Raw genomic sequence first — 121,896 nt, 5'->3', positions numbered from 1 at the left:
GAAGGGCAGAAGAGTTTTGGGGGGTGAACAGCCTTCCCGTGTTGCTTTGTATCTCAGGCTCAAATGTCAAGATGTTCTCGGACTCAAACGTGGGAATGTGAGGGTGTATAGTGCAGTAAAATGAAAGGAACGTCAGACAAACTTAACTGAACATAAGAAAAAGGGGAAGTAAACAAAAAATGCTGGAGAAACTCAGCGGGTGAGGCAGCATCAATGGAGAAAAGGAGTAGGAAATGTTTCAGGGTTGAGACCCTTCTTCAGACTGATGCGGGACTGTTGCCACAGTGGGTTTCCTACACTTGGATATAGCTGGTGGAGCAGTTGGCTCTCAGGTAAATTTAGGACTACATCAGTGGGCTCTGAAGGACTTTGGAGCCCATTCAGATCCAGTATCGTGTCTGCACACAACGTTGCAGAGTCAGCAATTAACTCGAGGCCAAGCCAATCCTCGCTGTGTTGAGGCAACCCAGCCATGACTGGAGACTTGTAGTAGAGTGACACAAACAGAAGGTAGTCCAAGCCACGGGAATCTAAACCAATGTAAAGCGGGTTTCAAATGGATATGCATTGTAAATGGTATCTGTAGCTGTAACACTCAAATCTGGAGATAGATACAAAAAGCTGGAGTAACCCAGCGGGACAGGCAGAATCTCTGGAGATGTCCTCTAGACCTCGATTCACCTATTCTGAGCAAGAGACTCTGTGCATTTACCCGATCTATTCCTCTCATTTTTAATTTAGTTTAGAGATACAGCGCGGGTCCGCGCCGACCAGCGATCCCCGCACACTAACACACTATCCTACACACACTCGGGACAATTTTTACATTTACCAAGCCAACTAACCTACAAACCGGCACGTCTGGAGTGTGGGAGGAAGCTGAAAACCCACGTGGGTCACGGGGAGAATGTATAAACTCTGTGTGTAAGGCAGCAACTTTACCGCTGCGCCACCGTGACTGTGACTTATACATCTCTATAAGATCACCCCTCATCCTCCTGCGCTCCATCGAATAGAGACCAGGCCGACTCAGCCTCTGCCCATAGCTCACACCCTCTAGTCCAGGAGCAGGAAGAAGGAACGCAGTGTAAAGTTCTGTGTTGTGGTGAGAGGAACAGAAGGTGTTGTTGGTGGAGAGAGGTGGATCAGGGTATTTCACACAGATGGTCCTGACATTCACAAAGCCCACATGCAGTGAGTGGTAGGTGATCTTGCCTGACGTGAAGGCTTCTCACTTGAACTTGATGCCATCTGTCAGGGAGAAAGACGTGCAGACCATGTCTCCCTGGAAATGCTGAAACATCTTGGCGCTAATTTTATGTACCATTTTAACAGCTGGTGATGTTCAGTAAATATGCAAGTATATTTTCAATTGCTTTGTAACCAACTCCCTGTGTGAATTCAGCAATCTCACTAGAGGGCCAGGGTGTTGTTGGATGTTCAAGATTGACTCCACTGTTGGGGGGTGACACTGGACAATCCTGTGGATGCGAGAAGCTATTCACATGAAGTGTTAAAGATGCCCCAGTGCCTCCTTATTCTGGGGCAGGGAAATGTTGCCTCACGTTGATTCAATTCAATTCAATTCAATTCAACTTTAATGTCATTGCACAGATACAAGTATGGGTACAACGAAATGCAGTTTAGCGTCAGTCCATAGTATAGTGCAATATAGAAATAAAAATACAGAATAATCAAACAATGTGGACGGAGAGACTGGAGAAGTCTATCGGCGGGACTCCGAGTTCAGCAATGTGATTGTGTTGTTGTAGAAGCTGTTCCTCATCCTACTGGTACGAGACCTGAGGCTCCTGTACCGCCTCCCTGATGGGAGGAGGGCAAACAGTCCATGGTTGGGGTGTGAGGGGTCTTTAATGATCTTCCCGGCCCGTCTCAGACACCGTTTTCGGTGGAGGGCATCCATGGCAGGGAGCGGGGCACCGATGATGTACTGAGCGGTTTTCACCACCCGTTGTAGTGCCTTCCTGTCCGCTACGGTGCAACTGCTGTACCATACCGTGAAGCAGGTGGTCAGGATGCTCTCTATGATACAGCGGTAAAAGTTGGTCAAGATCTGGGGGCTTTCTTGAGCCTCCTCAGGAAGTAAAGGCGCTGCTGCGCCTTTTTGATCAGCTTGGAGGTGTTCGAGGATAACTATCAAAGGTGAACAGGATGTCCATCTTTCATGCCTCGAGAAAGTCCTAATGGACTGATATGGTGCTGGAGGCACAAGAGACTGCAGAGGCTGGAAATGTGAACAAAAGACAAAGTGTTGGAGGAACTCAGCAGGTTAGGTGGCATTTGTGGAGGGAATGGGCAGGGGAGTCCATTCAAGGACCCAAGCAGGTGTGACAAAGGTTCACCTGTATCTCCTCCAACCTCATCTACTGCATCCGCTGCTCTAGATGTCAGCTGATTTACATCGGGGAGACTAAGCGGAGGTTGGGCGATCGTTTCGCCGAACACCTCCGCTCAGTCCGCAATAACCTACCTGAACTCCCAGTGGCTCAGCACTTCAACTCCCCCTCCCATTCCCAATCCAACCTCTCTGTCCTGGGTCTCCTCCATTGCCAGAGTGAGCAACACCGGAAATTGGAGGAACAGCACCTCATATTCTGCCTGGGTAGCTTGCGTCCGGTTGGCATGAACATTGAATTCTCCCAATTTTGCTAGCCCTTGCTGTCTCCTCCCCTTCCTTAACCCTCGAGCTGTCTCCTCCCATCCCCCCGCCCTCGGGCTCCTTCTCCTCCCTTTTTCCTTCCTTCTCCCCCCCACCTCCTATCAGTCTGAAGAAGGGTTTCGACCCGAAACGTCACCTTTTCCCTTCGCTCCATAGATGCTGCTGCACCCGCTGAGTTTCTCCAGCATTTTTGTGTACCTGCCCTTTGACAGGTCTTGTATATGGTGCTGCTGGGGGGGTCCACAGCCCCCTCCTCACCTGGCAAATCAGGTGGGTGAGACAGTTTCGTCGCCGACTATCCGACCATGGAGCAGGTAGCACGGGATTACATGGTACCCATGGTAGGGAGGTGCATAGGCTCAAACAACATACAATGAATTATACATAAATCATACCTAAATTACAGATAACATTTCGAAAGGAAAGATTGTGTAAAATAATGACTGTCTAACTATTGAATAACTTATCCCCATGAACTCCGGCACAGTGGAGCAACTGGTAGAGCTGCTGCCTCACAACACCAGAGAATCTGGTTCCTTCCTGACCTCGGGTGCTTTCTATGTGGAGTTTGCAGGTTTTCCCTGTGACTGTGCGGATTTGCTTCGGCTGCTCTGGTTTCCTCCCACATCCCAAAGACTTGCGGGTTTGTAGGTTAATTGGCCCTAATGCATAGCGAGTGGATGAGAAAGTGGGATAACAGAACAACTGTGAATGGGTGATCAATGATCAGCGTGGACTTGCAGGGCTGAGGCGCCCGTTTGCATGCTGTTTCTCTAAGCTGAACTAAACCACATTCTTCTGGATGTGAAAATCAAAATTCCACTTTGACTATTTCAGTATTTCTCCATGACATCTTACTGATTCTATGTTGAAGAATTGCAGATAAACATAGAAACGTAGAAATTAGGTGCAGGAGTAGGCCATTCGGCCCTTCGAGCCTGCACCGCCATTCAATATGATCATGGCTGATCATCCAACTCAGTATCCCGTACCTGCCTTCTCTCCATACCCCCTAATCCCCTTAGCCACAAGGGCCACATCTAACTCCCTCTTAAATATAGCCAATGAACTGGCCTCAACTACCCTCTGTGGCAGAGAGTTCCAGAGATTCACCACTCTCTGTGTGAAAAAAGTTCTTCTCATCTCGGTTTTTAAAGGATTTCCCCCTTATCCTTAAGCTGTGACCCCTTGTCCTGGACTTCCCTAACATCGGGAACAATCTTCCTGCATCTAGCCTGTCCAACCCCTTAAGAATTTTGTAGGTTTCTATAAGATCCCCTCTCAATCTCCTAAATTCTAGAGAGTATAAACCAAGTCTATCCAGTCTTTCTTCATAAGACAGTCCTGACATCCCAGGAATCAGTCTGGTGAACCTTCTCTGCACTCCCTCTATGGCAATAATGTCCTTCCTCAGATTTGGAGACCAAAACTGTACACAATAAAATATAAGTAACATAAAACCACTAGAAATAAAACACAGTATCACACTTTAAAATCTCAACCAAGAGAAAGCACTGCCAACATTATAGCACAGAGGCGACAGGTATAGCTACAGTGCCACAGCGGTAGAGATGCTCTCTTACAGCGCCAGAGACCCAGGCTCGATCTTGACTACGGGTGTCCTATGTACGGAGATTGTGCGTTCTCCCTGTGACCCCGTGGGTTTTCTCTGGGTGCACAGGTTTCTTCCCACACTCCAAAGACTTACAGGTTTGTAGGTTAGTTGGCTTCTGTAAAATTGTAAATTGTCCCTTGTGTGGAGTATGGAGTGTGGAGTACAGGGTGATCGCTGTTCGGCGCAGACTCGGTGGGCCGAAGGGCCTGTTTCCGCGCTGTATCTCTAAAGCCTATAGTCCAAAATTTATATACTCATAGATGGTTCTTGAAGCTAAAAGCTTCTAATGCAGAAGGGAGGTAAACCTGACACCTAGAAAAAAATAACCCCGACCAAAAATGTTTCCCGAGAGGAAATGAAGAGAGAAATGCAGAACTGGAAAACATTCAGCGAATCATTGTCTACTGCTGAGCTGCTTAGAGATTAAATGAGTCTCGTCACAGTTAATGAGAGAGGAAATCAAAGGTGGCACATCCTTGGAGGCAATGGGAAAAAATAATAATTTGTATCTGAAGTTGTGAACGAAATGGAGATTAGTAATGAAACGGTCATTAAAAAGTGAAGTTACTGAATATTCATAAACCGATGGGACAAGATGGAATATGTCCAGGAATACGTAATGAAATGAGGCCAGGACTCTGACTGGAAACTTTCTGCACTGCAATAAGTGCTTGAGGTTGTTCCGAACAATTAGAAAAGTAACAGCCAGAATCTAATCCTGCGAAGCATTTGAACATTATCTTGCCTTCTGTAACAGGAAATACATTTGAGATTATGTAAGAGAATTTATTTAAATACATTGGTTAAGCCAGTAGTTTAAAGTCAAAATCAGTTTTGAAAGCAAAGTCTCTGTCTAACAAATTTAATGGAATTCCTTTGAGCATATCAACTGAATGCCTATAATGTAATGGATATTAGATTTTTGATTCTCAGAATGTATTTAACAAAATCTTTCATCGGATGTTTGGCTAAAATGTGAGGAAAATATAAATGTGTTATGACTGGTTAAATCACAAGGAACATTAGGCAGCATTGATGCCCATTCTAATGTGACCTCGGGCTAATGGACTCTTGCAAGATTATGAAACAATTTAACATTAAAAGCTCTGCATTGAAGTAAGGATGTTTGCATGATTTTCTATCATTCATTTTAATGAATACAAATTGGTGACAATTGATTGAAAGATACAGCATGGAAACCTGCCCTTCAGCCCATCGAGCCCACACCGACCAACCATCACCCATTCGCGTTAGTTTCTGTTGTCCCATTTTCACATCCACTCCGTACGCACTAGTGGCAATTTCCAGAGGCCAATAAACCTTGTCTTTGGCATGTGGAAGGAAACCCACGCTATCGCAGGGAGAACGCGCAAATTCCACACAGACAGCACCCGAGGTCAGGATCGAACCAGGGGGCCCAGGTATTGTCAAGCAGCTGCGCCACTGCACCACCCCCCTAGTTTATCCCAATGGATGCGGCTTTACAAGCACTGACTGCACATTTGTGACATGCACCGTTATATAAGTGTGTAGTTGAAGGGGGGAAATGTTACACAACCATGAGAGAATAGCAATTGCAATATTTATCACAAGTGTAACATTAGTTGATGCCACTTCATGAACTGTATTGTGTGACCAACTATGCTGTGTGTTGTTGCAACATTGTCTTGTGTAGAACTTCCAGGGACCATCTATCACTCAGGAGAGACCCATAATAAGAACAATGTCATCCTGCCACTACTTAGTAGGCCCCCCTCGGTCATGACTCACCATGGGTGATGCATCCTGGTCGGATGTAAGCCTGGGCGATCGATATCATATGGAGGTCAGGCTGTTGCCCACGCAGCACATTCCCCCCTCTCCACGTCGCTGATCGATCCAAAGGAAGGCCGTTACAGTTTGGCACCAGCACCGTCGCAGGAGCTGCCAGAGCGAGGTTGTACACAACGACAAACTGCCTTAGGGGCTCCGACTCCGGATTTGCTTGAGGTTTACTCCTGGAGCCTTTTCCCATGACTGGATATGGCCACAAGGCAGTGGAGGTTTTAAATCAGAGTGTTCCCTCTCCTAGATGGACTGCCTTCCCAGGCTGACGAGTCCCATCTGCCCGAGACTCGTGGGGGCGGGAGCGTCTATATAGCACCTGCCCACTGAGCCACTACTAGACTCCCTTTAATTGAAGAAAGTGATTATGTTACTTTGAGTTAACAACAATTTTTTAGTATCTGCAGCAGAGGCTTGATGTGTAAGAAGGAACTGCAGATGCTGGTTTAAATCGAAGGGCCGAATCGATGCTGGCTCGAAGGGCCGAATAGCCTACTCCTGCACCTAATTTCTATGTTTCTAAATCGAAGATAGACACAAAATGCTGAGTAACTCAGCGGGTGAGGCAGCATCTCTGGAGAGAGGGAACGGGAGATGTTTCGGGTCGAGACCCTTCTACAGACTGATGGGGGGCGGGACAAAGATAGAATGTAGTCAGAGACAGTAAGACTAGTGGGAGAACTGGGAAGGGGATGGAGAGAGAAAGCAAGGGCTATCTGAGGCTTGATGTCAGAATTGCTGGTTTATGAAACTAGTTTTGTTTTAGTTTATTGTCATGTGTCCTGGTACGTGTGCAGTGAAAAGTTTCTGTTGTGTACTAACCAGTCTGCGGAGAGACAATTCACGATTACAATCGAGCTGTCCACAGTGTACAGATAGATATATGATGAAGGGAATAACGTGAATAACGTTTAGTGCAAGAAAAAGCCAGTAGAGTCCGATCAAAGATAGTCCGAAGGTCCCCAATGAGGGGATTGAAGACTATGAGAATTAGGCACAATGCCTGAGTTGGAATTCTGGCCGCAGTTCCTCCCAATGGGACTTGCACCAAGATTCAGTGAGCTGTGTGATTCAATTGCTATTGTGTACTGAGCTGCCCATGCAAGTGAATTCCCAAGCAAGTGGTTTGTATAAACGATGGAGACAGTGGAAGGAAGACGTCACCACACTGTCTTGTGAACTGCCTCTTGCAGATAAACCAGAACAGATTAAAGTAACAATCTTATTCCATCCCACTGATCACAAAGAGAGACAATTGTACCACTTTATAAACCCATCAGGCGAGACCCTGGAGAATGCATTGGATGCCTTACAATGCACATCGCAACCTGCCTAGAAACGAAACAGTTGACCATTATCAATTCTTTACACATAATTAGGAATGGTAATGGAAGCAGATGCCATAGTAACATTTAAGAGGCTTTTAGATCGGCACATGGTTTTGCAGGGAATGGAGGAATATGGAGTATCTACACTGCAAGCAGAGGAGATTACGGTGGCACAGCGGTAGAGTTACTGCCCTACAGCATCAGAGACCCCGGTTCGATCCTGACTACGGGAACTGACTTACAGAGTTTGCACGGTCTCCCCGTGACCTGCGTGGGTTTCCCCGGGTGCTCCAGTTTCCTCCCACACCCCAAAGACGTACAGGTTTGTAGGTTAATTGGCTTCGGTAAAAATTGTAAATTGTCCTAGTGTGTAGGATAGTGCTAGTGTACGGGGTGATCGCTGGTCGGTGCACTCTGTGGGCCAAAGGGTCTATTTCTGTGCTGTACTGTTCTATGTTCTTTGAAAGTGCCTTCTTAAGAGACACAGCCTGGGATGAATTAGTCTCACACTCGGCAGTGTAAGTGAGACTAAAAGATTTTGCTTTTGAGACTTACTTTCCTATTCTCGTGAAAGATCAAATGATTTAAAGTGCCTGCACAACCTTGAACAGTTATTGCTTGCGACATAAATTTCCAGTGGACAGGAGTTTTTATTGTGTAAACCTCTGCATTATGATATTTTCAAATATTATAGTTTGCAAATTCAGTCCAGAAATTTATACAAATTTGTTGTTAGTTTATTATCTCAGGGCAGCCAAAAAAATTAAAAATGTGAATGCGCACTCATTATGTTAATGTAACTAATGGTAATTGTTGGAACAGTGTATGAAATATCATTCAATGGGTATATGGTGGACCTAAAATTGAGTCTTCAGCTCTCTGTGGCCTCCGGCTATTTCTCAGAAATATTCTACTTAGGAATGGCACAGTGGCGCAGTGGTAGATTTGTTAACTTACAGCGCCAGAGACCCGGGTTTGATCTTGACTACGGGTGCTGTCTGTACAGAGTTTGTCCATTCTCCCTGTGACCGCATAGGCTTTCTCCGGGTGCTCCGGTTTCCTCCCACATCACAACAATGTAGGTTGTAGGTTTATTTGTCCTCAGTGTGCTGGATAGAACTGGTGTAAGGGTGATTGGCGGTCAGCATGGACTTGGTGGACCGAAGGGCCTGTTTCCATGCTGTATCTCCAAAACTTAAAAAAACAACTTTAAATCAGATATATTCTTTTCTTTGAAAGTTGAACTCTCCACCCATCGATTTCTTTCTCTCCTAGTCTAAATAATTTTCCTTTTCCTCCTCTGGTCTCTCTCCTGTGATCTGTCCTCTCCCCTCCTGCCGTTTTCTCTCTCCATCCATGCCCCTTCATCTCTAGATCACTCTACACTTGGTTACTTAGGCCAAAAGATGTTATATATTTTTCCCCTCTCTCGGCTGGGCATTAAAAAAAATTGCCATGCCACCATTCTGAAGAAAACGCAGGGTCTTGGTTAAATATTAATTCCTGGTGCAACATCACAAAGACAGATTACCCCAGGCGATTATCGCAGGATGATTGAGGAAGCTTGCCAGATCAACTGAGAAACCCTGTATATTTACCACAAAAAGATGTGAATGCACGGGGTATTTTCCCAGGGTAGGCACTTCAAGGGCTAGAGGGCTTAGGTTTAAATAGAAAATAGGGGCAGGGGGAGGCCTTTTGGCCCTTTAAGCCTGCACTGCCATTCATTGTTTAATGTGAGAGAGGAAAGATTTAATAGGAACCTTTTTCACTCAGTGGGTGGGGAGTACACGGAACGGGTTGCCAGAGAAAGCATTGAAGCAGGTGAAATAAACTAACATAACCTAAAGAGACTTTGGACAGGGACATGGATAGAATAGGTTGAGTGAAATATGGGCCAAACGAGGGTATAGGGTTAAGCCTGGATGGGACTTCATGGCCGGCATAGATGAGTTGGGCTGAAGGGCCTGATTCTGTTGTATGTCTACATAAAGATGACTTAAAAATTGAAGAAATAGACTTTAAATAAACTTTAAAAAATAGAGTTTGCAGAAGGGTCTCGACCCAAAATGTCACCTATTCATTTTCTCCGTAACGCTGCCTGACCCATTGAGTTACTCCAGCATTTGGTGTCTTCTGCAACTGCACTTCCGTCCTACACATTAAAAATGGAAGTTTCATGTTATTTACCTACAGAGAGAGACTCTGAACACTGTCTCAGAATGTGTCTCACATGCTGACCGGTTGCATTGTGGCTTGGTACAGCAACCTGAGCGTCCAGGAGTGGAAAAGGTTGTAAAAGTTGTAAACACTGCCCAGTCCATCATCAGCTCTGACCTCCCTACCATCAAGGGGATCTATCGCAGTCGCTGACTCAAAGGCTGCCAGCATCATCAAGGACCCTCACCATCCTGGCCATTCACTCATCTCCCCGCTGCCTTCAGGTAGAAGGTACAGGAGGCTGAAATCTGCAACATCCAGGTTCAGGAATAGCCACTTCCCCACAGCCATCAGACTATTAAACACAGCTTCAAACAAACTCTGAATTATGTGTTCAAGAAGGAACTGCAGATGCTGGAAGATTGAAGGTACGCAAAAATGCTGGAGAAACTCAGCGGGTGCAGCAGCATCTATGGAGCGAAGGAAATAGGCGACGTTACGGGCCGAAATCCTTCTTCAGAAACTCTGAACTATAACAGCCTATTGCACTTTATCTGTGTATTTATGTGTGTATATATATATTCTACGGTATATGGTCACATGATCTGATCTGATCTGTATTTATGCCTACAATATTCTGTTGTGCTGCAGCAAAGCAAGGATTTCATTGTCCTATCTGGGACACATGACAATAAAGTCTCTTGACTTGACTAATGTCAACACAGCACCACCTACAGCTGCAGCATCCTTTGAAACAGCCATCAGAATAAAGGAGACAACTTTGGGCCAGTGTTATTTCCCAGTTCCTCGTTACAGTGTCCATTAAAGATTTTGAAGCCATTTTAACAGGTTTCCTAATAGTCAATAGGCTGTGCTGGATTTAAATACAAACTCCAGGGGTTTGCTTGTCACTACCTGCTTTCCCCCCTAAATTCCTAGCAATATATAAAATGCCAAACATCAAATGTGATTTCCTTACAAATATACGAATTTACTGTAACATATCAAAGAGCTCATTTAAAAACTATACAGCTATTTATATAAAATACCCAGGACCCAGCTGTGGGCAATACCAGTTAATTTAAATGTTTAAGGTCTAACAATTTCTTACACAACTGGAAACAGCCGATTGCTACAAAATCCAAAACTGTTAAAATGTGACCTTTCATTTCGGCCAAGAAAATAGTTTGAAATGAAATGAAATGAAATGATTCAATTTATTGTCATTGTCAGTGTACAGTACAGAGACAACGAAATGCATTAAAATGAAATGATGATGAAATGATTCAATTTTTATTGTCATTGTCAGTGTACAGTACAGAGACAACGAAATGCATTTTTAGCATCTCCCTTGAAAGGGAGACACAGTTTGGTGTTAGTTTAAAGCATCTTACAGCTTTAGGACATGCGTTTTATTTAAGATATCTGCGTGGGATTTTTTTTTTGTTCTCCTGTGTATTTACTGTATTTACAGGAGCTTGTGGCTGGGAATTCACCTGGGATTTTGTTTTAACTAGCTTGACCTACAGAACTGCAGCGCTCATATATTGGGCGGAGACAGTGTTGAATTTGCGGAAGTATTAGTGGGTGTGGTTTTAAAACGTTTGTGTCTTTTTATTTAGCTTGTGTGCTCCTTCAGTCCTGGGACAGGCGGCAGACAGGGAACACAAGTTATCAACAAAAAAGGTTGACATAAAATGCTGGAGTAGCTCGGCGGGACAGGCAGCATCTCTGGAGAGAAGGAATGGGTGACGTTTCGGGTCGAGACCATTCCAAGATCACCCATTCCTTCTGACAGATGCTGCCTGTCCCACTACGTTACTCCAGCAATTTGTGTCTAGCTTCGATTTAAGCCAACACACCTTATCAACAAAAAACTTATGTAGCCATATTAAATGAAACGCGTGCTCTAAAACTACAAGATGCTTCAAAACAACACGAAACAAATTTCCTGCTTGAAATTAAAGGTCACAGTTTAACTATTCAAACTTTTGCACACACTTGCGATCGCTGTTTTGCAGTTTCGTTAGAAATAGTTAGTTCTCAAAAGATGTCAATGATCTATGTCCTCTGGAGATGTGGCCTGACCTGCTGAATCCTCCAGCACATCGTGTATCGAGCAAGATTCTGACAGCTGCAGTTCCATGTGTCTCCAAATCATTTGAATGTTTCGTTAGAAATTGTTAACCCTTAAAACATGTCAAGAGTCAAGAATATCTAATTGTCATATGTATCGACAAAGGAATTCTTATTTGCAGCAGCATACCAGGCATGTAAGCACAATGCACATACACGAAGTATGGATACCGAGAACCAGAGGACATAGGTTTAAACGGGGGGAGGGGGTAACTTCTTCACACAAAGGGTGGTGGGTGTATGAAACAAGCTGCTGGTGGAGGTAGTTGAGGCAGGTACTATGCAAACGTTTAAGAAACAAAAGACAATCTGAATGATTGTGAGTCTGAAGAAGGGTCCCGACCCGAAACGTCACCCATTCCTTCTCTCCAGAGATGCTGCCTGTTTCGCTAGGTTACTCCAGCATTTTGTGTCTATCTTCGGTTTAAACCAGCATCTGCAGTTCCTTGTTACACAACATTTCAATGGTTGGCTAGAAGAGTTGGCTCTTAAAATTGTTAACCCTTATAACATTGCAATGGTTGGTCACAAAATTGTTAGCCTGTATAATATTCCGATGGTTGGTTAGAAATTGTTAGCCCTTATAATATTTCGATGGTTGGTTAGAAATTGTTAGCCCTTATAATATTTCGATGGTTGGTTAGAAATTGTTAGCCCTTATAATATTTCGATGGTTGGTTAGAAATTGTTAGCCCTTATAATATTTCGATGGTCGGTTAGAAATTGTTAGTCCTCATAATATTCCGATGGTTGGTTAGAAATTGTTAGCCCTTATAATATTTCGATGGTTGGTTAGAAATTGTTAGCCCTTATAATATTTTAATGTTTCATGAGAAATTGTTAGCCCTTGTAATATTTCGATGGTCGGTTAGAAATTGTTAGTCCTCATAATATTTTGATGGTTGGATAGAAATTGTTAGCCCTTATAATATTTTAATGTTTCATGAGAAATTGTTAGCCCTTGTAATATTTCGATGGTTGGTTAGAAATTGTTAGCCCTTGTAATATTTTAATGTTTCATGAGAAATTGTTAGCCCTTGTAATATTTCGATGGTTGGTTAGAAATTGTTAGCCCTTATAATAATTTAATGTTTCATGAGAAATTGTTAGCCCTTATAATATTTCGATGGTAGAAATTGTTAGTCCTCATAATATTTTGATGGTCGGATAGAAATTGTTAGTCCTCATAATATTTTGATGGTCGGTAGAAATTGTTAGTCCTCATAATATTTTGATGGTCGGTAGAAATTGTTAGTCCTTATAATATTTTAATGTTTCATGAGAAATTGTTAGTCTTTATTGCACACATTTGAGTGGAAAGGGCTGGCTCGGTGGCAAGTAAGTGTGTATGTGGGCAGGTAAATAGTTAATGCAACAATCAGGCAGCCCACAGACAGAGAGAGAGAGAGAGGGGGAAGGAGAGGAGGCAGCAGCAGCAGCAGCGCCAGCATGAATCCGCAGACTGCGGCTGGCTTCATGCTGCTGCACGTTGTGTCTCCGGACCTGCAGGAGGGACAGGAGGAGGAGGCGATGGCAGTGTCCGGCTCGGGGCTGGCGCTCAAGCCGCTGCCCTTCGACCTGAGCCGGAGCCGCCGCCCGGCCGCGCTGCTGCAAGATGCCGCCTGCCGGCTGCAGCACCTGGAGCTGCCCGGCGCCAAGGGAGCGAGGCCGCAGCTGATGGTGTTCCGCAACCCGGCGCTGCTGCCACCGGCCGCCGTGACCGTGACCGTGGAGGGGGCGGGGGGCAGCGAGAGGCCCAAAGCCTCGACCTCTCCCGGACTCTGCCCCCGGCACCGACGCTGCCCGGGCCGGGCCCGCGGTGGCCGGAGAGACGAGCGGGTGTCCGACCTGGCCCGGGACTTCGGCGACTTCACGGTGGGGCCGGGGCCGGGGGGCGAGGACGCGGCCTGCGAGTGCCCGGGCCTGGGCCTGGATTTGGGGCTGGGCCCGGCCACCACAACCTCCTCGGGCCCCGGTGAGGAGACGAGCGACGCCGTGCTGGTGCTGGGCGCGATGGAGGAGCCGGGGGCCGAGGCCGGGCCTGGTGACGGCGACGACGACGACTGCCCGCTCCGCCTGCTGTGCCGGGGCCTGGGCGGGGAGACGGAGCCGGAGCCGGAGCCCGAGGCCTCGGCCTCTCCTACCGCCACCGCCGCCCCCCCGGGGGACCCCGACCACCCGCTGGCCGCCCGCTCCCGCCGGAGCTCGCTGAGGAGCCGCCTCACCAGGCTCTTCCGTGCCCGCAGTTGCAACGGGGCGGCCGAGGCCGGAGCCAAGCGACACTCGCTGCAGCTACACGGCCCGGCCGAGGGCCCGGACATCAGGTACCCACCGTCTGCTGAGGAAAGACATTCTTGCCATAAGGATTTGAGTATAGGAGCAGGGAGGTTCTACTGCAGTTGTACAGGGTCTTGGTGAGACCACACCTGGAGTATTGCGTACAGTTTTGGTCTCCTAATCTGAGGAAAGACATTATTGCCATAGAGGGAGTACAGAGAAGGTTCACCAGACTGATTCCTGGGATGTCACGACTGTCTTATGAAGAAAGACTGGATAGACTTGGCTTGTACTCGCTAGAATTTAGAAGATTGAGAGGGGATCTTATAGAAACTTACAAAATTCTTAAGGGGTTGGACAGGCTAGATACAGGAAGATTGTTCCCAATGTTGGGGAAGTCCAGGACAAGGGGTCACACAGTTTAAGGATAAGGGGGAAATCTTTTAGGACCGAGATGAGAAAAACTTTTTTTTTCACACACACAGAGAGTGGTGAATCTCTGGAATTCTCTGCCACAGAAGGTAGTTGAGGCCACACAGTTCATTGGCTATATTTAAGAGGGAGTTAGATGTGGCCCTTGTCGCTAAAGGGATCAGGGGGTATGGAGAGACGTACAGGTATAGGATACTGAGTTGGATGATCAGCCATGATCATATTAAATGGCAGTGCAGGCTTGAAGGGCCGAATGGCCTACTCCTGCACCTATTTTCTATGTTTCTAAGCTGGCTCGCCCAGAGACTGAGACCCTTCGGCCCGTCGTGGCCCTTCCTGCCGCTGGGGAGCATGTCCCCTGTGTCCACTGTAGAGCAGAGGGGTCCAGGAGAGAGTTTAAGAAGGAACTGCGGATGCTGGAAAATCAAAGATAGACAAAAGTGCTGGAGAAACTCAGCGGAATGCAGCAGCATCTTTGGAGCGAAGGAAATAGGCAACGTTTCGGGCTTTCAGCGTGTCCAAGCCCTTAACTATGCTCCTGGATAGACACAACGTGCTGGACAGGCAGCATCTCTTCTATATCCCAGGTGGACAAAAATGCTGGAGAAACTCAGCAGGATGCAGCAGCATCTATGGAGCGAAGGAAATAGGCAACGTTTCGGGACGAAACCCGTAAGGGTTTCGGCCCGAAACGTTGTCTATTTCCTATGGGGGAGATTGTTCAACTCTTTGCATGGAGCGAAGGAAATAGACAACGTTGCCTATTTCCTTCGCTCCATAGATGCTGCTGCATCCCGCTGAGTTTCTCCAGCACTTTTGTGCACCTGGGATCTAGGAGAGATGCTGCCTTTCCAGCATGTTGTGTCTATCTAGGAGCATAGTTAAAGGCTTGGACACGCTGAAAGCCCGAAACATTGCCTATTTCCTTCGCTCCATAGATGCTGCTGCACCCGCTGAGTTTCTCCAGCACTTTTGTCCACTTGAGATCTAGGAGAGATGCTGCCTGTCCAGCATGTTGTGTCTATCTAGGAGCATAGTTAAGAGTTTGGACACGCTAGAGGCAGGAAACATGTTCCCGATGTTGGGGGAGTCCAGAACCAGGGGCCACACACACACACAGTTTAAGATTAAGGAGTAAGCCATTTAGAACGGAGCCGAGGAAACACTTTTTCCTCACAGAGAGTGGTGAGTCTTTGGAATTCTCTGCCTCAGAGGGCGGTGGAGGCAGGTTCTCTGGATGCTTTCAAGAAAGAGATAGATAGGGCTCTTAAAGATAGCGGAGTCAGGGGATATGGGGAGAAGGCAGGAATGGGGTACTGATTGGGGATGATCAGCCATGATCACATTGAATGGCGGTGCTGGCTCGAAGGACCAAATGGCCTACGTACTCCTACACCTATTGTCTATTGAACAGAGCTACATGATCCCCCCTGGACCATGGTGGAGTGGAAGGCTTTAAAGTAGTCCATTGACCTTCATCATTTGTGGTATTGAGTTGTGAATGTGGACGCTAGGAACTGCAGATGTTGGTTTTAAACAAATAAACACACTGTCCATTAGTAGCTCAGCAGGGGCAATCAGCATCTCTGCAAGGCAAAATCTGAAGAGGGTGTAGGAAGGAATAGCAGCTGCTGGCTTACACTGAAAAGATTTATGAGGATGTTGCCAGGACTCAAGGGTTTGCCATGGGAATGTTTGACTCAAGAGTTTAATCAGGTTAGGACTTTATAAAATCATGAGGGGAACAAGATAAATGCACAGTCTTTTAGACAAGGTAGAGGAATCAGGAACTAGGCGACAGAGTTTAAAGGGAAAGGGGAAAGATTTAATAGCAATCTGAGGGGAACGATTTCCATACAGTGTGGTGGGATGAGCTGCCAGGAGGTAGGTGTGACGGGTACTACAAAAGCATTTAAAAGACATTTAGCCAAGTACATTGATAGGATTGTAGAGGGATGCGGCTAAACATGGGTAGATTTCACTAGTTTAGATGTGGCAACTTGGTTAGCATGGACGGGTTGGGCTGAAGGGCCTGTTTCCATGTTGTATGACTCTATGACACTGGGCTGGGGGGTCCCAACCAGTGGTGGGGTCTTTCCGACAAAGTATTAGACCAAATCCCAGTCCTTTAAGTAGATGCAGGAGATAGCAGGTGTTCATCCATTCATTCCACCAATGCTGCCTGCTTGCTGAGTTGCTCCAACACTGTTTTGCTGAAGATTTCAGCATCTGCAGTTCTTGTGTCTCCGTCCTCAGTGTTGTGCAGTCATTTACCCCACTGTTGTTCCTTGTCGCATTTAAGATCGACACTCTTGGTCAAGATTTTGACTGGAATATACTGCTGCATTTGCCACTACATGCAGCAATGTGTTACATAGAACCGTGCAGCATAGGATCGGTCCCTGTGGCCCACAATGTCTGTGCCAAAAATGATGCCACGTTAAACTAACCTCCTCTGTCATATCCCTTTAATTCCCCAGATATTCACCTCCCTGTCTAAAAGCAGCTTAAATGGGCCTGTCGCATCTGCCTCCACCACCATCCCTGGTAGTGTGATCCATGCACCTACCACTCTCTCCGTGAAAACAACACTAGCCCTGCACTTCTCTTTTAAACATTGCCCCTTAAATTGATGCCCCCCCAACTCTTTTGACATTTCCACCCTGGGGAAGAAGATTCTGACTGATGTGCCACTCTATTGCCGCTGCATGCAGCAAAATGGTGCATTTACCAATGCATCTCATCCGCTGCAATGGATTGAGCAAGGTGGAGCAGGTTCCATACAAGTGCAAGCCTTTTTTTTGATAAAGCCGTCACTTTTCAGTTGCAATGCTTGATAGATCCATCGCCAGGGGTGGTAATGGGGGAGGCTGGGAATTGAAAGTTATCACAAAGGCTATGACTTCAAATCTGTTCAAAATAGTCAAATGGTTACAATACAGTGAATGGGGAGAAATTGTTTCCTGAGCAGCAGAGTCGATAATGAGAGGAAGCAAGTTGAAGGTGTCTGGCGCAGGAGATATCTCATACATACTGTGTAGTAAGTTGTCATTTGGAACGCAGTGCATGAAAGGGAAATAAATGTAGATTGGATATTATTCCGAAGAGGCAGGATAAAAGTTGAAAGGAAAAAACAGAGATGTGGACAAAGAGCAGGAAATGGGATTAATTGGAGCTCTCCTGAAGAGGCACAATATTGGACTGCAAGTCCACCCCTGCTGCATCTTACAGCGAATCTTTGGCAAAGCCCTGTGGAACAGCTGTGTTTTCATGATGAGCAGTGATCTCATGCACTGTCTCCTCTCCAAACAAACCTGTCACCTGCAGGAATGCTGTAAGATTTCAGCACAAGAGTTTTGTAATCCCATCCAGCAAAGATAAGCCAACCAGGCTGGATTTTCAGTTTAGTTTAGAGATACAGTGCAAAAAAGGGCCCTTCGGCCCACCGCGCCGACCAGCGATCCATGCACATTAATACTATCCTGCACGTACTGGGGACAATTTACAATTAGACCAAGGCAATTTACCTACAAACCTGCACCTCTTTGAATTGTGGGAGGAAACCGGAGATCCCGGAGAAAACCCACGCAGGAGAATGTACAAACTCCGTACAGGCAGCACCCGTAGTCAGTGCCAAACCCAGGTCTCTTGTGCTGTAAGGCAGCAACTCTACCACGGTGCTGCTGCCAGGGTAAAAAGCAGCTCGGACAGTATTTTGGCAGAGACAGAAGTAATGTTTTGGCCCAAAGGACAGTTGTCAAACACTTAATCTTAATTAAGTTGATGGCCAAAAACTTGGCAAAGAAAGTCAGCCTTAAAGCTTGAGCGAGGTGAGGGTTTGTGGATGAAATTGTAGCACTTGGGTCGACACAGAAGAGTTGCTTCAGTCTGAAGAAGAGTCCCGACTTGAAACGTCACCTATCCTTGTTCTTCTGGCATGCTGCCTGACCTGCGGAGCCACGCCAGCACCTTGTGTCTTCTTGAGTCCCTTCTCTATTGGTCGCAGTTCTTTGAAATCAGCAAATGAATTTTTTTTTTTAAAGCTGTAGATCCTATAAATCTAAAATTAAACAAGACTATGTTGGAAATATGCAAACGGGAAGGGTCTCTGCTGTGAAATGCTACCTCTGTTTCTCTTTCCACGGAGGTGGCCCGACCTGCTAGCTATCTGCACCATTTTCTGTCTTTAATTACAACGGTGAACAAGAGATGTATTTAAGAAGGAACTGCAGACGCTGGAAAATCAAAGGTAGACAAAAGTGCTGGAGAAACTCAGCGGGTGCAGCAGCATCTATGGAGCGAAGGAAATAGGCAACGTTTCGGGCTGAAACCCGGAAGGGTTTCGGCCCGAAACGTTGCCTATTTCCTACAGTGGAGATTGTTCAACTCTTTGCGTCCCAGGGTGGGGATGGGGGGGGGGGGGGGGGGGGGGGGGGGGGGGGGGTCAGAGCTGGAGTAAAGGAGGGGTTACTCCACAAAGGGATTTGATAATGCGGGGTGGAGAATGAGGGTTGTAAAATCAGCTGCTTCTGCATACCAGCTGAAGGAACCTTCTGAGTGCCCCCGGTGTGAGTGAAGGAGATTCATGTGTATTAAATGGTCCATTTTCAACATCTTACTAGTGCATTTTTACAAGTGGCGCAGAAACAAATAAAAGCCGGTGAACCATTTGCATTCTTCTGCCTCCACAATGACAATTTTCTCTACGAAGTTGGATTTGTGCCTGGCTGTAATTTACTACTCCAGACATGGGCAGCAACAGCACCTTGGCATTTGCTACAAGCTGTTTAAGAAGGAACTGCAGATGCTGGAAAATCAAAGGTAGACAAAAATGCTGGAGAAACTCAGCGGGTGAGGCAGCATCTATGGAGCGAAGGAAATGGGCAGCGTTTCGGGCCGAAAACCGCCTGAAGAAGGGTTTCGGCCCGAAACGTTGCCTATTTCCTTCGCTCCATAGATGCTGCCTCGCCCGCTGAGTTTCTCCAGCATTTTTGTCTACCTTGGCATTTGCTACTGTGAGTTTGGGATAGTGTGTGGGGTGGGTACTGGCATCGCACATACACAGACTAATGTAATAGAGGTGGCCTTGGGCTCTCGTTCCTGAAGGACACTGCTGTATTTTTTTTAACAACAGCTTTTGTGCTCATTCCTGTGTTGTCAGCTCACCAAGGAGAAGGGTTGTGCTCTCCAATTCCCCCTGGCAGAGCAAGGGTTTTATTGAATTTGATTTGTGGAATCAATTCTGGAAGGAGAGTGTTTTTTAAGCAATTGGGCCGTGGTAAATCTGAGCATAAAGCTGTAGAATTGTGACGATCTACCTGAATTATTAATGTGCTCTGGAGAAAAGGTCTGTCTTCTTGCCGGGTTGGGTCAATGTGTGTCACCAATATCAGTAGGTTGTCTCTTAACTGCCCATTGAAGTGGGCAAACCAGCCGCTCAGATGAATTATTTTTCCATTATTACCTCGCCACTTAAGGGTTCAATTTCAAGGAAGTCCATATCAAGTGTAAGCTAGATCATTGAACAATCCAGTTTTCCTGTAACTTGTGTGTAGGAAGGAACTGCAGATGCTGGTTCAAACCGAAGATAGATGGACTCTAAACGCTGCAGAAACTCAGCAGGACAGGCAGCATCTCTGGAGAGAAGGAATGGGTGACGTTTCATGTCTGAAGAAGGGTCTCAACCCGAAAGGTCACCCATTCCTTCTCTCCAGTGATGCTGCCTGTCCCGCTGAGTTACTCCAGCATTTTGTGTCCAACATTACCTGTAACTTGTGCTCGTCAGCTCTCTGCGTGTCATCACTCACCTGTAGGCGAGGGGCATTTTACAGTTGCCTATTAACGTCTGGCCTGCACATGAGAGTAACTGGGGGAAATCCATGCGGCCACGGAGGAAAATATGGAAAGTCCACAAGACGCCACCCGTGGTCGGGATTGAACCCGAGTTGCTGGAGCTCTTTGTCCCTCTGTGAGGTAGAAGTTGCAGCAGATTTCTACAAAGATAAATGGATTCTCAAGGCCATAAAGGGAAGGGCAGTAACAGCTGACATTGCCAGTGATGTCTATAACATGAGAATAGACAAAGAAGTTGCTCTGATGGGACATTAAAACTCTTGCTCGTCCAATACACTAAATTCTGAGCAATGGAACTCTCCAGTTCTCATTGAGCTGAGCGCACACTTTATCTGCATTGAAAGTGCTGCTCTGCCAGTTAATGGTTGAACAACTGTAATCGAGCTCCTCAGAAAGACACAAAGTGCTGGAGTAGCGCAATCTTGGAGGACGTGGATAGGTGATGTTTTGCATCCAGAACCTCCTTCGGGGACCCGATCCAAAATATCACCTATCCGTCTTCTCCAAGGATACTGCCCGACCCGCTGAGTTTTTCCAGCACTTTGTGCCTTTCCGTGGTAAACTAGCATCTGCAGTTCCTTGTTTCTATCCGTTGATTCCCTGGTCTCTGTAGTTCACCTGGTTGAATTTCCTATTACTCAGACCTGTGGCAGTGCCCATTGTTACTGCCACGCTCAACTGAGACCAACGTCTGAAGAAGGATCTCAACCCAAAACGTCACCCTTCCCTTCCAGAGATGCTGCCTGTCCCGCTGAGGTACTCCAGCATTTTGCGTCTACCTTCAACTGAGACCTTCTCGCCAGAGTTTATTGAAGTTGTGACATTTTATCGTAGTACCTGGATATAGTTTTTTCAAGGTAATCTGCATATGACTCGGGATTGATATGATTATATAAGATAAGAAAAGATCTTGTGCCTTTGGACAGTCTGTGGTCGAAGGCCTTTCATATCTGAAAGCAGCAATGATTGAGAATTGTCTACATATATTGAGTTTTTAAATATTTTGAAGGAGTGCTGTAGTAAATTTTATGCTGCAACACCTGTCTCTGTCGCTCCGTAAGATGCTCTAAAATAATTCAAGTAGATGAGTGATTTAAGGGCCTGTCCCACTTACGTGATTTTTTCCGACGATAGACACAAAATGGTAGAGTATCTCAGAGGATCAGGGAACATCTCTGGGGGGAAAAGGAATAGGTAACCCTTCAGTTTCGACTCAAAACGCACTTAAATCCTTCTCTCCGGAGATACTGCCTTTACTCGCTGAGTTACTCCAGCATTTTGTGTCTATCTTCGGTATAAACCAGCATCTGCATTGGTTAGTGGAAGGATAAAGCTTGATTTAAAGATAGTCCAAGGGTCTCCAAAGAGGTAGATGGGATCACGCTCTTGGTGATAGGATGGTTCAGTTGCCTGATAACAGTTGGGGAGCAACTGTCCCCGAGTCTGTCTGTGTGCTTGTTTGATCAATGGTTATTTTGGTTGAAGTAAAATTAAGTATTGAGAAGGGGATGGAAGTCTGGAAATTCAATTCAAGCCAAAATAATCTGGCAAGGACTCATTACCTTGTTGCTAGGGAAATATAGATTTTCAAATATAATACAAATGAGTTAATGATCCCCATAGCTCATTGGGTGTGTTATTTACAGAGCTATCAGATAGAAGAGTTCAAGAGTGTTTTTGTCATATGAACTGAAACAATGACGTTTTGACTTGCTGAAGCTTTACAAGCACATTAAATACAATACAATACAATACCTTTTATTGTCATTTGAACCTCAAATGAAGTTCAAACGAAATTTGGTTTCTGCAGTCATACAACAAGAAAAGAACCAAGACACAACACAATTTACACAAACATCCATCACAGTGAATCTCCTCCTCACCGTGATGGAAGGCAAAGTCTTGTCTCTCCCCTGCACTCCACTCTTCTCCCGATGTCAAAGTCAAAGCCCCCGGCGGGCGATGGTAAGTAAGTCCCTCGGCCGGGCGATGCAAGGCCACGCTCCGGGTCTTGACGTTGGAGCCCCCGGCGGGCGCTAGCAAGTTCCCCGGCCGTTAAAGCCACGCCGGGCGATGTAAGGCCCCGCTCCAGGTCATTTTCAACCCCGCAATTCGGGCAGGAGAAGTTTCCGTACAACAACAACAACAAATAAATATACCATAAATGATCAGTTATTCTACATTAACCAGACTGTGGCAGTGCAAGAACCAATGTTTGTAGAGATTGCCACATGCTTTGGGTGGCGCAGAGGTTGAGTTGCTACCTATACCGGGTTCGATCCTGACTACGGGCGCTGTCTGCACGGAGTTTGTACGTTTTCCCTGTGACCGTGTGGGTTTTCTCCGGGTGCTCCGGTTTCCTCTCACTCTCCAAAGACGTACAGTTTTGTAGGTTAATTGTCTTTGGTAAAAATAGTAAATTGTCGCTAGTGTGTGCGAGCGTAACGGGGATCGTTGGTCGGCGGGGACTCGGTGAGCCGAAGCGTCTGGTGCTGCGCTGTATCTCTAAACCTACAGATTCTGTATGGACAATTAGACTGCCTCAAGATCAAGTGACAGCGTGAGATAGATATCAACCAGAAAAGGACACTGGGCATTCGCCAGCTCTGTGCTCATGGTGATACCACTGTTGCTATGCATTATAACTTCAAGTGGCGATTTTGAAAATCCAGTCCCTCAGTATTAGCTATTTGTATTGTGGGAAGGACAGTTAATTTTATGGAGGTTTTATGGTTCTGAGCTGTCAGGAACTATTGTACACATTGGGATTTTGTACGAGGGAGGATGATGACCATTGAGATTTGTACTTTCAATCATTTCACTGTATTGGAAAATTTTGATCCCATCTATAACCGGTGGCATATCTGAACTTGCCTGGTCTCGTTTATCCATGTCTCCTGTGACCACACCGGCAAAGCTTCAGATATCAATTTATATCATCGTCCAATCCTTCATACCTTTTCTGCTGCGTTGAGTTTTCTCCGTTGTTATAAATCTATTTAAAGCAGGATTCTGGAGTCTTGAGGATTTCTCACTTGCTTCATTGCTTGGGAGCTGTGGGTCGGACATACAAACCCCCTCTCGTGGACCTCCATATTTTAGAAAAATCTGCCCTGGACATTCTATTTAACGCTTCAGAATGTTGGTTACCTGGTCTGGAATCTTCCTTTGTAGGAAGGAACTGCAGATGGTGGTTTATACCAAACACAGGAGCAAAGTACTGGAGTAACTCAGTGGGTCAAGCAACATCTCTGGAGGTAAAGGATAGGTGATGTTTCGGGCCAGAAACCTTCAGACTGAAGTAGAAGGAGAGGGAACTGGAGGTAGGAAAGGCCTATCTTGTACCTGCAATTCCCCCCCCACCCCCCACCCGCACCTTAAGTCTGAAGAAGGGTTCCGACCCGAAACGCCACCTATCCATGTCCTCCAGAGATGCTACCTGACTCCCTGAGTTACTCCAGCAATTTGTGTGTTTTTGTGCAAACCAACAGCTGCAGTTCCCTGTCTCCATTCGTAACTGGCCATGCAAATCAAGAACTTGTAACTGATTAAGCATTTAAAATATTTTGATAATATTTAGATGGGACTTTTGAAAGAGTGAGCTGGATCAACAATGGTCTAAAATGGTAATTAAATTGTGCATTTCATTGCCTTTTTAAGAATTGTAAAAACACTCCACTGGCCAATGGTGCATCCATGTACAGAAGCTGGCTATGTGTACATGTTGGATGTAAAAACAAAGTACTCCAGATGCTGGTTTATTCAACAGATAGGCACATAGTTCTGGAGTAACTAAGCACATGAAGCAGCATCTCTGAAGAAAAAGGATGGCTGCTGCTTCGGTTCAGATCCATTCTTCCGTATGAAACGTCACCCATCCTTCTTCTCCAGAGATGCCGCCTGATCCGCTCGCGAGGTACTCCAGCACCTTGTGTCTATCTTGCACAAAGTGGAAGTTGTTTCTGAGTGATTGTTCCCCACTCTGAGATGGCTGTGAAGTGCTTTTGGACGTCCTGGTGTCATGAAAGGGAAATATGCTGTCATGGTTGTGGAGCACCTGGGGGAATTGCCATTTGACCTTTTGTTGGTGTCTGGAGTTTTATAGCCACATGCAGATTGACTGAAGTGGGGAAGTAGTTAAACATGATGCAGCCCTTGGGACATCAGGGTTCTCTGGAATAGAAAATAGAGGCTGTGGATTTTGACGCCTGTATGGCCGTGAGTAGTCGCCCAAAGAGGCGTACCTTTTTCTGGTCGCCGCTGGATTTTCAACATGTTGAACATTTTCAGCGACCTCCTGCGACTGTGACGGGTGCCGGCAAGTCGCCGAAAAAAAATCACGTAAGTGGGACTGGCCCTTAAGTATATCTTGCAGAGGCTGTCAAACCTGTTATCCATTTCCAGCCTAATGGTTGTCAGAGCCAGCAAATGCCCAGCGTGACGGCTCCTATTGATCACTACTATTACAGCTAGACTCTGTTGGTTGTGAAGTCGTGGCGGGGTGTGAATTGGAAGGAAGGAGAAGGAGAGAGCCAGCAGGACAGCAGCTTGCTCTGATAATTGCCAGCAGAACCGGGGGGGGGGGGGGGGGGGGGGGGGAAGGGGGGGGGGGGGGGGGGGGGGGGGGGGGGTAAGAAGGGGTATTTCTCTTCACAAATAAGGTTATTTAGATCTGCAAAAACCCACAGTAGATGCAGACTCTTGAGTCTGAAGAAAGGTCTCGACCCAAAAAGTCACCCATTCCTTCTATCCAGCGATGCTGCCTGTCCCGCTGAGTTTCTCCAGCATTTTGTGTTTGTGTCCCCATCTTCAGTGTAAACCAGCATCTGCTGTTCCTTCCGACACAGATGCAGATTGAATGGTGGCTTTAAAAATACAATCCATAAAGAGTGGGTGAAGAGGGTAAGTCTATGCAGCTGTTGGGTAGGGACAGAAGATTGGGACTAATTGGAGGATTGCCTGAGAGGAAAGGCACAGTGTCACTGGGCCAATGTTACAACCCTCCCTGCTCTGTGTGATCCTCAAGCTGATTCTAAAGGTTGAATTTCACACTGAGCATTTCTAAATTGGCAGCAGCGTCTTTCTTCCCTTGCTCTCGTCCCTGATCCTTCCAAACCCCATGGGAAATTAATTGGGGAGGAGGCAGTTGCTTCAGATGGTCTTTGCAGCTTAATCTGATTTAATTCAGGATAAAGTGGTGAAACGACGCAAGCATCTCCCACGTAATTACCCTGGAGTTGACCTTGGGTCAAAGCGAGTCGTATATGGAGTAGATAATGTAGTCGCTATGAATTTACACATTCATATAAACAATGATGGACTACACAGCCTCTTGGTTCTTTGTGGTGTGACGTGCAAAATTTATGGCATTATATCGTGGCTTATTGGCCCATCTAATATGCACTTGCCTGCTCGTATAAAAAGGAAGCCAGCTAATCATTTAATTTGAAAGCAGTTTTGTGTCAGATACTTACTTGTGTTCCGGGACTCGGTGAGTGTGCTGATTGCGAAGGCCTGCAGTGTTCAATGCAGGTGAAAGATGTGGGGCATAATTGCTCATTGTTCTGCGGTGTGAGGCAGATTTAAATCATTTTGTTTTGAACAAGCGCCGAATTGCTTGGTGAATTGCGGACAATCAAATTGCCGGCACGTATCAAATGGTAGTTTTGCTCAGAGTGCTCCTTGCAATCATTCACTGAGGCGGTCTAACATTCCAGGGCTGACTCCGCTAAATACCAATAAATGTCCAATGATTTGAAAAGGAAATAAAGACTAAAGCACCAGCTATTGCTTTCAATACCCTTGGAGTATTGCAAATTTGCTCTGTAATGTATCCCACATGTCTAAAATCTGATTATTTGATAGATAATCCTGTACATAACCTACCTTTTTAAAATTAGATCACCGCCCTAGCTAGAAATGTTGCAGGAATTCAATGACTCATGACACTTTGCATACCATTTCAATCTTTCCTGGTTGAGGCTAAAGGATATAGTCTTATTTGGTGTAGAGATGCAGCATGGAAACAGGCCCTTAGGCCCACTGAGATTGCGTCGGCCAGCAATCACCCCATACACCAACACTAGTCCTATACACTAGGAACAATTTACAATTTTACCGAAACTAATTAACCTACAAACCTGTACATCTTTGGAGTGGGGGGGAAACTGGAGCACCCGGAAAAACCCACTTGGCCACAGGGAAATTGTGCAAACTCCATACAAGCAGCCTCCGTAGTCAGGATTGAACCCGGGTCTCTGGCACTGTGAAGCAGCAACACTGTGCTGTTTTTGTGAACATTGTCAAAGTTGAAGCTTGCTGTTATCCATGCACCCCTTGTGCTGCTTGGTGGTAGAGATGACATGTTTGTGAGGTGTTCTTGGAGTAGCTTGGGCGAGTGGCTGCAGTACATTTGTACATTCTGCATCTGTTATCAGAGATGAGTGCGTATGGTAGTGGTGTTTGAAAGATGCCAAACAAATGGCCTGCCATTTCCTGGGGAGAAGCCATCTGCTTCAGAAGCCTGGTTGTATCTCTTCAATCTCTCCCTCACTGTCCTAAGGCAACGTGAGGTTGGAGTAGATAATGGATCATAATATCATAAATGATAGGTGCAGAATTAGGCCATTCGGCCCATCAAGTCTACTCTGCCATTCAATCATGGCTGATCTATCTCTCCTTCCTAACCCCATTCTCCTGCCTCCTCCCCATAACCTCTGAAACTCGTACTAATCAAGAATCTATTTATCTCTGGCTTAAAAAATATCCACTGACTTAGACTCCCTAACCTTCTGTGGAAAAGAATTTCACAGATTCACTAAAGAAATTCCTCCTCATCTCCTTCCTAAAAGAACGTCCTTTAATTCTGAGGCTATGACCTCTAGTCCTAGAATCTCCCACTAGTGGAAACATTCTTAAGGGGTTGGACAGGCTAGATGCAGGAAGATTGTTCCCGATGATAGGGAAGTCCAGGACAAGGGGTCACAGCCTAAGGATAAGGGGGACATCCTTTAAAACCGAGATGAGAAGAACTTTTTTCACGCAGAGAGAGTGGTGAATCTCTGGAACTCTCTGCCGCAGCGGGTAGTCGAGGCCAGTTCATTGGCGATATTTCAGAGGGAGTTAGATGTGGCCCTTGTGGTACATTTGAGTTGGATGATCAGCCATGATCGAGGCGTCCCTACTCCTGCACCTAATCTATGTTTCTAAAAGAGATGGAGTAGAGCAGTGGAACCCGAGGGGTAACTTTTTCACACAAAGGCTGGTGGGTGTATGGAACCGGCTGCCAGAGGAGGTAGTCGAGGCAGGTACTATAGCAACGTTTAAGAAACATTTGGACTGATACATGGATAGGACAGGTTTAGAGGGATATGGGCCAAATGCAGGCAGGTGGGACTAGTGTAGATGGGACATGGTGACACTTGGGCTGCAGGGCCTGGTTCCACGCTGTAAGACTCTTATCACTCTAGATTCTCATCTGGGGGTTTTCTTGTCGAGGTTGCCAAGGAATAGAGTTTTTGAACATTACCAAAGCCGCGTGTGACAGATGAGAATCCCTTGCGTTTGACCGCTCAAAACGGTCGAGGAAGATCTGAGGGCCTGGGCACCTCTGCTCCCTTTGTAAGTGCCTGGGTGACCAACTGCAGGAGCAGAGGACCTCCCTTGAACCTTCTCCTGCCCCCCTCTGTGGCACAGTCTGTGAGTCCCACGTGTCCATCGCTGGCCCGCTCGAAAACCGTGAGACTGAAGCGGAAACCACAAGGCGTTTAAGAAGGAACTGCAGATGCTGGAAAATCGAAGGTAGACAAAAATGCTGGAGAAACTCAGCGGGTGCAGCAGCATCTATGCACGCAAAGAGTTGAACAATCTCCACTGTAGGAAATAGGCACCGTTTCGGGCCGAAACCCTTCCGGGTTTCGGCCCGAAACGTTGCCTATTTCCTTCGCTCCATAGATGCTGCTGCACCCGCTGAGTTTCTCCAGCATTTTTGTCTACCTTCGAAAACCACAAGGGCCTGTTTGGGAAATAACCTAGAGGATATCATTAACTCTAATTATACCTTAAACTGTCTCGATGTCATGATGCAAGATAAAATAAAGGCTTTGTTTGGGGGCACCTAAGTAATCTATTAACTTTATTTTGGGCTTCTTTCTTTGTACATCCTCCCCCTCTTTGGTTTCAAAACTAAGACTCTGTTGAGTAGAGTCCCTCAGCACTGCAACCCCTCTACACTTTGCCCAAGACCTTAATATCCTTCCCAAAGTGTGTGGCCAGATTTGAGGCAACATATTGAGACAAAACCAGAGGTTCTAGACAATAGGTGCAGGAGCAGGCCATTCGGCCCTTCGAGCCAGCACTGCCATTCAATATGATCATGGCTGATCATCCCCAATCTGTACCCCGTTCCTGCCTTCTCCCCCATATCCCCGGACTCCGCTATCTTTAAGAGCCCTATCTAGCTCCTTCCCGAAAGTATCCAGAGAACCGGCCTCCCTCTGAGGCAGAGAATTCCACAGACTCGCAACTCTCAGTGTGAAAAAGTGTTTCCTCATCTCCGTTCTAAATGGCTTACCCTTTATTGTTAAACTGTGGACTCTGGTTCTGGACTCCCCCAACATCGGGAACATAGATCGGGTTTACACTAGTGGACATCGGGTTTATAGAAAATGCTGGAGAAACTCAGCGGGTGAAGCAGCATCTATGCGAAACGTCACCTATTCCTTCGCTCCATAGATGCTGCCTCACCTGCTGAGTTTCTCCAGCATATTGTGTCTACCTTCGATTTTACCAGCATCCGCAGCTCTTTCTTAAGCAGAGGTTTATGAAGGTTGACCAAAATTCCGTGGCATGTCACAACTGCATCATCAAGAACCAAGAACGCAGGTGGAATATAAGATGGGGTTCTTGCCAGACTGCCCATAGTGCGATTAATTTGTAATAGAGAAAAGTTAACCAATCTGGTACGGAACCACAGGGCAAGTATCACTTCATTGCAAAACCAGAGAGATTTCAGATACACCAAATGGAAGAGGGATGGGTGCAGATGTATCAAATCATTCCTAATCCCTTCCAGCTCCGTTTCCTGGCACGACTGACAAGGGAAATTGCCTAAGTGATCATCTCCATTCTGGCCAGAACTACTTGTGTCATGGTTTGTGTTGTAAAATGTATAAGAGACCTGATAAAGTGCAGATGGCACGGTGACACTAATGACGGCTGCCTACAGTGGCAAGATTTCGGAAGGCAGACAGTTAGTTAATTGTAAATATCTGCAGTGCATCGCACTCTGAGTTTGACATTTTGAATGGCTACTGGGATGGGTAAAATTTAATTGGGACACATGTTTGCCTTGCAGTGCTTGCCTCCGGGGATCTTTATTGGCACAATATCTTCCAGTTAGTGCTGAGCGTAGAATTAAAAACTTCTTTGGTCAGGCAGTGCTTTTTTTTCCTGTGACCTCGAATGGGCTTTAATTTCAGGGTTGTACAATCTCCAATACTTTAGACTTTAGACATTGTAAGTAAGTAAGTAAGTTTTATTTATATAGCACGTTTTACGTCAACTCGCATTGACACCAAAGTGCTTTACATAAAATAGCTAATAAGTTTCCATACCATAGAAAAACGTTAACAAAAAAATAAAGAAACTGGTCACAACACATTATAGAGTTCAACACAAACGTCCCCCCGACAGCAGAATCAAAATTTTCCCCTGTGGGGAAAGGCACCAGAAAGTTAAGTCCTCTTCTTCTGAAACACCCGAGGTCGGGGCCCATTTGTGGCCTTGCAGCCAGTCCGATGATTTTCAGGGCCCTCTTGCCGTGAAAGATGGAACTCCGGCGTCGGGTGAAACAATTCCTCAAGCGGCTTGAGTGCAGAAGCAGGCACTTCGGCCCATCGAGTCCACGCCAACCATTGATCACCCCGTACACTAGCACTATACTCCACACTAGGGACAGTCTACAAAATACAGCATGGAAATGGGCCCTTCAGCCCACCGAGTCCACGCGGACCATCGATCACCCGTTCGCACTAGTTCTGTTAACCCACATTCCCATCCACTGCCTGCACACTTGGGCAATATACACAAACCAACAAATCTACAAAATGCAGAAGCTTGGGATGCAGGAGGAAACCGGAGCACCCGGAGGAAAACCACGCGGTCACGGGGAGAATGTGCAAACCGCACCTGCGGTCAGCAAAGTTCTAGGGGCTGAGCTTGCACTGTTCATAAGTGATAGGAGCAGAATTAGGCCATTTGGCCCGTCAAGTCTACTCTGCCATTCAATCATGGCTGATCTATCTCTCCCTCCCAAGTCCATTCTCCTGCCTTCTCCCCATAACCCCCACACTAATAACTGACCTGTGTGACGGTTCAGTCTGTGGGATGTGCTGTTTCACTCGGATTCCATCAGCTGCCTCCTGTGCCTGTCACTCTGTGACTCTATTCTCTAGTACTGGGAATTGTCCTTGATCAACATCGCACTGATCTGATTACCTGGGCAGTCATCTGGAACACTGTGTACAAATTGGCTGCACGTCTGAGGCATTACAGCCTTGACTGCACTTAGAGAGTGCCACAGATCCATTACTCAATATCGTCGGTTTCCGTTTTGGGCATGGGTCTGGTCAGGTCGAAGATGCATTTATTGAATCAGTCTTCTTCTTATCGAGTCCACACACAAGATTAGAAGCTGCTCGGCCACTTCTCGGCATCTGTCTGTCTTGTCGCTTCTTGTGCGTGGTGGTGGAAACATGGCCGCGACGTGAATGCTCTTCCCTTGGCCCCTGTTGAAACACCGAGCACACAGTACAGTGAGTGTGTCCGATCGTGGTGAGGGGATGCTCTTTGGCTGATGGGGTACAGCAAGTGACAAAGGCTACAAGTGTAAAGGAAACGGAGGGATGTCAGATTGTGGTAGCATCGAGCCACAGAAGGTAGTGCTGCTGTCTCACAGCACCGGAGACCTGGGTTCAATCCTGATCCCGGGTGCTGTTTGCATGTTCTCCCTGTGACCGCTCACAGTTTCCTCCCACATCCCAAGCGAGCGTGGGTTTGTAGGTAAATTGCCCCTCATATGTAGGGAGTGGATGAGGAAGTGGGATAATATAGAACAAATGGTGACAGCCTCTTGCATGTGGACTCAGTGGGCTGTCCTGTACTAACCGGGCCGGGATTGTGTTGATGTATGAGGATAGTCTTGCTGAGCTGTATGCCGAAAATGTATCACTCCGTACCTGGTACACGTGACAATGGAGAAACTGAGACCATTGAATTGATAGTCAGCATGGAGTCAGTGGGGCAAAGGGCCTGTTTCCATGCTGTATCTTTCGATCAATCAATTTACTGGAATGTCAGGAAGGAACTGCAGATGCTGGTTTAAAGCGAAGATGGACACAAAAACTGGTGGAACTCAGCGGGTCAGGGAGGATCTCTGGAGAGAAGGAATGGGTGACGTTTCGGGTCGAGACCCTTCTTCAGGTGGACCCGAAACGTCACCCATTCCTTCTCTCCAGAGTTGCTGCCTGTCCCGCTGAGTTACTCCAGCTTTCTGTGTCTATCATCAGTTTAACCAGCATCTGCAGTTCCTTCCTACGAATGAATGAAAGATATAGAAACATAAAAATTAGGTGCAGGAGTAGGCCATTCAGCCCTTTGAGCCTGCACCGCCATTCAATATGATCATGGCTGATCATCCAACTCAGCATCCTGTACCTGCCTTCTCTCCATACCGCCTGATCCCCTTAGCCACAAGGGCCACATCTAACTCCCTCTTAAATATAGCCAATGAACTGGCCTCAACTACCCTCTGTGGCAGAGAGTTCCAGAGATTCACCACTCTCTGTGTGAAAAACGTTCTTCTCATCTCGGTTTTAATGAATGAATTATGTATGAAAGGAGATGAATTCTGGCAGTGAAAGAGTCTGTATAATCCCTTCAGCTGCCGGCTGGCTGCTTGCAGTCCGAATGAATCGGTAAGTAGCTTTGTGTTACAAGCTTGTATCGGAGGAAGCCACGTTTGACCTCGACGGGGGCCTTCAAGCTGTTCCCAACTCTCACTGTTACACAAACCTGTCCTCTGCCTCGGCATTGATTGCCTACTCACTTATTCATCAATTCAGCAGAGAGAGAGGAAAGGATTTGCTTTCACTCTAAAGTGTTCAGATTGCAATCGGAGGATCCGACACCTTTCTGAATATTACATTTCTTTAAAACAAAAAAACTCTGAATTTAAATGAGGATAAAAGAAGAAATGATATTCAATTTTTTTCCCTCTAAATTTAAATTCGAAAATGACCACCAGGTGTGTCCAGAATATAAAATGGTTCTCTGCTGTTGCAGACTGATTTTGAAATGACAGACGATTTTTACAGACACACGTTTCTTTACTGTTCTATGAGATATCATTCATAGGATCATACAGTATGGTAAACAAGCCATTCAGGCCAATTTTAGACACAAAATGCTGGAGTAACACAGCGGGACAGGCAGCATCTCTGGAGCGAAGGAACGGGTGACGTTTCGGGTCGAGACCCTTGTTCTGACTGAAAGTCGTGGGAAAGGGAAACTGGAGATATAGATGATGATGTTGAGAGATATAGTTCCAATGAATGAAAGATATGCGAAAATGTAACAAAGGCAAAGGAAACAGGCCATTGTTAGCTGTTTGCTAGGTGAGAATGAAAAGCTGGTGTGCCATAGGTGGGGGAGGGTTGGATTCAGGGGGAATACAGGGGTTACTTGAAGTTGGAGAAATCAATATTCATACCACTGGGGTGTAAGCTGCCCAAGCGAAATATGAGATGCTGCTCCTCCAATTTGCTCAGGGCTTTACTCTGAACATGGAGGAGGCCCTGGACAGAAAAGTCAGTGTGGGAATGGGAATTAAAGTGTCCAGCAACCGGGAGATCAGGTAGGTCCAGGAGGACTGAGCGAAGGTGTTCAGCAAAACGATCGCCCAGTCTGCGTTTGGTCTCGCCGATGTATAAGAGTCCACATCTCGAACAATGGATACAGTAAATGAGGTTGGAGGAGGTGCAAGTGAACCTCTGCCTAATCTGAAAGGACTGTCCTTTCAGTTGATGCAGAGGTTCACTTGCATCTCTGCCAACCTCATCAGGACATCAGTTAAATGTCCTTAAGTTCCTGGCGGTGCTGGCTCGAAGGGCCGAATGGCCTCCTCCTGCACCTATTTTCTATGTTTCCTGATTGGCCTGAATGATAACCACATTTGCAATCATTAGTAGGCCAGCAGGATAAATTTAGCAACCTGTGCGGTCAAACCAATGACGTGACCAGCAGGGTGGAAGTTCTTCTGCATTGTAACCCGTCGCTGGCCTCTGCAGGTTGGTTTGTTGCTGAAATTAACCCAGAAAGTGCTGGCTGTCTCGCTCGGTAGGTCAGGCAGCCTCCCGTCGAGAAGGTTGATCGGAAATGCTATCTGCAGAGCTCTGTTCAGAAGTGGCAGGAGAGTTTCCAGAATTAATTGAACAACATAAAATGTTGTTGTTCACTCTAGTTTACCGCGTGGAAACGTGCTGAGTCCGCGCTGACTAGCGATCCCTGTACACGGGCACCACCCTAAACACCACGGACAATTTGCATTCTTTGCCAGAGCCAATTAACTTGTAAACATGTACGTCTTTGGAGTGTGGGAGGAAACCCGAGCACCCGGGGTAAAACACACGCAGGTCATCGGGGAGAACGTGCAAACTCCGTACAGACAGTACCCGCGGTCAGGATGGAACCCGGGTCTCTGAAGCTGCCGCTGAATCACCGTGCCGTCCATAGTTTTGTGAAAATGTTTTCCTTTTTTTTCCTTTATGGATTTAGTGAAATGCTCGGGGAACTCTCTCCTCCTAACCACATGTGAATTAACACGTGATAATCTCCCTGGGGTCAGCTTTTCCCCTCATTGCTGAATCTGAAGGAGGCATATTTACTGGGGGGGGGGGGGATGGTTAGAATGCGGGCTGTTGTTCCTTTGGGAGAGGTTGCAGTGGAGTGTTAATGTGCCTGGGGAAAGATGAATAAGCAGCTACGGGAGAGATAAATGAAGGGTGTGTTGCTTGGGTGTTGGAGGCTTGTGTGGAATAAACATGCCAACAACTGGGATAAATATAGACAACAGGAACTGCAGGGGCTGGTTTGCAAAAAACAAGTGAGAGAAACAGCTGGAGTAACTCAGCGGATCAGGAAGTGCGATCTCATGATGTGTATGAAGGAGGTTCAGATGCCAGTTTACACCGAAGGTAGACACAAAATGCTGGAATAACTCAGCGGGTCAGGCAGCATCTCTGGAGCCGCTGCCTGTCCCACTGAGTTACTCCAGTATTTTGTGCCTAGCATCTCCCGTGGTGTTTGGTCAGGACCCTTCAGATAGATTGTATCAAGGGGGAGAAAACTGGAGGGGGTAATGACAGGACAGAGCTGGACAAGTGAAACGTGGATGGTTCTGTATTATCAGTGTTTTACGAAAGAACGGCAGGTGCTGGAAAAATCGCAGGTAGACAAAAATACTGGAGAAACTCAGCGGGTGAGGCAGCATCTGAGGAGAGAAGGAATAGGTGGTGCTTCGGGTCGAGACCCTTTGCCTATTCCTTCTCTCCATAGATGCTGCCTCACCCACTGAGTTTCTCCAGCATTTTCGTCTACCTTTGTATTATCTGTGTAACCTTGGTGCAGCAATAATCCGTCCTCTGTTGGTTCTCTGCTTCCCAGCTGGTGAGTGAGCTTCGAACAAGGTGACTGTGTCCTTTAGGCAAAGACTGGCTGATGGTTCTCATCTCTCTCCCGTTGTCTGTGGCCAGTCTTTAAATAAGAGCCAGGCACAATGCTGACTCCAATGACAACTGAAGTGGGAGCAGGTGATACGCAAGAGCTAGGGGGGGAGGGAGGGAGGGTGGGGACAAATATCAGACATGGATTAGTACAAAGGCGGGTGTTGAGGAAGTTTCTTGGGGAAAGGGGGAAGAGGCATATTTCGCTTGGGTAGTTTACAGCCCAGCGGTATGAACGTTGACTTCTCCAATTTCAGGTAGTCCTTGCTTTCTCCCTCTTTCCCCTCCCCTCCCCAGCTCTCCCACAGCCCACTGTCTCCGCCTCTTCCCTTCTTCTTCCCACCCCCACACCAGTCTGAAGAAGGGTCTCGACCCGAAACGTCGCCTATTCCTTCGCTCCGTAGATGCTGCCTCACCCGCTGACTTTCTCCAGCATTTTTGTCTACCAGACGTGAGTTAGAGCCGCTGGAAGAGTTGTACAATTGCCTGACGTCTGTGTCAGTAATCTGCCGCTCAGAAACACCTTTAATATGCACCCAGACAGCAAGCTGATCAGAAACAGGATTGATGGATGTCAGCACAAGAATGGACACTGAGATGCAGTTACTGTGCGGTAACTAGTTCCTTGCCCGACTGACTCTATGAGAATCCCTTCTGATTGAAGCTCAGTGCCACATCTTGCTCCAAGATTTTATTTTGCTGCCATTATCCTCACAGCTTGGGGAAATATGGTGATCATTGGTTCTGTTTGTCCTTTGGCGCATGCAGTTCAGTTTAGTTTATTGTCGCGTGTACTGAGGTACGGTGGAAAGCTGCTGTTGCGTGCTATCCAGTCAGTGGCAAGACAATACATGATTACAATCGAGACATTTACAGTGTACAGATACATTTAGCGCCAGATAAAGTCCGATTAAAGATAGTTTGAAGATATGCAATGTGGTAGATGGAAGGTCAGAACCGCTCGCTCATTGGCGAGGACGGTTTAGTTGCCTGATTACAGCTGAGAAGAAACTGTCCCTGAATCTGGAGGTGTGTTTTATCAAACTTCTGTACTCCTTGCCAGATGGGAGAGGGGAGAAGAGGGAGTGCCTGGGGTGAGACTGGTCCTTGATGATGCTGCTGGCCCTGCCGAGGCAACGTGGTGTGTAGATGGGGTCAATGGGAGGGAATATCTCTGTTTTCTGTACATACGACAACAAAACAATTTTGGAAGTGCAGATTTGTGCAATAGCATGCTTGATAAAATATTAAAGACTTTGGGAAGCACTATCCAGGGCAGCGCGTAGCCGGAGAGGTCTGGGTCAGACATCCCTGGATGCTGCGTGCATGCAGCAACTCCACTCAGCAGCCAGCCAACGCGCAACCTGATTTGTAAATTATTTATAGCCTTGCTAAGTGTAGTGAGCTAATGCTTCCTGCTGTTGCTGCGCTGTGAATCATTCTGCCTGCACATGGCTCTCCGCTGTCAGGGGCCTGCTCCTCTGCATTTCACACACACGGACAGGCAAAGCCTTTCTAGGTGAGCTATTTATAAACGGCATTTTCATATCTGCCATTTGAGTAGCAGACCAGTTAATTCTGTAATTGTAGGCCAGCCGATAGATGTGGGCACATTTACTCAGTCAGCAATGGTTGCATCAAGGCCATCTGGTGTCAACCAAGTGACGTGCAGATTTAGATTCTGATAGCGGCTAATCTTTCTTGGTAATTGTTGGTCATGTTGGCAGCATTTTATCTGGGTCTGTTCCCCCCCCCCCCCCCCCCCCCGCCCCACCTCTCACTATCCGTTTCGCGCTTGTCCCGAGCGGTGTTCTGTGACCCTGACCTATTGCCCTACATGGAGTAAAGGGGAGTTATTCTGCCCTTGTTCACTCCTCTACTCTTCCTGTCCCTGTGGTCATGGGTCAAATAGCCGTCTCCCTTCCCCCACCCCGCGCACACACACACAGCGAGGAGAGTACTACAGTGGTGAGCTTAGCTGCCTTCCAAGCAGGTGACCCAGCTCAGGGTGGCACGGCGGTAGAGTTGCTGCCTCACGGCGCCAGAGACCCAGGTTCTGTCCTGACTACGGGTGCTGTCTGTATGGAGTTTGCACGTTCTCCCTGTGACCTGGTTGCCCCCCCGGGAGCTCCGATTTCTTCCTATGTTCCAAACCACGTACAGGTTTATAGGCTGATCGGCTTGGCAAAGTTGTAAATTGTCCCGAGTGTGTGTAAGATGGTGTTGGTTCGTGGAGACTGTTGGTCAGCACAGTCTTGGTGGGCCGAAGGGCCTGTTTCCGTGCTGTATCTCGAAAACTAAAACTAACAGGACCTGTGCTAATGGTAGAATGTGTGGCGGAATGGGCTGGAGATTCCGAGCATGTTCACCTTTGAACATTCGACCCATCTATGGACATCTTTGTTGTACGTGTCTGAGATCTTCCCTTCCAACCGCCTGATCTCTCTTGTCTGTTCCTTCGCAGCAAACCCAGATTGACCAGGACACAAAGTGCCTTCACTCCGGTGTCTTTAGCACCACCTTTCACAGGTAAGAAGTTTTCAAAAGTCAACCATGATCGCATTGAATGACGGTGCTGGCTCGAAGGGCCAAATGGCCTACTCCTGCACCTATTGTCTATTGTCTATAATCTGAAATATGTTGGCGAAAAGTTTTGTTTATTGTCGCGTGTATCAAGGAGCAGTGAAAAGCTTTTGTTGCGTGCTATCCAGTCAGCGGGAAGACAATAAATGGTCACAACCGAGCATTCACAGTGTACAGATACATGATAGGTGTACACTTATCATCTAATCAAGTACTTGATCAGTGCGGGTGACAAGGGTTATGTGACGAAGGCAGGAGAATGGAGTTAGCGAGGAGAGATAGATCAGCCTTGATTGAATGGCGTGGTAGCCTTGATGGGCCGAATGGCATCGTACTGCTTCTGTCACTTGTGACAAGATAAGGGAATAAATAATCCATAGATCAGGCAGCATATGTGGAGAAATAAAAAGTTAATGGTTTGGGGAGATAACCTTTTTCGGATTAACTGTTTCTCCCTCCATAGATGCTGCCTGATCTGCTGAGTACTTCAGCAATTTCTGCTTTAGTACTATATTATAGAGCCTTCAAACTTGACGAGAGTTTGCCCTTTATCTCTTCCTCCACCTCATTTGTTCTCTCCTGCTCTTTTTTTTTCCTCTTCCTGTTGCCTACAATATCTTGGCGTCATGGTCAGCCCAGAAGGGTCTGTTCCTCTGCTGTACTCTTCTATGTTCTAAGCAGACACTGCCCCACATTGATCAGATACCATCCAACACCCTGCGCTGAAGTCCATTGATGTTCAAAGGGCACTTTGCTGATTTGAAGACACTCTTTGTTCCAAAGGTTTTCTGGTGCTGCTTGGTCTCTGAAGGAATAATTTTGCCCAACCCTGGAAGAACGGGAGCCGGCTCAAATTGAAGATTGCACTGGGCTGTTCATTGAAGGGATTTGTATCTCAGAACCAAGGTTTGTCAAAGTTCAAAAAGCCATAACCTTAACTCAGAACCCAACTAAGTTCTATCTATCGTTTATTCCTGTCGCTCCAAAGTCCAACAAATTGCCTCTTCTGTCCATGGTTTACTCATTCATGTGTAAGATAGTGCTAGCATACAGGGATCGGCAGGTGGGCCGAATGTCCTGCTTCCGTGCTGTATCTCCAAACTAAACAAAAATCTCCCTGGTCACTTGTTTCAGAGCCGTTTAACTTCTCCTTCCCTCTGGACTCCTAGCTCTCTTATTTTCAGGGTGGTTTTTTTTGTGCTGTCATCTTCTGTAATGAACCACTGTTGACACCCCATGAGCTCTCCAGGGTAATTAGAGAGGCGAGGAATTAAACACAAATTCCAAAAACGTTTGTGGCCGTTTAGTTTAAAAACCAATGGACCTCCTCAAGCTTAACTCCTTCCATATTTTTGGCAGTGGGGACTGTCTCAGTCTGAAAAAAGGGTCTCGACCCGAAACATCACCTGTCCCTTCTCCCCAGAGACGCTGCCTGTCCCGCTGAGTTACTCCAATATTCTGTGCCCATCTTCGGTTGAAGCCAACATCTGCTGTTCCTTCCTGCGCATTTTGTCTGCTCCACCCAGAAATGTCCTCTTGCCTGCTTTGAAGAAGGTCTCCAAGAAGAGTTTTCCGAGGAGAGCAACATCCTCTCTCCCTGCTCTCCCTCTGTGCTTCCTCCTGCTCTCCGACTCTATGACCATTTTAACCCATGCCCGCTACCACAGCCACGTTGTGCTTTACATTTTATCTTTGTTTCCTTTGTCGTTACCTTCTCCTAGGTAATAATGATCTATTCTTGATCTCCACCCCCTTTGATTTTTCATTCTCATACCTTACACTTCCTTATCTCTGTATCCCCTCCCCCTCACTCTGAAGAAGGGTCTCGACCCGAAAAGTCACCAGAGGTGCTGCCTGTCCCGCTGAGTTTTAGTCTTTTAGTTTTAGATATACATTGCACACCGAGTCCGCACCGACTAGTGATCCCCACACACTAACACTATCCTGCACGCAGTAGGGACAATGTACACATGCACCAAGACAATTCACTTACAAACCTGTACGTCTCTGGAGTGCGGGAGGAAACCGAAGATCTCAGAGAAAGCCTACGCGGTCACGGGGAGAACGTACAAACTCCATACGGACAGCACACACCTAGTCGGGATCGAACCCGGGTGTCCAGCGCTGCAAGTGCTGTACGCCAGCAACTCTACCGCTGCGCCCTTGTGCCGCCCACCCCAGTTACTCCAGTATTCTGCGTCCATTTGAGTTACTGAGGCAGCTTTGTGCTTCTGGTCTCCCCAGTCATGGACCATGGAGCAGTGCAGCTCAGGAAGAGATCCTTTGGCCCACAATGTCCTAGCTAAACATGATGCAAGTGAAACTAACCACCTTAGCTTGCACATGATCCATTTCCCCTCATTCACTGCTTATTAATGTTCCGATCTAAACAGTCTCTGGAATGCCACTAGCCTACCTGCCTGTACCACCACCCACGCACCCACCACTCTGGTTTAATAAAAGAAACCAAATACTTGCTCCGCTCATCTCCGTTAAACTTTGCCCCTCTCACCATAAAGCCACGGCCTCTAGTCCTTGGCATTTCATACGTTCTATAGACAATAGGTGCAGGAGTAGGCCATTCGGCCCTTCGAGCCAGCACCGCCATTCAATGTAATCATGGCTGATCATCCCCAATCAGTACCTCGTTCCTGCCTTATCTCCATATCCCCTGATTCTAGTCCTATTCCTTATGACCGTGTGATTAGAAACATAGAAAATAGGTGCAGGAGTAGGCCATTCGGCCCTTTGAGCCTGCACCGCCATTCAATATGATCATGGCTGATCATCCAACTCAGTATCCTGTACCTGCTTTCTCTCCATACCCCCTGATCCCTTTAGCCACAAGGGCCACATCTAACTCCCTCTTAAATATAGCCAATGAACTGGCCTCAACTACATTCTGTGGCAGAGAATTCCAGAGATTCACCACTCTCTGTGTAAAAAATGTTTTCCTCATCTTGGTCCTAAAAGATTTCCCCCTTATCCTTAAACTGTGACTCCTTGTCCTGGACTTCCCCAACATCAGGAACAATCTTCCTGCATCTAGCCTGTCCAACCCCTTAAGAATTTTGTACGTTTCTATAAGATCCCCCCCCCCTCAATCTTCTAAATTCTAGCGAGTACAAGCCGAGTCTATCCAGTCTTTCTTCATATGAAAGTCCTGACATCCCAGGAATCAGCCTGGTGAACCTTCTCTGTACTCCCTCTATGGCAGGAATGGCTTTCCTCAGATTAGGAGACCAAAACTGTACGCAATACTCCAGCGGTCTCACCAAGACCCTGTACAACTGCAGTAGAACCTCCCTGCTCCTAGACTCGAATCCTAGGTAGACAAAATCCCTCTGCCTCACCCGTTGAGTTTCTCCAGCATTTTTGTCTACCTTCGATTTTTCCAGCATCTGCAGTTTTTTCTGAAAAGTATCACATCCCTGTTTGGTTCCCCTTTCCGTTCCGTTGACTCGACATACTGACGATGTGTTTTGATCAGCAAAAAAAAGTTAGCTAGGGAATTTTTCAGTTCCTTTTCACAAGTCGCTGTGGAACCTGTTTCCAGAACGCCGTCGGGCACCGCACCCTGATGACGGCTTTATCTTTTGTGCAAGAAAGAACTGCAGATGCTGGTTTAAATCGAAGGCAGACACAAAATGCTGGAGTAACTCAGCGGGACAGGCAGCATCTCTGGAGAGAAGGAATGGGCGACGTTTCGGGTCGAGGCCCTTCTTCAGTTTGAAGGGTCTTCAGTCTGAAGAAGGGTCTCGACCCGTAACATCGCCCATTCCTTCTCTCCAGAGATGCTGTCTGTCCCGCTGAGTTACTCCAGCATTTTGTGTCTATCTGATGACTTTTATCTTGTCCCCTTCTCTGGGTTAGACAATAGACAATAGGTGCAGGAGTAGGCCATTTGGCCCTTCGAGCCAGCACCGCCATTCAATGTGATCATGGCTGATCATCCCCAATCAATACCCCGTTCCTGCCTTCTCCCCATATCCCCTGACTCCGCTATTTTTAAGAGCCCTATCCAGCTCTTTCTTGAAAGCATCCAGAGAACCCGCCTCCACCGGCCTCTGAGGCAGAGAATTCCACAGACTCACCACTCTCTGTGAGAAAGTGTTTCCTCGTCTCCGTTCTAAATGGCTTACTCCTCATTCTCTGGAGGTTGTTTTGCCAAACGGTGTTAAATCTCACTCCTTTTGTTATTTGCTGACTGACCATCTTTCAGGCTTCATAGATGGGATTTGCAGATGCTTGGGGTGTTAGTATTTTGGGGGTTAGCACGGTGTGAGGATGGGGGTGAAACTGCTACTCACTGGAGTACTGCGTGCAGTTCTGGTTACCTCAATGCAGGTAGGATGTGGAGGCTTTATTTAGTTTAGAGATGCAGCATGGAAACAGGCCCTTCGGCCCACCGGGTCCGCGCCAACCAGCGATCCCCGCACATCGACACGATCCTACACCCACTAGGGACAATTTGTTTTTGTACATTTTACCGAACCAATTAACCTACAAACCTGGGTTACACAAAAAAGCTGGAGAAACTCAGCGGGTGCAGCAGCATCTATGGAGCGAAGGAAATAGGCAACGTTTCGGGCCGAAACCCTTCTTCAACCCTTCTTCGGCCCGAAACGTTGCCTATTTCCTTCGCTCCATATATGCTGCTGCACCCGCTGAGTTTCTCCAGCTTTTTTGTGTAACCTTCGATTCTCCAGCATCTGCAGTTCCCTCTTAAACCTACAAACCTGCTCGTCTTTGGAATGTGGGAGGAAACCGAAGATCTCTGAGAAAACCCACGCAGGTCACGGGGAGAACGTACAAACTCCGTACAGGCAGCACCCATGATCGGGATCTAACCCGTGTCTCCGGCGTTGCATTCGCTGTAAGGCAGCATTCGCTGTAAGGCACCGTTGTGCTACCGTGACTGCAAGAAGGGGTACAGAGGAGGCTTACCAGATGATGCCTGAATTGGAGGGTATCAGCTATAAGGAGAGGTTAGGGAGAGAACTTGGATTGTGTTATTTGTACACAGAGGGCAGTGAATGTCTAGAGCGAGCTGCCATGCGTGGTACTGGAGACAGATACGCTCGTGGCATTTGAATATGGAGAGATATGGATTATGTACAGGCAGATAAGAGTTGGGTTTGGCGTGATGTTTGGCACCGACATTGTGGACCGAAGGGCCTGTTCCCCATGCTGTACTGCTCCATGTTCACTGTGGGTGGGGGGAGGGTGGGGGTAAATTCTCCTCACTGATCTTTGCTTCCATGTGTTTAAACCAACAGGAGAAACGGTGTCACTGGTCGACCTGGACATTTCTCGCCGCGAGCCGCCGTCCCCTCACCCGCCGACGCCGCCGGCCCCCCCTCGCCGCAGCCTCAGCCTTCTCGGTAACGTACACGCACGTCTGCCGCTCCGTACCGCGGTATTGCACCGTCACATGCAGCTCTTTAATTACCGGCACGCTGGCGCAGCGGTAGAGATGCTGCCTTACAGCGCCAGAGACCCGGGTTCCATCCTGACCGCGGGTGCTGTCTATGTGGAGTGTGTCGAGCCAGCACCGCCATTCAATGTGATCACGGCTGATCATCCCCAATCAGTACCCCGTTCCTGCCTTCTCCCCATATCCCCATGACTCCGCTATTTTTAAGAGCCCTATCTAGCTCTCTCTTGAAAGCATCCAGAGAACCTGCATCCACTGCCCTCTGAGGCAGAGAATTCCACACACAGACAGACAGATTTAAAAGACGTGCAGGTTTGTAGGTTAATTGGCTTCGATAAACTGTGGAGAAACTCAGCGGGTGCAGCAGCTTCTACGGAGCGAAGGAAATAGGCAACGTTTCAGGCCAAAACCCTTCTAACCGTCCCTTGTGTGTTGGATAGAACTAGAGTATGGGGTGATCACCGGTCAGTATGGACTCGGTGGGCCTGTTGCCACGCTGTATCTATATTTTAAAAAAAAAATCTTAGCAATTGAAGTGCTCCCTTGTTTTAATGAGAGTATTCCAATGATAGACACAATGCTGGGGTTACTCAGCGGGACAGGCAGCATCTCTGGGAGAGAAGGAATGGGTGACGTTTCGGGGTCGAGACCCATCTTCGGACTTTCTTCACACACAGTATTCCGATGTCCGGTTTGAATTATGTGTGGGTAACTTTGACATTCTACAAGACTGTGAAAGAGGTCACTTTGGCTCTGCTTTCTCTCCCCCCCCCCCCCCCCCCCCCCCCCCCCCTTCTCCCCTCTCCCCCACTACTCCTAAATCCACCCAGTTTTAGTTTGAAGTTGTGACCCAGATTTCTCGGTGCAGTAACATTAATTCTCTTGCATTCTACTTTTGAGCAACCTATAGCCGGGTAGGAAGTAGGAAGGGGAATTCACCTCATTTAAAAATAAATCCTCTGATCTCCAAGTGATGCAGTTTGCCTCGCTGTTCACTTACCTGCAAAAAAATGTCCTGCAGTTCTGCCTTGAGTTGCGGAATCCTTGCCCCTCCAGTGTAAGATATGCAGAGATAGCTCTCTACACAGAGTCAATGAGTGAGTAGCCTGTATCCCTTCGTGTCCTTCATTCTACCATCATTTGTGGGTGGGGCTGTGGCCATTGCTCCAGGGATACAGGAGGGGTGCTTGACTGTGGGGGTCGGGGGGGGGGGGGGGGGGGGGGGGGTAAATTCTCAGACCCCATCGAAAAGAACGGGCAGTTTAACCCAGGCACAAGCAGTTTGTTAGTTGTCAGGCCCTTGCCACACTACGGTTTACTACAGTTAATTCATTCACGTCAGCCAGCCAGCCAGAAGCTGATTCTTCTGTGCCAGTTCATGAGGTGTTAGCTAACTTCAGGGCAGAACAGTGGCACAGCTGGTAGTGTCAGGGACCCGGGTTTGATCCCTGCCGCAGGTGCTGTCTGTGTGGAGTTTGCACGTTCTCCCTGCGACCTGGTGGGCTTTCTCCGGGTGTTCCAGTTTCCTCCCACAACCCAAAGGACCTGGGGGTTTGTAGGTTAATTGATCCTCTAAATCGCCCCGAGTGTGGATGTGAAAATGGGATAACATCGAACTAATGGTGGCACAGCGTTGGAGTTGCCTGCTGTCTTACAGCGCCAGAAACCAGCTTCCATCATGACTATGGGCACTTGGCTGGGTTTTCTCCAGGATCCCCATGTTTCCTCCCACACTCAAAAGACGTACGGATTTGTAGTTTGATTGGCTTGGTATAATTGTAAATTGTTTTTAGTGTGTGTAGGATAGTGTTGGTGTGCAGGGATCGCTGGTTGGCGCCGACTAGGTGGGCCGAAGGGCCTGTTTCCGCGCTGTATCTCTAAACTAAACTAGTGTGGACGGGTGATCAATGGTTCGCATGGACTCAGTGGGCCGAAGGGCCTGTTTCTATGCTGTCTCTTTCTGCTGTGACTAGAGCTCCTCTGCTGGTGTTTAGTTGTTGCCCAGCCTTCACCTCGGTGTCTCAAGCCTCTTTGTGTTATTTTCCAGATGACATTGGAGGGCCTCAGCTTCCGTTTTACCCGGTCAGTCCCGCTGCCGCCAGCCTACAGTCGCTACCTTTGCCGCCTCCACCTCCACCGCACACCATTCAGCTCAGTCTCAGCTTGAGCGGTAAGACAGAGGCGCGAGGAACCGCAGATGCATAGCGCAAAGCGCAGTGAGTCAGGCATCATCTCCGGGCGACATGGACAGATGACTCTTTGAGTTGGGACTCTTAAGACTGATTGTAGCAGGGGAGGAGAAAGAGATGGGATGGGGGGGGGGGGGGGGGGGGGGGGGGGGACGGGAGACAAAACATGGCAAGTGATAGGTGGATACAGATGCTGGCTTGAAGGGCCGAATGGCCTCCTCCAGCACCTATTTTCTATGTTTCTATGATAGACAGGTAGGTGGACAGAGGTTGGAGATCAAAAGGTTGGAGGACAACGAGAGGTGAGCATTTGATGGATTAACAATACATGATTTACAATACACAATGCAATCCTGCCATAGAATAATTTGACTTTATAAAGCATTAACTAACTAAAATTTGCCTGTGTGCCCAACAATAGCACCATGGTGATAGTTGGATAAATTAAGCCGGGCTGACAAAGGTTTGGAGAGGGGGAGAGCGGGAGGGGGGGAGGAGAGGGAGGGAGAGAGAGGGGGAGAGAGAGATCGATGGAATATGATCTTCTTTCCTGTCCATCTTTCAAATGTTGACATCGCTGCGGCGACAATCAGTGGGAGCCATCACTTGTCGCAATAGATGATGGTGGTAGCAGAATTAGCTGGAGATACTTCCAGTTTCCAGCCCCGCCAAGTGGACGCTTCTGCTTTGCGGCCATGGAATATGATGATGATGATATACTTTATTGTCATGTACCTGGGTGCAGTGCAATTCTTTGTTTTTTCACACAAGGTGCACAAAGGAGTCGCCACGAAGGTGCTGACAATGTTACTAAAAGTACTCGTCCCTTCTTCCTGATTGAGTAGAGGTCTGGTGTTTTGAGGATTGTCGGGTGATGGAGGCGAGAGGGGACAGTGAGCGTGGAGAGAGGGGAGGCAAACAGAACAAGAATGTGAAGCGATGCGATACTATAGAACTATATTTACCCCAGGGGGGAAATTGATCTGCCAACGGTCGTAAAAACACAAGATACATGAAATTAAAGTGACGAGTGGAAAGGATTGGGGATGTGCAAAGATTGGGGGGGGTCACACACCCCATGAGTTTGAGTTGTACAGTTTGAATAAAAGATCCTGAAAATGAGATAGACCACTCCTGCTAAGATTTTAGTACCAAATAAACTTTTACTTTTACGAGGCTGTTTCCGTAACCGTCTCCCGTCTCCGCGCTAGTATCCTACGGGATCTTTGGTGCGGAGACGGAAGCCGGTTACGGAAAAGGGGCCGAAAATTACCCATGAATCTGCCCATGACCGTACTGTGTCTTTTTCGTCGAGTTGGACCATCTTGCTCGCTATAGGATCTTTGGTTTGTTAGCCACAGGGAAGAAGGATTTCCTGCGGCATTCTGTGCTGCATCTTGGTGGAACCAGTCTGTTGCTGAAGGTATCGGGGCATTGTTGAGACTGGGAGCCCCTGTGGTCAGGGGGTTGATTCACCCTGGGTGGAAGTTAAAACCTGGGTGGAAAACATTCCTCTGACACATTCTGTTGAGAAGCTGCAACGTGAAAGGATTGTTTCTTCCTCTGACCCTGCAGTGAGATTAATGCTCATGTTTTAACTTGTGTCCAAGGCCTCCATCATCCTCTGTGCTCTGGGACATCTATCGTCTTGGGTGCTAATTGGGATTTTTTTATTTTACTTGTCACCCAGACACTTTGCAGAGAAACTGTCCCCAAATCCGACCGATGACTCTACAGAATCAGCCTTGTCCGCTGACCAGGAGAGACTCCAACACCTTTGCCGCCAGCTTACGGGAACTGGAGAAGGTACGAGACTTCGCTGTTGCACGCGTGGGGGGGAGGGGACGGTCTTCCAAACGGGATGCCCTCTCTCCCAGGTCTTTACAACTAATCCCAGGTCAGTATTCCCAGAAAACGTAGGAGGGTTTTACTCCAGTCTCATGGCCAATACCTACCCTTGAGCCAGGTGCTTCATAAGTGATAGGAGCAGAATTAGGCCATTCGGCCCCAACAAGTCTACTCCACCATTCAATCATGGCTGATCTATCTTACCCTCTTAACCCCATTCTCCTGCCTTCTCCCCTGACACCCGTTGAAATGAAGAATCTTTCTCTATCTCTGCCTTAAAATATCCATTGACCCCACAGCCTTCTGTGGCAATGAATTCCACAGATTCACCAACCCCTGATGAAATAAATTCCTCCTCGTCTCCTTCCTAAAGGAATGTTCTTTAATTCTGAGGCTATGACCTCTGGTCCCGGACTCTCCCACTAGTGGAAACATCCTCTCCACATCCACTCTGTCCAGGCCTTTCACTCTTGGGTAAGTTACAGTGAGCCCCCCCCCCCCCCCCCCCTCATCGTTCTAATTTGGAGATTGTTTTAGTGGGGTTTTGCAGTGCGCCAGTGTCCCCCCGCATCACTACGCGAGCCGTCAACGCAACCTTGCCCGTGGCGCGGCAGCGTGGGGTGTCCTGGGGGGCATTGTCAGTACGTGAAGGACCAGCGTCTGTCCTGTTGCCCCCTGCAGTGCGGCTGGTACTGGGGCCCGATGAACTGGGACGACGCGGAGATGAAGCTGAAAGGCAAGCCCGACGGCTCGTTCCTGGTGAGGGACAGCTCGGACCCCCGCTACATCCTCAGCCTCAGCTTCCGATCGCAGGGAATCACCCACCACACCAGGATGGAGCACTACCGAGGTGAGGGCCTGGGGCTTCTGACAAGCTGTCCCGCGGAGGGAGGTCTTCAAATAGAGGGGCGGCCGGAGGTGATGCTTCACGCGGATGTTCGAGGGAAGATTCCTGGATGAGCTGGGAAGGATGAACGAGGAAGGAGGAGTGGGAATTCACAAAAACATGATTAGGACGGCGCAGCTGTTGGAGCTGCCGCCTCGCAGCGTCCGAGACCCAGGTTCAAACCCGACCTTGGGTGCTGTCTGTGTGGAGTCTGCACGTTCTGGGTGCTCAGGTCTCCTCGAACTTCCCACAGACATGCGGCGTTGTAGGTTGATTGGCCTCTAGTGTAACTTGCCCCTAGTGTGCAGGGAAAGTGGGACAACGTGGAACTAGGGTGATCGATGGTCGGCACCAACTCTGGGGCCCATGGACCTATTTCCATCTCTAAACTCTGACGATGACGCTCATCCCCTGTTTCTCTCGCGGTTCACAGACTCGCCAGCCGCCTGCCACTGTTGCGGGCTGGAAGAGTCTGTGCACCACGTGTACATGGAGTGCGTGAGGCTGCAGCCCCTGTTCCAATATCTAAAGGGGCTGCTCCTTGCCTTCCGGCTGCATTTCTCATCCACCATCCTCATCTTTGGACACCCTGTGCGTAGGGGAGCGGGTAGGGCTGAAGATGCCCTGGTTGGGTTGCTCCTGGGCCTGGCCAAGATGGCCATCCGCGAGTCACGGCGCCAGGCACAAGAGGGCTCTACGCGTGCCAGCTGCCTGCCCCGTTTTACGCGGTTACACCCACGCTTGTGTTGTGTTAGAGAGGGACTACGCGATGTCCACGGGCATCCTGGGGGATTTCCGGGGTGGAATACGTCCTTGACAAGGAGTGTAACATAGTTGTATAGTAATTTATTTAGTATATTTGTTTGTCGTGGATTATAGTGGTGGCTTCTGCTTTGTTTTGTTGTACTGCAAATATTATTTTTAATAATTGAATACATTTTTTGATTTTAATTTAAAAAAAGTGACACTGAATCGGGCAGAGTGTGGGTGAGTGAGCATGGCACAGCTTCAATGACATTGGTTTAAAATGGGAAATGGGGTGAGGCAGCGGCGGTTAGTTCAGGGGTAACAAAGGGGTAGGCGAGGGTTTGGCAGCAGACTGATCAATAATGTCACAAACTGTTTATGAAATGCAACAAATTCATACGGAGGGTGCAGGGTATTTGGCTGCCACAGGAGATGCAATAACATTATTAAAAAAACATTTGGGCCAGTACATGAACAGGAAAGGTTTTGGGGGTGGGGGGGAGGGGAAGATGGTGTGACTGGTGTAGATGGGGCAACTTCAGTATCAGTATATCTTTATTGTCATTTCCTGATCTTTACCCAGAGGAAAAAAAAAAAAACGTTGCTCAACCAGTGTTCCGTTCAGAGTACAAATAACAAGTAAATAGAAATAAAAAATACATATATCATGAACAAATTAAATTAGACACTCTACTCTCTACTAAACATCAACAGGCGTTCCGATCGACAGCTGCTGCAGTGTGTCCAGGTTGGTGGTTGGTGCGCGATACTTTGGCAGGGGGCTAAGTCCGTTTATCAGTCTTATAGCCTGTGGGAAGAAGCTGAGGAGCATCCTGCTGGTTTTGCAGCTAATGCTCCTGTACCTCTTCCCAGATGGCAGGATGGAGAATATGTGATGCGATGGGTGGTAAGGGTCTTTGATGATGGAGATGGCTCTGTTGATACATCTCTTCCTGTATATGTCCAGCAGGAAAGGGAGTGGAGCACCAATAATCCTGCTGGCGGTCTTCACAATCCTGTCAAGTTGGTGCCGTTCGTACGCCTTGCAGCTCCCGAACCAGGAAGTGATGCCGTTGGTTAATGTGCTCTCGACTGTCCCCCTATAAAAAGTTCGTAGATGTGTAGTGGGGAGACCTGCTTTACGTAGTCTTCGGAGAGAGTGTAGTCGACTGGGCATGGACCAGTAGGATCAGAAGTCGTGTTTGACTCTCAGCGAGCACCATCGTTACAGCTGGCCTCTGTGGCGTTGGCCGATAGACCGGGCCGTGTGGAGCCATGTTGAAGCCGGGTTCTGATCCATGGTCACCCTGACACAGTGTGGTCGACAGTGAGTGTACAGGGCAGAAGCTGCTTGGACTTTGCCACCCCTGCCCATCTGAGCCAAGAGCTCGTTTGGCATCTGGTCTTCTTTGGGATCCCACCCATCAGAGTGAAGAGTTAAAAATCAGAGGAGTCTTGCTCTGCAGATTCATTCTCGACAGCCTAATGCCTCCTGCACTGACTGTGTCACTGCCACCCTAATTTTAATAGACAAGTTCAAGTGTGTTTATTGTCATGTGTCCATGATAGGACAATGAAATTCTTGCTTTGCTTCAGCACACAGAACATAATAGGCATTGTCTGCAAAACACATGAATAAATAAACTGATAAAGTGCAAATAACAAATAATGGGTTATTAATGTTCAGAGTTTTGGCCGAGCCAGGTTTAATAGTGTGATGGCTGTGGGGAAGTAGCTATTTCTGAACCTAGTCGTTGCAGTCTTCAGGCTCCTGTACCTTCTACCTGAAGGTAGCAGGGAGATGAGTGTGTGGCCAGGATGTTGTGGGTCTTTGATGATACTGCCAGCCTTTTTAAGGCAGCGACTTCGATAAATCCCCTCGATAGAAGGAAGGTCAGAGCCGATGATGGACTGGGCAGTGTGCTGTGGAGGCCCAGTCAATGGATATTTTTAAGACGAAGATTGACAGGTTCTTGATTGGTAAGGGTGTCGGGGTTACGGGAAGAAGGCATAAGAATGGGGTTGAGAGGGAGAGATAGATCAGCCTTGATTGAATGGTGGGGTAGACTTGATGGGCTGAATGTCCCAATTCTGCTCCTATCACTTATGAACATGTGAAACCCTTGTGGCTGATGTAATGGAAGATGACATTACTAGAAGAGCCTTTAGATGGTTCACCCTGTGGTTGGTAAATTTCCATTCCTCGCCTACCATGAGGGGCTGATTTCCTGGCAAATGTCACGTTTGTGGGAGCTCGCTCTGCAGGCCCAACCTGTTACATTCCATGCGTTGCATGCTCCAGCTGTTTGGTTTAGCTGCAGCTTCTGGAGAGCTGTCGCTGAATGCAAGCGCCTCCGTTATTACAAGCGCTGTGAAAGACGCACTTGTCGCAGGTGTTAGTCTTACTTTTCATCTCGAAAAACGGATGGATTTATCATCTGGTGCTGCCGTCCTGCGGGGTGGTGCGTGTATGTGTGTGTGCGTATGTGCGTGTGTGTGCGTGTGCATGCGTGTGTGTATGCGTGTGTGTGTGCGTGCGTGTGTATGTGTGTAATATGCGTGTGTGTGTGTGCGTGTGTGTGTGTGTGTGTGAAGGCTGCAATGTGTAGGTGATGGGCAAGCAGATGGTGCTGGCAGTCTTTGGACTCTGCTGTTGTGATTGATAAGCCACGATTACCGGGATTGTTTTCAGCAACAGCAAGCCATCTGTGCTCTCTCTATCCACCATCAGTGTTATTTATGCTCTCTGGAAAGGCCTGCGTTCAGTACCTGTGACTAGTCCCTTGGCGGTCTACCTCCTTCACCAGTACTGTGGTCCTTGTGATATTATGGTGCTTAAATATATTTGGCAGATTAGTTGACGACCATTATCAGTTTAGCCCAGTTCAGTTTAGTTTATTGTCACGTACACCATGAAAAGCGTTTTTGTTGCGTGCTAACCAGTCAGCAGAAAGACAATACATGATTACAATCGAGACATTTACAATGGATAAATACATGATAAAGGGAATAACGTTTAGTGCAAGGTAATACCAGCAAGGTCCAATCAAGGATAGTCCGAAGGTCACCATTGAGGTAGATTGCCACCGCAGCGTAGGTTTACAAGGTGAATTCCCGGGATGGCGGGACTGTCAAATGCTGAGAGAATGGAGCAGCTGGGCTTGTACACTCTGAAATTTAGAAGGATGAGAGGGTATCTCATTGAAACATAAGATTGTTAAGGGTTTGGACACGCTAGAGGCAAGAAACATGTTCCCGATGTTGGGGGAGTCCAGAACCAGGGGCCACAGTTTAAGAATAAGGGGTAAGCCATTTAGAACGGAGACGAGGAAACACTTTTTCTCACAGAGAATGGTGAGTCTGTGGAATTGTCTGCCTCAGAGGGCGGTGGAGGCAGGTTCTCTGGATGCTTTCCAGAGAGAGCTAGATAGGGCTCTTAAAAATAGGGGAGTCAGGGGATATGGGGAGAAGCAGGAACGGGGTACTGATTGGGAATGATCAGCCATGATCACATTGAATGGCGGTGCTGGCTCGAAGGGCCGAATGGCCTACTCCTGCACCTATTGTGTATTGTAGTTTAGCACTGCTCTCTGGTTGTGGTAGGATGGTTCAGTTGCCTGATACTAGCTGGGAAGAAACTGTCCAGAAAATGCCAGTGGGTCATGAAGCATCTCCGGAGAGAGTGAATGGGAACCGTTGCCTGTTCCTTCTCTCCAGAGATGCTGCCTCACCCGCTGAGGTACTCCAGCATTTTGTGCCTACCTTCGATTTAAACCAGCATCTGCAGTTCTTTCTTACACAGATAGTAAATGGGTGACGGTTAGGATCGAGTCCCGACCCGAAAAGGTCGCCCACCCATGTTCTCCAGAGATGCTGCCAGTCCCGCTGAGTTACTCCAGCACTCTGTCCTCTCTCCTCTCTCCTCTCTCAGCTGCCTGACCTGCTGAGTTTTCTAGCATTTTCTGTTTATATTTCAGATTCCCAGCATCTGCAGTTCTGATCTGATCTCCCTGTCACGGAACAGTGTGGCTGTGACCTGATTAATTGGTTTCTGAGCTAATTGGGTTGTGGGGAGTGTAGACCTTGCTGCCTTTCCACACCCTGCCTTTTATTTTTTCGAACCGTTATTGTTTAAACGTCAAAAACCCCGCGGTACGCACTAAATTGCGTTGGCACTGTGCTGTATCTTGCCCCAGATCTAGTTCTGAGTAATAGGTGCAGGAGTAGGTCATTCTGGCCCTTCGAGCCAGCACCGCCATTCAACGTGATCATGGCTGATCATCCACCATCAGTACCCCCGTTCCTGCCTTCTCCCCATATCCCTTGACTCCGCTATCCCTAAGAGCTCTACCTAACAATGACTATAGAACGACACTGTAGCCTGGAATTAGTAAATGGCGGTGTTTCAAAAGCAGCCAGTCTGCCAGTCGGTGTGAAGCAGTAACCGGCTGTTTGTCTGTGGCATTGTGGCTTCTGAACAATTTAGTGAACTTTGAGGTTTTAATTACTTGGAACGACACCGCACAGGAAGAGGCTATTTGGCACTTCATGTCTGTGCTGGCTCTTAAAGTGTAGGAGGGAACTGCAGATGCTGGTCGGAGACCACGGCCTTGTCGGCTACGGAAGCTGCGGTCTCCAGCTAGGAAGCGGCCGTTCCAGGTGGCCCAGCCGCTGAGAGGACTCTCCTGACGCCGGGGGCAAGATCACCCGGTGAGAACGGCCAGGAACATCGGGCCTCCATAGAGGCAATTGTGGTGGCCTCGATAGGCCTGACTTTGGGTGAACTTGGGGTTGGGGACTGGACATTGTGCCTTCCCCCACAGTGGTATCCATTGTGGGGGGATGATTTTTTTTTTGTCTGTAAGGTAATCCTGTTAGTCTGTGTCCAAGATGGCTGTCGTGAAGGGAGAGTGGACGCTGGCGAGCTTTAGCTGCCGCTGCTCTCTCTTCACACTGTGTTTTTGATTTTTTGTTTTTGGACTGAATTCTGTTTTTAATTTGTGTTTCTGTGATGTCCTTATTATTTATTTTATTCTGATTATATGTTTTTTATTCCTGTTAATCTCTGTAAGGTGTCCTTGAGATTTCTGAAAGGCGCCCAAAAATAAAATTTATTATTATTATTATTATTACACCGAAGATAGACACAAAATGCTGTAGTGACTCAGCGGGACAGGCAGCATCTCTGGAGAGAAGGATTGGGTGACGTTACAGATTTGAGACGCTTCGGACACTTTTAAGACTGCTCCCCAGTTAGTCCCGGCCCTTTTGGCAGGTTCATCTTTTCCCTTTTTTGCCAAACATTTAAGTTCCGGTTGAACCTCCTTCCGTTGCCCCCCCCCATCCCCCCCGAGGCAGCGCTTTGCAGCTGACAGCAGCTCCGTGTGAAAGTGTCCGCTAACCCCAATCGGCCTCTGCAGAGTGTGGCTGCCCACCAATCTGTCACACCAAATGATTTCCCTTTATTTACAAATTAAATCTTTTGGGGCAAGAAGGCGTGTTGTGAATCATCCATCTTCCTGGCGTCTGTCCCCTGCACAGCGATCAACTTTGTCCCAGTTAAATGGGGCCTTTTGTCCCCTTCCATTCAAGTACATTTGAGCTCAGGAAGATGAGGGGTGATCTTATAGAAGTGTACATAATCACGAGAGGAATAGATCGGGTAGACGCACTGCCCAGAGTAGGGCAATCGGGAACCAGAGGACTTGGGTTTAAGGTGAGTGAGGGGGAAGATTTAAGGGGAACTTGAGGGCAAGATTCGACAGTACAATCGATCTTCTACGAATAGGTGGTCAGCGAAGACTCGATGGGCCAAAGGGCCTGTTTCCATGCTGTATCTATGGTCTACGGTACAAACGGCACTGGAAACATGGTGACTCTAATCCACTGCTTCAGAATCCGCTGCCTTACTCTTGCCCTGCGAGTGTGATTTTGCCGATGTACAGTAAGATTGTCACTGAACTGATCGAGTACATTTAGCAGTGAAGTGTCACTGAGCCGTTCGTTACCTGACTGCCGCTCACTCTGCCCGTGCTTTCACCGCAGGTACCTTCAGCTTGTGGTGCCATCCAAAATTTGAAGACCGTTGCCAATCTGTGGTGGAGTTCATCGAGAGGGCCATCATGCATTCCAAAAACGGAAAGTTCCTCTACTTCCTGCGTTCCAGAGTTCCTGGTAAATACCTTTTGTAGCTTGGAGCCTTGTATTTTGTATAAAGCACCTGCTTTGTGTAACCTCTGGTCTGTCCTTGACACTCCCTGAGTGGGGCCAGTGTGCCTGGGATCTAGGTGTGTTGTGCAGTCCTTGTGTAGACCTTGTGCAGGCCTCTCGTCTTCCAACACTTCACACCCATGGTCACAAATGCACCTGCACGCATACACACACGCGTACACGCATATACACGCATGCACGCACGCGTACACGCATGCACATACACGCGCACATATACACATGCACATACACGCGCACATACACGCACGCGTACACGCACATACACGCATGCACATACATACACGCGCACATACACACACGCGTACACGCACATACACGCATGCACATACACGCGCACATACACTCACACGCGTACACGCACATACACGCATGCACATACACGCGCACACGCGTACACACACATACACGCATGCACACACGCGCGCGCGTACACGCACGCGTACACGCACATATACGCATGCACATACACGCACGCGTACACGCACATGCGCTCACTCACCACCTGACGTCCATGACCAGAGCTTTCTCCACACAAAAGAGACAAAATGTTGGAGTAACTCAGCAGGTCAGGCAGCATCCCTGGAGGACACGGATGGGTCGGGACCCTTCCCCAGGGATTCTGCCTGATCCGCTGAGTTATTCCAACCTTTTGTGTCCTACCTTGGTGAACCAGCATCTGCCGTTCATTCTCGCACATAAAATGAAATTCAGCAGATTGTGCTGCACCCGAGGTTAAGGGAAGGACTTGCTAGTCGGTGTGCTGGGATTTTCAATTAGGAAGGAGAGGATGGCTCCAGGTTTGACCCTTTGTCCTTAAGGGGGAGTCAGTGCAGGAACACCAGCAGGCACGGCTAGTGCTGTATATTTTTACACGTGTCCTTTCCTTGAGGTCGATGATGATTGATTGACTTTGACAGGTTGAGGTTTCAGCCAGCGAATGACCCGGGGCTTTGATGAGCCTGGTTGTGATTGAGCGAGTCTCCACTTCATTACGTGGAGCTGTCTGTTCCCAGACTGCGGCATCTTCGGCACAACACGCAATGCTGTAATGGTGCTGCCCCTGCCCATGTGCCCCCATGCCATCTCACCCCTCTGCCCACGTGCCCCCATGCCATCTCACCCCTCTGCCCATGTGCCCCCATGCCATCTCACCCCTCTGCCCATGTGCCCCCATGCCATCTCACCCCTCTACCCACGTGCCAATTATATGGGATGTGGGGAGGGGGGAGTGTGCGGGGAGGAGGGGAGTGTGTTATAGAGGGGTGGGGTGTGGGTCCACAGCGCTCTTTGACCCGCTGCATTTCTCCTCCTGCTGCAGGTCTGCCTCCGACTCCAGTGCAGCTCCTCTACCCCGTCTCCCGTTTCAGCAACGTGAAGTCCCTGCAGCATCTGTGCCGCTTCCGCATCCGGCAGCTGGTCCGGATCGACCACGTCCCTGACCTGCCGCTGCCCAAGTGAGTAAACGGCCAGTGTGGGGGCGAGAGTGTGGGGGGGGGGGGGGTGGGGGCGTGGGTGGGGGTCAGTGTGGGGGGGAGGTCAGTGTGGGCGGGAGGTGAGTGTGTACGATGGTGTGAGTATATGCGGAACCTGTGCAGTTCATTGTTCCTGCAACAACAGGATCGTGTGGCTCATGGGATACAAGGAGCTGTGGAGACTGGGAATAGAGTGGGTCGTCAACCAGTGAGCCAGCATGGGTAGTTTGGGCTGAATGGCCACAACCCATCCACCTGTACTAATAATTTCTTGATTATTGAGGTTATGGGGAGAAGGCAGGAGAATGGGGTTAGGAGGGAGAGGTAGATCAGCCATGATTGAATGGTTGAGTGGACTTGATGGGCCGAATGGCCTAAGTCTACTTCTATTCATTATGACCTGATGACAGAGGCGTGGGTTATGTTGCGGTCGGCTCCCAACTGACTGTCACCCGTCTTGTCCAGGCCCCTCATCTCGTACCTGCGCAAGTTCTACTACTATGACCCCGAGGAGGAGACTTACTTGTCTCTGAGAGAAGCCCGCCTCAACACAGCCCCCGAACACGACATGGACACGCAGACGTAGCGGGTGCGGAGTGGCGGCTGGAATCGTCTACAGTAAGACAGCACAGACCTCCGCGTGGGCCGGTCCTCGCTTTGATTCTCTGCCGTGGTCTTCCCGGCTTTGGATAACTTGGCTATTATTTGGTGTGTGACAGCGTGGTACTGATTAGGTTCACGTTTGACGGCACTGGGCCTGTACTGCACTCACTGGAGTTTACAAGGATGAGCAGGAAGGTGGGGGGGGGGGGGGGGGGGGGGCAATGCTCATTGAAACTAACCAGATAGTGAAAGGCCTGGATAGAGTGGATGTGGTGCGGATGTTTCCACTAGTGGGAGAGTCTAGGACCAGAGGCCACGGCCTCAGAATTAAAGGACGTAGCTTTAGAAAGGAAATAAGGAGCAATTTCTTTAGTCAGAGGGTGGTGAATCTGTGGCCTTCATTGCCACAGAAGGCTGTGGAGGACCAGTGGATAGATTTAAGGCGGAGACTGACAGATTCTTGATTAGTGCAGATGTCGGGTTATGGGGAGAAGGCAGGAGAATGGGGTTAGGAGGGAGAGATAGATCAGCCATGATTGAAATGCCGAGTAGACTTGATGGGCCGAATGGCCTAGATCACTTATGAGCGCTAGAAGTACAAGCATGAGGAGGCCACTCCAGGCCGTTCAGTACCGAGCAAAGATCCTATAGCGAGCAAGACGGTCCAACTCGACGAAAAAGACGTAGTACGGTCATGGGCAGATTCATGGGTAATATTCGGCCCCATTTCCGTAACCGGCTTCCGTCTCCGCACCAAAGATCCCGTAGGATACTAGCGCGGAGACGGAAGCCGGTTACGGAAACATCCTCGTAAAAATAAAAGTTATTTGCTAAAAATATTCTCCTCATTTTCCGAATTTTAATTTATTGACACAAACTGTTCTCCCGCAACGTTGATTACACAGCGAGTCGGGTCGGGTTGGGTCGGGTTACTGAAATGGATGGAAAAAAGGCCCACGGGTTACTGAAATGGATGGAAAAAAAGGCCCACGGGTTACTGGAATGGATGAAAAAAAGGCCCTCGGCAGTCCGCTCCGTTGCGTACGACATGCCAGCCCATTGCATTTAGCAGTAGTGGTCTGTCTTGCTCCACTAAGGGATCTTTGGTACCGAGGGAGTGCAGCATTGTGGGGGGGGTAGCCAGCTGAGCTGGGCAGCACAGTGGTGCAGCGGTAGAGCTGCTGCCTCATCCACTCTATCCAGGCCTCCGCCGATTTGCTTCATTGGACGTTCCACTTTGCTCCTTGGTGACGAGGGTTCAGTGCGGAGGTCGGCGCGCGCGCGGCCCCGTGCGTTTGGGATATACTGGGACTGAGACAAAGTGTTGAAGGAGGAACTTCTAACACTAGATATGTGAAAAGAAAGAGATTAGTTAAAACAAATGTAGATCCCTTGCAGTCAGAAACAGGTGAGTTGATCATGGGGAACAAGGATATGGCGGACCAATTGAATAACTACTTTGGTTCCGTCTTCACAAAGGAAGACATAAATAATCTGCCGGAAATAGCAGGGGCCCGCGGGTCAAATGAGATGGAGGAATTGAGTGAAATCCAGGTTAGCCGGGAAGTGGTGTTGGGTAAATTGAATGGATTAAAGGCCGATAAATCCCCAGGGCCAGATAGGCTGCATCCCAGAGTACTTAAGGAAGTAGCTCCAGAAATAGTGGATGCATTAGTAATAATCTTTCAAAACTCTTTAGATTCTGGAGTAGTTCCTGAAGATTGGCGGGTAGCAAACGTAACCCCACTTTTTAAGAAGGGAGGGAGAGAGAAAATGGGGAATTACAGACCAGTTAGTCTAACATCGTAGTGGGGAAACTGCTAGAGTCAGTTATTAAAGATGGGATAGCAGCACATTTGGAAAGTGGGTGAAATCATTGGACAAAGTCAGCATGGATTTACGAAAGGTAAATCATGTCTGACGAATCTTATAGAATTTTTCGAGGATGTAACCTGGATAGGGGAGAACCAGTGGATGTGGTGTATCTGGACTTCTGGAAGGCTTTCCACAAGGTCCCACATAAGAGATTAGTATACAAACTTAAAGCACAAGGCATTGGGGGTTCAGTATTGATGTGGATAGAGAACTGGCTGGCAAACAGGAAGCAAAGAGTAGGAGTAAACGGGTCCTTTTCACAATGGCAGGCAGTGACTAGTGGGGTACCCCAAGGCTCAGTACTGGGACCCCAGCTATTTACAATATATATTAATGATCTGGATGAGGGAATTGAAGGCAATATCTCCAAGTTTGCGGATGACACTAAGCTGGGGGGCAGTGTTAGCTGTGAGGAGGATGCTAGGAGACTGCAAGGTGACTTGGATAGGCTGGGTGAGTGGGCAAATGTTTGGCAGATGCAGTATAATGTGGATAAATGTGAGGTTATCCATTTTGGTGGCAAAAACGGGAAAGCAGACTATTATCTAAATGGTGGCCGATTGGGAAAGGGGGAGATGCAGCGAGACCTGGGTGTCATGGTACACCAGTCATTGAAGGTAGGCATGCAGGTGCAGCAGGCAGTAAAGAAAGCGAATAGTATGTTAGCTTTCATTGCAAAAGGATTTGAGTATAGGAGCAGGGAGGTTCTACTGCAGTTGTACAGGGTCTTGGTGAGACCACACCTGGAGTATTGCGTACAGTTTTGGTCTCCAAATCTGAGGAAGGACATTATTGCCATAGAGGGAGTGCAGAGACGGTTCACCAGACATATTCCTGGGATGTCAGGACTGTCTTATGAAGAAAGGGATCTTATAGAAACTTACAAAATTCTTACGGGGTTGGACAGGCTAGATGCAGGAAGATTGTTCCCGATGTTGGGGAAGTCCAGGACAAGGGGTCACAGCTTAAGGAGGGGGAAATCCTTTAAAACCGAGATGAGAAGAACTTTTTTCACACAGAGAGTGGTGAATCTCTGGAACTCTCTGCCACAGAGGGTAGTTGAGGCCAGTTCATTGGCTATATTTAAGAGGGAGTTAGATGTGGCCCTTGTGGCTAAGGGGATCAGGGGGTATGGAGAGAAGGCAGGTATGGGATACTGAGTTGGATGATCAGCCATGATCATATTGAATGGTGGTGCAGGCTCGAAGGGCCGAATGGCCTACTCCTGCACCTAATTTCTATGTTTCTATGTTTCTATGAACTGCAGATGCTTGAAAATCGAAGGTAGACAAAAGTGCTGGAGAAACTCAGCGGGTGCGGCAGCATCTATGGAGCGAAGGAAATGGGCAAAAGTTTCGGCCCGAAACCCCGGAAGGAACTAGGTAACGTTTCGGGCCGAAACCCTTTTGGGTTTCGTCCCGAAACGTTGCCTATTTCCTTCGCTCCATGGATGCTGCTGCCCCCCGCTGAGTTTCCTCCAGCACCTTGGACTGAGACAGTGGGGTTGACCCTGCCTCTCTCCGCCCCCCCCCCCAACGCAGGTCCGATCGCTACTGTGGGCGGCGGGAACAGCAGAGTACGACGGGATCGCCAAGCCGGCACCGATGAGGGGGGCTCGACCGATCTTCTGGAAGTGCGCGCTCCTCACTCCCGACGCTGACGTGGACCCGTCGTGGCGCGAGTGGCTGTGGTGCGGAGTGGGCCCGGAGCCCGGTGGACATTCCTCCCGGAACAGGTGAAGACAGGAAAACAGGACAATCAAGCGACCGACCGATGGTGGATTTGCACTTTCTGCTGAGACAGACTGGCGTTAGTTACTAACAGCTTTATACTGGAGAGAGAGAGAGAGAGAGACACACACACACACACACACGCTCACACACACACGCACAGATCTCCTGCTTCCAGAGACATTCTACAACGCCGACATCCCTGAGAGGGGTCGAATGTCTGGAAGGGTTATATTGCACAATGTTTGTTTTTTTGTTTTTGTTAATTCATGGATTAAACTACTGGTTGTATGTTTGCAGGCTGTTCAACTTGATAATTTATGGAAATCATTTATAAGTGACTTGCTTGATCTGGCCGGATTTCACCTTCTCTGCCTGAAGGCCAGCGTTCTCCCTGTGCCACGCTCCACAGACGCTGACTCAGCCAAGTTGCCACCCCCAGGGTGAAGCTGCCACCCCGGGGTGAAGGTCCCAGCCAGAGGTGACGATACTTTATTGTCACACGTGCAGCGAAATGCTTTGTGTTTTCCTACAAGGTACACAAACGGGGTTGCCACAAAGGTACAAAAGGAAATCATTCCTTCTTCCTCCCCCGTCACCCGCTCCCCCCTTCGTTCACAATCGACAATTCACAATAGACAACAGGTGCAGGAGTTGGCCATTTGGCCCTTCGAGCCTTAAATGTGATCATGGCTGAGATATTGTTGAAATACAATTATTTTAAAGAAGTGACGGGATTGAAAACAGTGACAGTCTCACCTCTGTTAGAAGGAGGAAGGCAAAATGTGTAACTAGTTTGTTAGTCTTATAGACAATAGGTGCAGGAGTAGGCCATTCGACTCTTCGAGCCAGCACCGCCATTCAATGTGATCGTGGCTGATCATCCCCAGTCAGTACCCCGTTCCTGCCTTCTCCCCATATCCCCTGAATCCGCTATTTTTAAGAGCCCTATCTAGCTCTCTCTTGAAAGCAACCAGAGAACCTGCCTCCACCGCCCTCTGAGGCAGAGAATTCCACAGACTCACCACTCTCTGTGAGAAAAAGTGTTTCCTCGTCTCCGTTCTAAATGGCTTACTCCTTATTCTTAAACTGTGTGGCCCCTGGTTCTGGACTCCCCCCAACATCGGGAACATGTTTCCTGCCTCTAGCGTGTCCAAACCCTTAACAATCTTATATGTTTCAATGAGATCCCCTCTCATCCTTCTAAACTCCACCTGGCCAACACCTGGCACAGTCATTGTGCCCAGAGTAAAATGACAGTGGTTGGCCTTGGACTGTAAACATGATTTCTGATACAATTAAAACAGCTGTATTATCCGTCCTTGCAATGTCCGTGGAACTGTGAGAGGAAGTGGCCAAACAAATCTGTTGAGATACCTGACCCCCCCCCCCCATGGTCCATTACCCAAGTGTTATTCAGAATAGCCCCAACATGAATCGCAGGAGAGCCCAGTGCAGAGCTGGAGTTAGGGTGAGGACACTGAACCGGCTCATTTTAGACCCTAGGCACACAAAAATGCTGGGGATACTCAGCGGGTGCAGCAGCATCTATGGAGCGAAGGAAATAGGTAATGTTTCAGGCCGAAACAATGAAGGAAATAGGCGACGTTTCGGGCCGAAACCCCTGAAGGAAATAGGCAACGTTTCGGGACGAAACCCTTAGGCAACGTTTCGGGACGAAACCCGGAAGGGTTTCGTCCCGAAACGTTGCCTATTTCCTTCGCTCCATAGATGCTGCTGCACCCGCTGAGTTTCTCCAGCATTTTTGTGTACCTTCCATTTTCCAGCATCTGCAGTTCCTTCTTAAACATTTTAGACCCTTTCTGAAGAAGGGGCCTCGATGTTGTCTGACCGGCTGAGTTACTCCAGTGTTTTGTGTCTACCTTAGGCTCATTTTCGGGTCGTACGCGTGGAGTCAAGGCCCTTCGGCCCAACTTGCCCCTCGTCCTCCTGCGCTCCAAGGAACGAAGCCCTCGCCTGCCCGACCTCTCCCCATAGCGCGCGGCCACAGCCTCGTAAACCACCTCCGCCCCCTCTGTATCTCCTTCCATCTTCATTCTACGAAGGGAAATATCAGCAGTTATTGCCCCAGGTTGATTTTCGTCGAGGACGGGGAACCAGCTAAAAATCTCAGACCATGTGTGAAACTGAGTTTCAGTTGCTGGCCTGTGATGAGAGGCTTCTGGACCTTGCGACTTTATTTTGCAATGAAGCCCTGTGCCCACATAATTGATCAATAATTTCCATGCGAGGGGCCTGAGGGTTTTATAAATGCACGACTCAGGACTGAATAGGTGCAGGAGTAGGCCATTCGGCCCTCGAGCCAGCACTGCCATGAATGTGATCATGGCTGACAAATCAGTACCCCGTGCAGGGGTACTAGGCCATTTTGGCCCTTTTAAGAGGGAAGATGTGGCAAGGGGATCAGGGGGTATCAGAGAAGGCATACAGGATACTTGATCATCCCCAATCATATTGAATGGCGGTGCAGGCTCGAAGGGCCGAATGGCCTACTCCTGCACCTAATTTCTATGTTTCTATATCCCCTGACTCCGCTATTTTTAAGGGCCCTATCTAGCTCTCTCTTGAAAGCATCCAGAGAACCTGCCTCCACCGCCCTCTGAGGCAGAGAATTGACAGTCCCGCCATCCCGGGAATTAACCTACGCTGCACTCCCTCAATAGCAAGAATGTCCATCCTCAAATTAGGGGACCAAAACTGCACACAATACTCCAGGTGTGGTCTCACTAGGGCTCTGTACAACTGCAGAAGAAACTGAGTGAATATGTGAGCAGGGGGGCAGGCGAGTGCAGGGGTCGGCTACTCTGTGCCTCTGGCTCCAGGTCTCCAGAACTCTCCTGCACTCTGCAGGCTAAAGAGTAACCTCTCAACAGTAAAACAATCGGGCTCTTATCTTCACCACCTCACCACAGTCTCTGTTGCAGATCCTACCTCTCTGATTGTAATCAGGTGCTGATCTCTCCTCCACATCCACTCAAAGCTGCTTCTGCCAATAAATGACGTTGCACTAGTCTAAACACGCAGACCACCAGACAACATAAAGACATTCGAGAAGGAACTGCAGATGCTGGAAATTCGAAGGTCGACAAAATTGCTGGAGAAACTGAGGAAGAGACTGAAGAAGTCTCTTCGGCCCGAAACGTCGCCCATTTCCTTCGCTCCATAGATGCTGCCTTCACCCGCTGAGTTACTCCAGCAATTTTGTCTACAGACCATTGGTAGACACAAAATGCTGGAGCAACTCAGCGGGTGAAGGCAGCATCTTTGGAGAGAAGGAATGGGTGACGTTTCGGGTGACCCGAAACGTCACCCATTCCTTCTCTCCAAAGATGCTGCCTTCACCCGCTGAGTTACTCCAGCATTTTGTGTCCACCTTCGATTTTATCCAGCATCTGCAGTTCTTTCTCAAACGTAAAGACCATTGTTTGTAGGTGACCCTCGTGTCACAAACGGTACTGTGTTCCTAGAGAAGGGTTTCCGTAACGTGTATCTGCAACATCCACCCACACGTCAAGAAACTCGGGCTGATAAAGGATATTTATCCAAACCCGAAATATTGCCTCCACCGATGCTGCCTGACCTGCCAGCTGGGGCACTTTAAAGATCGCGGAGTCGGGAGATATGGGGAGAAGGCAGGAACGGGGTACTGATTGGGGATGATCAGCCATGATCACATTGAATGGCGGTGCTGGCTCGAAGGCTACTCCTGCACCTATTGTCTATTGCTTTCCTCCAGCATTTGTTTTATTTGACTGTACATAAGTTTAAAAAAAAAAAAATCATTTTTCATCCATTCCAGAAACCAATGCTAACAAAGACGGGGAATATGGGTGTGGATGTGACTTGTGCAGGTGGGGCATGTTGGTCAGAGTTGGGCACGTTGGGCCGAAGAGCCTTTTTCCACACTGTATAACTCTAAAGCAGGGGTTCCCAACCTGTTTGGTCCCATTTACCCCTGGCAACTTTAATAGCACATAACTACGTCACTTCACTTATTGATGAACAACTAAAGATGACTAGATGCCAGTATACCAGAACCAAACACACTCAGTCAATGACAAACCCATAATCAACTAATGTACCCCCTGGGTTGGTGAAATTGACCCCCTGCAGGTAAATTTACCCCAGGTTAGGAACCCTTGGTCTAAAGACTTCTATCATGTTTTATTTTGCTGCAGATTCCAGCAGCTGCTGTCTCTGGCATGTATATTTTGTGTTTATTTATTTAATGTTTTTTTTAATCACTCCTGAGTAAAGTTTTATTTTGGGTATTTAAGTTTTAGGATCGTGATATATGAATTCTGTACGGAAGAATTTCTGTTGCCCAAACAGCTGTAACGTTGGGAGGGGCGACTGATTGCTTCAGCTGAGCCGTCAACTAAAGTCATCCCTCTGTTTGTTTTGTGGGTTGTGTTAAACTTGTTTGCTTCTGGGTGAGAGGCAGGACAGAGGTCCCTCGAGCACCCTGCCCTGTCCTGGAATCCTAGCGTGGAATATTGGGAGCCTTTCCCATGGCCCACACTTCCCTTAGAACGAGAGAGACGGGTCTCGACCCGAAACGTCACCTGTCGAGTCTGATGAAGGGCCTCGACCCGAAACGTCTCACATTCCTTTTCCCCACAGATGCCGCCTGACCCGCTGAGTTTCTCCAGCTTTTTCTTTGTGTCTACCTTCCCTCCGACCGGCCCCATTCTGATGCTCATGTATTTGGTGGGTGTTTGGTTTTGCACTGGGGTGGGCACATGGAGAATGTGGAGAGCGCCCACTGGCACTGGCACGGGTGGGCCTTGCACCGCCAGCCCAGGCAAAGAAATCTGTCCCGCAGATGAAAGGTCAACCTCCGCTACAACATTGATATTGTCCAGTGTTTGTTGCAACCGGCTGGCTGGCATCTTTTTCTCGTGTGGAGTTAGTCTGGTCGAACCTCAAAGCAAAAAGCTGTACCCCCTTTAAGAATGGCCTTGCCTGTTAAATGGAGATATATTTTGTGATTGTTGCAAAACCAATGCAGATGGGCAGTAACTGTCCAGTCCACTGCCCCTTGTACATACCCTGTTAATACGCATGTATGTTCATTCTCAGTATATACAGGACCATGGAACAATCAGTGCTGATGTCGGCAGACGTCAAATGTATATGTTTCAACCCATGTTTTGTAAATGTTGAACAGAGAAGGTTGATTATGTATTGTGCATTTGTATCGGATTTCTATTCTTGAAACTACTGGCATCAAATATTACTTGTACAGACTGGGGTGAGAGTAAAAGGTCACTGAATTAAAAAACCTGTTAATTTAAAGCTGTGTCGGGCTGTGCGTGTGTGTGTGTGTGTGTGTTTTGTGGACGGCCAGAATTGATATTTGCTTGCTTTCTTTTAAACTTTTTCTTCATTTAAATCGTGCATGAGCTGCAGCTGGTCTGCCGGCCCCAGTGCCTCTGTGTCACGGGTCTGTTTAATGTAAGCACAGCTTTTGTTTCCCGTCCCCTGTGTTTTCACCAACTTTCCCCCTTGTGATTTGCCACACCCGTTCAACACGCAGGTACAGAGAGCCCGTGCCGACCAGCGATCGCCCGATCACACTCGTTCCACGGATATCCCACTCTCTCATCCACTCCCTACACACCAAGTACAACTTACGGGGCCGATCAACCTGCAACCCTGCATGTCTTTGTGATTTGGGAGGAAGCCGGTGCACCTGGCGAAAACCCACACAGTCACAGATCTCACTGTAGGGTACCAGGAACAGAGGCAATACATCCCCCCCCCATCCATCCTTTGAAGGACCACAAGGCACTGGGTGGATTGTTATGGTTTTCACAGACAGAGTCTCCTAAATTCCAGATGAATAATTGAATTACAATTCCATGCTCCCACTAGTGGAAACATCACATTCACTCTATCCAAGCCTTTAACTATTCGGGACGTTTCGTCACCTGTTAACCCAAACATTCCTGGGATTGTTCTCGTGAACCTCCTCTGGACCCTCCCAACGCCAGCACATCCTCGAGTAGTATTGATTAGTAGGACTGGATGTTACAATCCCTAAGGTTCTTCACCACAACTGACACTTGGGGGGGGGGGGGGGGGGACCCACTAGGTGATTTTGCTACCAATCAGACACATCCTCAGTTGTGTACCTCAACGTCACTGGGTGTTTCGGCCTTTTATCACAAGACACCCTCAGTCGAGGCAGGCCCACCGCAGGGTGATCAGCCCTGGGTGTGTGTCTTATGGTTAGGAAAGAACTGCAGATACAGATGTATCCTTCCTCAGATATGGGGCCCAAAACTGCTGACAATACTCCAAATTCAGTCTGATTCTCCAAATGCAGTGGTGTCGTATAAAGCCTCAGCATTACATCCCTGTTTTTATGTTCCACTTTCAAAACTTGGGGCCCCTGCAGCCAGCAAATTGCCCGTGGAAGTGTGGTCATCGATGGAAGACAGTGTACCATGTCTACACAGCAAGATCACACAGGTAGGCACAAGAAGGCTCGATACACCATCTTGATTTCAACCTGGCAATAAATGATTTACTGTTAAACCCCTGTCCCCACGGTACGAGTTCATTCCAAGAGCTCTCCCGAGTTTTCCCTGATTTGAACTCGGAGATTTACGGTAATGGCCGCTCGTCGGTACTCGGGGCTCTCGTGGACATTTTTCATCAGGTTGAAAAATCTTCACGAGTCTTCCTGTTCTTACCTGCCGTTAGCGAGTCTTCCCGAGTACCTGCCGTTAGCGTTGAGAGACGTCCCCGAGCTCCGACGTACCCGCTACGTTCATTCCCCGTGCTTACCACGAGTCTGATTTTTTTTTTAAACTCGGGAGAGCTCTTGGAATGAACTCGTACCGTGGGACAGGGCTATTGGACTGGGAAAAGCTTTAGTTTATAATTTTTTTTTTTAAAATCATGCCCATTCTCTTTGCATGCCCCTCGTGACAACACCATTCAGAGTTGGATGATCAGTATTATCCAGACATGCCGCAGGAGAAACAGTGGCGGGCTCCCTGTGTATTTACAGCAGATCTTTGCTGCTAAGTTAATACCACATGATCAGCTGTTCACAGTCGACGAGTCTTGGGTGACATTTGCAACGTACCACGATGACACGTATTACAAAGATGGAGAGCCACGTTTAGTTTTAATAATAAATTACATCAAAAATTGGTGACAGTTTTAAATTAAGCTGAATATTATTACGTCTATTCAATGACACTTGTCGCACCTGGTTACATGCCCCTGAGATTTCTGCAACGATGTTTTGATCCCATTCTGCCTGCCCCGCTGATCTTCCTGTGAGTGCAGCCAAGTTAAATGTCAAAAAACAGAATCTTGATCAGCTTTTAAAATGTATTTGATGATGCCTTTTGATGCCAGAGAGAGAGAGAGAGATTGTGGGCTGTAATTCACAGTCAGCCTAGCGTGTGTCTGCAATTGCTAGACTAAGGGCTAGAGTGGGAAGGGTGTCTTTTATAAAACCATAGAAAATCGATGCAGGAGTAGGCCATTTGAGCCTGCACCGCCATTCGATATGATCATGGCTGATCATCCAACTCAGTATCCCATCCCTGCCATCTCTCCATACCCCCTGATCTCTTTAGCCACAAGGGCCACATCTAACTCCCTCTTAAATATAGCCAATGAACTGTGGCCTCAACTACCTTCTGTGGCAGAGAATTCCACAGATTCACCACTCTCTGTGTAAAAAAATGATTTTCTCATCTAGGTCCTAAAAGACTTCCCTCTTATCCTTAAACTGTGACCCCCTAGTCCTGGACTTCCCCAACATCGGGAATAATCTTCCTGCATCTAGCCTATCCAACCCCTCAAGAATTTTGTAAGTTTCTATAAGCAAAGCAAAGGACAGGGCAGACTTGCATGTGTGTGAATTTCAAAGACAGGAGACCTCATTCAATCTGTGGTGAATGAATGGGTGGTGAATCTGTGGAATTCATTGCCACAGAAGGCTGTGGAGGCCAAGTCAGTGGATATATTTAAGGCAGAGATGGATCGATTCTTGATTAGTACGGGTGTCAGGGGATATGGGGAGAAGGCAGGAGAATAACCATATAACATTTACAGCACGGAAACAGGCCATCTCGGCCCTCCTAGTCCGCGCCGAACACTTATTCTCACCTAGTCCCATCTACCTGCACTCAGACCATAACCCCCCATATACCTATCCAATTTATTTTTAAATGATAAAATTGAATGGGGTTAGGAGATTGAATGGTGGAGTAGATGATGGGCCGAATGGCCTAATTATCACCTATGGTCTTATGAATCCCAAGGAGGGTGAATGTGGAATGAATAATTCCTCTTGTGAGAGAAGGTAGAGCATGGAACATTATAGCACAAGAAACAGGCCCTTCGGCCCACAATGTCTGTGCTGGACACAATGCCAAGTTCAACTAATCTGCTCTGCCTGCACGTGATCCATATCCCTCCATTCCCTGCTTATCCCTGTGCCTACCTAAAAGCCTCTTAAACACCGCTATCGTATCTGCCTCCACCACCAAGGCAGCATATTCCAGGCACCCACAACCCTCTGTGCATTAATGTTCAGTTAGTTAATTACAACAATATGCAGAAGTCAGTGGCTGTGTGTTGTCAGTAGGACAGGTAACCCACCACTTGGTGTAAAAAAAAAAAAAAAAACATGTCCCACACATTTGTCCTTTAAAATTAGCCTCTCTGACCTTAAAGCTATGCCCTCTAGTATTTGGCATCTCCACCCTGGGGAAAACGTTCTGACTGTCTACCCTATCTATTTCTCCCACATCCAGCCCGTCTTCCCCACCATCCCTCTCCATGTATATTCCTCCCTCTGGATTTATATTTCACTTCTCTCCTTGTCTGACTCCCTTTTGTCTCCATTTCATCTCCAGCCCTTGTCACTTACTGCACCCTTCTGTCATTCACCCCCCCCTCCCACCCCCATCTGTATCCACCCATCACTTTCCCCGCTTTGTACCCCCCCCCAACGCTTTGAATCCTGTATCCGCCTATCACTTGGTAGACACAGAATGCTGGAGTAACTCAGTGGGTGAGGCAGCATCCCTGGAGAGAAGGAATGGTCACCTATTCTTGGTTTCTTGGTCCTCCAAAATATTCCAAATGGAATTTAAACTGGAGGTGGTGAAGGGAGGGCTTAAGCCAGAAAGGGTTATTGGGAAGAAAGAGCTACTTTAGATGTAGTTGCATCTGGTTGGGTAACTATAGTTGGGTGGAGATTATTCCATGCTTTAATTGTGCGGGGGAAGAATGAATTGCTGTACACATCTGTCTTTGTAGCTGGGATCACAAACTGGATCGAATGCCCTCGTCTGCTCCTAATTGGTTTGGGTTTGGTGTAGGTCTTGTAGTCTTTGTCGAGCTGACCATTTAACATTTTTGTAAAAACAGGTCAAACGGTGAGCTTCACGTCTGTCTGTCTTGGAGAGGGTTCTACCCCGACCAGAGAATTCAGAGGTTTGGTGACACTCGCTTTTCTCTCGTAGGTGTTAGTAACAAACCGAGCTGCCTGTCTTTGGACACGTTCGATGGAAGAAATGTTTTTATTTGTGTATGGGTCCCATGCTGCAACTGCGTAGTCCAAATGAGGTCTAACGAGGGTGAAGTATAGCTTCTCCTTGACAGAAGCTGAACAATGATGAAAGTTGTGCCTCAGAAAGTTTAGGACACCTGTTGCTTTCACCGTTGCAAGATGAGTCTGACCATTCCAACGTAGATCATTCTGCAATTTGATGCCAAGATACTTGGTTTGTTTGGATTCTTCAAGGGTGGTACCAAGTATATTGTAAGATGTTTCTTACAATATATTGTAATGGTGGTACCAAGTATATTGTAAGATGTGGTGGCCAATTGGGAAAGGGGGAGATGCAGCGAGACCTGGGTGTCATGGTACACCAGTCATTGAAGGTAGGCATGCAGGTGCAGCAGGCAGTAAAGAAAGCGAATGGTATGTTAGCTTTCATTGCAAAAGGATTTGAGTATAGGAGCAGAGAGGTTCTACTGCAGTTGTACAAGGTCTTGGTGAGACCACACCTGGAGTATTGCGTACAGTTTTGGTCTCCAAATCTGAGGAAGGACATTATTGCCATAGAGGGAGTGCAGAGACGGTTCACCAGACTGATTCCTGGGATGTCAGGACTGTCTTCTGAAGAAAGACTGGATAGACTTGGTTTATACTCTCTAGAATTTAGAAGATTGAGAGGGGATCTTATAGAAACTTACAAAATTCTTAAGGGGTTGGACAGGCTAGATGCAGGAAGATTGTTCCTGATGTTAGGGAAGTCCAGGACAAGGGGTCACAGCTTAAGGATAAAGGGGAAATCCTTTAAAACCGAGATGAGAAGAACTTTTTTCACGCAGAGAGTGGTGAATCTCTGGAACTCTCTGCCACAGAGGGTAGTTGAGGCCAGTTCATTGGCTATATTTAAGAGGGAGTTAGATGTGGCCCTTGTGGCTAAGGGGATCAGGGGGTATGGAGAGAAGGCAGGTACGGGATACTGAGTTGGATGATCAGCCATGATCATATTGAATGGCGGTGCAGGCTCGAAGGGCCGAATGGCCTACTCCTGCACCTAATTTCTATGTCTATGTTTCTATGGTACGTCGGAGCTCGGGGACGTCTCTTAGCGCTAACGGCAGGTACTCGGGAAGACTCGCTAACGGCAGGTAAGCACGGGAAGACTCGTGAAGATTTTTCAACCTGATGAAAAATGTCCACGAGAGCCTCGAGTACCGACGAGCAGCCATTACCGTAAATCTCCGCGTTCGAATCGGGGCAAACTCGGGGAGAGCTCTTGGAATGAACTCGTACCGTGGGACTGGGCTTTTACTCCGGCATTTTGTGTCTACCTTCGATTTTAACCATCAGTTCTTTACACATTTTTTCCGCCTGTCACTGGCTTTGTGTTTCCCCCCCCCTCCCCCCCCACCCCCCCATCTCTTCTTTCCAGCTCTCTGCCCCCCCCCCCCCCCAGTTTCAATCGTTCTGAAGAAGGGCCCTGGCCTGAGACATCACCTATCCATGTTCTCCAGTGAAGCTGCCGGACCCGGTGAGTTTCCCCCAGCACTTTGTGCATTGTTCAAGATTCAACAATCTGCAGTTCCTTGCGTCTCTGCTCTTCAAGATTGCTCGACTTCAATAACCATATAACCATATAACAATTACAGCACGGAAACAGGCCATCTCGGCCCTACAAGTCAGTGCCGAACAAAAAATTTTTCACCTTAGTCCCACCTGCCTGCACTCATACCATAACCCTCCATTCCCTTCTCATCCATATGCCTATCCAATTTATTTTTAAATGATACCAACGAACCTGCCTCCACCACTTCCACTGGAAGCTCATTCCACACCGCTACCACTCTCTGAGTAAAGAAGTTCCCCCTCATATTACCCCTAAACTTCGGTCCCTTAATTCTCAAGTCATGTCCTCTTGTTTGAATCTTCCCTATTCTCAAAGGGAAAAGCTTGTCCACATCAACTCTGTCTATCCCTCTCATCATTTTAAAGACCTCTATCAAGTCCCCCCATAACCTTCTGCGCTCCAGAGAATAAAGACCTAACTTATTCAACCTATCTCTGTAACTTAGTTGTTGAAACCCAGGCAACATTCTAGTAAATCTCCTCTGTACTCTCTGTACTCTCTCTATTTTGTTGACATCCTTCCTATAATAATTCCTATAATAAGCGGTAGGAACCCGCCAACTGAATCAGTTTTAATTGACTTTTTATTAAATCCAAGATGGCGGCGCGCGCCCAGTCGCAGCGGCCCCTCGGGAGATAGTCGGATTGATTGATAAATCTCTTTTTTTTCCCCCTATTTTGCAATTGAGTCTTAGCTGTATCTGTTGATTGTTGATTTTACTGTTGTTACTTTATTCCGGATTTTATTACATTGGCGGTGTTTTATGCAGGGGGTCACACACACACACACACACACACACACACACACACACACACACACACACACACACACACACACACACACACACACACACACACACACACACACACACACACACACACACACACACACACACACACACACACACACACACACACGAGTCAGAAACCTTCAGTGTATGTGGGTACACAAAAAAGCTGGAGAAACTCAGCGGGTGCAGCAGCATCTATGGAGCGGAGGAAATAGGTAACGTTTCGGGACGAAACCCTTCCGGGTTTCGTCCCGAAACGTTGCCTATTTCCTTCAGGGTTTCGTCCCGAAACGTTGCCTATTTCCTTCGCTCCATAGATGCTGCTGCACCCGCTGAGTTCCTCCAGCTTTTTTTGTCTCCCTTCGATTTTCCAGCATCTACAGTTCCTTCTTAAACACTTCAGTGTAAATGGACCAGGCCTGCCACCTTGTGGAATCAGATAGATAGATAGATAGATAGATAGATAGATAGATAGATAGATAGATAGATAGATAGATAGATAGATAGATAGATAGATAGATAGATAGATAGATAGATAGATAGATAGATAGATAGATAGATAGATAGATAGATAGATAGATAGATAGATAGATAGATAGATAGATAGATAGATAGATAGATAGATAGATAGCCTTTTATTGTCATTCAGACCGAAGTCTGAACGAAATTGCAGCAGTCACACATATAATACCATACAATAAAACAACAATAAACACACATTAACATCCACCACAGTGAGTCCACCCAGCATCTCCTCACTGTGATGGAGGCAAAAGTCTTAGGTCGCCTGAATTTATACACCTGAATTTAATTTTGTTTTTTACTATATGTACAGTGAAATCTTAAATTTTTGTTACGAGCGAAAAGGCGATGCATGCTGATTTACAATCAAGCCTTCCACAGTGTGCAGATGCAGGATATCATCATCGAAACGAGTATGGACGACGCCTGTGCGTGACTTTGTTTAACGTGGGGAGACTGGTGCACAGACAGACACCCCACACGGTCCTTGACAGATCTGGGTCAGGATCCAGTGGCATTGGAGCCCAAGTCGACCGGAGACCCATTTCTGCTGCAGCCTTCATCCGCCTTCCCAGCCATTGTGACGCTCCACTAAGGTCAGCCATCGTAGAAACATAGAAAATAGGTGCAGGAGTAGGCCATTCGGCCCTTCGAGCCTGCACCGCCATTCAATATGATCATGGCTGATCATCCAACTCAGTATCCCATTCCGTGCCTTCTCTCCATACCCCCTGATCCCTTTAGCCACAAGGGCCACATCTAACTCCCTCTTAAATATAGCCAATGAACTGTGGCCTCAACTACCTTCTGTGGCAGAGAATTCCAGAGATTCACCACTCTCTGTGTGTGAAAAAAGTTTTCCTCATCTCGGTCCTAAAAGATTTCCCCTTTATCCTTAAACTGTGACCCCTTGTTCTGGACTTCCCCATCATCGGGAACAATCTTCCTGCATCTAGCCTGTTCCACCGTTGAGGTCTTGGTTGGATTGCTCTTTGCCAGAGACCTCCCCCTCGACCTTACCGCCATGGGTGGCCCTACCAGGAGCACGGCTCCAGATTGCATCGCTCTCAGGATCTCTCAGGTCCACACCACGACAAGGTGACAATCCACAGAGAGGAGATACGGGATATAGGATGTCCTGGAAGATAAAGTCCAGTCAAGCCCGATTAAAGATAGTTCAAAGGTCTCATTTGGGGTAGATGGGAGGTCTGGACCGCCCTCTAGTTGGTGAGAGGTCTGTTCAAGTGACAACTGATCTAGTGATCAGTTGAACAACTGATAATAAATGGGGGAGAGGTGAATCTGATTAATACCAAATGAAACCAATTTGGGTCCCGACCCAAAACGTCACCCGTCATTTTCAACCAGAGATGCTGCCTGACCCGCCAGGTTACTCTGGAACTTTGTGTCTATCTCTGGTACAAACCAACGTCTGCAGTGTCTTGTTTCTACTGTTTCTTAATAACATGTTACCTTGCCTGGCATTGAGGTCAGGTCAATTGTGCCAAAGCACCCTCTCAAAGAGCAAGGGATTTAATCTTTGTGTCCTGCATATTCTTTATCCCTCAACCAATTTCATTTAAACAGATCATTTGTTCTTGCAAAAAATTGGTACTTTCTTATTCATCAAGTACCATTTCATCAAGCACTGGGGAAGGTTGATCTCACCTTGCTCCTGTTTCCATTTCACACAGAGTCTATTTTGGGATGTCTCAAGGTACCTACTGAACCCCACTTGAAGGACAGTCACCGTTCACCAGCCTGTGCTGGATCTCTCCCTTCTGACTGAAGCCCCCATTGAACTGATTTGAAGACTGTCTCTAGCACGAGTGCTGTGAGAGGAAATGTTGCCCCATTGTGTGTGATCCCACCAGTGTGGCACTCCCTCTAGGGGCCTTGAGAGACACTGCATTGGTAGTGAAGGTCATTTAACCATATAACCATACAACAATTACAGCACGGAAACGGGCCATCTCGGCCCTACATTTTTTTCCCTTAGTCCCACCTGCCTGCACTCATACCATAACCCTCCATTCCCTTCTCATCCATATGCCTATCCAATTTATTTTTAAATGATACCAACGAACCTGCCGCCAACACTTCCACTGGAAGCCCATTCCACACCGCTACCACTCTCTGAGTAAAGAAGTTCCCCCTCATATTACCCTTAAACTTCTGTCCCTTAATTCTGAAGTCATGTCCTCTTGTTTGAATCTTCCCTATTCTCAAAGGGAAAAGCTTGTCCACATCAACTCTGTCGATCCCTCTCATCATTTTAAAGACCTCGATCGTCCCCCCTTAACCTTCTGTGCTCCAGAGAATAAAGACCTAGAAGAACCTTTAGAAGAACCTTCTCCTCCATCAGTCTGAAAAAGAAGGGTTTCCGCCCGAAACGTTGCCTATTTCCTTCGCTCCATAGATGCTGCTGCACCCGCTGAGCTTCTCCAGCTTTTATGTCTACCTTCGATTTTCCAGCATCTGCAGTTCCTTCTTAAACACTTCTCCTCCATTTTATTGCTCTTTCACGGGGTACAGCTGGAGGCAGAGCAGGAGATTGCAGGCGAGGACACTGTGGGCGAGAGTCCTGGTGGCAGTGCTGAGAAGATGGCAGATTCCAAATGTTGCTTTTGGAGATGATGTGGAGAGGAGGCACGGCCCTGTCTAAACCAACACTCCGTCACTGAGATAAGTTGATGGACTAAACAATGATTACTAAATATGTCTTAAACTCCTGACTGAAGAGTCATAGAGTCATACAGGGTGGAAACGGGTCCTTCGGCCCAACTTGCCCACACCGACCAACATCCCGTCTACACTAGACCCACCTGCTGCCGTTTGACACTAATGTCTCGAGAAACCTATGCTCTCCACGTACCTGTTTAAATGTTTCTTAAATGTTGTGTTTGTACAAAATTCTTAAGGGGTTGGACGGGCTAGATGCAGGAAGATTGTTCCCGATGTTGGGGAAGTCCAGAACTAGGGGTCACAGTTTAAGGATAAGAGGGATGTCTTTTAGGACCGAGACGAGAAAATCATTTTCCACACAGAGAGTGGAGAATCTGTGGAATTCTCTGCCACAGAAGGTAGTTGAGGCCAGTTCATTGGCTATATTTAAGAGGGAGTTAGATGTGGTCCTTGTGGCTAAAGGGATCAGGGGGCTCGAAGGGCCGAATGGCCTACTCCTGCACCTATTTTCTATGTTTCTATGTTTCAACTATCTCCTCTGGCAGCTCGTTCCATACACCTACCACCCTTTGTGTAAAAAGGTTCCCTATCAGGTAGACAGAAATGCTGGAGAAACTCAGCGGGTCTGTACGGAGTTTGCACGTTCTCCCCGTGACCGTGTGGGTTTTCTCTGGTGCTCCGGTTTCCTCCCACACTCCAAAGACGGACAGGTTTGCGGATTAATTAGCTCCAGTAAAAATTGTAAATTGTCCCCAGTGTGTAGGCTAGTGTACATAGAAACATAGAAAATAGGTGCAGGAGTAGGCCATTCGGCCCTTCAAGCCTGCACCACCATTCGATATGATCATGGCTGATCATCCAACTCAGTATCCTGTACCTGCCTTCTCTCCATACCCCCTGATCCCTTTAGCCACAAGGGCCACATGTAACTCCCTCTAAAATATAGCCAATGAACTGGCCTCAACTACCTTCTGTGGCAAAGAATTCCAGAGATTCGCCACTCTCTGTGTGAAAAATGTTTTTCTCATCTCGATCCTAAAGGATTTCCCCCTTATCCTTAAACTATGACCCCTTGTCCTGGACTTCCCCAACATCGGGAACAATCTTCCTGCATCTAGCCTGTCCAACCCCTTAAGAATTTTGTACGTTTCTATAAGATCCTCCCCTCAATCTTCTAAATTCTAGCGAGTACAAGCCGAGTCTATCCAGTCTTTCTTCATATGAAAGTCCTGACATCCCAGGAATCAGTCTGGTGAACCTTCTCTGTACTCCCTCTATGGCAAGAATGTCTCGGGGTGATCGCTGGTCGGCACGGACTCGAGGGCCAAAGGGCCCTGCTCCTGCTCTGTATCTCTAAAGTCTAAAGATCCATGTGAAAACCCTAGCATTTCTCCACAGAAACTAGACTAACATTGACATCTAGTGGCAGTCAATAAATCTCACTGCAACCTTTATTTTTGGAAGCAAGGAACTGCAGCTGCTGGTTTATAGATATAAAAAAGACACAAAGTACTGGAGTAATGCAATGGGTTTAGTTTAGTTTATTATTGTCATGTGTACCGAGGTACAGTCAAAAGGTGTTGCATGCTCTCCTGTCAATGAAATGAGTGTACTTGATTACAATCCACAGTGCGCAGGTAATAAATGATGGTGCATACAACATATAGTGCCAGACAAAGTCTGATTAAAGATAGTTCAGATGGTCTCCAATGAGCATCTGTGGGGACCATAGATGTGCCATTTTGTCTCACATCTTCTGTGCTAACCTGAAACTCACCTCTCCATGTTCTCCAGGGACGCTGCCTGACCTGCTGAGTTACTCCAGCACTTTGTGTCCTTGAGCCTGTTCATCTCTGTTCAACCATCTGCCTATCACCCTCCCTCCCGTCTCCTGTATCCACCTCTATCCTGCCCCTTCTCCCAACTACCCCCTCCCACCATCGCTCGAAAGAAGGGTCCCGACCCGAAACATCACCTATCCATGTTCTCCACAGATGCTGCCTGACCCGCTGAGTTACTCCAGCACTCTGTGTCTTTTATTTGATTAACAGGGGTGTCTTTGAGGTTTGATCGTAGGGTTATACAGCAAGGAAACGGGCCCTTTGGCCCAACCTACCCATGCAGACCAAGATGCCCCATACTTTCCCATGGTATCTGACAGAACTTTAATGACTGAATATATGGGAGTGTGTGGCCAGATCTAGCAGCTTTGGCATGTCCTCAAAGATAGACACAAACTGCTGGAGTAACTCAGCGGGTCAGACAGCATCTCTGGAGAGAAGGAATAGGTGACGTTTCAAGTCGAGACCCTTCTTCAGACCCGAAACGTCACCTATTCCTTTTCTCCAGAGATGTTGTCTGACCCGCTGACTTATTCCAGCTTTTTGTGTCTATCTTCGGTTTAGACCAGCATCTGCAGTTCCTTCCAACGCTTTGATATGTCCTCCACAGGGTTTCCCAACTGCCTTGCTAATCACTCTTGTCCCCAGAATATCCTTGTGGGCTGAAGGGCTTGCTCCTGTGCTGTGTGTTTTATAAGGATGCAAGCTTTGAATATTCAATATAAATTATATGGGTGGGAAAGTCGTGCAGCGGTAGAGTTTTTGCCTTGCAGCGCTAGAGGCCCGGGTTCGATCCTGACCACGAGTGCTGTCCGTACGGTGTTTGCACGTTCTTCCTGTGACCACGTGGGTTTTCTCCGGGTGCTCCGGTTTCTTCCCACACTCCAAAGGCGTACAGGTTCGTGGGTTAATTGGCTTCAGTAAAATGTGTAAATTATCCCTGGTGTGCAGGATAGTGCTAGTATACGGGGCGATCGCTGGTTGGCATACACTACGTGGGCCGAATGGCCTGTTTCCACACTATATCTCTAAAGTCTAAGGTCTAAAATATATGAAGACACAATAGGCTGCAGATGCCGCACTGTTGAGTAAAACAACAAACTGTTGGAGGAACTCAATGCATCAGACAGCGTCTATAAAGGAAAATGGACAGATGATGTTTCTGGGTCGGGACTGAAGAGTCTGAAGAAAGGTCCCAGCCCAAAGCGCCATCTCTCCACCTCCCTCCACCCGCTGAGCTCCTCCAGCAGTTAATGTATGTTATAAGGAGCATTGGATTCCATTGCTGCTTCACAAAACCACAGGGCAAGTTTATTTCCCCCAAAGAACCGGGGATTGGCGAGCAGAGCCTTCTGATACGCTGCACGGGCGTCTGTACATCATCTCTCCCTGTCGAGTTAACCCCCCCCCCCCCCCCCCCCCCCCCCCCCCCCCCCCCCCCCCCCCCCCTCCCTCCCCACCCCCCCCCCCCCCCCCCCCCTTCCTCATGCACCAGTCCAGCTTCCCCTTAGCTCGCATCTGCAGGAGAATCCACGTGGGAGTAAGGTCGACACTTTTAGCACTAAGTGGTGAAGGTTTACTTTCCAGAAAACGTAATTGGACTTATTCAAAATTATATTTTATTTATGCAGTCTAATCTTGTATTTCCCCTGAGCAGACACCCTTTTCCTACGTGTTTGACAAGTCTTGGTATCACTTCAAAGACACTCTAAGAATGTATTTAATATATTGGAAGAGCCCCATTCTGTTCTGACATCCCAGATAACTACAGTGTCTGTTCTGTTATCTTTCCTGTACTTCTGTTTTTCTATTCCCATTTCTGTTCTCGGTTTGTAATATCCATGCACATGGTATTTCTGCCTGTCATTCTGAGTCTGACAGGGCTGGCACTCCCAACTAGTCAGAGTCATATACACCATGGAAACAGGCCCTTTGGCCCAACTCATCCATGCCAACATAGATGCCCCATCTAATGTAGTCCCCATGTGGTTGCATTTGGCCCTTGAGCAAAGTGCTACCCTGCCCAGCCTCTCTCGCTAGCTCAGGCCCTCGAGTCCCGGCAACATCCCCCGTAAATCCTCCAGGCTCTTCAGCTTACAGGAGTGACTAGGTCTGATCTTGATGTGGCCACTGGGAGGTTTTCAAGGGTATCTGCGAAGTCTTGCCGTTATTTATATTTCTTTGCTATGGAGATGAGCTAAGAGCGATTGTCTTTACTCTTGTCCCAAAGGAACGCTTGACATGAGATGAGAAGGAGGTGCATTTCACGGCGCCTGTGATATTCTCCGCCGTGACTACGTGTAATGTTTGTGCTGCATCAGAGCTTGAATCTCGTTACAAAGACATGCGTAAATAACCAAAGCGGACCCTTCTAGTGTAAAATCAAGGGACCACTTATTCATTTAAGGTGTACAAGATCCCAGGGCACACATGAAAGACAGCAATCATGGTCCCGACTTCTCCATGGTCCGGGAATTTCTTTATTCCAGATTCAAAATCACTATGAACAAATCTGGTCTTTACTTCAATGCCGTCTGTCTGTGGGAGGCTGCCGAGCACAAATTTGCTGTAAAAGTGAAAATACATGAGAAGCCCTCGGTCCGGTTTAGCTTAGCTTAGGGATACAGCATGGATTGTTAAGGGCCTAGAACTGGCCTCAACTACCCTCTGTGGCAGAGAGTTCCAGAGATTCACCACTCTCTGTGTAAAAGATTATTTTCTCATCTCAGTCCTAAAATACTTCCCTCTTATCCTTAAACTGTGACCCCCCTAGTCCTGGACTTCCCCAACATCAGGAACAATCTTCCTGCATCTAGCCTGTCCAACCCCTTAAGAATTTTGTAAGTTTCTATAAGATCCCCCCCCCTCAATCTTCTAAATTCTAGCGAGTACAAGCCGAGTCTATCCAGTCTAATTAAAACTAATTTAGTGTAAAAATGGTCAGTGCATCAATGAGAAGCAAAACACAATGCAAAAATGCATCTAATTCATCCTCATCAATTGGATATTATTTTTGCATGCTTTTATATTATTGCTCACAGCATTGCCTTTTCCATTTAATAGACAGGTTTAATTAAATGGTTACACAAGAAACTACAGATGCTGAAACCTCTATTTTAGTTAAGTATAGAGATACAGCATGGAAACCAAGCTTGTACCGACCGATGATCACCCGTACACTAGTCTCATCCTACACACCAGGGACAATTTACAGAAGCCAATTAACCTACAAACCTGCACGTCTTTGGAATGTGGGGTATGGGAGGAAACTGGAGCACCCGGAGAAAACCCACGTGGCCACGGGGAGAACGTGCAAATTCTGTACAGACAGCACCCGTAGTCAGGATTGAACCCAGGTCTCTGGCGCTGTGAGGCAGCAACTCTACCGCTGTACCACCCTAAAACACAAATTGCTGGAGAAACCCAGCAGGTCTGATAACAACTGGGGAGGGAATAGCCAGATGATGTTTTGGGTTGGGTTCCTCCTCAGTCTGAAGAAGGGTCCCCGAACTGAAATATTACCCGTCCATTCACTCCCCAAATGCTGCCACACTCGCTAAGTTCCCCCAGCATTTTGTGTTTTAATGAAATGGCTGCTCAACACTAGATATGATTTTATTGATTGAAATTTATTGGCAACATTTCATGGGCAGTAATTACATTTTCAAAATGAGTGAGCATTATACATATCTTCAAAATAACAAAGTGGATTTATATTCGTCAATTTTAAATCTCGAGCTATCGTTATGTTGTATGTGTTGGTACATTATAAATAATTATAATTTCTGAGTGCAATTAATAATTGAAGCAAATTGCTTCTTTGTGAGGCTGAGTGGTGGAGTGGGTAAATGCAGAGTGACACTGCTGAAGGGAACACACACGCAATGTGCTTCCTCACAATGCGGTGTTAAAAATAATCAAAGTGTGTCATTCAGTGCAGCTACTGTGGTGCTGGCTCAAAGGGCCGAATGGCCTACCCCTGCACCTATTGTATACTCAGGCAACCTCTCTTGCAGTGTCTAAAGGAATCTTTTAAGAGCAGCATTTGTTGTGGAGAAAAGACACAAAGTGCTGGAGTAACTCAGTGGGTCAGACAGTAGACAATATGTGCAGGAGTAAGGTCATTTGGTCCTCTTCCCCCCCGGATAGGTGGTATGAATAACCCCAAATTATTTGCAAAAGGAGGAGAGGGGAAGACACAAATATCAGGTAATATCAGTGGAAAACAACACAGATGTTTCTAGCCAAAAGACACAGAGCGCTGGAGTAACTCCGGGTCAGGCAGCATCTCTGGAAAACATGGATAGGTGACGTCTCAAACCGAACTGCCACCTGTCAATGTTCCGCAGGGATGCTGGCTGATCTGAATTACTCCACCACTTTGTGTCCTTTTGTGTATTAACCAGTTAAGTATAGTTTAGAGATACAGCGTGGAAACAGGCCCTTCAGCCCACCGAGTCCACGCTGGCCAGCGATCCCTGCATACTGTTTAAGAAGGAACTGCAGATGCTGGAAAATCGAAGGTAGGCAAAAGTGCTGGAGAAACTCAGTGGGGTGCAGCAGCATCTATGGAGCGAAGGAAATAGGCAACGTTTCAGGACGAAACCCGAAAGGGTTTCGGCCCGAAACGTTACCTATTTCCTACCGGGGTTTCGGGCCCGAAACGTTCCCCCTCCCACCCTACATTAGTCTGAAGAAGGGTTTCGGCCTGAAACGTTGCCTATTTCCTTCACTCCATAGATCCCTGCATACTAATGCTATTCCTACACCCTAGGGCCAATTTACAATTTATACCAAGCCATTTTACCTACAAACCTGTACGCCTTTGGAGTGTGGGAGGAATCCGGAGAAAGCCCACACAGGTCACGGGGAGAACGTACAAACTCCATACAGACAGCACCTGTAGTCGGGATCGAACCGGGGTGTCTGGCGCTGTGAGGCAGCAACTCTACCGCTGTGCCGGCCTTTGTGGCGTTCCTTGTTTCTGCAGCTGTTTCTAGTCTCCGCTTACTCTTTCACGTATACAATAGTACGGAGGTGAGAAGGCAGAAAACGCAATGTTTCTGGGAAACCCTGATGCACACTCCTCCAGAAAACGTAAAAGCTTTCAAAGAATAATGTTTTTTGAAGACCTGTAATGTCATGTCTGCACGTCTTGTCAGATGCTGCCTGGCCTACTGTGTTACTCCGGGACTTTGTGTTCGAAGCAAGATTTCAGCTTCTGCAGTTCCTTGTGTCTCTAATGTTTCATTCTTGTTCAGTTCAAGCAGTTTTACAGCTGATCATTTCAGGAACAGGGAGTCCTCCCAGAGTACACTTTTCCCATCCCACATAGAAACCACACATCTAAAAACAGAAACTCTGGTTAGTGGGACGTCACTGTTTGTTGGGAGTTTGCTGCTTGCTATTTCCTATGTTACAAGATTGAGTCCAAGCTGACATTTCTTCATCGACATTAAGGTGTGAGGTGCTACACCTTAGCAGGACAAATCAAAATAGGACGTACATGGTAAATGGTAGGGAATTGAAGAATACAGTTGAACAGAGGGATCTGGGTATAACCGTGCATAGTTCCTTGAAGGTGGAATCTCATATAGATAGGGTGGTAAAGAAAGCTTTTGGTATGCTAGCCTTTATAAATCAGAGCATTGAGTATAGAAGCTGGGATGTAATGTTAAAATTGTACAAGGCATTGGTGAGACCAAATCTGGAGTATGGTGTACAATTTTGGTCGCCCCAATTATAGGAAGGATGTTAACAAAATAGAGAGAGTACAGAGGAGATTTACTAGAATGTTGCCTGGGTTTCAACAACTAAGTTACAGAGATAGGTTGAATAAGTTAGGTCTTTATTCTCTGGAGCGCAGAAGGTTAAGGGGGGGACTTGATAGAGGTCTTTAAAATGATGAGAGGGATAGACAGAGTTGGTGGACAAGCTTTTCCCTTTGAGAATAGGGAAGATTCAAACAAGAGGACATGACTTCCGAATTAAGGGGACAGAAGTTTAGTGGTAATATGAGGGGGAACTTCTTTACTCAGAGAGTGGTAGCGGTGTGGAATGAGCTTCCAGTGGAAGTAGTGGAGGCAGGTTCATTGGTATCATTTAAAAATAAATTAGATAGGCATATGGATGAGAAGGGAATGGAGGGTTATGGTATGAGTGCAGGCAGGTGGGACTAAGGGGAAAAAAAAAGTTGTTCGGCACGGACTTGTAGGGCCGAGATGGCCTGTTTCCCGTGCTGTAATTGTTATATGGTTATATGGTTATTAAAGCATCCTGGTCATGAGATATTGTTGAAATACAATTATGTTAAAGAAGTGACAGGGGATTGAAAACAGTGACAGTCAGTTTTTAGAAGGAGGAAGGCAAAATGTGTAACTAGACATTTATTGGTCTACAAAGCCTTGAGTGCACTGGGCATCAACGGAGTGGCAAGGAGAAGGGCCATCAAGAACACCACAGAGGCAGCGGAGAAGGCCTCGAGATGGCTCTGGATCAGGAGAGGAGGTCCATGGGGAGGAGCGAATGCCACCTGAACACAAGTCGTGGTCTGATCAACCACGGCTGGGTCGCCTGGGTGAGGGTGTCTGATGTTGAAAGACCCAAAACACCCAATGACCCCAGGTTACATCACTGATGATGTGTTCAGGAGCATCTATCGATGTATTTGTATCAATTATAGACAATAGACAATAGGTGCAGGACTAGGCCATTCGGCCCTTCGAGCCAGCACCTTCATTCAATGTGATCATGGCTGATCATCCCCAATCAGTACCCCGTTCCTGCCTTCTCCCCATATCCCCTGACTTCGCTATTTTTAAGAGCCCTATCTAGCTCTCTCTTGAAAGCATCCAGAGAACCTGCCTCCACCGCCCTCTGAGGCAGAGAATTCCACAGACTCACCACTCTCTATGAGAAAAGGTGTTTCCTCGTCTCCGTTCTAAATGGCTTATTCCTTACTCTTAAACTGTGTGTGGCCCCTGGTTCTGGACTCCCCCCAACATCGGGAACATGTTTCCTGCCTCTAGCGTGTCCAAACCCTTAACAATCATATATATTTTTCAATGAGATACCCTCTCATCCTTCTAAACTCCAGAGTGTACAAGCCCAGCTGCTCCATTCTCTCAGCAAATGACAGTCCCGCCATCCCGGGAATTAACCTTGTAAACCTACGCTGCACTCCCTCAACAGCAAGAATGTCTTTCATCAAAGGGAGTGCAGTGTTGCATCAATTCTTGGAAAAATGTTAATCTCAATTATTAAGGAAGTAATAAGGAAGTGGAAAAGTTTAATCTGATCCAGAGGAGTCACATGACTTCATGAAGAGGAAATCATTTTGACAAATGTATACGTTTTTTTGAGGAAGTCGTAACCAGAATGGGCAGGGAAAAACCATTAGATATTGAATATGGTCTTCCCAATGGCATTTGTCAAGGTGCTGTACAAACAGTCAGCTGGCGGCATGGTGGCGCAGTGGTAGAGTTGCTGCATTGCTGTCCCCGAGACCCCGGTTCGATCCTGACTACAGGTGTTGTCTGTACTGAGTTTGTACTGATGTTCTCCCTGTGACCATGTGGCTTTTCTCCGGGTGCTCCAGTTTCATCTCCCACTCCAAAGACGTACAGGTTTGTAGGTTAATTGGCTTGGTATAATTGCTATTTGTCCCTAGTGTGTGTAGGATAATGTTGGTATGTGGGGATCACTGGTCGGTGCGGACAAGATGGGCAGAAGGGCCTGTTTACACGCTGTATTTCTATACAAAACTAGAAAGCCGAAGTCCATGTTCTCCACAAATGCTGCCTGACCCGCTGAGTTATTCCATCTCTTTGCGTTTCTCTCAAGATTCCAACATCTGCAGTTCCTTGTATCGGCATCGATTGAAAATTGATTAGTGGAAGGGAATAGAAAGTAGGGCTTCATTTTCAGGTTGGCAATGGATGATTGGTGAAGAACCGCACGAAACAGTGCAATGACATCGTAACAACCAGAGGCTTTTTGCATCGGTCTGAAGAAGGGTCTCGACCCGAAACGTCGCCTATTCCTTCGCTCCATAGATGCTGCCTCACCCGCTGAGTTTCTCCAGCATTTTTGTCTACCTTGTAATGACCAGAGGTTCTGTTTTCAACTGCAGTATGTGGACCTCAATGTTTGCCATCTAGATTAGCGATGTGGTGGAAAGAAACAAATGCATGGCAAGCAACTTTCCAGATGACACAAAGGGAACAATCTGACACAAAATGCTGGTGTAACTCAGCGGGTCAAGCAGCATCTCTAGAGAACCGGAATGGGTGACGTTTTGGGCCACTGAGGACCCTTCTGCACGCAGAAAGGAAAATGCAAAGGCACTTAACAAGGTAGTTTACAGAGAGATATTGGCGCTGGGCCGGATTTAGATGAAGAGAGGCCCTAGGCTATTCCACTTGCGAGGCCCCTCCCAATCCCCCACCCCCACGACTAGGGGAAGATGGAAGTGTGTTTTAAATAATTTGAGTAAAGCCAAGGATGATGATGGGTGTTTAAAATTCCGCTATTCGTAATTCCTTCTCTAAAGGACATAAAATGTTATTGTTAAATAACCCTGAGTTTTGACTTTTGAAGCCTGCAAGTATCCAAAGATGTTCCCTGCACCCGTCATCGCTGCTTACTGGAGCACGTGTGAAAGCTTGCCGGACCACGGTGCTACCAGATTGACACCGATGTGCAGCCGAGCGTGGCCAATGAGATAAGGGGCTGGAAAGCTGTGCTTGTTTATTTATTTATTTATTGCCAGTGCTAGTGTCGAGTTATCGGCTTAAAACAGTATTTATTCTGAAATGGAGGGCAAGGAAAATTACTGAAGGGTTGTTTAGAGACTGAAGGGTGTGTTGTGACAGCATATGTAAGAAAGGTCTATGACAGTGTCAAAAATATTATACGCCTTGGCCGGAGGCCTCCTAGATTTCGAGGCCCTAGGCTTCAGCCTGTCAAGTCTGCAGGTAAATCCAGCGGTGGTGAAGTGTATGACATAATTTGGCCAGTGGAGCATAATGTGGGAAAATGTGAAGTTGTTAATTTTGAAAATATGAACAAAGGAACTAAATATTGAAATGAAGACAGCTACAGCACAAACATATTTGGAGTCAAGAGTGTTGAATTGTTACACGTACCGACAACAGAACATTGCAATTCTGACTTGCTGCAGCAAAACAGGCCAGTAAAACACAATGAGTGGATAACGTGTAATAATCAAATGTATTAAACAAACAGTTAATAAATTAGTAATCCCAGGACTAGTGCAATACTTGAGTTGAACACAAGTAGCTTGCTCACACATGGTGCAGGCTAATATAATGTTGGTCTATGTTTTCCAGGGCTTGGAGTATAAAGCCTGAACCCTGTGCCATTCAACCCGAGGGCTTCTCGCTGCACTGGATGGGACCGCATGGCATTCTCGGGCAAGGGTGGAGCAGTCCACTTTCTAACTAACTGCGTACGATGCTCATACATGGCGGTCCTGACGAGTTCCTGCTCCATGGAACTGGGTTATCCACGGTGGAATGTTGTCCCTACTGCCTGCCGCGGGAACTCACATCGCTTATCCTGACTACAGTCTACATCCCACCCCAGGGTGCCGCTGAGCTTACACAGGAGGAACTGCACAGCGCCACCAATCGCCTTGAAACAAAAGTACCATAGCGATCACCCAGCGATCACCCCGAGACATTCTTGCCATAGAGGGAGTACAGAGAAGGTTCACCAGACTGATTCCTGGGATGGCACAACTTTCATATGAAGAAAGACTGGATAGACTCGGCTTGTACTCGCTAGAATTTAGAAGATTGAGGGGGGATCTTATAGAAACTTACAAAATTCTTAAGGGGTTGGACAGGCTCGATGCAAGATTGTTCCCGATGTTCGGGAAGTCCAGAACAAGGGGTCACAGTTTAAGGATAAGGGGGAAATCTTTTAGGACCGAGGTGAGAATTTTTTTTTCCCACACAGAGAGTGGTGAATCTGTGGAATTCTCTGCCACAGAAAGTAGTTGAGGCTATATTTAAGAGGGAGTTAGATGTGGCCCTTGTGGCTAAAGGGATCAGGGAGTATGGAGAGAAGGCAGGTACAGGATACTGAGTTGGATGATCAGCCATGATCATATTGAATGGCGGTGCAGGCTCGAAGGGCCGAATGACCTTTACTCCAGCACCTATTTTCTGTGTTTCTATGTACCCAGAGGCCTTGTTCATAATAGTCAGGGACCTTCAATCAGGCCAACCTCAAGAGCGTGTGTCAAAATATTATCAGCATGTATCCTGTCCAAACACCCTTGACCACTGCTACATAACCATCAAAAACGCATCCCACTACATTTCCACACCGCTCTTCAGTAAATCTGATCACCTGGCTGTATTTCTACTCTCTGCTTACAAGCAGAAACTGATCCAGGAGGTTCCTGTACAGAAAATCGTGGAATGCTGATCTGAGGATACGGATGACACCCTTCACCAAAGTTTTGAGTCGGTGAACTCAAAGGACTCTGTGTAGGAAAGAACAGCAGGTGCTGTTTTAAATCGAGGGTATGACACAAAATGCTAGTGTAACTCAGCGGGACAGGCAGCATCTCTGGAGAGAAGGAATGGGTGAGGTTTTGGGTCGACACCCTTCTTCAGACTGAAAACGTCACCCATTCCTTCTCTCCAGAGATCTCGCTGAGTTACTTCAGCATTTTATATTAAACCTTCAAAGGACTCTGTGGCTAACCAAGATCTCTTCTACTTGCGTATGGTGTGCATAGCCTAAAGCTGCAGGACAACTTGTTCTACTTGATTGTGCACACCAGGTTGATTGCATTTGTCGAAACAGGGTGGATCACGTGAAGGTTTCAACCTCCCACCCCGCTAACCAAGACGAATATGCCATGTACCCCAATCATCATCAATGGTATAGATGTGGAAATGGTTGAGAGCTTCATATTCCTTGGCATTAATATTACAAATGTTGTGGACTAACCACATTGATGCAACAAACAAGAAGGCATACCAACGCCACGACACCTCTAGTTACTGAGGATATTTGGCATGTCTCCAGTGCCTCTTACAAACTTCTACAGATGCACTACAGAAAGCGCACATTGTTGGTTTGCATCACAGCTTGGTTTGCGAATAGCAACGCCCAAGACCGCGAGAAGTTGCAGAGTTGTGATTGTAGCTGAGTTTATCACACAGACCAGTCTTGCCATCAACGACTCCACAATGCGTTGGAAAAGCAGCTAATGTAATCAAAAGACTTGTCCCACAGCGGTCATTCCTTCTTCACCCTGTTCCCAGTAGCTACAGAAGCTTGAAAGCATGTACCACCAGACTCAGGAACAGCTTCTCCCCTCTATTCTCGAGCTGCCAAATGGTCCCTCCATAAGCTGCTCAATTCACCTCTACCCCGTTGTGGACATTGGACTTTGTCTAAGGAACTGATGCGCTACAATGCTGAGAACTATACTTTGCACTCTGTATCTTTCCCGTTGCTCTATAGATTGTACTTGATGTTGAACTGATTGCGTCTATGTATGTTACTATCTGATCTGTTTGGATAGCATGCAAAACAAAGCTTTTTGCTGTTGCTCAGTACATGTGACAATAATAAATCGAAATCGAAAAGTAAAGGGCCTGTCCCACTTGGGCGACCCAATCCGCGAGTTCTGGCGAGTTTGCCCTCGACTCGTACTCGCAGCATGGTCGACACAAGGTCAAAGGAGGACTTCGTAACTCTCCTTCATGCTCGGGATTGGTCTGCGCGTTCTCGAGGCCTCAGCTGGGTCCCGGTGTTTTTTTCAAAATGTTAAACAATGCCCGCGAGTAAACAAAACGTTGCCATGGAAAAAATCGATACTTTTTTTATTCGTAGATTTAGTCATAGTAGGTCGGCATGTTAGTCGTAGGTAATCGATGGTAGTCGAAGGTAGTCGTAGATAGTCTTCATCATAGTCGGAGGGAGGTCGAAGGAGATCGAAGGGAGTTCGAAGGAGGTGGTCTTCACTCTCCACTATTCGGTGTCCAATTTTTCCGAAGTTAGTCGATGCTGGTCTTCAACATAGTTGAAGGAGGTCTTCAACATGTCATTTTTTCAAACTCTTCTAAACTCGCCAATTAGGTCGCCCAAGTGGGACAGCCCCTTAAGGAAGTCTAACTGCGACTGTAGAAGGTACTTATGGGGCAACTCCTGGAGTAAGGAGTCTTGAAGGAGAGTCCTGACCCTAAACATTGTCTGTCTATTTTCCTCCTCGGATGCTGCCTGATCCAGTGAGTTCCTCCAATAGTGTGTGTTTTGCTAGAGATTCCAGCATCTGCAGTTTAGTTTAGTTTAAAGATACAATGCCCTTCGGCCCACCGATCAGCGATTCCTGCACATTAACACTATCCTACACACACTAGGGACAATTGTACACAGACACCATGCCAATTAACCTTTGTAGTGTGGGAGGAAACCGGGGAAAACCCACGCGGTCATTGGGAGGATATACAAACTCCGTACAGACAGCACCCATAGTCGGGATCGAACCGGGGTCTCTGGCACTGCAAGCGCTGTAAGGCAGCAACTCTACTGCTGCACCACCATTAAAGGCCAGTTATGCCCAAATAATTTCACAGCAAGTATTCATTTCATCACTGCCGATTTTTTAACGAGACGAGTTGGATTTGTTATGCTTTTTGTGGACATGACATAACTTGTCGATTTGCCAATTGTTGTTGTACTGGAGCAGCCTCATTTGCAGCCAAATTTGTAGCATCTCAGCTATAGCATGTACACTCTTTAGTACCTGTGTTCAAGAAGGAACTGCAGATGCTGGAAGATCGAAGGTACACAAAAATGCTGGAGAAACTCAGCGGGTGCAGCAGCATCTATGGAGCGAAGGAAATAGGCGACGTTTCGGCCCGAAACGTCACCTATTTCCTTCGCTCCATAGATGCTGCTGCACCCACTGAGTTTCTCCAGCATTTTTGTGTACTCTTTAGTATCTTTTGAATTCATTGTAACAAATACATTTAGCCATTTCTTGGTATCGCATGGAGTTAATTGAATTGACAAAGACTGGTTTCTGGGGTAATGTAATTTATCAGAAGGGACTGAAAATTTACTCAGAATGCCTGTTTGCAGATACTGTTCATGTACTTCAGATTATAAATTTGGTGATCCAGCTGATCCCACACCATTTGAACCAGTGGATACTCGACCCGAAACGTCACCCATTCCTTCTATCCAGAGATGTTGCCTGTTCTGCTGAGTTACTCCAGCATTTTGTGTCTATCTTGGGTCTAAACCAGCACCTGCAGTTCATTCTTACACAACAACATATAGATGTTGTTAAGTAACCGATTCTGTCAAAAAGAAGTACTTTTATTTAAGTTTAACAGATGGGCTGGAAATGGAGAGGCAATGCCAACATCCAAAACATGGGTATTTTATGTGAATCACTATAATCATCTTGCACGTGGGCGAGAATGCAAAGCATGCATGTAATAAATCTACACGGCTTTTTGACATTCTCAAGCAGGTCTAAACCAATAATGTGCAGGTTTAGACAGTCACTTCTGCAAAAGCTAAATACCACGGCTGCTGCGAATTCTAAATAAAAAGTAGAAAACGCTGAAAACGTTTGTCAAGTCAGCACCTGTGCAGACTAGATCAAAATTAACCCCGCGGGTCAATGACCCAAAAGGTTTTTGTGCTGAAACATTTATTGTTTTATTCCCCCCCCCCCCCCCCCCCCCCAATCAAAATGCCTGTTCTTTAGGGAAGCGCAATGCTGCTGCTTCTCCCTCTGCAAAGTATGTATACATTGTGTATGCAAAGCGTACATTGTACATGCAATGCGTACACTGTGCATGCTATGCATACACTGTACATGCAATGTGTACACTGTGCATGCTATGCATACACTGTGCATGCAATGTGTACACTGTGCATGCTATGCATACTGTACATGAAACACGCACACTGCAGGGCTGCCAACTCTCACGCATTGAGCGTGAGAGTCATGCATTTGACAAAATTCTCACGCTGATCACAGATTTCTCACGCTCAAAAACCTGCAGGTGCTGGAATTTCAAAATAAAGCAAAAATTGTTTTAGAGGTGAGTAAAAACCATGAGGGGAATATGTAAGGTGAATGCATAGTCTTGTTCCCGGGATATGTGATTCAAGAACTAGAGGGCATTGGTTTAAAGCAGGGCTGTCAAACTACCAGCCCGCGGGATGATTTTGGGGTTTTGTTTCTCCCGTGTAGATGGTGTGATAGGTAAGCGGAGCCTTAGCCCGAGATTCATCCCCGCAGCTCCGGAGGCGGCACTGACGCCCCCATTCACCCGGTCTGCTCCTGGCCGGGGTTAAAACTCCATGCAGTGTGGACAGAGAGGCTGACAGACACAGAGCCGCCGGAGGTGAGGGTGGGAGGTGTGAGCAGTGTCTCGGGAGGGGGGGAGGGGGGGGATGTCGGGGGAGGAGGGGGGAGGGGAAGAAACGCTCCCCAGAGGGAAACGCTCCCCAGGCATTGCCAAGTCTCCGCTCTCTCCGGGTGTTGTCGCCGCTTCACTGACACACACACAACCTAACACACACTGACACACAAACACTGGAGCACACAAAAGGTTTAAAGGGATATGGGCCAAATGCGGATAAATGGGACTAGTTTAGATGGGGCATCTTGATCTCCATGAACAAGTTGGGATGAATGGCCTGTTTCCATGCTGTAAGACTATGACACACTGTAGAAAAGGTGCAATTGCTCTGGAGAGGATCCAGGGGTGACTTATGATGTTGTTGGCAGGGCTGGAATTTCACTTTGAAGAAACATTTGATGACTGGGATTGTATTCTCTGCAGCAACGGAGGTGAAGAAAATACTTAGTTGAGGTGAATAATATTATGAGAATAGGACCTGTTTGGCTTAACAAAGAGTGTAGGAAGGAACTGCAAATGCTGGTTTAAACTGAAGATAGGCACTAAAAACTATAAAAACTCAGCAGGACCGGCAGCATCTCTGGAGAAAAAGAATGGGTGATGTTTTGGGTCGAGACCTTCAGACTGAAGAGGTTGAAAACCAGCCATAAAAAACAATGACTGGAGATGTATGTTATCCAACTCAGGGCAGAAATCAGAATCATGTGTTCATCTTTATTGACGTGACACTATAATAAATATATTACAGAACAAAAAGAATTTAATGGGGTGGCACGGCGGCGCAGCGGTAGAGTTGCTGCCTTACTACCACATGGGTTTCTCCCACATCCAAAAGAAGTGTGCAGGTTTGTAGGTTTAATTGGCTTCTGTAAATTGCCCCTGGCGTGTAGGATGGAACTGGTGTATAGTAGATTGCTGGCCGGTGTGGACTTGGTGGGCTGAAGGACCTGTTTTCATATATATATATATATATATACGTTTTACATCTATATCTTAATTTCATTGAACCATATACGATTGAATATGTGGCATCATTTTTGTCTTGTTTCTATATTCAAAGGGTAAGTTTGATTGATTGATTTGTACAGAACAGTGATGGAAGTCCGACTCTTGCCTTTTTTCTGTTTTTTTCTCTATATGTATGCATAACAGCATGAATTATAATCTGATTTCCATACATGAATATAGTCATTCATGTGCTGCACCTGTTGATCAGAGCCTGGCTCTACTGTGGAATGTAATAAGGAATGTACTTTAGCCGAACCTTATTCATACTTAATCCAATTTAAAGCATAAATGTTGCATTCGAGTGTAAGTTAAAAGACTCGCTACAGTATGCACCAGATTGCACAATTTCAAACTGAAAAATTGCGAAAGCTCCCTACCGTGGGAGGGGGGACACCTCAGTCGCTACACTCCCTCGCAATTTCGCACTCTCAATTCTCACCCAATGTTGGCAGCCCTGACACTGTGCATACAACACGTACACTGCGCGTGTAATGCGTACACTGTGCATGCACCGGGTACACTCCCTGCAACGCGTACACTGTGCATGCAACGGATACACTGCGTGCAACACATACATTGTGTATGCAATGTATACATTGTGTATGCAAGCAAAGAATCTCACTGTGCCTAGTCACATGTGACAATGAAGTATTCCTAAAACAGGTGGAGAGCAGTCAGGGTGTAGTTATGTGGGAGAAGCTGGCAGCACACCACTCTCACACACATGGCGAGGTTTGCAACAAGTGCCCTATTGTTGCCCATTTCATTGTGAACAGAGGGCGCGGCCCATCCCAAACCCTCCCATCCTATTGGACACAGTGGACGTCAATCAGCTGCCAACAGCCCGCCCCCTTGCCAACCCCTGGTTGTGATTGGCTAACTCAGCCCACATCGGTCGCTGGCAGCTTCCTGACTCTATTCTGCGAGCAAACAAAAGGACGGTGACCTCCCAGTTTCGTGCATTCCACGCAACTCTCTGCAATTTGCTTTTTGCATCTGGTTATTTTTCTGCTTCGATGTCAAGAGATCGTTTGCAGACCTTTATCCCGTTTTTGCTGCAACGGTTGGCCAAGGCGACGCTCCAATCAGGGTTGAGAGTCGCTCACGTACGCCCGCCCCCCTGGGCTCTGGTTGGTCGGTCGGTGCGTCGATCAGTGGGGGGGGGCGGCGTCGCCGGCCATCTGGTGCGTGCGATTGGCGGGGGGAGCTGTCGGTCAGGGCAGGGGGCGGGGCCTGGCGGGGGCGGGGGCGGCGCGAGGGAGTGGCGGTTGGGCCGAGGTGCCGCCCGCGGGAAAAAAAACGGAGGAGACGACACTTGAACGAGGGCTCCCGCCGCTGTCCCTGACCCCCACCCCCCCACACACACACACCCACATACACACCCACACACACACACACACACACACACACCACACCCTGACACCACACCCGCCGCCCGACCAGCCCAGCCCAGCCCAGCCCAGCCGCAACAAACTGGAGCAACACCACCTCATATTTCACTCGGGCGGCTCACACCCCAGCGGTAAGATTATTGATTTATCTAACTTCAAGTAACCCTCGCTTCCCTTCCTCTCTCTCCCTCCTTCTCTCTCCCTCCTTCTCTCTCCCTCACTCTCCTTCTCTACATCTCCCTCCTTCTCTCTCCCTCCTTCCCTCTCTCTCCTTCCCTCACTCTCCTTCCCTCTCTCTCCTTTCCTTCTCTCTCTCTTCCTTCTCTCTCTCTCCCCTTCCTTCCTCTCCTTCCCTCTCTCTCTCTCCTACATCTCTCCTCTCCCCTTCTCTCCCTCCCCCTCTCTCCTTCCTTCTCTCTCTCCTCTCCTTCTCTCTCCTTCCTTCCTCTCTCTCCTCCTTCCTCTCCTTCTCTCTCATTCCCCCTCACTCCTCTCTCTCTCCTCTCTCCCCCCCTCTCTCTCTCTCTCTCTCTCTCTCTCCCCCCCTCCTTCCTCTCTCTCGTTCCCCCTCTCCTCCTCCCCTCTCTCCCTCCCTTCCTCTCCTCTCCATCTCCCTCCTCCTCTACATCTCCTCTCCTCCTCTCCCTCTCTCCTTCTCCCTCTCCTTCTCTCCCCCCCTCTCCTTCCTTCTCTCTCGTTCCCCCTCTCTCCTTCCTTCTCTCTCCTTCCTTCTCTCCTTCTCTCTCCTTCCCCCCTCTCCTTCCCCCCCTCTCCCCCACTGTCCTGATTTAATTTTACTGTGTGTATGCCCACTTGTCACCTTCCCCACCACGTTTTCTTTTTATCATCGTCTGCTTCGACCTGGCGTTTTCACACCTTACCCTTCCATAATCTGCTGCGTCTGCCTCTGTCTCCCCTGACTCTCAGTCCTGAAGAAGGATAAGGGGTCTCGACACTAAACGTCACCCGTTCCTTCTGTCCTGTCCCGCTGAGTTACTCCAGCATTGTGTGTGTATGTGTGTGTGTGTGTCTTGTCCCAGGGGTTGGAGAAGGCGTGTGAGGCGAGGCGATGTCGGCCGTCTACTGACAGCTCGGCCGCCGCTTCCCTGTCCCTCGCCGTCAGGCACAAACAAAGGCGAATGCTTCAACTTTATTACTGCCCGAAGCGTGGACAAACGCATGCTACTGCCTCTCTCTCTCTCTCTCTCTCTCTCTCCCCCCCCCCCCCCCCCCCCCCCCCCCCCCCCCCCCCCCCCCCCCCACAAGGCGACTTGTTATAAAGGAATCAGTCTTGAGCTGAGTGAGTGACAACTACAAATGCTGGCGCCAAAACAAAAACAAGGTTCTGAAGGTGACTGGACAGAAGAAGGGTCTCGACCCAATCCTTCTCTCCAGAGATGTTGCATGTCCCGCTGAATGACTCCAGCATTCTGTGTCTATCTTCGGTTTAAACCAGCATCTGTATTTCCTTCCTACACAAAAACAAAGGTAAAGTTGGGCAGTGCACGCCTCTTGCCTGCAGCTCTCCTGCTGATGTGCTGCTTGCTTGCTGCCAGCAAGGTTTGCATTGTACCTGCACCTCACTTGATGTGCATAGAAACTCGACTTCACCGTATTAGTGCATATGACAATAAACTCGGCCCGAGAATCCAACAACCATCAGGCCATTAAACACTTCGACGTCCAAATAGGCTCCGAATCGTGTGTTGGAAGGAACTGCAGATGCTGGTTTAAACCGAAGATAGATAACAAAGCAGGAGTAACTCAGCGGGTCAGACATCATCTCTGGAGAGAAGGAATAGGCGACGTTTCGGTCTGGAAAAGGGTTGACCCAAAACGTCACCTATTCCTTTTCCCCAGAGATGCTGTCTGACCTACTGAGTTTCTCCAGCTTTCTGTGTCTATCTCCAAACGTAATAGACTTGGCATTTTCTTTGACTTTGCACTAATATTGTTTATTTATTTGGCTGTCTGTTTGTTTTATTTAGATATACATTGAGCTTTCTTTTTGTTATTTGTTATTTGCAGAGAGCTGTGTTTACATATCTGTTGTGCTGCTACAAGTAAGAACCTCATTGTTCCGTTTCGGGACATATGACAAAACACTCTTGACTCTGTCTCTTGAGCAGTCCTTCAGGACTGAGGATCACTTGCTTCCGCTGCTTTCTGTGGGTCCTGTGGGTGGCCGATGTGGGTAGGTGGTTGAGGAAGTCCTGGCTCATGAGTGGGTCTGCTTGATGCATGGATCTGACGCTCCAGCCCACACCAACCATTAATCACCCACTCACACTAGTTCTATGTTATCCCACTTTTGCATCCACATAATTAACCTAGAAACCTGCACGTCTGTGGGAGGAAACCGGAGCACCTGGAGGAAATCAGCATAGTCACATGGAGAAAGTGCAAACTCCACACAAGACAGCAGCTGAGATCAGGATCGCACCTGGGTCTCTGGCGCGGTGAGGCAGCGACTCTACCAGCTGCACCACTGTGCTGCCCTAGAAATCGGGCAAAGGGGCAAATTGATTTAAATCAGGGAGTAGTCAAATGCTTCAACATTGAGCTATAGCCCCTGCTCCTGACAAATGTACTTCAGGTTCTCAGTGCTATATGACATATTCTTTTTCCACTTTGAGCAGTTGTGTAACAGTCAGGTGGGAGTGTTGCATTTTTGCATGAAGGCTTCGAACATATCCTTGAGTGTTTTCCTCTGTCTATCTCTGTTCCCATTATAGAGCTTGACATAGTGTAATTTTTTTGCCAGTCTGATGTTGGGTATTGGGTGATGTGAATTGCCCAACAGAGCTGGGAGAATATAATTAGGACCTTGATGTCGGGGATGTTGGTCTGGCACCTTGCGTATCCTCCTGGTGATTTTGCAGAGAGAGTGTGGTAGTATCATTCCTGCTCTTTGGGTGTTTGGTAGTATCATTCCAGTTCTAGGACGGCGTGGAATAGTATTGCTTGGTAGAATATGCCTTCTGTGTGAAGTTTGAGGTCTTGATCTTAAATACACACTTTCTCAATTAACCAAAGGCTTTGTTGGCACATTGAAACCAATGATGAATTTTATCATCGCTATCTGATTTTAAATGAATGATGGCTCTTGAAGTATGAGGTAAGGTCTATGTTTTCCAGTCTTTCCATGGATGATTATTTTCAGCATTGTAAGGGGAGGTTTGGTAGATGACATTTGTTGTGAGTATAGGGCTCATCCTCTTCATCTGTTGGTTGGAGCTAAACGTCCCAGTGAATGCACATGCAAGTGTCAGCTGCATACTGTTGCTTGACTCCCGAGGTTAAGATAACATCGGTTCTGGCATGCAGTCACTATAGGTTGAGTGGCTTCCTGTTCGTTGTGAGGATTAGCTTCATTCTTACAGGAAGTTTATTGGAAGTAAGATGTAGCATTGTGATGAGAAAGAATTAAATACACAGCAGGAGCAATAAAGCTGCGTGTTATATTGGTTTTTACTGAGACCATTTAGGATTATGGCTTGCATGCCATCAGGAAGCAAATGTAAGGTAGAAGTGAATTTCTTTGGGCAGCCAAATTTGATGAAGGCTGTTGAAGTCAAAGGGTTTAGTGATATATACATCTCTGCATTTCTCTCATAAGCTTACACATTCTTGAACAAATTATGCCGTTATGTGAATGTTCACTCTGGCCTTTGAATCAATTTGCTACTGAAATACCCTTTTGTATCTTAACTATAGTATTGCATGGTTTGATCATTTGTTAACTGCCCCCTTGCAGTTCTGGCATTTAATTGGCAATTGTCTAGTGACTGTATTCTCCACTAAATGAATTAAAAAAGAAAAACAAATCTGGGATGGTGAATTTGCTGTCCCGTGACCTGACTCGACAAATTACGTTAATGCTTCGATAATCAATGTTGGTTAGTTTAATGTGGTAGGAAGTGACTGAAATATGTTATTCTTATCTTCTAGAATCCATTTCTTCACATTATGAAAGCTTGTGTTGACTGGCAACAAAGAAGGAATTTCAGCAGAAGATGATGGAAATAATTCTCAAACATTACCAGCTTGTAGTAAATTGCTTTCAATGACAATCAAACTATTGCTATAACAAAAAAAAAGTTTGACTTTTACAAGAGGCGACGTTGGGTTGATTGTCCATTTTATTTGGGAGTTTAGTAAAAACAGGCTGTGGATGAAGATGGTGAGAATTACGGAAGTTACTGAGCTCATTTCGATTGAAAAATGATGGCTACTGGAACAGAACTATCAGCAAACTTCGATCAAGCAGGAACACAGAACCTGACTGAAACAGTTAATATGGTATGAGAAATCAAGTGTAAAATATTGTTGTTTTGCTTTCTTTTTTGTTCATGGTTGGAGGAATCACTACATTTCTGTAGGACTGTTTTATAGATTAGACTGCTGCATTCCTTATAACATCAGCTACTTGCACCAATTGCTAAATCTGTACCATAAATAAATAACCAACATATGCAACAGGATTGTAAGCAGAACACAGTTTGACACTGAATGGAAGATATCAGGGGCAACACTACAACGCTTTTTGCCTCTTGTTGCAAGGACCTAGTTTATGATTTTGACTTGGTGTTTGGAGTTTAGTTTAGAGATACAGTGTGCAAACAGGCCCACCGAGTCCACACCAACCATCAATCACTTGAACACTAGTTCTATGTTATTCCACTTTCACATGCTACGTTATGGGGCAATTTACAGAAGCCAATTAACCTACAAATCTACACGTCTTTGGAATATGGGGAAAAACCAGAGCATCCGGAGAAAACTCAAGTGGTCACAGGGTGAATGTACAAATTCCACACAGAAGTCACCCATAGTCAGGATCAAACCCATGCATCTGGCAGGCAGCAGCTCTGTGTTTCTGAGATCATGTGGATTTCCTCCTGGTGCTCCAACTTTCTTCCAAATCCCAAAGATGTACTGATATATTAATTGACTAATGTATATTACTCGTTGATGTCGGCTAATGGACAAACAATTCAGAGGGGAGTTGATGGGCATATGTGATAGAGAGTAAGTTGCCCTCCAACAAGGAACTAGAGAAGGGGAATGGGACAAATGATTGTTCTCCATGAGCCAAATGGTAGGGCCTCCATTATGATAAAAATCAGGATTGATGTTGAAAGACTTGATCATATTGGAGTGCGTTAAAAGAAGAGGGAAAGGAGAGGCAGGGAGATTGAAGAAGGACATTTCATTAGTTGAGGCATAGATTGCTGAAGCCGGGAAATTAATTTTGGTGGAATGCATAGATTTTGGTTTGTTAACGAGATGTTGTGGAATTAAAGTTTACCTTAGAGAAAAAAAAGAAAAGTATTACTGATAATCGATATAAAACTACTGGGTTCCTGAGAAACGTCAGTTGGTTCACTCACGTAATTCAGGAGAGAAAAGCCATCCAAAACCTGGTCAGACATGCATGTGATTCTAGACCCATAGAATTATGGTTGAAATTTCTGAAATTATGCAACAGACCATACTATTCAAAGGCAGCTAGGGATGGGCAACAAATGCTTGCCTTAGCAGTGACATGCTGAAAAAAGGAGAAGGATGACATAACACTGGGATATTTTCATTAGTATTTTAATATCCTTGTAAATCATATTTTAGAACAATCAAAAATAGAGCTGAAATTGCATAATTTTGTAGCATTTGATACATTTGGCCTTGGTTATGAATGTAAAAAGCAAGCAGAAACTGTTTTAGTCCTGATTGCTCAATTGTAACTTTACATTTTGTTTTATAGTAATGTGTTTGTGGAACAGGCTGGAAACTATCTGTACCCTCGTAATTAAGGAATTGTGGCCTTTTGTTTTCAGCAAACTTTACACTGTTCAAACAATCTAGCGTTGAATTTATATCATACAGTGATGTTCTCTCCGTGAGAAGTGGAGGAGTTACTTCCGTTGTATTTCGTGAAAATTAATTAAGATAGGTTTGAGTGTCACATATAGCTAAATTAATATAAAATTAAATGTCTTAGTGCAAATGGAATTGTGTGACATGAAGTTTCCGATTAGAATGTTTCATTTTCAAAATGCATGCTAATCATTATTTTTGTTCTACAGTGAATTTAATCTTGAATTAAGAAGCAATTCTAAATTAACCTTTTTTTCTATTTGGATATCCAGAATTTGAGCACACATGCATATATTTTATTTTTTCCCCATAAATCCTGTCCAAGGTACCAAAACAAAATTAATTCCATAATCATGTAAAAAAATAATTAAGCATTGCAATGCTAGTTTATTAGCTTAAGAAAAAAATGTGATGATCATGTGGATATCCTCAGATGCGTAGTATTCTATAATAAGGTTTGAAAATATTATACTTAAAGGAGATATCTTTCAAAAAAAGTTACTGTGTTAGTAAAATTTTGCACTACAAGTTCCTGGTAAGGTTGATTTTGTAGTCACGCAAGTTACAAAGGAAATTAACTAAATCAATAATATTTAGCTGTCATTTCCATTTAAACATCTCCAGAACTTGGACAGTGTAACAGAAAAGAAGATGAATGTACATTTTCTTGTAGAATTTGCAAAAGATGGTTTGTAAATGTAGATGATTGTTTACATTTATATTTGAAGCTGTGGTTGGATACTGATAATAAAGTCTCCCCTCGTTAATTCACCTGCTAGTATTGTTTTGCTCTAACTAATTGGCTTGAATTTCTAGGTATCCATTACCTTTGCAACATTATTCAGAGAAGAATCAATAGATTGGACTAATTGGATTAATACCACTGGATTGCTAGATATCTAAATAGTTGGAGGAGCATTTTATGGTGTGCGTCCATCGCCTTGTAATCATCCATAAAAAATGTTTTATGGGAGATAAAAACTATGATTCTACCCAAAAAACTGAAATTTTACTCTTATTTAAATATCAAAATAAATAAAATCCTCAATATGGAGCAGACTAGTCTCTTAGAAACCCTAATAAATTGCAATCTTGTTCTTCAGATTCAGATTCAAGATACCAGAGACATCTTGAATAAGATACCACAGTATTTGGATTGAAAAAAACTTTGATTGAGAGCGAGTGTGAGAAAAAAGAGGAGTTTCCTTCAAACTGTTGTGAAACATGAAAAGGGTGGTAACATGTTTATTCACAATTAACCTTGGCATTGGCAATAACACATTCAGACAGCACATTCAGTAACATTCCATTCTAAAGTTGACTCACTCTCTCAGGTGGAATACACCTATATTTCAATCTGAAGACAATTTCCACTTTGCTGTGGGTACTGAAGGGATGTGCACTTGAATGTTTATGAGGCCCATGCACTGATCTCAACTCCTTAAAATGGGTTTCTCAAAGGCAACAAAACCAATTCCTTCAGATCGATTTTTATTGTTTTTGCCTGATGTTCACGGCTTCAAGTGAGGTGGGAAGTCTTATTATGTAACCGGCACTATTTTGCTGGCTGTTTCACACAGGATTCTTGACACATTTTAATTGTAGGAACCAAGATAATCAGATGTAAGATCGCAATTGCCATTTTAGGTCAGAACACTGAGGAGACTGCATTCTCACACTGACATGCTTCATGGGGTTTGTAACTTAAAGAAATACGTCAAATATAAGCATTGAATTTCTGTTTAGGTCCTGCATAGCAGGAATTGATTTTAACTCCATTCTTATGAATTGCCTCCTTTCAACAAAATGCCAATGATTTTCTTGTTAATATAAACAGATGTTAAAATAAGATAAGATGAGAACTCATTATGAAAAATGAAAAGGTGTTTTGGATTGCACCATGAGATGATAACGTGACAGGTGAGTTACAATTAGATCAAGAGGGGAAAAAGAGGGTGAAAGAAAAAATATTATTTGATTTCTAATTTAATGCCTCAAAAAATTGCTGCTCTAAAAATAAATTATAAACTATTTCATTGTAAAATTAGTTCTAGGTCAGTGGTTATGGAAGCTAATAAATGTATACATTTATTATTACAATTTGAGAGTAAAATTTGTTCTAGAGTTTGGTTGTAAATTTCGTAAAGCATTTGCTTTGTCATAGTTTGAGCAAATACTTTGTTATCTTAGACTTTGTTAAGGTTCAACCTTTGTTCTGTTAGAACGTTTATTTGTGGGTTCTATTGGTTTTGTCAAATGTGCACTGGAACAGGAGTGAGTCTTGCAATCAGCAAGTTTTGATGCTTTCACGTTGCAAAAATAATCTTGTAGTTCTGTTGGTTCCTTTTGAGTTGCCTCTGCAAAACCCGTTCACGTATATTTAATAAAGAAGTTGTCTTAACTGGCTCGCTGTAGTGCATACAGTTGTAATGGAGTGTTTTGATTTAATCTCTTCATTCAGAAACTGAGAAGTTGTAGGCTTTTGTTCCCATTGCTTGAAGGAATGCTAAGATTTTACAGAGATTAGTTTGGGACCACCTCTTAAACTGCCATTGACTCATTTTACTAGTTATGTTTTACACTGATGTCTTATTTTTGCAATTTTTTTTATTTTCTCTGTCTTATATAATTATGGATAATTTGTTTTGTGTGTTGTCCGAGTCAATGTGCCTGCAATGCTATGGAAGTAAGATTTCCATTGTACCTATATGCACTATACTTGTGCAGATGACAATAAACATTTACAAACCTCATTTGTAACTTTTGTAGTGTAGCAAAAATGCTTTGATTATTGTTTATTTGAAAACTAACTTCCTTTTCTTTGTTATTATAAACACAATTTGTGGTTACTGACATTGACAAATGGTTTCAAATATTTTGAGTAACATTACTTCATCTGATGTCATAACATAAATAACTAATAAAATTTAGATTTAGACACCCCGAGATATTGGAAGTTGTGCATAGATTATTTTCATTTTTTGGTAGATCCGATTATGTTGTTAATAACATGAATCCTAGCAGTTGTGCAATTACATTGTCTATTATAAATTGCCTTATATGATCTTATGTCACATTTGTAAAAGAGATGACACCATAATATGTAATGTGCAAGGCATGGATAACTTCTGATCAGGTCATAATCTACAGTATAAATTACAGGAGGATTGGCAGTTGGAGAGGTGTTATTATTTGGTTAGAGCTTATAAAAGGCAAAACATTTGTTTGCACAGTTCAAACTCTATAATTAAAAAAAAAATTATAATTTATAATTTATAAAAGAGGATAGCTATTTTCATTGATCTATTGTAGTTGGTATTCCTATCAATAAAAAGTGCAATTTTGATAAAATATGATGCTTTGATAATGAGGAATGCAAGGCTTTTGATATATATGTACTTCTATTGTGTTGTGGGTTCTGAGGTGACTAATAAGAGCATGTCCGAATCACAGATTCTCCCTTTGATGAGGAAGGAAGTGCCCGACAGAACAGTTGACCGGGTAGTGTTGGCTGGTGTGTTCTTACTGCCGTTCATGCAGGGTTTCTCTCTGTTTCTGATCCGAGTTTTCATTCTCAATACTACCCTGAATGCTTTACCTCTTTGTGATTGTGGTTAGAGATCCCCCGATATCAGTGGGGATTTTGCATTTCTTTAAGGAGACTGTATAAGCACATCCTTGAATCTTGTCGTGTGTATATGCGAGTGCGTGTGTGTCTTCCTATGACATCTTAACGTAGTTTCAGGAGTGTGATATTAGGCTTGCAAATGGCTGTCATGTACAATATGATCGAGTGTGTGTAACTAGGGCTTCAGTACTAGGGATGTTGATCATGGACATGACAATGACATTGAAGTTGGATTGTTTATCCTTCTACTGAATTGCACATCTTGCAGAGACAGTGTTGACAGTATTTTACCAGTGCTTGAGGTGGTCCAGATCTCAGAAGTATTAAGACAGCTGGTTTCACTGCTGCCTGGTGGACTTAAGTTTTGAACCAGGTTTGAAATTGTGATCATCAAATACCCTTCTCTTCAACTAACCAAAAACATAGAAGATAATAGTGAATTTAGTCATTAATCTTTGCCAAGAGGCTGCTCTCAAGATTGGGGGGGGGGGGGGGGGGGGGGGGGGGGGGGGGGGGGGGGGGGGGGGGGGGGGGGGTTGGTTTACATGTTGTAGCGTCTTGCTGTAAACCTTTATTATCAGAATATGGTGTAGCAGGGGCAGGGTACACTTGACATCATAAGTGCATGCAAATCAACACAATCATTATCAATAAGGTTGGCAGCTACACCATGTTAAAATAGTCACTGTGAAATTAGATCACAGCCAACAGATGTCATGGTTTCAACAATATGGTTCATTTTTGAATCTATCCATAGTATTTACAACAATGGAAATTGAATCTGATATGGTGTAATAGAAGTGCAGTATGTGAAATCTATTGCTCTGGATGTATATGTTATGGATGTTCAGTACTGCACTGGAAAGATTGGTGGCAGCAGAATGTTGGCACTGGAATACATCAAATGTTATAAAGTGATGTTATAATGGAGAGAATGGACTAAGGGTTGAACATGTGGTTTGAACAGTATCATCGACTTGTGTCTCCGATTTTGATGATGATCCAGGAAAATGTATCATTATAGATTGTGAGGAGGTTGATGAATCTTCTGAAAGCGCCAACGCATTTGAATGCTGTCACGGCTGCTTTGAATATTTCAAAAAGCGTACAAACCTGCATAATATTTGTCTTATGGGATTGGCAGGAAGTGGAAATACCATGGTGGCAGAGAATATTTCAAAGGAGCTAAGGGGAATCATCAAGGAATGTGGTTACTATCCTAAATAAGTATTTAACATGGATGAGGCTGGCTTCATTTGTATGAGAATCTCCTTGCACACATGGGGGGGGGGGAGAAAACTGCTGCAGGCTCTAAGTCAGCCTTACTCTTTTCCCTGAAGACAGGGTACTGTGAGGCTTAAGGCATTATCTTCAGGGAAAAGAGTAAGGCTGACTTAAAGCCTGCAGCAGTTTTCTCCCCCCCCCCAAAGAGATATTCCGTGGTTTAGTTGAAAAGATTTGGACATAGGCACTTCTCCAAGATTATATAACATTGCCCCCCCCGCCTCGCTATTGTGCAAGGAATAACCTAAACAGCAGATTCGTGTATATCGCCAGTACCCCAGGACATTTGGACATTTGGTTAAAATCTAGACATGGTTGAGAAAATACTTAATGTTTGTGCCTTCTTAACAAAAATTCATTGCTACTCCAATAGACAGACCTCTAATACTACATTCGAGGCTTCCGACCTGCAAGGTGCAATATAATATCTTTATTGAAATGAGTGGCAATTGACAATCCAATTCCGCATAAAAATTGGGAGAGGTATAATATCAAGATAACGATTAACTACTGTGCATTTAGGGATGATGCAACTGCTCTGTCAACAAATGGTGGTTGGAGAAAGATGTGGGCGCTACATTCAAATGACTCCCATTGGATTATGAACCCGAAAACCTGCTAAGCGGATGTTGTCAATTTGATAAATGACTTGAATTTGACATGGAGGAGTTGCTGAAGTAAGATGAAAAGCTCACAAATGAGGATGTAATAGGAGTTTGAACAATAAGGCTACAAAATGAATAAACAGTCACTGACACAGCACCAGTAAAACACAAGGTTTTTGGAAGCATTTCTTTACACCAGGGATAATAATAGCCATCTGCAATCCCAATACGGAACAAAGCTTTAGATATGGCGATTGGATAGAAGATGCCAAGCCAAGAGTGCTATCAAATGACAAGGGGTCACAGCTTAAGGATAAAGGGGAAATCCTTTAAAACCGAGATGAGAAGAACTTTTTTCACGCAGAGAGTGGTGAATCTCTGGAACTCTCTGCCACAGAGGGTAGTTGAGGCCAGTTCATTGGCTATATTTAAGAGGGAGTTAGATGTGGCCCTTGTGGCTAAGGGGATCAGGGGGTATGGAGAGAAGGCAGGTACGGGATACTGAGTTGGATGATCAGCCATGATCATATTGAATGGCGGTGCAGGCTCGAAGGGCCGAATGGCCTACTCCTGCACCTAATTTCTATGTTTCTATGTTTCTATGAAAAAGAGAAGAGATAAAAACACAAAATGCTGGAGGCACTCACCAGGTCAGGCAGAATCAATGGAAAGATAAACAGAGTTAATTTCCTCAGATTGAAGACTCTTTGTCCGACCTGGAAAGAGAAAAACAATTTGGATTTAACGTGTAGAGTTGGGGTGGTGGGAGGGGGGTGGGGGAGAAGAGAAAATGAATGCGCTCACCCTGTCCAGATACCCGAGGATCTTCTATGTTTTAATTTGCAAGCATGTTGAAAGGCTGTGCTGCGTTTGTTTTTAATATCTTCATTTAAGTTTTGATTGTTAATAACATGGTATTTCATTACCTCAGGTACTTATTGATATATTTTTAAGCGGTCAGGAATTTTGACTGAGATTAATGCAACCAGAATTTTTACATTGGAATAAATAGGAAATAGCTTCTTTGATCGATTAATTTTTGCTTTACAATTTTCTTGTAATGTAATCACTTCATTAATCAATCGCTGTACATATTTTTTTTTTAAGGTGAAGCACTTAGTCAAGTCCTGTGTTCAAGTAACAAAAATTCTATAATTTGATTGTAACACTGGGTGCTGTGGTGGACCCTGAATTTAAAACATTTTAAAACGTGATGGTTTAATTTTCAGTCTGCTACATGTAAGAAACTGAGCAATATATGAATAGCTTCATACTGGAAGAAAAGTGAAAATTTGAGGACCATCCATTTGAAATTATTATTATCATGGCTTTTTGTGTATCAAAAAGTTATGAACAGTTTGCTAGTTTAGACACAGGATTGTGAGAGTACAAGTGGAAACGTAACGTGATCACAAAAAGGATGATCAGATTGTGGTATGTTTTGAAACGTCCTGTTGTCTGCCTCTGGGAAAATCATTGCAATGGTCTTCATTGTGCACTCCCTCCAAATGACTGTGAAGTCATTCCCAGAAGTGAAGTGTGGATTCCTTCAATCCTGACATAAAATGGACTGAAATGGGTGATCAAACTGATTGGATTGTACTGTATGCTCCCGTAGCCAGCGGGGATTAGAGGAGCAAATAGGTAAGGAGATTACTTAAGAATAGTAGGTCTTTTTTAACTTCCCCAATATTGACTGCCATAGTGCCAAGTGCCTTGATGGTCAGAATTTGTAATCCAGGAAAACGTTCTCAAGCAATATGTAAAGGAATGGCTCTTCTAGAGAGGGCAACATAGGATCTCCTATTGAGAAATGAAGCAGGGCAAGTGATTGAAGTCTCGGTGGGGCCACTTTGGGGCTAGTGCCCATAATTCTATTAGGTTTAAATTGTCAGCTTTTTTGTGTACCTTAAAATCCTAAATTGGTTTAAGGCCAATTTTGATGGCATTAGACAGGATCTCGTAAAGGTTGATTTGGAAGAGGATGCGTGCAGGTGAAAGTATCTGGCAAATGGGAGGCTAGCATATTCCTTGTTAAACTGAAGGGCATGGCTGGCAGGATAAGGAATCCTGTGGGAAGGAACTGCAGTTGCTGGTTTAAACCGAAGATAGACAAAAATAGCTGGTGTAACTCAGCTGGACGAACAACATCTCTGGATAGAAGGAATGGCCGACCTTTTGGATTGAAATGCTTCTTCATAGGTTGTTGAAGGATACCGAGGCTCTCGCTAGGAAAAAGGAGGCAGTGTATGCCAGGTGTAGGCAGCTGTGATAAAGGAAATCCATTGAGGAATGAGGAATTCATAGTACATTTAGGAAGGCAATCAGGAAGGCCAAAAGAGGACATGAGATAGCTTTGGTAGATACGTTTAAGGGTATATAAAAGGTGTATTAAGAACAAAGGATTAACTAGGAAGGGGAGGGGAGGAGAATAGGACCTCTTAAAGATCAATGTGGTTGTTGATATTTTGCCTGGAGATGGGCAAGGTCTTAAATGAATATCTCTCATCTACATTAGATATGGAGAAGGTCATGGAAGGTAGGCCATTTAGGGAAACCATTGAGATGACTTGAAACATCCACAATGCAAAGTAGGAGGTGCTTGCGGTGTTAAAGTGCACAAAGATGGATAAATCCCCTGGGTCTGACTAAGTGTGTCCTTGGACATTGTCTGAAGCGCAAAACTAATTGCTGGGGCTCTGGCAGAGATATTTGTATTATCATCATACTCGAGTGAGGTACTGGAAGACTGAAGGTTGATTAATATGCCATTACTTAAGCAGGGCCATAGGGACAAGCCAGGCAACTACAGGCTGGTGAGCCAAACATTAATGACGGGGAGGTTTCTGGTTCTGAGAGATAGGCATGACGCTTGGGTATGACGCTATAAGCTTGGCACACCTGTATTTGGGTAATTTCTCCCATTCTTCCCTGCAGATCCTCTCAAGCTCTGTCGGGTTGGATGGGGAGCATCAATGTATAGCTATTTTCAGGTCCCTCCAGAGATGTTCAATCAGGTTCAAGTCCAGGCTCTGGCTGGGCCACTCAAGGACATTCACAGACTTGTCACAAAGCCACTCCTGCATTGTTTTCTGTGTGCTTAGGGTCATTGCCCTGTTGGAAGGTGAACCTCCACCCCAGTCTGAGGTGCAGAACGCTCTGGAGCAGGTTTTCATCAAGGATCTCTCTGCACATTGCTCCGGACATCTTTCCCTCGATCCTGACTAGTCTCCCAGTTCCTGTCGCTGAAAAACCTCCCCACAGCACTATGCTGCCACCACCATGCTTCACCGTAGGTATGGTATTGGCCAGGTGATGAGCGGTGCCTGGTTTCTTCCAGACATGACACTTGGCATTCAGGCCAAATAATTCAATCTTGGTTTCATCAGACCAGAGAATCATGTTTCTTATGCCTTTTGGCAAACGCCAAATAGGCTGTCATGTGCAATTTACTGTGGAGTGGCTTCCATCTGTCCACTCAACCATAAAGGCCTGATTGGTGGAGTGCTGCAGATATAGTTGATCTTCTGGAAGTATCTCCCATCTCCACAGAGAAACTCTAGAGCTCTTTCAGAGTGACCATCAGGTTCTTGGTCACCTCCCTGACCAAGGCCCTTCTCCCACGATTGCTCAGTTTGGCTGGGTGGCCAGCTCTATGAAGAGTCCTGGTGATTCCAAAGTTCTTCCATTTAAGAATGACGGAGGCCACTGTTCTTCGAGACCTGCAATGCTGCAGAAATTGTTTTATACTCTTCCCCAGATCTGTGTCTCGATACAATCCTGTCTCGAATGTCTACGGATAATTCCTTCATATTCATGACTTGGTTTATGCTCTAACATGCACTGTCAACTGTGGGACCTTATATAGACGGGTGTGTGCTTTTCCAAATCATGTCCAATCAATTTAATTTAACACTGGTGGACTCCAATCAAGTTGTAGAAACATCTCAAGGATAATCAATGGAAACAGGATAAACCTAAGCTCAATTTTGAGTGTCATAGCAAAGGGTCTGAATACTTAAGTAAATGTGATTTTTTCAGTTATTTCTTTTCAATTACTTAGCAAAAATTTCTAAACACCTGCTTCTTCATTCTGGGGTATTGTGTGTAGATTGATGATAAAACATTTTTTAATCAATTTTAAAATAAGGCTGTAACGTAACAAAATGTGGAAAAGGTGAAGGGGTCTGAATACTTTTTGAATGCACTGTATGTGTGTGCAGGGAATGGAGGGATATGTATTATGACAGGCAGATAAGAGTTCTTGGCATCATGTTTGACAGAGACATTGTGGGCTGAAGGACCTGTTCTTGTTCTATACTGTTCTATGATCTATGTTCTAAGTTACAGCCTATATAAAAGAACATTTGTTGATTTGTTATATCTTTGTTACTTGCTTTTTCAAGCTGGACGGAGACATAGGTTAGATGGGATATGGAAAAATATTTCTATCCAAGTTAGTGAATGATTGTCCATGGTGGAAACCAAATCAAAGATGGTGCTTTGATTGTGACTTAACATTTTCTGATGGGATTGTATACAAAGCTCAATAAAAATCAATTCAGGGAAACCGTCCTTGATCTCTTAGAACTATAGTGGAAAGAGCCACTTCAGGTGTTCAGACAATTGTTGCGCCATCACGAGCTTACATATAACGGGAGATGCAATAGGCTCAGTATAAGAAACTGTATTGAGGTAATACAGAGCTATACTGATGGAGATGGATCCCTCCAACCCCCATCCCCCAACACTCCCTGAAACGTCACCTGTCCACATTCTCATAGGATGCTGCCTGATTTGCTGAGTTACTCCTGTACTTTTTTGTTTTAAAAGGTGTTTCTAACATAAAGGCTGAATGGCCTGAATCGTGCGGTTTCATTTGTATGCTTTAAGAAAAGGCCTGCATTACAAAATGGATACAATTGGAAAAAAACTAACAGGTGCAGGACAATAACATCGGTGGGGGGAGAGGAAGTGGAAGGAATCGTCGACATTTCTAATTGAGACCCTGCATCAGGACTGAGAGGGAAGATAACCAGTATAAAAAAGGTGGTTGAAAGAGGGTGGGGCAAGCAGTGGGCTGAGGAGAGGTGAAGTATGATGGATAGATGGAACCAGGTGGGGGAGAGGTGGAATGGGAAGACACAAGTGGATGGGTAACGTTTCAAAGCAGACAAGGAAAGAGGATGGATGAAAGTGGAGATAGTTGCTGGAGGATAAAAGGTGGGGACACAAAGGCTACCAGCGTTGGATTAGTGAAGAAGGTGATCATGGGAGCCAGTAAGGGTAGGATGGTCAGATGGAACCAGATGGTAAATGGTAACCAGTAGATGAAGTGAGGGGTTTGTAGGTGGATAGATTCAGGATAGGAGAGGAATGAAAATTGGTGATGGGAGGCTGAAGGAAGCTATGGGAGGGAACAAAAGTAAGACGATCAGAAAGAGGGAGGGGGTACATGGGAGGTAAGAGTTATGTGGAATTGGATAATTATTAAGACTGAAAATGGTGATGACAGAGTTGAAAATCTTGGAAATGACGCGTCCTCAAAATTTGATGTATGCAGGTCACATTATAAAAATGGTGCTCATGAACATTTTGTTACTGTGAATAGATTGTATTACGACAGTAACATGGAAGCAACAATTACAGAACAGGATGTGTGGCCAGGCATGATTTCTGCCTATCTGGAGAATGGAGCCACTTGAATTATTAGCGTTTGAGTGTATAATTCAGATTGTGACAGGACCAAGAATTCAGTGTTTGTACAATTTACATCTGTAAATTGATAGAAATTGTTAAGTGCATAATTTCATGTATTTGAATTGTTGATGGTTCTGTTGTGGTTCTGTAGTTCTGCTATAACATGCATTTCTACTACACAAATTGGAGATAACAATAATAATAATAATACATTTTATTTATGGGCGCCTTTCAAGAGTCTCAAGGACACCTTACAAAAATTTAGCAGGTAGAGGAAAAACATGTAAGGGGAATGAAATAAATAGTAGAGACATGACGTACTCGACAATTAGGAAAGATAGACAGGAAAGAAAGGGAGGAGGGGTGGCCCTTTTAATAAGGGAGGGAATAACGGCAATAGAGAGGAAGGATATTGCGTTGAAGGATCAGGATAGTGAAACAGCTTGGGTACAGATAGAGAATAATAAGGGGAAAAAAACACTAGTGGGTGTAATTTATAGACCTCCAAATAGCTGTGACGCTGTTAGTCAGAACATAAATCTGCAAATAGTTGACGCATGTAAAAAGGGAACTGCTGTAATCATGGGGGACTTCAATTTTCATATTAATTGGGCAAACCAAACTGGGCAGGGTAGACTAGAGGAAGAGTTTATAGAAAGTATTAGAGACGGGTTCCTAGAACAGTATGTCACAGAACCGACAAGGGGGGAGGCAATCTTGGATCTGGTCCTGTGTAATGAAGCAGGATTAATTAAAAATGTCATAGTTAGGGACTCGTTGGGAACAAGTGACCACAATATGGTCGAATTCCATATTCAAATAGAAGGGGAGCAGGTTGAAACTCAGGCTAGGGTGCTTAGTCTAAATAAGGGGGATTATGAAGGTATGAGGACTGAGCTGATCAAAGTTGACTGGGATAGCAGACTCAAGAATAAGACGGTACATGAGCAGTGGTGTACGTTTAAGGGTATACTGTATAACCCTCAAGAAAAATTTATTCCTATGAAGAAAAAAAGGGGTAAGGGTAAGAACAGTCAGCCATGGCTCAGTAAAACTATAAAGGATAGTATTCGGCTGAAGGCAAGGGCATATAAGGTAGCCAGAGATAGTGGGAGGGTAGAGGATTGGGAAGCATTTAAAGGTCAGCAAAAAATAACTAAGAGATTAATTAAGACGGGGAAAATAGACTATGAAAGGAATTTAGCGAACAACATAAAAACTAATAGTAAGAGTTTTTATAGCTATATAAAAAGAAAAAGGGTGGCTAAGGTGAACGTTGGTCCATTGGAGGGTGAGACTGGAGAGTTGTTGGTGGGGAACATGGAAATGGCAAAGGCATTAAACGAGTATTTTGTATCAGTCTTCACCATAGAAGACACAAAAAATATTCCAACGCTGGATAAACAGGGGGCGGTAGGAATGGAGGAGCTTAATACTATTAAGATCACCAAGGAGGTGGTATTAGGGAAATTGATGAGACTGAAGGAGGATAAATCCCCTGGGCCTGATGGATTACATCCAAGGGTCTTGAGGGAGATAGCGGTGGGGATTGTGGATGCATTGGTGATAATTTTCCAAAACTCCCTGGAGGCAGGAACGGTCCCAGTGGATTGGAAAATGGCCAATGTAACACCTATATTTAAAAAAGGAAGTAAACAGAAGGCGGGTAACTATAGACCGGTTAGTCTAACATCGGTGGTGAGTAAAAATGTTAGAGACAATTATTAAAGAAACACTAACGGGGCACTTGGATAAACATGACTTCATCGGACAGAACCAACATGGTTTTGTGAAGGGGAAGTCCTGTTTAACGAATCTGCTCGAATTCTTTGAGGAAGTAACAACCCGGGTGGATAAAGGGGAACCGGTGGATGTGGTATACTTGGACTTCCAAAAGGCTTTTGACAAGGTGCCACATAAGAGACTATTGCTAAAAATAAAAAATTATGGGATTGGGGGTAATATATTAGCATGGGTAGAGGATTGGCTAACAAATAGGAAGCAGAGAGTGGGGATAAATGGTTCATACTCGGGATGACAACCGGTAACTAGCGGGGTTCCGCAAGGGTCGGTGCTGGGACCCCAGTTGTTCACAATTTATATAAATGATTTGGAGGAGGGAACCAAGTGTAATATATCAAAATTTGCGGACGATACAAAAATGGGAGCAAAAGTAGGGGATGAGGAGGATAGGAAGAGTCTGCAAAAGGATATAGATAAGCTAGGTGAGTGGGCAACAACTTGGCAGATGAAATTTAATACTAATAAATGTGAAGTCATTCACTTTGGGAAAAAAAATGATAGGGCAAGTTATTTTCTAAATGAAGAGGAGCTGCGTTGTAATGCAACGCAAAGGGATCTAGGGGTATTAGTACATGAATCACTGAAAGTTAGTATGCAGGTGCAGCAAGCAATCAGGAAGGCCAATGGAGTTTTGGCCTTTATTGCTAGGGGGATTGAGTATAAAAACACGGAGGTCTTGCTGCAGCTGTACACAGTATTAGTGAGACCACATTTGGAATACTGTGTACAGTTCTGGGGTCCATACTTAAGAAAGGATGTACTAGCCCTGGAGGCAGTGCAGCGAAGGTTTACAAGATTAATTCCTGCAATGAGGGGATTGACATATGAGGAAAGGTTAAGTAGGCTGGAACTCTACTCTTTGGAGTTTAGAAGAATGAGAGGCGATCTCATTGAAACATATAAGATCGTGAGGGGCCTTGATCGGGTGGATGCACCGAGGATGTTCCCAATGATCGGGGAAACTAGAACTAGGGGACATAGTTGCAGAATAAGGGGGGGCTCTTTTAAAACTGAGATGAGGAAGAACTTCTTCACCCAGAGGGTGGTTAATTTATGGAATTCACTGCCCCAGGGAGCAGTGGAAGCAGAAACTTTAAATATATTTAAGACTAAAATAGATGTTTTTTTAGCTGCCAAGGGGATAAGGGGCTACGGGGAGAGGGCAGGGATATGGACCTAGGTATGGTTAGTATAGTAAGACCTGAGTGATCTCCTGGACAAGTGTCGATCGCCTAGATTGGGGTCGGAGAGGAATTTCCCGGTTTTTTTTCCCGAATTGGACCTGGGTTTTTATCCGGTTTTTTGCCTCCCCCAGGAGATCACGAGGTTCTTGGGGTGGAGAGGGGTTTAGCGGTATAAAGGGGAGGGTAGTGTCTTGTGTTCTGTGTCTTGTGTCTACTGTTTGTGGGTAAGTGTGTCTGTTTAGTGTTCAGCCATGAGCGAATGGCGGTGCGGGCTCGATGGACCTGGTGGTCTGCTCTCGCACCTACTTTCTATGTTTCTATGTTTCTATGTACACAAAGTAAAGACAGAATTCAATTCAAAACACAATATGAGGCAATTAATGCACAGATGAAAAGGGACGGGGACGTGGGGCTAAGGATAGGCAGAGGTGAAGAGATGGGTCTTGAAGCGGGACTGGAAGATGGTGAGGGACACGGAATTGCGGATCAGTTGGGGGAGAGAGTTCCAGAGCCTGGGAGCTGCCCTGGAGAAGGCTCTGTCCCCAAAACTGCGGAGGTTGGACTTGTGGATGGAGAGGAGACCGGCTGATGTGGATCTGAGGGACCGTGAGGGTTGGGAGGGGAGCGGGTTGGAGAGGAGGTCAGTGAGATATGGGGGGGGGGGGGGGGGGGGATGGTGGAGGGCTTTGTAGGTGAGGACCAGGATTTTGTAGGTGATCCGATGGGAGATGGGAAGCCAGTGAAGTTGTTTGAGGACTGGAGTGATGTGATGCCAGGATTTGGTGTGGGTGATGAGTCGGGCGGCTGCGTTCTGGACCAGTTGGAGTCGGTTGATGTAGGTGAAGCTGATGCCAAGGAGAAGTGAGTTGCAATAGTCCAGTCGGGAGGAGATGAAGGCATGGATGAGTCTTTCAGCAGCGGGAGGTGTGAGAGAGGGTCTGAGTTTGGCGATGTTGCGGAGATGAAAGAAGGAGGTTTTAATGACATGGCGGATGTGAGGCTCAAGGGAGAGGGTGGAATCAAAGATCACGCCAAGGTTGCGGGCCTGGGAAGATGGGGAGACAGTGGTGCCGTCGATGGTGAGAGTGGGGTTATTGATTTTGCTGATTGATAACTTGATTGATAAACTAGTATTGCGTGGGCCTCATTAATTATAATGTGACTTGTTTCAAGAACAATAGAACCACAAAAGTTACTTTGGAAATTGGCAAGCAGAAAAAATGTTTTGTGGGGAAGAAAGTGTTTCCCTGCATTGGACACCACTGAAACCAGGAACACAGCTGGTATTTTCTCAAAGGGGGAGGCCACGGAAATTGATGTGATCCCGTCTATTGACACTTGTACAATACTACTCTATTGAACAATGCAACATGCAATCTTTAGTATTTTTGGTTTGCAGTAACAAGAAACTACATCAGACGCCATCTTAGCACAGATTGGTTTTGAGGAAGACTGTGAAATGGGATAAGTACTGGATTAGAATAAAAGAGTGGTTGATAATTGGTGTAGACTTGATGGTCCGATAAGCCTGTTTCCATGCCATCTGATTCCATACCTCTAAATCCTGCATCTGCCGTATAACATTACCCCGATGATAAAGTGGAGAAAATGTGGACCTTAGCTGAGAGGCCATGTCTCAAGAAAGGCAGACGTTAATGTGTTGATGCCTTCACTATATTAACATAACCTTATGCCATTGGAACAAAAGAGAATTTAAAGATGGCAACTCTAGTCTTGATACACAGCTTATGTCACTCAGGCAACAGTGAGGTTTATTCTCCTGGACGCTTCTGAGACATGGGCCATCTCCAACAGCTGTTTCCACAGTATCTTTCAAGTTATCTGGCAGTACAACTGAGCCAATGTTGATATCCTCTTGCAGACTGCATCCCCCACCATTTGAGTCTCCAATTACAACAGTGGCTCCAAGCACAGGCCATGTTGCTCACATGCCTGAGACCAGAGTTCTGCAACAGGTGGTATATCACAGTTCTGGATAATCGGGAAGACGGCAGTAACATTTTGAGGATGCTGTCAAAAGTCCTGAGCAAAGTGTAGCATTCCACTGACTTGCAGAGCTCTTTGGCCCGTGGCCATGTAATGTAATGTGGAGAAAGAACATTTGTGATGACACTGAAAACCTTGAATCCCTTTTGGGATTATGTGAAAGCGTAGGTGTCATGCTACCCACCCACCTTGTCAAGCACTTGTCCCACCTGTGACAGAGTATGTGAATTCTGCCACCAGAAACTATAGAATGGAAGCAAATCCCTCTAGACCCAAAGATAGTATAAATCCAGTCTTCGAATGCTGTTTGACTTGTTATGTGTATTTTGTTTTGCATAGATATTTGCTTTGCAAATTGTGGCTCACTGGTGTTTTCTTCCGCCATCCGGTAGGAGTGGTAATTTTCCCTTTTATGGTTTCTGATAATCCTAATGGAGAATGATTAAACAGGAGGTGGTGATTTATTTTTCTCCTCTCTGCTTTTGTCCTCAAAATGGATGTGCTAGTTACTCAGCGGGGATCTAATGACTATTTTGTGTGTTGTATCATAACTGCGTGTCATACTTTTTCGAGTTAGAGCCCTACTAAATCTACAAGCTTCATTCTTTAGCCTTTGGTCCGAATGCTAGTACGTATCTATCCTATTCCTTGGCTTACTTGTGTTTATCGCTCTGTTTCATGTTAATTTTATGAACAAAGAAATTATAAATAGGAGTAGACCATTGGGTCCCGTGAACCTGATGTGCTGCCGAATAAGAATGCAAAAGTGTCAATACAGACATAAAAAATAGGATTGATTAATTCTGCATTTTGCAAATTAACCATACAACATTCAGAGGTGATTTCTTGTTTTGAGGAGAACAAGGCAAAACTCATTGTTTGGATCCTGTTATTTAATTCTGAACCCCTTTGCTGCACAATAAGGCATAACGACATATCTCCTTCTGCTACTTCTAAATGGCATTTCCTCCTTCTGTTGGTATGCATTGCAACCATTTTCAGAAAACAAAAATTGAATCCCACATGCTTGCAAATTGCCTGGAGCTCTAATGAGAAAGGAATGATATGCAGTTATGAGACAACTCCAGGAAAGTAATTTGATCCCTTTTGTAACGTCACACCTAGTGTAGATTATATCAGATTTCATTTTCTGTGACGTGATATCTCTATAATTTTAATGATATTAATTTGAGTTTTTGACTAATGAAATATTGGCATGCTTGAATTGCATCCTTACCTTAAATTTGGAGGTGGATGTTGAAATCTGTCATTTGCACAGATGATGTGCTTCCCCTCTAAATAATTGACACTGAAGGAAGCAATTAAATTTGATGGGTTCTTCTGCTTTCCTAAAGTAAAGCATCTAGAAACACTGGGAAATCATAAGTAGATTGCAAGATGAAGAGAATGCAAGATAAGTGGATTTCAAATCTATGTATTTCTTTGTAGTCCTCAGTTCGTGACATTTATCACCAGCTGATAATGGGAGTTCTGCATGACATAGTTTCTTCTGCATTACCTTGCCATTGAAGATAAAATCTAAATGTGGGTGCTAGACTCTACTGAAGGGCTCTCATAACTTTTTGGATTGTGCGATCCTGGCTACAAATTTCAGTTCTATGTTTTTGTAGTTTAGAATGTTCGTTCCTTGTCCTGGGATAGAGCCGAGTGTGAGAACTAGGAAGTATTGGGAAACGACTGTTTTAAGTTGCAGAGAGGGGGTGAGCAATTTTTCTAAATCTGATGAAAGGTAACTAACCCAGTTTGTCTTACCATTGATTCCACCAGACACGCTGAGTATTTTGACATTCCTTGTATTTATTTTAGATTTCCAACAGGCTATTTTGGAAATTTCCCTTTTCTAATTTACTTTTTCTATTTGTTTGCTCTTTCCCTTCCTGACAGATTCTGATTATTATTATCATTCATTTTGCTACTCTGTATTGCCATATTGTTCTTATCTTAATTTCTCTAATTTACCTTTTATTTTTTCTCTTTTATGCTTTTACATTTTAATTTAAACGCTAGCCTCTTTCACTCCTTAACACAACTCCTTTAACCTATGTCAGTGGTTCCCACATGGACCATGATATCTGGATCTCTCCCCTTGTCTCTGTTGTTCTCCAACCCCAAGGAGATGTTCTTAATATTGGCACTGGGCAGGCCATGCAACTTTCTAGGCTCCTGATTGTTGCTGTGGTGTAGAGAAGGATATTTATCACCCAAAATAAACTGTACCTTATCAGCTCTTATGTCGCTTCTCTGTTCCCCAAATTGAATGCCCCCCCTCCCCCCCCCCATCTTCTGAAGCTGTTTGCTGTTTGTTCATCCTTCCCATGTCTATGGATGTGCAAGAACCTTGTAGCTAGCGAACAAGTAAGTGCAAGAGGTGAGGACAGAAAGCAAAATTGCGACCAAGACTGAGTTGTGGGCTAACACATAGACGTAGAAGACAATATAATCATCACCCAAAATTTGATAGAATTTGAGAGAGGGTGTATGGTAATATTGGACTCTGCAAGAACATTGTTTTAGGATACACTGTTATTTAATGCAAGAAATTATTCTTCATGCTTTCCTTAAAAAGAAAGTTATTTCAAGGAAACAAAATTTGGACCTAAATAGATTTCTGTGCCAATCCTCTTTAAGTACAAGATGTTCATGCTGTTTGCACTTGTGTATTCTCTGGAAAATTACAGTGCTGCTTTGAAAGATAATAGAGCTTTCATATATACTACGGAAATTGAGCCTATCATCAACACAAGTATATAATCATGTTCAACAGAACTGCCGATAGAATTGTAACAAACATTCAGATGAATATTGTTTTCCTATTATGGTGCGATAGTTAAATTGTAACTGTTTGCGCAGCATAAATGTCTTTTTTTGCCAAATAATTTAAATACCAGTCACATTATTAAAAACCTCTTTGAGAAATTACTTGCTTTCCTCCTTTATGACAATGTTCATAAAGTATACACCGTTTGCTGGGGAGAACCATAGAGTCATACAGTACAGAAACATTCCCATTGGCCCAACTTCCCCATGCCGACCAAGGTGCTCCATCTACGCTCGTCCTACCTGCTCACATTTGGCCCATATCCATCTAAATCTCTCCTATCCACATACCTGTCCAACTGTTTTTTTAAATGTCTTTTAGGGAAGACTTGGTAGAAGTATATCTATATAACTAAAAGTCTCATCTTGACCACTTCCTGTCTGCGCTGTGTATTGATTTTAGAAATAACGCTACCATATATCGCAATGATTTTTGGCCATCTTAGTCACAGTCCTCCTCTGCTGAGGCAGCCCCGAGGATTTTTCAGATTGATGAAAAATAGAAAAGTTATGAATGTTTAAAAAATCTTGAGATCAGTTGATTGATCTGCTTGCCTGTCAATCACCATGATGAAGGTAACGCCCCTTCTGGGGAGCCAGGAGCATAAAGCCCAAATGGTATGCAATTGCATTTGAATTTGGTGGCCTGCACTGCTTGAAATGGTATGAAATGAATTTGGTGGCCTGCACTCTGCTTGAAATGGTATGAAATTGCATTTGAATTTGGTGGCCTGCACTCTGCTTGAAATGGTATGAAATGAATTTGGTGGCCTGCACTCTGCTTGAAATGGAATTTCAAGGAATAGATGTGAGTGAACTGCCAGCCTACCAGCCATGAGTCAATTAACTGCCAGCCCACCAGCCTTGAGTCAATCAACTGCCAGCCCGCCAGCCGTGTGTCAATCAATTGCCAGCCCACCAGCCGTGAGTGAACTGCCAGCCCACCTTTTGCCTACCTGAAACCACTCATTTTGGCCCACAAGGCCCTTATTAGCCCAGAAACCAGTCCCTTTTGCCCCAAATGCCCCTATTAGCACAAGAGGAGCACTTTGGCCCAAAAGGCCAGTGCCAAGCCAGGAAAAGTCCACAAAAAGTGCCTTAAACTGAGATTTCACTCGGATATATATATATATATTTTTGTCCCTTCGGCCCATCAGGCACGTACTCGCCCAGGAGGAGTCCCTTGGCCCATCAGTAAGTATTCCCCCTGTAAGTATTAAACTTCACCCCAGTATTTTTCTCCCTCCATTCATTGGCTCCCAGTGAGATCCAGGCCAGGATAGACTTTCCTCCTTCATTGCCGTGATGTGTAGAAAAAGATGAAAAATGTCTAAAATTGATTCTCCACCCTCTCCCCCTTCTCTCTCACAGTCTTTCACCTATTTTGAGGAGAATTTCTGGCAGTTTCTGAGCTGCCAGCCCACCAGCCCTGAGTGACTGATCTGCCAGCCCACCAGCCCTGAGTGACTGAGCTACCAGCCCTGAGTGACTGAGCTGCCAGCCCACCAGCCTGAGTGACTGAGCTGCCAGCCCACCAGCCCTGAGTGACTGAGCTGCCAGCCCACCAGGTCTGAGTGACTGAGCTGCCAGCCCACTAGGCCTGAGTGACTGAGCTGCCAGCCCACCAGCCTGAGTGACTGAGCTGCCAGCCCTGAGTGACTGAGCTACCAGCCCTGAGTGACTGAGCTGCCAGCCCACCAGCCCTGAGTGACTGAGCTGCCAGCCCACCAGCCCTGAGTGACTGAGCTGCCAGCCCAACAGGTCTCAGTGACTGAGCTGCCAGCCCACCAGCCCTGAGTGACTGAGCTGCTAGCCCACCAGCCCTGAGTGACTGAGCTGCCAGCCCAACAGGTCTCAGTGACTGAGCTGCCAGCCCACTAGGCCTGAGTGACTGAGCTGTCAGCCCACCAGGCCTGAGTGACTGAGCTGTCAGCCCACCAGGCCTGAGTGACTGAGCTGCCAGCCCAAGAATCCATTCTGCCCACTGGCCACCAATATTGGAATTGGTGGAGCGGTGGAATATTGCGTTGGGGTCCAGCGAAGGTTTACTAGGTTAATTCCCGGGATGGCGGGACTGTCATATGCTGAGAGAATGGAGCAGCTGGGCTTGTACACTCTGGAGTTTAGAAGCATGAGAGGGGAAACATATAAGATTGTTAAGGGTTTCGACATGCTACAGGCAGGAAACACGTTCCCGATGTTGGGGAGTCCAGAACCAGGGGCCACAGTTTAAGAATAAGGAGTAAGCCATTTAGAACGGAGACGAGGAAACACTTTTTCTCACAGAGAGTGGTGAGTCTGTGGAATTCTCTGCCTCAGAGGGTGGTGGAAACAGATTCTCTGGATGCTTTCAAGGGAGATCTAGATAGGGCTCTTAAAAATAGCAGTCAGGAGATATGGGGAGAAGGCAGGAACGGGGTACTGATTGGGGATGATCA

The 121,896-nt window shown here is 46.2% G+C and overlaps 2 protein-coding genes across 2 annotated transcripts in view; both read left to right on the top strand.

Annotated features, from left to right (window-relative positions):
- The first annotated feature begins 13,130 nt into the window (after positions 1-13,130).
- Positions 13,131-62,249, top strand: socs7 (suppressor of cytokine signaling 7). Its single transcript, XM_055656837.1, has 10 exons — positions 13,131-14,067; positions 37,550-37,614; positions 42,948-43,052; positions 45,153-45,275; positions 46,985-47,100; positions 47,824-47,992; positions 54,821-54,949; positions 56,325-56,460; positions 56,944-57,096; positions 60,498-62,249. Exons 1-9 carry the CDS (start codon positions 13,193-13,195, stop codon positions 57,062-57,064), a joined length of 1,839 nt encoding a protein of 612 aa, XP_055512812.1. The 5' UTR covers positions 13,131-13,192; the 3' UTR covers positions 57,065-57,096; positions 60,498-62,249.
- A 32,165-nt stretch (positions 62,250-94,414) lies between these two features.
- LOC129710104 (rho GTPase-activating protein 23-like) overlaps positions 94,415-121,896 on the top strand; it is a 252,435-nt gene continuing 224,953 nt past the window's right edge. Inside the window, exons 1-2 of the mRNA XM_055656832.1 lie at positions 94,415-94,663; positions 98,484-98,834. Of these exons, the coding sequence (XP_055512807.1) occupies positions 98,757-98,834 (78 nt within the window). The 5' untranslated portion in view covers positions 94,415-94,663; positions 98,484-98,756. The remainder of the gene's footprint in view (positions 94,664-98,483; positions 98,835-121,896) is intronic.

This window comes from Leucoraja erinacea, chromosome 27 (assembly GCF_028641065.1).
Source record: "Leucoraja erinacea ecotype New England chromosome 27, Leri_hhj_1, whole genome shotgun sequence".
Classification (NCBI taxonomy): domain Eukaryota; kingdom Metazoa; phylum Chordata; class Chondrichthyes; order Rajiformes; family Rajidae; genus Leucoraja; species Leucoraja erinaceus.
The sequence above is the reverse complement of the archived record's forward strand: the minus strand, read 5'-3'. Positions and strand labels throughout refer to the sequence as shown.

Bases quoted from the DNA above. Each gene is read 5' to 3' on its own strand.
- socs7 (XM_055656837.1), top strand. From the start codon at position 13,193: ATGAATCCGCAGACTGCGGCTGGCTTCATGCTGCTGCACGTTGTGTCT. The intron at 37,615-42,947 runs GTAAGAAGTTTT...TTAAACCAACAG, and splicing joins TTTAGCACCACCTTTCACAG to GAGAAACGGTGTCACTGGTC. The intron at 43,053-45,152 runs GTAACGTACACG...GTTATTTTCCAG, and splicing joins CCGCAGCCTCAGCCTTCTCG to ATGACATTGGAGGGCCTCAG.